This window comes from Hylobates moloch, unplaced genomic scaffold (assembly GCF_009828535.3).
Source record: "Hylobates moloch isolate HMO894 unplaced genomic scaffold, HMol_V3 SCAFFOLD_21, whole genome shotgun sequence".
Lineage (NCBI taxonomy): Eukaryota > Metazoa > Chordata > Mammalia > Primates > Hylobatidae > Hylobates > Hylobates moloch.
This window is the reverse complement of record NW_026652296.1, coordinates 29672712-29813253: the sequence shown is the minus strand read 5'-3', so window position 1 is coordinate 29813253 and position 140542 is coordinate 29672712. Positions and strand designations below refer to the sequence as shown.

Here is a 140542-nt window from a genome sequence, read left to right as displayed (position 1 = left end):
TCACAAAGTCAGGAGATCGAGACCATCTTGGCCAACATGGTGAAACCCCATCTCTACTAAACATACAAAAATTAGCTGGGCGTGGTAGTGCGTGCCTGTAGTCCCAGCTACTCGGGAGGCTAAGGCAGGAGAATCACTTGAGCCTGGGACGCAGAGGTTGTAGTGAGCTGAGATCTCGCCACTGCACTCCAGCCTGGTGACAGAGCAAGACTCTGTCTCAAAAAAAAAAAAGGGAAAGAAAGAAAGAAACATCTATTTCATTTTAGCTATTAAGTGGCTGTTTCTATATTACAGCTGAGCCTAATCCCAATTAACACACAATAGGATTTGGAATTATCCAAAGGCAGTGGGGAGCCACTGAAGGATTTCAGCAGGGGAACATCATGCCTTTAGGATGGATTTGAAAGTACAAGACAGGGGCAGTGAGACTAGCTAGGGGGCCCGCACAAGCAGGAGTCCAGGAAGGAGAAGGTGACCTGGACTAAGGGGGGTGCTAGATGCAGACACGAAGTTAAGGGCTCATAGGAGGAGGATCAAGAGGACTCAGTGGCAGACTGGATGGACCAGATGGATTGGATGTTGGGGGTGAGGGAGAGGGTGGAATCGAGGTGAGGTCCAGCCTTTGGCTCCTGCAATGAGGAGGGATGATGGCTTCATGTCCTGAGCTGGGGGAGAAGCCCGTATTTTGGGGACTGTGGAAGAAAACTGTTAATTTCAGACCTGTTATGTCCTGGCAGTATCATGAAAAGTGGGTTTATACTGTGGAATAGTGGCAGTGCAGCCACTAACAATGAAGACAGTGCTAGTGGGGGAATAAAAGGTGCAACCTTTGAGGAGTGCATTTTGACACTATCAAAATGAAAAACAGGCTGGGTGCAGTGCTTCATGCCTGTAATCCCAGCACTTTGGGAGGCTGAAGCAGGAAGATCACTTGAGCCCAAGAGTTCAAGACTAGCCTAGGCAACGTAGCAAGACCCTGTCCCTAAGAAAAAAAAAAATTATCTAGTCATGATGGCACACAGCTGTAGCCCCAGCCATGCAGGAGGTTGAAGTAGGGGAATCACCTGAGCCCAGAAGGTAAAGGCTTCAGTGAGCCATGGTCAGGCACTCTAGCCTGTGCAACAAAGTGAGACTGTCTCAAAACCAAGCAAAACAAAACAAAACTAAAACAACAATGAAAAGCGTGTGAGCTTTGATTCAGCAATTAATCCCATTGCTAAGAATTTATTCTGTAGAGGTGTGTATGTGTAAGCATGCAAATACACAGTTATTCCTGCAGTCCTTGTAACAGAAATAATTGGCTGTCTATAATTACAGGGCTGGTTACATAAATTATACTTCATCCACACAACGGAACAATTTGCAGCCATTTAAAAGGCTGAGGATGCTCTTTGTAGGGTAATTGGAAGGATCTCCAGAGTGAACTGTTAAGTGAAAAGAAAGCCACCATTCACGCAGCTGTGTGACTGTGTGTGTGGTGGCTGAAGGAGAGGGCAGTAGGGCATGGTCGGGGCAGGAAGGTTCTCTCTAGAACCCATCTGCAAACCCACTTAAACTCCATTCCAAGGAGGGGCATGCCCAGGTATGGGCACTGGTGCGAGAGACCTCAGCCTGGTTAAAGACCTTCCCAACAGTTCAAGGCAGGATTAACAGGGAAACATGAGTCAGTTACCAGACAGAGGCCCACCTCTCCAAGTATGCTGCTCCCAAATGGAAGAGCTGCCTTGGAAGGGAAGGCCTCCCCACATGAGTGAAAGGTTATGACTTTGGCTTGGTAAGAATGCAGTAAGGAGTGGCTGTAGTCAGATATTCCTGGGTTCTAATCCTGTCTCAAACCCTTTCTAGCTGGGGGATACCCCTGGTCAAGTTCCTCAAGCTTTCTGAGCCTCAGTTCCTGTAAAGTGGGAACAGGATGCAAAGCTTACAGGTTTCTCGTGATGATGAAATGAAAACACAAATGAAGCATGTAGAGCTTATGGACCTGTTGCTGGGTAGGTGTCAGGAAATGGTCACTGTTAGCACTCATCCTGTTATTCTTCACAGCAAGATGCGTAAGTACCATCCTTGGGAGTCTTAGAAAGCTCCCCAGGTTTGAGGCTGGGATGACACTCCTTACGTCTCAAGGCTGTTCTGAGTCACGCAGGATGATACCTGGCTGTGCATATGCTTTGTGCCCTGTGCAGCAGGAGACTGCCTGGAGTCCCTCTGGCCTGTGCCACATTAGTAGTCCAGGCTGCCTTGGCCCCAGCCATCCCTCAGAGCCTGTTGGGGCCTGGGATAAGCTCCACCTAGATGGGGACAGATGCGGTAACTGAGTCTATAAATCTAGGGCAAGGCATTTTGCAGACCACGCTGCAGAATAGAATCTGTGATGTGGAATGAAAGCAGCCCCTAATATCTACCTCTTGCTGTTCCCTGCCACGCTCGGGACCCAGGGAAATGAGGGCAGGTTACATCAAGCGCGCGCGTGCACACACACACACACACACACACACCCAGGGCTGACAGGTGTACACACACCCCTGAGACACTGTGTCTAAGCCAGCCAGCGACAAACACATCCAGGGCAGACATTAAGTGACACACCCTTGCCCTCCACGGGTAAGCGTGAGCGCGCGCGCGCACACAGACACGCGCACACACACACAGCCCTCCCAGCTATCACACCCATGGTCTACACAAGGAAGGCCACACCCCCACCCCGCCCCGCCCCCTGCAGCGAGGCCCCTCCCGTGGGAGCGAAAGCGAAAGGCGGCGGGTGTCCGAGTCAGAAGTTTTAGCGGAAATTGAAGCGCGGCCCTGGGACAGGAGGGGGTGAGGCAGAGGGAAGGAGGTGGCTGTCGTCCCCCGCCCTCCCCGGTCTGCAAGCACAGCGCACACCGCATACACGCGCGCACCGTCCACCTGCAAACCCGGAGCCACGCAGCGGGGAGAACCAGCGGCCCTGTCTGGCCAGAGATCCCGCGCTGCGCCCTAGCTCCCACTCGCTCGGCTCCCGCACCCCTCGCTCGGTCCGCGGCCCCCTCCCAGGGCACCCCAGCCCTGTCCTGGCGGTGTCCCCTGCACCGCCAATCCCTGCCACCAAGTGCCCAGCCCTCCAGACAGCTCTCACCATCTCCGGAGACACAGGTCCCCGGGACCCACCCTCACCCAGAACTCTCCCCTACGGGTTCACGAGGACCCCCGCAGATCCCCCGACACCCCCACAAAGAGTCCTCCAGTGCCCCCAACAAGCCCCTCACCTCACCACACGACTCTCCTATCCCACACTCACGCAAAACAGACCCCCGCACACCCTCCTCTAGGTGTGACAGCCGGACACCTCCGTCCCTGGCTTCCCCAGCCCAACTCGGGCGACCCCACGCTCTGCGGGGTCGCGTCACCTGAAGCCCAGGGGGAGCACTCAGCCCAGGCCCAGATCAAAAGGGATCTGATCTGGCCGTCCCCCGACGGCATTGTCTGTTAAAAGGTGTGTAAGGTGTGTGTGTGCGTGCAACACGCAGCAACACGCAGACGCCCAGAGGCTCCCGGCGCCCCCTTCCCTGGCCACCCCCTCACACCCCCCAGCCTCCGGGCGAGTCCGCAGTCCGCACCCCGCCGAGTACCTTGCCCTGTCGTCCCGCGTGGGTCCTGGCGCCGCCGGTGCTCAGAGACTCCAGGGCACCAGCAGGTGGGCCGGGCTGCTGCGCTGCTGCCGAGCTCGGGATCCCAGTCCAGCTCCAGCCCTGCCCGGGTCCTAGGAGCGGACGCGTGCGGAGCCGCCTCCACATCCGCTGCGAGTCTTGTGCGCGCCCGGCTCCTGGCCCGGGTGATGTAAACCTGAGCTAATCAGCCGCCGTCTGATGCCCTCAGGCCCGCGATTGCACCATCCCCCGCGCCCCGCCTCTCCGGGTCGCCGCCAGGGCGCGCTCCGCCCGAGCCTCTCTCCTCTCCATCCGCTGTACCTGGGGACCCCGCCCTCGCTGGCCCACTAGGGGTGTCTGGTCAGTGCAGACATCAGCCACGGACTCTCCCTATCACCTTGGGAAAAAAATTTGCTTTTCTGAGCCTCAGTTTCCCCACCTATGAAATGGGAAGAACTTTCCTCCTTCTCAAGATGGTGCTTAAAAGAGCAAACAGTGACTGTTGTCGGAGTGCTTCCCCGTTTATAAAGCACATTCCCAGCACTGCCTTACAAAACCTTTAGGAGAAGTGGACGTGCGGGAATCTCCATTCTCCACATTCTACTGAGAGCCAGCCCGAGGCCCAGCTATGGGCAAGTAGTTCAGAAGCTTCAGGAAGGCCTATGGACTTAAGAGCTGACTCTGGGCTCAAAAGAACCACTGTGGTGCCCTGGGGAGGCCTAAAGTCTGGTGAACTTCCCCGCATCCCTTTGCTAGAGGCAGTGTGGCCTAGTGGTGAAGAGCCCCTAGAGCCAGCTGGCCTAAGAGTGCACTCCACGTCCGCTCCAACCCACAGTGCTACCCCAGAAAAGCTACCTAAAACCCTGCCTCAATTTCCTTCTCCATAAAATGGGCTCATAATTGCGCTCACTTCGTAAAGTTGTTGTGAGGATTAAATAATTTAATTTAATATGTGTAAGACGTTGGCCGGGCGCGGTGGCTCACGCTTGTAATCCCAGCACTTTGGGAGGCCGAGGCGGGTGGATCACGAGGTCAGGAGATCGAGACCACGGTGAAACCCCGTCTCTACTAAAAATACAAAAAAAAAAAATTAGCCGGGCGCGGTGGCGGGCGCCTGTAGTCCCAGCTACTCGGAGAGGCTGAGGCAGGAGAATGGCGTGAACCCGGGAGGCGGAGCTTGCAGTGAGCCGAGATTGCGCCACTGTACTCCAGCCTGGGCGACAGAGCGAGACTCCATCTCAAAAAAAAAAAAAAAAAAAAATATGTGTAAGACGCTTAGAACAGTGTGTGGCACATTGCGGATGCTCAATGGAGTGTAAACAATGGAGACAGAGAGGGAAAGAGGCCTTTAATATGCTTGTACCCTAGGCCTGGGAGGGCTTGGTGCTACTTGCTTTGGGGTGAAACACGTCTCTGCGTCCTAGGGGTCCAGCACCTTTCTTTTTTTTTTTTTTTTTTTGAGGCGGAGTTTCACTCCTTGCCCAGGATTGAGTGCAATGGCATGATCTCGGCTCACCGCAACCTCCACCTCCCGGGTTCAAGCGATTCTCCTGCCTCAGCCTCCCGAGTAGCTGGGATTATAGGCATGCGCTACTATGCCTGGCTAATTTTGTATTTTTAGTAGAGACAGGGTTTCTCCATGTTGGTCAGGCTGGTCTCGAACTCCTGACCTCAGATAATCCACCTGCCTCGGCCTCCCAAAGTGCTGGGATTACAGGCATGAGCCACCGCGCCCGGCCTAGGTCCAGCACCTTTCTTAGAAATCCCTTTTGATCTGAATTCACCAGTGTCAAAAAATAACTTCTCAGCTGGGCAAGCTGGCTCATGTCTGTAATCCTAGCACTTTGGGAGGCCAAGACGGGAGGATTGCTTGAGGCCAGGAGTTTGAGAACAGCCTGGATGACATAGTAAGACCCTGTCTTTACAAAGAGAAAAAAATAGCAGGCATGGTGGTACGAGCTTGTGGTCCCAGCTACTTAGGAAGCTGAGGTAGGAGGATCACTTGAGCCCAGGAGTTCAGGTTACAGTGAAACGTGATTGTGCCGCTGCACTCCAGCTTGGCTGACAGAGTGAGATCCTGTGTCATAAATAAATAAATAAGTAAAATAACTCCTCTAGAGGCTGGGCATGGTGGTTTATGCCTGTAATCCCAGCCCTTTGGGAGGCTGAGGCAGGCGGATCACGAGGTCAGGAGATCAATACCATCCTGGCTGACACGGTGAAACCTGTCTCTACTAAAAGTACAAAAAATTACTAAAAATACAAAAAACACGCCTGTAGTCCCAGCTACTCGGGAGGCTGAGGCAGGAGAATCGCTTGAACCCAGGAGGCAGGCGTTGCAATGAGCTGAGATCGCGCCATTGCCCTCCAGCCTGGGCAACAGAGCGAGACTCCGTCTCAAAAAATAAAAATAAAAAAGTAAAATAAAATAAAATAACTCCTCTAGGCAGAGGCTGGATGGGAGGCAGAGTGGAGTCATATTTGGTTTCCTGTTTCCAAATCCCTGGGGACTGGCTCACCTGTGTCCCAGAGCCTTCAAGATATACCAGGGCATTCTGGGATCTCATTTAACCCAGGTGACTCCCCTGCTGGGGAGGGGTGCATAAACTCATCTTCTATCCTGGGACACCGAAACGGTTAGGAAGATCCCACAGCTGTAAGGGGTGAAGAAAGGTGGGAGGGTTGTTTCCCGAGCACCCCTCTGAAGGTGTGCTGGGTTTGCTTGTACATTCCCAACTAACGTTGTTTTGTGCTGTGTTAGCCCCTGTTTTAAATGCTGGGGACTTAGCAGTGATCAGACTGATCCACCCCTGCCCTTACAAATCTTATAAATCAATGGAGAGATAGACCATTATCAGGAAAATAAAATTAAAACCATGATCATTTAAAATAGATTGCATCATGCATTTTCTTGAATAAAATAGGAAAGACTTGTTCTCCGTCATGACTGAGGTGGCCATTTTCAGCAGGGCTTATCAGAAAGGTGATGTGTAAACTAAAAGCTGAAGGAAGAGAAGGGGTGAAGAGTGCAAAGATGTGAAAGGGAGACAGAGAAAAACAGTTAAGTAACCTCCATTCTGCAGTCAAGAAGAGTTAAGGTAAGAGAGTAGGTCCCTACCCAAGACCACTCAGCTGGTTGTATAAGACTGAATTCAGGCCAGGCGCGGTGGCTCACGCCTGTAATCCCAACACTTTGGGAGGCCGAGGCAGGCGGATCACCTGAAGTCAGGAGATGGAGACCAGCCTGGCTAACGTGCTGAAACCCTGTTTCTGCTAAGAATACAAAAATTTAGCCGGGCGTAATGGCATGTACCTGTAATCCCAGCTACTCGGGAGGCTGAGACAGGAGAATCGCTTGAACCCAGGAGGCGGAGGTTGCAGTGAGCCGATTGCGCCACTGCATTCCAGCTTGGGCAACAAGAGTGAAACTCCATCTCAAAACAAACAAACAAACAAACAAAAAAACACTGATGTCAAATTTGAACTTGGGGCAGCTGACTCCAGTGCCCATGCCATCCTGGGATATTTCACAAGCTTTGTATCCCTGCAGCCTCCACATGGACCTATGGGTATGGTGACAGGAACGGCACCCTGGGTATGGCCCCCAAATTTTGGTGCCTTGTCACAGCTGGGGTTGTCAAATCCCAATTCTCTAGACCATTCTGTGTTCCAATAGAAATATAATGTGAGCCACATATGTAATTTGAAATTAGTCATGCACTAAACAAACTGGTGAAATTAATTTTAATAACCCACTCTATTTAACCCAATATACTCAACATAGTATTATGCCAACTGATAATATAAAAATCAGTAATGACATCATTAAAACTATTTTTCATGCTAATGTCTTCAAAATCTGGTGTAGGCTGAATGTAGTGGGTCACAGTTGTAATCCCAGTGCTTTGGGAGGCTGTGGGAAGATTGCTTGAAGCCAGGAGTTCATGGCCAACCTGGGCAATGCAGTGAGATCTCATCTCTACAAAAAATTTAAAAAGTTAGCCAGGCATGATGATGCATGTCTGTAGTGCTAGCTACTCAGGAGGCTGAGGCAAGAGGATTGCTTTAGCCCAGGAGTTCAGAGGCTGCGGTGAGCTATGATCGCATCACTGAACTCCAGGCTGGATGACAGAGTGAGAGATCCTGTCTCTAAAACAAAAGAAAACAAAATCTGGTGTGTATTTTATGCTTAGTTTGGACACAAATGAGTGTGAAAGCTAAACTGCCAATGGTTAAAGTGAAATGTAGTCCTACCAAAGCAATTAAATTGTATTTAATAGATAAAAATATTTTACCTGCTTTGGTTTTAAATTTAAAATTCAGCCAGACACGGTGGCTCACACCTGTAATCCCAGCACTTTGGGAGGCCGAGGCAGGTGGACCACTTGAGGTCAGCAGTTCAAGACCATCCTTGGCCAACATGGTGAAACCCTGTCTCTACTAAAAATACAAAAATTTGCTGGGCATGGTGGCACACACGTGTAATCCCAGCTACTCGGGATGTTGAGGCAGGAGAATCACTTGACCCTGGGAGGTGGAGGTTGCAGTGAGCCAAGATCATGACACTGCACTCTGACCTGGGCGACAGAGCGAGACTCCATCTCAAAAAAAAAAAAAAAAAATTCAATAAAATAAAAAATTCTCGGTCACACTAGCCACATTAGCCATACCTGAAGTACTCAATAACCATATGTGGCAAATGGCTGCTGCTATGGTTTAAATGTGTCCCCCAAATGTCATGTGCTGGAAACTTAATCCCCCAATGTGGCAGTACTGAGCGGTTGGGACCTTTAAGAAGTGATTGGATCATGAAGCCTCTGCCCTTATGAATGGACTAACCCACTCATGGATTAATGGATTTGTGGGTTTTCACAGGAGGAGAACTGGTGGCTTTATAAGAAGAGGAAGAGAGATCAAAGCATAGCATGTCAGCATGCCCAGTCCCCTCACCACACTATGCCCTGTGCCACCTCCAGACACTTCAGAGACCAGGAATAAGGCCCTCACCAGAAGTGCCCCCTCAATCTTGGACTTCCCATCCTCCATAGCTGTAAGGAATAGATTCCTTTTCTTTCAAAATTGTTCAGTTTCAGACATTCTGTTATAAGCAACAGAAAACAGACTAAAACCACTACCATATTGAGCACTACCACCCTGTACCAAGAATTCCTAACACGTGGTCCAGGGGTACGGCAGAGGCAAAGAGTCTAGGTAGGCTGGAGTTTGGCTCCTAGATCTACACCATAAACACCAAATAGCCTCGAGCCTCAGTTTCTACATCTATAAAATGTAATTAATTATACCTCCCTTGCATTGCAGTCATAAGGATTAAATGCATTGAGACTGCCTCATGTCATAGTTATATCACATTTCTTGGGTTCAAAACCACATCTATTTTGGGCAAGTTACTTCAGCTCTTTGTACTTCAGTTTCCCCATCTGTAAAATGGGGATAACAACAGTTCCTACCTCATTGGCTTGCATGAGAATTAAATGACAATATTTGTAAAGTGACTGGAATATAAATGCTATATAAGCATTTGTTTAGAAGCGAGAAAAAAAAAATGGTGACCAACCTCCCAAAATTAAATGCAGAAATGTACTCTTTTCTGGAGAGAGTCAGGCTTTTATGAATTTCCTTCTCCAAGCTCAGAGCATCTTTCTGCTCAGATTTCTGAGCCCAGAAGGCTGCTTTTCTCTTTCCTATAGGTTTTTTTTTTTTTTGAGACAGTGTCTCTCTCTGCCGCCCAGGCTGGAGGGAAGTGGCATGTGATCTTGGCTCACTGCAGCTTCTGCCTCCTGGGTTCAAGCAATTCTCCTGCCTCAGCTCCCTGAGTAGCTGGCATTACAGGTGTGGACTACCACACCTGGCTAATGTTTTTGTATTTTTAGTAGAGATGGGGCTTCACCAAGTTGGCCACGCTGATCTCAAACTCCTGACCTTAAATGATCCACCCACCTCGGCCTCCTAAACTGCTGGGATTATAGGTGTGAGCCACCGTGCCCGGCCTCTTTGCTATAGTTCTGATGAGTTCCGTCTCTGACCCCCAGCACTGAGATGAGGAGTTCAGAGGGCTGTGCTCTGAGGAAGGAAAGGATGTGGGGCCCATAGCAACGACATGAGCCATGCTTGCCTCCTTTCCTTCCACGTGGGTGTCCCTAGTGACTGCCATATGCCTAAAATTCCACCATAGGTGTCCTTGAAACTTTTCATCTTCATACATTTCCCCCACAAAAGTGACATGATGCCTTAGAACTTCTGGTTGCGTTCCAGGTCTGGCTGAAGCCACTGAGCCTGTGAGATTGTGGATAAGTCACCTCCCTTTGTGGGGGGCCTCAAATTTCTTATCTGTAAAATAAGAAGAGAAAGTTGGAGCAGGTCAGTGAGGTCAGTGTTTTCTGAAATATACCATGTACAACAATGGCTGAGTGCCAGAGGGTTTTAGGGTCTCCAGATACTGTATGACATAACTTTGAATCATAATTGTGATACACTTAAACCCTTTCAATTTTCTTGCTGTTTCTCCAAAGACTCAGGGAGAAAGTCTCATTTAACAGCTTCTTTTTTTTTGAGATGGAGTCTCGCTCTGTCACCCAGGCTAGAGTGCACTGGCGTGATCTTGGCTCACTGCAAGCTCCGCCTCCTGGGTTCACGCCATTCTCCTGCCTCAGCCTCCCGAGTAGCTGGGACTACAGGCGCCTGCCACCACGCCTGGCTAATTTTTTTGTATCTTTAGTAGAGGTGGGGTTTCACCGTGTTAGCCAGGATGGTCTTTATCTCTTGACCTTGTGATCCACCCGACTTGGCCTCCAAAAGTGCTGGGATTACAGGCGTGAGCTACCACGCCCGACCAACAGCTTCTGTTTTTTGTTTTTTTTTTTTTTTTTGAGATGGAGTCTGGCTGTATTGCCAGGATGGAGTGCGGTGGCGTCTCGGCTCACTGCAATCTCCACCTCCCGGGGTTCAAGTGATTCTTTTGCCTCAGCCTCCCGAGTAGCTGGGAATACAGGCGTGAGCCACTGCGCCCGGCCAACAGCTTGTATGGTTTTTGTTGTTGTTGTTGTTGTTTTGTTTGTTTTTGAGACGGAGTCTTGCTCTTGCTCTGTCACCCAGGCTGAAATGCAGTGGTATGATCTCGACTCACTGCAATCTCTGCCTCGGGGGTTCAAGCGGTTCTCCTGCCTCAGCCCCCCGAGTAGCTAGGATTACAGGCATGTGCCACCATGCCTGGCTAATTTTTTTTTTTTTTTTTCTTTGTAGAGACAGGGTTTCACTGTGCTAGCCAGGATGGTCTCGATCTCCTGACCTCGTGATCCACTGGCTCAGCCTCCCAAAGTGCTGGGATTACAGGCATGAGCCACCGTGCCTGGCCTAACAGCTTCTATGTTTTTAACACCTCTCTTGTTAAGAATGAGACAGCAGAGTTCAGCTTGGAGCCTTCAGCAAGAAACAGGATTTAGCTGGAATGGAATAACCTTGTTCTGCTTTTTTTGTATTTAATTGTATGCTTACCTCTTCTTTATGGCAAATCATAGTAGTTTTCTATTTGAGGTCAGTGATTTAAAATTTCCATGTTAAATACATTTATATAAGTTTTTTAAAATGAGGTGGTTGTGGTCAAGCACAGTGGCCCATGCCTGTAATCCCAGCACTTTGGGAGGCAGAGGTGAGTGGATCACCTGAGGTCAGGAGTTTGAGACCAGCCAGGCCAACATGGCAAAAACCCATCTCCACTAAAAATACAAAAATTAGCTGGACGTGGTGGCGTGTACCTGTAGTCCCAGCTACTTGGGAGGCTGAGGCATGAGAATCGCTTGCACCCAGGAGGCAGAGATTGCAGTGAGCCGAGATCATACCGCTGCACTTCAGCCTGGGTGACAGAGCAAGACTCTGTATAAAAAAATAAAATAAATAAATAAATATATAAATAAAAGATGAGCTGGTTGGAAGGAAAACATTATGGAACTAATATAAAAAATAAGTACATGGATTCAGACCAATCAACTTGGGGAAGATGGTGGGTGATTCAAGAATGGCAACTCCAAGGCTGTGATCCTCTCTGGGAGCCCTTATCTGGGAGACCGCGCACCTCCCTTCTCTGGAGGCCCCGGGGGCTTTGCAGAAATCCCTCACCATCCAGATCATGCTATGCTGGGCCTAAAGAGAGGCAGAAAGGCCAGCCCGGCAGTTGCCCCAGGGGTGGCCTGGGATTCTTCCTGAGAAAGGCTCTTCTCATGCCCGTGGGTGGATCCCCATGTGGGGACCTCCCTTACGTCATCTTGTGTCATCCTCCAACTTCCCCATGAAGCTGCTGTTTTTATCTCTGGAGACAGATGAGGAAACCAGGGCTCAGAGCAGTGACATCACTAGTTTAAGGAGGGAGGGGACAGTGGGATTCAGAGCCAGTTGGCCTGGCTCAAAATCCATGTGGTCTCTTGTCCACAGTCCTGGACAAAGTCACTTAGCTACTCAGACCCACAGCCCTATCTATGAAGTGGGATTGATGACAGTGTTTTCCTGTAGGGTTATGGAACTGCTTGTTGTCATTGGGATTGCCCTCCCTCCCTGCCTCCCTCCCTTCCTTCCTTCCCTCTTTTCTTTTCTTTTGAGAGAAGGCCTCACTCTGTTGCCCAGGCTGGAGTGCAGTGGGGTGATCATGACTCACTGTAGCCTCAACCTCCCAGGCTCAAGCGATCCTCCCTCCTCAGCTTCCTGAGTAGCTGGGACTATGGGCATGCGCCACTATGCCTGGCCTGGGAACTGTTATTGGATTAAATGGAGGGTTAAATGGGCTAATACAGGTTAAGTTCACCGCTTAGGAGAGTTCCCAGCACATGGTGAGCACTGGAGGGTGAGCAGCTATTATTATTTCCAAGGCCCCAGGGCTACTGCACCTCCTGCCCCAGCAAACACAACCCGTGAGAGCTGAGGATAAAGGGGGAGGTGGGGACACACTTCCCCAGAGTGGCCCATCTAGAGCCTAGGCTGTGCCTTCCAGTGCTTCCTCATGTCAGCCTCACCACAACCCTGTGAGCTAAGGATGTATTTACGCCCACTTTGCAAGTGAGCAAATCCAATGTCAAAGAGTGAAAGTAACCTGCCCAGCGTTAGGCAGCTAGCCAGTGGGGTTTTTTGAGACGGAGTCTCACTCTCACCCAAGAGTGCGGTGGCATGATCTCAGCTCACTGCAACCTCCGCCTCCCGGGTTCAAGCGATTCTTAGGCTTCAGCCTCCTGAGTAGCTGGAATTACAGGCGTGTGCCACCATGCCTGGCTAATTTTTGTATTTTTAGTAGAGATGGGGTTTTACCATGTTGGCCAGGCTGATCTCAAACTCCTGACCGCAAGTGATCTGCCTGCCTCAGCCTCCCAAAGTGTTGGGATTACAGGCATGAGCCACCGCGCCCGGCCTGGGATTTAAACCCAGGTCTGTGTGGTTCCAAAGTCCACATCATTCCACCATTTCAGGAGCCTCAACAGGATTGACGGGAGGTTCCTGGGGAAGTTCCGTGCCCTCCTCAAGGGTGAAGGGTTCTCTCCTTCTGTGTGGTGGAAATAGCTAGATCGTAGCCATGGGATGAAGACAGCTGGTCTGGTTCTGACCTTGCCTCTGACCTTGGGCAGCTACAGGTCTCTCCCTGGGCTTAGGCACATAATTGCTGCTTTGTATGTATAAGGGGTTAGGATCTCCAAACTTCCAGGGATCCTGATTCTCTTTCTCGCCTCTCAGCTGGAGGAGGAGGGAGCCCCAGATCTGCCAGCTCCCAGTGCTGGACTCATTGCTGAGTCACCTGACCTTCCTTCCTTCCTGCCTGCCTTCCTGCCTTCCTTTTGCCTGCAGGTCCTGAAGCCATCAGAGGCCAGAGAAGGAAGGGGATTATATGTTCAGTCTGGATAACTGCCCAGGCCTTGCCTTTCTGAGAAAAGCTTGGCGGGGTGGGGATGCAGGGCTGAAGCACTCAGCCAGTTGCATCAGAAAACCTTGCGCAAGGCGCCCTCCTGGGTCCAGCACCGAGCCCTGTCCCATAGTCCCCACCCCTACCCTGTCCCCTGAGGTGCCGGAGTGAGGACTGTTCAGCCTTGTGAGGGACATTGAGCAAGGCCAGGCTGTCAGGGAGTGATGGAGGAAGTTGAGGGATGGAAGGAGGCTTTGGGGCCAGTGCTGAGAGGGCTTAGGCTGCCTGGGTGATGGAACTTGAGCTGGAAGTTGCTCCTCAGGGCATTTAGATCCAACTCATCCACCTGGCTCCTCTCCCAAAGAAGAGGAGACAAGGCCAGTGCCCTGGACACTGACTGACCCAGATCCTTGACTCTGGTCCTAGGGTGAACCCTATTGCCTGACTTTGCACTTCAACTGCGCTCTGGCCTGAAACCTTGAACATGGTCTGGGCCGTGATCACTAAGCCCTGAGCCCTAGCCACAGCTAACCCTGACCCAGGTCCCAAACTGAACAGTGTCTTGGTCACTTTTTCCCCACATGATCCATAAACTGAATTTGAATTCTAGCTCCTGATTGAGTTATAACCCTGGAGATAGATTTAGCTCTAATCTATCATGTGTGACCCCAGGCCCCAGATAAACCCCAGCTCTAGCCCCAGATACCCTAGCCATAGATTCTCTCTCTAGTCTCAACAGGGCAGTGCTCAGGCATAGGCATCAAGAGCTTGGCACCTCCTCCCCTCCCCTCTGACCTGCTCCCCATACTCCCCCAGGTCGAGGAAGGCCGAGGGGCTGGACTGAACATGGTTCTGACCAGCCTGACTGTGACTCAGCAGGGTGGGGGCTGGAGGTGGAGTCAGGCAGGACCACTGGGGATAGGCCAGGCAGGTGCTGAGTCAGGGCAGGGAGAGAGGGGACAGTCTGTGAGGGCAGAGCTGGTCTGGGATGTGGGATGGTACATGTGGTCCGACAGGCCCTTTAAGGTAAAGCCCAGTCCTAAAGCCAGGCCCTTTAAGGCAAATAACCCCGATCTTATCCATCTCCATCTACCCATTTATTGTCCATTTTTGCATCACTTATCCATATTATTCTCTCCCAGAGCATCCTGTTCTTTTCCACCAGAACGCTTCACTATAATTGGAATTATGTATGTATTTGTTATTTGTTTAGTGTCTGCCTCCCCCGCTGAACTACAGGCTCCCTTAGGGCAGGTACCTTTCCTGTGTGGCTCACCAGTGTCTCTAGCACCTCATACAGTGCCTGGCACACGGGAAGTGGTCAGTAAATAGTAGCTGAAGGGATTAAATCCCTCCACCTATCTATTCATTCCTTTTCCATCTATGAATTATTCTTTTATAACACATCCCCACCATCTAGCCATTCGAATTTCTCGCTGTTCTTTCATCTACCCTCCATCCGACAAGCATCCATCCATCTACCTACATAGCTTTCCCATATCAATCCATGCTATTTATACAATCATCCATTTCTTCAACGAATATTTACTGAGTACCTACTACTTGCCAGGCAACATTCCAAAGGCTGGGGATACTACAGTGAAAATAACAGACAAAAGTGGTGTTTATATCCCATTAGAAGGAAAAGTGCAGCCAGGCACAGTGGCTCATACCCGCAATCCCAGTACTTCGGGAGGCTGAGGCGGGAGGATCACTTGAGCCCAGGAGTTTTTTTTTTTTTTTTGAGACGGAGTCTCGCTCTGTCACCCAGGCTGCAGTGCAGTGGCGCAATCTCAGCTCACTGCAAGCTCCGCCTCCCAGGTTCATGCCATTCTTCTGCCTCAGCCTCTCCGAGTAGCTGAGACTACAGGCGCCCGCCACCACGCCCGGCTAATTTTTTGTATTTTCAGTAGAGACAGGGTTTCACCGTGGTCTCGATCTCCTGACCTCGTGATCTGCCCGCCTCGGCCTCCCAAAGTGCTGGGATTACAAGCATGAGCCACCGCGCCCGGCCTGAGCCCAGGAGTTTTAGACTAGCTTAGGCAGCATGGTGAAACTTCATCTCTACAAAAAAGTACAAAAATTAGCCAGGCATGGTTGTGAGTGCCTGTAGTCCCAGCTACTCAGGAGGCAGAGAAGGGAGGATGGCTTGAGCCAGGTAGGCCAAGATTTCAGTGAGCTGAGATCACGCCGCTGAGCTCCAGACTGGGCAACAGAGTGAGACACTGTCTCAAAAAAAAAAAGAAAGAAAGAAACATGCAAGAAATAATTACCATAATAAGTACATTATAACACATATTAGGGGTTGATGAATGCAAGGGAAAAAAAGAGTAAGTACAGAGATGAGGAGTGTTGGGTGGGCGGGCAGTGGCTGTACTGAGTGGAGTGCTCAGTGGATGCCCTGAGACTATCTGAAGGGCAAATTCTTCAGGAAGAGGAACAGCTCATGCAAAAGCTCCAAAGGGGAGCTGACTAGCTGACTGGTGTGCCATTGGAGAAGGTCAACGTGGCTGGAGTGCAGCAAGTGACGGGGAGGCGGTGGCAGATGAGGTCAGAGAGGTAAAGGGGGTTCAGATAATCTGGAGCTTTGGAGGCCTTTGAAAGGATGCTGAGGAGTCATGGGGAGGCAGGGGAGGGTTTAAGGAGAGGAGGGAAGTGATCTCACTTACCTTTTTTTTTTTTTTTGAGATGGAGTCTCGCTCCCGTCATGCAGGCTGGAGTGCAGTGGCGCGATCTTGGCTCACTGCAACCTCCACCTCCTGGGTCCAAGCAATTCTTCTTCCTTAGCCTCCTGAGTAGCTGGACTACAGGCGTGCGCCACCATGCCCGGCTAATTTTTGTGTTTTTAGTAGAGACGGGGTTTCATCATGTTGGCCAGGCTGGTCTCGAACTCCTGACCTCAGGTGATTCACCCGCCTCAGCCTCCCAAAGTGCTAAGATTACAGGTGTGAGCCATCATGCCCAGACATTTTTTTCTTTTTCTTTTTTTTTTTTTTTTTGAGACGGAGTTTTGCTCTTATTGCCCAGGCTGGAGTGCAATGGCACGATCTCAGCTCACCACAACCTCCGCCTCCCGGGTTCAAGCAATGCTCCTGCCTCAGCCTCCCAAGTAGCTGAGATTACAGGCGCACACCACCACGCCCGGCTAATTTTTGTATTTTTAGTAGAAACGGGGTTTCACCATGTTGGTTAGGCTGGTCTCGAACTCCTGACCTCATGATCCTCCTGCCTCGGCCTCCCAAAGTGCTGGGATTACAGGCATGAGCCACCATTCCCGGCCTTTTTTTTTCTTTTTTTTAAGTAGAGACAGGGTCTTGCCACATTGCCTAGGCAGGTCTTGAACTCCTGCACCCAAGTGATCCTCCTTCCTTGGCCTCCCAATGCACTAGGATTACAGGCATGAGCTACCATGCCCAGCCTTGACTTACTTTTAAAATAAAATCATTTAGGGATCTGTACTTGGAATAGACTGAATGAGGCAAGGACAGGAAGACAAGGGAGCAGATGTTGCAATAATTCTCTTAAACTCCAGTGGCTCAGAGCAGGGCAGTGGCTGTGCTAGGGGCGAGACGTGATTGGATTCTGGGTGTATTTTAAAGGTGGAGCCAACAGGATTGCTGATGATCTAGATATGGAGTTTGAGGGAAAAGGAGGTGTCAAAGTGCTTCCAAGTTTTCTTGGCCTGAACAGTGACAGGTATGGAACTGCCATCAAATGAGATGGAGCAAGGCGCTTGGGGGAAGCCCAGGTTCAGCTTTGGTTCTGTGGAGTCTGTGATGGCTTTTGACATCCTCGAGGAGACATCAGGTAGGTATTTGAATGTATGGGCTGGAGTTCATGGGAGAGGTCTGGGCTGAGGATACAGTGTTGGGAGTCATAGACGTGAGACTGGATGAGAGCTCCAGGGACCAAGTCCTCACTGCTTCAACAGGAATGGGAGAAGCAGGGAGCCTGAGAAGCAGGAAAGCCAGCAGAGAGTGGAGGCCTGGCCACCAAGTGAAAAGAAGTACATCAAGGAGTAGGGAGTGGTAAGCTGTGTCAAACTGTTGATCGGTTAAGAAGATGAAGAATGGGCCAGGTGCGGTGGCTCGCACCTGTAATCCCAGCACTTTTGGAGGCCAAGGCGGGGGATCACAATGTCAAGAGATTGAGACCATCATGGCCAACATGGTGAAATGCCGTCTCAACTAAAAACACAACAATTAGCTGGGCTTGGTGGCTTGGGCCTGTAGTCCCAACTACTCGGGAGGCTGAGGTGGATGGATCACTTGAGCCTGGGAGTTCAAAACCAGCCTGGGCAACATGGCAAAACCCAGTCTCTACAAAAAATACAAAAATTAGCCAGGCGTGGTAGTGCACACCTGTAGTCCCAGCTACTCAGGAGGCTGAGGTGGGAAGATCGTTTGAGCCCAAGAGGTTGAGGCTGCAGTGAGCCATGATCACGCCACTGCACTCCAGCTTGGGTGAGAGAGCAGATCCTGTCTCAGAGGGAGAGACAGAGAGAAGAGTAATTAAAAACAGCGAGGATAGACAATTTTCTCAAAGACCTTTTCTGCAAAGGGGAGAAAAAATAGGGTGGTAGCTGTGGGGAGGGCTTAGGATTGAGTGAAGGCTGTTGTCTTAAAGACTCACCCATGAATCTATTCAATCACCATGTGCCATGTACGTGACCATCCTTACTGTGCATCTGACCCACCATCCGTTCCTCATCTGTAAGCTGAGTCTGTCTAGAAATCCTATAGGGTACCAACTCCCATGCCAGACACAGGGGTGGGCATGGAGGGCAAGAAATGGACAAACCCAGACTCTGGCCCAGAGTAGGTAACTCAGTTTAAGTGAACTGAATGAATTACAGAGCAAGAAGACACTGTGCCTGCCCTCCTGCCCCTCCAGCAGGAGAGACAGAATGTCAGTGCTGGGGGGAATTGTCTAGTGCAAGTCAGGGGTGGGAGTGTCTTGCCTGAGGTCACACTTAGGGTCAGTGATGGAACCAGGACTCACACACAGGCCTGCTCTCTTGGGAGACAGATTCTCTCTTCCAGGGAGAGTTCCACAGGGACAGAACTTAGCTGAGGGCAAGGAGTGTGTAGGAGTATGGCACTTTTGAGCAGACTGTTGTGTTTTTTGTTTTTTTTTGTTGTTGTTGTTTGTTTGTTTGTTTTTGGAGATGGAGTTCCGCTTCTGTTGCCCAGGCTGGAGTGCAATGGTGCGATCTTGGCTCACTGCAACCTCCGCCTCCCGGGTTCAAGCGATTCTTCTGCCTCAGCCTCCTGAGTAGCTGAGATTACAGGCATGCGCCACCTCGCCCAGCTAATTATTTTGTATTTTTAGTAGAGACGGGGTTTCTCCATGTTGGTCAGGCTGGTCTTGAACTCCCGACCTCAGGTGATCCACCTGACTCGGCCTCCCAAAGTGCTGGGATTATAGGCGTGAGCCACCACACCCGGGGAGCAGATTTTTTAATATTTTATTTTATTCTAAATTAATTATTAATTGTATTATATTAATTATATTAATCTTTTATTTAAATATTTTAGCTCAAAATTCAAAGGCACGGAAGGGTAATACTTGAGAAGTCTCCCTCCCATTCCTATCCCCAGCTCGTAGTTCGTCTTCCTGGGGTCAAGCCATTTTCTCATGTTTCCTTCAACACATAAAATATGACGATTTATTGTCACTTTTTTACACAGATAGGAGCACACTCCATATCCTTCAGATTGCCTTTTTCCTTCCTATTTAACAGTTAACTCTTCCATATCACTCTGGAAAGACCTGCCTGGTCAGTTTTTACAGCTTGGTCCTATTCCATGGTTAGGAATGTACTGGTTTATTTAAACCATCCCTTGTCAATGAACATTTAATTATTTCCAGTCTTTTGCTATAACAAAAAATGCTGCAATGTTCATACATGGGAGTGTGGAGAGAAGTTCTGAGCTAATTTCCTAGAAGTAGAATTTCTTTCTTTCTTTCTTTCTTTTTGAGACAGAGTTTCGCTCTTGTTGCCCAGGCTGTAGTGCAACGGCGCGATCTCGGCTAACTGCAACCTCGGCCTGGGAGGCAGGGATTACAGGCGTGAGCCACCGTGCCCTGCCCAGAAGCAGAATTTCTAAGTCAAAAGTTTGTGCATTTGCACTTTTAATAGAGATCTCTGGCTCCTCCTCTATAGAGATTGTTATCAATCTACCTCCTGCCAACAAAGCGTGTGAGTATTTGTTTCCCAGAACTACAACAGCACCGGGTGTTATCAAAATTTTTGATTCTTACCAAACTGACTTAGAAAAATGTAATCCCAGCACTTTGGGATGCTGAGGTGGGTGGATCACCTGAGGTCAGGAGTTCGAGACCAGCTTGCCCAACATGGCGAAACCCCATCTCTACTAAAAATACAAAAAATTAGCTGGGCGTGATGGCGGGCGCCTGTAATCCCAGCTACGCAGGAGGCTGAGGCAGGAGAATCGCTTGAACCCGGGAGGCGGAGGTTGCAGTGAGCTGAGATTGCGCCACTGCACTCCAGTCTGGGCGACAAGAGCAAAACTCCATTTCAAAAAAAAAAAAGTATCTTCCTGCAGCTTTCATAGGTATTTCTCTTATTCTTTCCACATTTTACAGCCACAAAGGCAGATGTGGAAGAGGAGCTCTCTCACAGTTGGCACCACCCAGGCTGCCCTGGTGGGCAATGAGTGTCCCATCTCTGAGGTGAACCGGGGGAGGTGAGAGGAAGCAAGGCATGTCGGCTGAGTGGGGGCTGTGGTGAGTGTGGAGGCCCTTTGCTTCCGAGAACCGTCTCCACTCCCTCTGCTTCTCTGCCCTCGGTGCTCCCTCACTTCCCCAGAGGGGATGTTCCCGTGGGCTCTCACATCTCTATCATCTCCCCCCACCTCCACACCCCCACAGGCCATCCGAGTCCCCCGTCACCTCCTTACTAAGCCATTTTTCTCTTCCTGCCCAGCCCATCTTTCTTTGGCCCAGAGCTTCTGGAAGGCTGGGCGAAGGTGACATCTGACCCTTCTACTTGGCCCCACAAGACACTAGAGAAAAATGTTAGCATCTTAGACTATCATGGCTGGCCCAGCCCTTAGTTGTGTGTCAGCATGCAGAATGTGTGTGCGCATGCATGTGCATGTGTGCCAATGTGCACACATTGTTGTGTATGGCAGGGATGCATGTCTCTGAGGCAGCCTGGAGTGAAGGGCAAAATGCCTGGGTTCTGAAACCAGAACAGACCTACCAGGCTTGCTGAGTCATCCAGGACAGACCTGCCAGGTTTGCTGAATCATCCTCCAGCTAAGCTCCCCTTCTCCTAGTCCTCAAACCTACCAAGTTCTTCCTGCCCCAGGGCCTTTGCCCTTGCTGTGCCATCTGCCTGGAACTTTTCCTATATCTTTCCAGGCTCTTCCTTCTTCTTTAGGTCTCAGATCAAATATCTGCTCCTCAGAGAGTTCCTCCCTGACCACTCATCAAGCATCATGCCCCACCTAATCCCTGCAGTTTGTCTCTAATCCATAACTCTTCCTTATTTTATTCGTAGCACTTGTCAAGGTTTGAAATTATCCCATTTATGTATTAAATTATCTTTTTTTGTGGGGGGTGCTGAGTCTCACTCTGTCACCCAGGCTGGAGTGCAGTGGCTCGATCTCTGCTCACTACAACCTCCACCTTCTAGGTTCAAGTAATTCTTGTGCCTCAGCCTCCCGAGTAGCTGGGATTACAGGTGCCCGCCTCCACACCCGGCTAATTTTTGTATTTTTTCAGTAGAGACAGGGGTTTCACCATGTTGACCAGGCTGGTCTCAAACTCCTGACCTCAAGTGATCTGCCTGCCTCAGCTTCCCAAAGTGCTGGGATTACAGGCGTGAGCCACTGTGCCCAGCTAAATTGTCTTTTGTCTGTCTCTTCTTCCCCATTAGAATGTAAGAACCTTGAGGGCAGAGATGCTGCATCCCCAGGTCTAGCACAGAGCCCAGCACCTACCAGGTGTTCAGTGAATGTTTGTTAAATGAATGAAGGAATGTAGAGTGCTCAGCACAATGCCTGACATAATAAAGAATCAAAATTGCTGGCTCTTGTTGTTATATAAATGTTAGTGACTATTATTGCTATTTATGAGGACTACACGTCACTCAGCAATTCTTAGAGCAGGTAGTTATTTCAGTCCTGTGTAATGGAGTATCATTGGAGAAACGGGGATATAAGACTCAGTGGGTACTGTTGAGGAATAGATGATATAGCTGGGAAGGCAGGAACTCAGGAAAAATAATCACGATGTGCTGAGCTGATATGCATTGAGTTATTCTAACAAGACTGGAGGTGAGTATAATTACCCTATTTTTAGATTAGAAACTGAGGCTCAGAGAGGGTGACATGCCTGAGGTCACCCAGTGTGTCTCCAAAGCACTTAGCTCAGTGTCTGTGGAAACTCAGTGGCCAATGTGCCATCTGCACATCTGTCTGGACCGCCCTGGGGCATCTCCAGCACTTGCGTGTACCTGGGCACACTCCATGCACATGGACACAGGGCGGTGGGCTTTGGGTGCGTGTGTTTCTCACAACTCTGGGGCTCCTGGTGGAGAGGTCCATGCTGAGGAGCACTAGGGATCTGGGAGATCTTTACCCCTGGGGTCGAAGGTCTGGGCTGAGGATGCCTTTGTCCTGTGACTGGAAGCAGCAGCTTTTGCATGGGTGTCAGGCATAACATGGGGCAGGCCCAGCTGGCACACAACAGGGGCAGGTGAGGCCTGGGAGGGTGAAGAATGAGGATGCACTGTGCTTGTGAGGACACCACACCTGCATTGGCCAACACCTGGCTGTGCCAGCGCACACATGTGTACACACGGACCCACACAGGCACACAAGTATACACACACATCTCTCACAGTCTCTTGCTCCCCTAGGCATGCTGACAACCCCTGCTCACACTGGCTGAGTCACTCTGCATGTCAAGGGCCCTCCCAGTTCCCCAGCCTGACTGGTGTCATTCAAGCTCTTAGCGTTGCAATGACCAGGCTGTGTCCATCCTGCTCATCAGACATCCACAGAGACCTGTCCAGGGCCAGCGCAGAGTGAGCACTCAGATTTGTGTAAAACATAAATTCACAGCACAGCACGAGTGGCTCACGCCTGTAATCTCAGCACTGCAGAGGCTGAGGCAGGCAGATCGCTTGAGCCCAGGAGTTTGAGACCAGCCTGGCCAACATAGTGAAACCCCATCTCTACAGAAAATACAAAAATTAGCGGGACGTGGTGGCACGCACCTGTAGTCCCAGCTACGCTGGAGGCTGAGGTGGGAGAATCACTTGAGCCTGAGAGGTAGAGGTTGCAGTGAGCTGAGACTGCACTCCAGCCTGGGCGACAGAGCAAGACCCTGTCTCAAAATAAATAAATAAATAAATAAATAAATAAGTTCACTCCCTCCCCCATTCCATTCTTCACTTATTTACTTACCCCTTCCTTCCTTCACTCACCCGCTCATTCATTCATTCATTGAGTCAGTGGCTCACTTACTCCCTCATTCCTGGCCTCCAGGATGGGAGCAAAGCTGCAGCCCTGCCTCCCCACAAACTCCTCCCCTCACACAGCCTAGATCTGCTGAGTGCCCATCAGATGCCAAGTCCTGACAGCTCTTCCCCTGCCACACCTGGTCCATGGACCCTGCCCAGATGCACACCCTGGTGGACATCCTGTTTTTCTCCCTTCTCCTTGCCCTGACCATGTGTCCCAGGCTGGATGCTTATGAAATCCTGTGAGTTCTTCCATCACAAGGGCCCTGCTGGCCTGATGCCCAGAGCTTGGTTTTGAGCCATGTGCTCTGGGACACGGCAAGGCTGGGATTGGAAGCTCACAGCCCTGGTGACACCAAGCCAGGCTGAGACTCAGAGCAAGGCCAGGGTTGCCGGTCCCATCCATGCACATCCATGGAGCACACCTGTGAATGGACTCACATGAGAATGTGGCCCAGACAAGGCCATGCCATGTCCAGGGTCACAGGGAATGTCAATGAGGGAATCCAGCCATAGCACATCTGTTCACTCATGGATACATCTGCACAGCGGTGGAGGTAGACACCATTGCCTAATATTATAGGGCCAGGGTTTGAATCTCAGCCATTTGACTTTGGGCAAGCCACTTCACTTCTCTGAGCTTTATCTTTTTTATCTTTTTTTTTTTTTTTTTTTTTTTTGAGATAGAGTTTCATTCTGTTACCCAGGCTGGAGTACAATGGCATGATCTTGGCTCACTGCAACCTCCGCCTCCTGGGTTCAAGCGATTCTCCTGCCTCAGCCTCCTGAGTAGCTGGGATTACAGGTGCACGCCACCACACCCAGCTAATTTTTGTATTATTTTTAGTAGAGACAAGGTTTTACCCTGTTGGCCAGGCTGGTCTCCTGACCTCAGGTGATCCGCCTGCCTCGGCCTCCCAAAGTTCTGGGATTACAGGCGTGAGCCACAGTGCCCGGCCGCTTTATCTTTCCTTACATACAGTAGGTGCTCAGTAAATGTAGCTGCTAAAAAATTCAGTAGCAGAGTGAGTGCAAATGCAGTGTGTCAGTGTCTGCAGACCTCCTCATCATCATTTACATGCCCTTTGGTGTGTACGTGAATGCATGTTGGTGTCCATCCAGGCATGTAATGTGCTATTCAAGAACTTGGGTGGGTCCCTCAATTTACATTTCACTGCATGTGTCTGTGAGGTCTTAAGAGCTGATTTTTTTTTTTTTTTTTTTCTCAAAATGCACATCATTCCTGGTGTGGTGTTGTGGAGGATTTTCTGAGCGCTTGTCATAGACAGGAATTGGTGTGTATCTGAATAGACATGTGTGTGCTTGCCTGTGTCTGTGTGGACCTGTGTGAGGGGTTATGAGTATGACCTCCAATCTTATCAGGTTAGTTCATTGGTAGAATCTATGTGGTCATTTCTGCATCCAGGGCATTCTGGACCTGGATTGCTTGGGTTCAAATTTCAACTCTGCTAGCTATGCCATCTTGGACAGGACGCTTAAACACTCGGTACTGTTTGCTTTTCTGTGAATTGGAGATAATGGTAACCACCTTATAGTGGTATGAGGACTGCAAGACCTAATGAATGTGATGGACTGAGTACAGAGCCTGGCATGGACAAGTGCTTGTCTCTCACTGCCTCCGTGACTGCCTCTGTGGTAAGATATTACTTTGGCCGGGCGCGGTGGCTCACGCCTGTAATCCCAGCACTTTGGGAGGCCGAGGCGGGCGGATCACGAGGTCAGGAGATCGAGACCATCCTGGCTAACACAGTGAAACCCCGTCTCTACTAAAAATACAAAAAATTAGCCGGGCGAGATGGCGGGCGCCTGTAGTCCCAGCTACTCGGGAGGCTGAGGCAGGAGAATGGCGTGAACCCCGGGGGGCGGAGCCTGCAGTGAGCCGAGATTGCGCCACTGCACTCCAGCCTGGGCGACAGCGAGACTCTGCCTCAAAAAAAAAAAAAAAAAAAAAAAAGATATTACTTTGTTATTCTATTACAGTACTTAACCAGGTATATTGCCATTTGCTGTCCACACAGGACTGTCCTCTCCACTAGACTGTGAGTCCCTGTAGGACAGGACCCTGTCTGAGCCATCCATCATTATAGATTATGTGTTGCCTACTAGTTCTGAACCTCAGACTTCTCTCTTTCATAATAACAGCTGGCATTTAGGGTGCATGTCTACGTGCCAGGTGCTGTGTTAAGTGCATTAAGCTTCAAACAATCTCAAGGGATTGGTATCCTTGTTGCTCCTATTTTGGAGATGAAAAAAACCCCTGACACTCAGAACGGTTAAGAAACTCAGGTTCACACAGTGGCTTGAACACTGGCAGACAGATTCACTCTCAGCCTGCACTACATATAAGCTGTGGGAAGAGATTGTGGGGGCAGGAATGTTGCTGAACAGAAGGAATGCCTGCCTTCCAGACTGCCCCAGCAGGCTCTGTCTCACTCCACCCCCATTAGTCCCTCCCCCATCTATATGAATATCACTGGTTTTGGCCGAGTATGGTGGCACACGCCTGTAATCCCAGCACTTTGGGAGGCCAAGGCAGGAGGATCACCTGAGGTCAGAAGTTCGAGACCAGCCTGACCAACATGGAGAAGCCCTGTGTCTACCAAAAGTACAAAATTAGCCGGGGGACATGGTGGCACATGCCTGTAATCCCAGCTACTCGGGAGGCTGAGGCCAGAGAATCGCTTGAATCTGGGAGGCGGAGATTGCGGTGAGCCAAGATCGCGCATTGCACTCCAGCCTGGGCAACAAGAGTGAAACTCTGTCTTAGAAAAAAAAAAAAATATCACTGTTTCTCTCTCTTGCCCTGGGGCGTCTCAACCCCCTGCCCTGGCACAGTGCTCCCAGGGACCAGGCAGTGGCCCCAGATCAATCCTTCTTTGGTCCAGTTGTGGGTGAGTTAGAGGGGCTTCTCTGAGCTAACCTAGTCCCCTGGGTCAGTAGGGATGGGGAGGGCATGTCGGACTCAGCAGGAGGGAAGGAGCCTCCAGGGTGGTGTGGGGGTTGGGTGTCAGACTCTTGGATAGAAGAGGGGTGGAGCAGAAAGTAGACCCCACTGGTCAGCCTCCTCTCCTTCCCAGATCCTCCCACCTCAGAGAGGAGAGGGAATGGTCCTTTCTTAGGTTCTTTTTGGGGTGTGTTAAGCCAGATCCCTGTTATTGCATTTTGACTACAGTAATTTTTTTTTTTTTTTTTGAGACAGTGTCTCGCTCTGTCGCCCAGGCTGGAGTGCAATGGCATGATCTCAGCTCACTGCAAGCTCTGCCTCCTGGGTTCAAGAGATTCTCCTGCCTCAGCTACTCGCTACTCGAGTAACTGGAATTACAGACACCTGCCACCATGCCTGGCTAATTTTTGCATTTTTAATAGAGACAGGGTTTCACTATGTTGGCCAGGCTGATCTCAAACTCCTGACCTCAAGTAATCTGCCCTTCTTGGCCTCCCAAAGTGCTGGGATTACAGGTGTGAGCCACTGTGCCCAGCCAGCAATCGTATTTTTTGCTCTCTATTTTGAAATAATTGTAGATTTATTGAAGAGTTACATGGACAGTACAGGGAGATCCTGTATATCCTTCAGCCACGTCTCCTTAGTCTCCTCCAACCTGAGACCGTTTCTTTTCCTTTCCTTGTCTTTCGTGAGCTGGACACCTTTGAAGAGTGCTGGTCAGGTCTTTTTCTTTTTTTTTTTTTTTTTTGAGACGGAGTCTCGCTCTGTAGCCCAGGCTGGAGTGCAGTGGCACAATCTCCAGGTTCACACCATTCTCCTGCTTCAGCCTTTCCGAGTAGCTGGGACTACAGGCGCCCGCCACCAAGCCCGGCTAATTTTTTGTATTTTTAGTAGAGACGGGGTTTCACCATGGTCTTGATCTCTTGACCTCGTGATCCGCCGGCCTCGGCCTCCCAAAGTGCTGGGATTACAAGCATGAGCCACCGCGCCCGGCCGCTGGTCAGGTCTTTTGTAGAATGGGTCTTCTCATGATTAGGCTGACGTTACGGATTTGGGGGAAGAATACCACCAAGGCAAAGTGCCCTTCTCACCACATCATTTCAGAGGCTGTGATATCAACAAGACTTTTGACTGATGGTGCCAGCCTTCATTTGGTTAAGGTGGTGTCTGCCAGATTTTTCCACTGTGAAGTCACTGTTTTTGCCTTTCCACATTCTGCTTGTTAGAAGCAAGTTGCAGAGTCCAGCCCACACTCAAGAGGAGAAAAATTAACCTCCATTTCCTGGATGGCAGAGCATCAAAGAACTTGTATGCATATGTTAAAACCACCATACTAATTAATACATATTTGGGGGTAGATACTTTGAGGCTATGCAGATATCTTGTTTCAAGCCTGGTGGGGTGGTATATGCCTGTAGTATCAGCTACTGGGGAGCATGAGTTGGGAGGATCCCATTGATCCTAGGAGTTCCAGACTAGCCTGGACAATGTAGTAAGATCCCATTTCTAAAAAAATAACCTTGTTTCTCCTTAAAGTTTCACCCACTCATTTTATTGTTCGTTGGTAGATGTTGCCTGCAGCAATTATTATTCTGGTGTTCTAATGATGATTTTTCAATTTCTCTCAATCCTTCTACATTTACTAATTGGAATTCTTCTGTAAGAAGACTTGTCCTGGCTGGGCGCGGTGGCTCACGCCTGTATTTCCCCAGCACTTTGGGAGGCTGAGGCCAGGAGTCGGAAGTTCGAGACCAGCCTGACCAACATGCAGAAACTCTGTCTCTGCCTAAAATACAAAATTAGCCGGGCGTGGTGACGCATGACTATAAGCCCAGCTACTCGGGAGGCTGAGGCAGGAGAGTTGCTTGAGCCCAGGAGGCGGAGGTTGTGGTGAGCTGAGATCCCTCGATTGCACTCCAGCCTGGGCAGCAAGAGTGAAACCCCGTCTCAAAAAAAAAAAAAAAAAAAAAAAACACGTCCTTTCCCCCCAATTTTTTTTTTTTTAAGAGAGATAGAGTTTTGCTTTGTTACTCAGTATTCAGGCTAAAGTGCAGTGGTGTGATCCTCCTGCCTCAGCCTCTCAAATATTAATAGCTGAGACTACAGGCATGTGCTACCATGCCCAGCTAATTTTTAAGTTTTGTAGAGATGGCGCCTTGCTATGTTGCCCTATGTTGCCCCGGTTGGTCTTGAACTCCTGGCCTCAAGTGATCCTCCTGCCTTGGCCTCCCAAAGCACTGGGATGACAGGCGTGAGCCACTGCACTCAGCCTTACCATATTTTATTAACTAGTCCCCTACCATGAGCCTTTAGGTTGTTTCCAAATGCTTTAGTTACAAATAATACTATAGTGTTCCAACATGTAGAGTTGAATCTATAGATCCACCTGCATAAGAGGGAGAAATCGAAGGGCATGTGTATTTTCTATTTTGATATTGTCAAACTGCCTGCACCATTTATATTCCGTGTTAGCTTCCTTTTATTTTTTTGAGATGGAGTCTCGCTCTGTCGCCCAAGCTGGAGTGCAATGGCGCGATCTCAGCTCACTGCAACCTCCACCTCTCGAGTTCAAGTGATTGTCATGCCTCAGCCTCTCGAGTAGCTGGGATTACAGACATGTGCCACCATGCCTGGGTAATTTTTGTATTTTCAGTGGAGATAGGGTTTCACCATGTTGGCCAGGCTGGTCTCCAACTCCTGACTTCAGGTGATCTGCCCACGTTGGCCTCCCAAAGTGCTGGGATTACAGGTGTGAGCCACTCCACCTGGCCAGCATGGTTGCATTTTTTTGTTTTTTGTTTTTTCTTTTTTTGAGATGGGGTTTCACTCTTGTTGCCCAGGCTGGAGTGCAATGGTGCGATCTCAGCTCAAAACAATCTCTGCCTCCCGGGTTCAAGTGATTCTCCTGCCTCAGCCTCTCGAGTAGCTGGGATTACAGGCATGTGCCACCACGCCTGGGTGATTTTGTATTTTTAGCAGAGACAGGGTTTCTCCATGTTGGTCAGGCTGGTCTCGAACTCCCAACCTTAGGAGATCCACCTGCCTTGGCCTCCCAAAGTGCTGGCATTACTGGCGTGAGCCACTGCGCCTGGCCTGGTTGCAATTCTAAATACGCTGCTCAGGGAAGGCCTCGCTGAGAAGGTGGTGTTTGAGCAATGACTTGAAGGAATTGCCCATGTCGTCAACCGGGGAGGAGCACCCCAGCAGAGGGAACAGTGAGGCAAAGGCCCTGAGTCAGGATCCTGGCTGGAGAGGACACAGGAACCTGGAGAGTGGTGGGAGCTGGGGTTACAGAGGAAGGTGCAGGGGGAGTGGAAATCAGCAAATTGTGTAGGGCCTTGGAGGCCACAGGGAGGGTTTTGGCTACTCTGAGTTAGGAGGGAGCCATGGGAAGGTTTGGAGTGGAGGAGGAACATGACCTAATTTATGTCCTAACAAGATCTGTCTGGCTGCTATGTAGCAATTAGACTTGGGGAGTCAAGGTGTGGGGTAGGGTGAGGTTCAAAACTCAGAAGCCAGGAGACCAGGGGGAAGCTGGTGCAATGATCCAGATGGGAGGTGCTGGTGGCTCAGACCATGGAGTCAGCCACAGGGATGTCGAGGTGTAGTTGGGTACAGGATATATTTCCAAGGTTGAGTTGACAGGACTTGCTGGTGGATTGGATACAGGGTGTGTGGAAGGAGAGGAGGTTTTGGCTGGAGCAGCCAGAAGGATGGGGATGCTACTCTCTAAGATGTGGGCAGCATGGTAGAGGCAGGTTTGGTCGGGGAGGTGGTAACAAGGAGAACAGTTTGAGACAGTTGAGTTTAAATTCAACATCCAGGTGAATGCAGATGGAAACTCAAGCCTGGAGTTTAGGAAAAACTAGGTTTGAGAATAATAGCCGCCACCTCAGAGGTTGTCGTCCTGGTTAAATGAATTCCCGAATTCTGTAAGGCACTAAGAACAAGGCCCAGCCCCTGGTGAGTGCCAAAAGGGGTTAATTACTCTTCCAGGCCTGGAAAAGAGCTCACCTTTGGCTTCAGCCCCCTCTCCCACACCCTGGCCCTCACATTCCTTTCAGAACTAGGGGAAGTGGGTTCTCAAGGTGGCTGAGAAATCTCCTTCCCACCCAAAGACAGGAGCTCCACACTCAGGCAATGGGCCAATCAGGCTAAGCCTTTTTGTTTGTTTGTTTGTTTGTTTGTTTTTTGAGATGGAGGCTTGCTCTGTTGCCCAGGCTGAAGTGCAATGGTGTGATCTCGACTCACTGCAACCTCTGCCACCCGGGTTCAAGCAATTCTCCTGCCTCAGTCTCCCGAGTAGCTGGGATTACAGGCGTGCACCACCATGCTCAGCTAATTTTTGTATTTTTAGTAGTTACGGGGTTTTACCATGTTGGCCAGGCTGGTCTTGAACTCCTGATCTCAGGTGATCCACCCACCTCGGCCTCCCAAAGTCCTGGGATTACAGGCGTGAGCCACCTCGCCTGGCCCAGCCACCACTCCAGGCCCTAGGCTGAGCATTTAAATCCACTGCAGGACTTGGGTGGAGCTGGAGGCCATTATCCTAAGTGAAGTAACTCAGGAATGGAAATCCAGATATGGTAGGTTCTCACTTATATAAGCGGAAGCTAAGCTATGAGAATGCATAGGCATACAGAGTGATATAACGAACTTTGGGGACTGAGTCCAGGGAGGTTGGGAGGGGATGAGGGATAAAAAACTGCGTATTGGGTACAGTGTACACTGCTCAGGTGATGGGTGTATTAAAATCTCAGAATCACTATAGAATTAGTTCATGTAACCAAAACCCACTTGGACCCCAAAGGCTGCTGAAATAAAAATTATTAAAAATAGGCCGGGCAGGGCCGGGCGCGGTGGCTCACGCCTGTAATCCCAGCACTTCGGGAGGCCGAGGCAGGCGGATCACGAGGTCAGGAGATCGAGACCATGCTGGCTAACATGGTGAAACTCCGTCTCTACTAAAAATACAAAAAATTAGCCGGGTGCGTTGGCAGGTTTCTGTAGTCCCAGCTACTCGTAGTCCCAGCTATTTGGGAGGCTGAGGCAGGAGAATGGCATGAATCCAGGAGATGGAGCTTGCAGTGAGCCGAGATCGCGCCACTGCACTCCAGCCTGGGTGATAGAACCAGACTCCATCTCGAAAAAAAAAGAATTAAAAATAAAAATAAAAAATAAATCCACCGCGGGGAAGCCTTAGGCAAAGGACTCACCTCTCTGATCATCAGTTACTGCATCTGTAAAATGAAGACAGTAAGTCTGGGTATGGTGGCTCACCCTGTAATCCCAGCACTTTGGGAGGCCGAGGCAGGCGGATCATTTGAGGTCAGGAGTTCAAGACCAGCCTGGCCAACATGGTGAAACCCTGTCTCCACTATAAATACAAAAATTAGCCAGGCGTGGTGGCACGCACCTGTAATACCCACTACTTGGGAGGCTGAGGCAGGAGAATTGCTTGAACCTAGGAGGTGGAGGTTGCAGTGAGCCAAGATCACCCCACTGCATTCCAGCCTGGGCAACAGAGCGAGACATCTTTAAAAAAAAGAAGAAGAAGACAATAATTCCTTTCTCAACAGGTTATCCTGAGGAGCGAATGAGAAATAATGGGTCGTGTCCAGCACACAGTGGGTGCTCCTAAGAGTCTGTGTCTTTCTCCTCCTTATGCCCCAGTGGCCAGGGAGAAAGGAAACAAAGTCAGTATCCATCCCAGCTGTTTATTGAAAGGGAAGGTAGGATGGAAGGGGTGCAGGATGAGGAGGGGGCGTGAGGCACAAGGACAGTAGGGTGTGTCCTGGTGGGGGCCGCCTGAGGATCCCCGAGGAGGCCCTTCAGGATGGAGGGGAGGGGGCGAGAGCCTTGAGCGCTGCTCTCCAGCTGTATCAGAGCGCCCTCTAGTGGTACAGAAGAGAGATGACGCCTCCGGCTGGGGAGGGAGGGGCTGGTGCCTCTGAGAGGGCACATTTATTATCAGGGTCAGGGCCAAGACCTGTGGGCTTGGTTTCTAGGTAGGTGGACTTTGGGGGGCAAAGACAACCCACTTTTCCTGCCCCCTACCCCCGGCTCTTAGAGACCATTTAAATCCATATCCAAAGTATATCCAGAGCCACCTGGGACCATCAGGCCTCTGGCTAGTCTTTCTGGGCCAAACCTGTCCTCCACCCTGAGGACCCTCAGGGAACCAGGAAAGTGCGGGGCTGGCTCCGCCCCACCTGTAGCACAAGAGCTGGCCCAGGAGGAGGCTGAAGATGTGTTTCTAGTTCCTGCATGCTGCTTTGTTGTGTGACCTTGGATATGTCACCTCCAGCGTCCTTCACCCACTTCACCTATCAACTGGGGCTAGTCATTGCCTATGGTGGGTGGGCTGGGGGGCTCTGATGCCAAAATGCAGGTAGAACACACACTGTGAGAGGCAAACATCTTCACACATCCTGCAGGGAAAGTCCAAGTGAGCATCTGGGACCCATTTGAGCTGAATGACCCCCACCCCTTCATCTGTGTCTATGGAGGGCAGTGCATGTCCTCATCCTGGCAAGAAGAGGAATCTGATCCAAAGCCCTCATGGCAGAGAGACAGGAGCTGATGGCTTGAAAGGGCAAGGGGCTTGCCCAAGGTCATGCAGAGGAAGGAGTGGGGACGGGTTGAAGGAGATGTTTTCTGCCCCTGAGGGCCTTGGGAAGAGGGTGTGGGTAGGAAGTTTTGGGAGGACTTGAGGAATGCTGGCATCTTGGAAGAGTTGGGGCCCCACCCCTGGTGAGGGAGCACTGGGATTTGAGCTCCAGATTTGACCTGGAGTTGGGCTCTAAAGGGACCCTGCTGAAAGGGAGAAGTTGGGGAAACACTGAGAGGGGGTTATGGTGAGAAGGGGGAAGGATCCAGGACCCACATCTGGCTCCTCCTCAGGCCATGTGGGCAGCTCAGGAGTCCCTCTTGGGTTGGATAGTCTGCACAGAAGATTGCCCAAAGGGGCTGGCGGGTGGCGAGAACCATGACTGGCCACTGGCATTGTGGAAGATGGGTGACAACTGCTGCTCTGGCTCATCCCCGAAGACCTCCACATGGCTGTAGGCTTCGGGGTCCAAGGGCTCTGCCTTGGTGTCCTGGCTCAGCCAGCCTGTCATGGCCCAGAAGAGACAGATGGCGAGCAGAACTCCAGCTGCCACACAGAGCGCTGTGCCTGCCAGGCGACAGGTGCCCAGGGCCTGGTTGTAGTCGGCTGCCCGCTGATCCAACACCAGGAACTCACCCTCACCGATGCCCTCCAGCTTGGGGGGCACTGCATAGCCAGTGGTCAGAGCTGCCACACCCAGCAGCAGAAGCAGGGTCCCCGAGGACAGGCTGATCTGGGGAGAAGCAGACAGACCAGGAAGCAGTCAGGGTCAGCCAGGGGCCCTGGCCAAGGGATCACCTTGGATCCTCACCAGTCTTAAGGGTAACCCCTTGATCCATCCTTAGGAGATGGGAAGCACAGAACACACTTGCTGGGGTCTAACTGACAGGAGGCATAAACTGTCACATTCTATTTGAAATCCTGAGGCCTCTTAATTTCCTTCCCAGCTCCCACCCAGCAGTGGGTTTCGCCAGCCAACCCTGCATTTCCCTCCATCCCAGCTCATCTCCTTGTCCTTTCTACCTTCCCTGTCTCTGTTGGGTTAACTCCTATGCACCATCAGATCTCATTTCAAACCTCACCTCCTCAGGGAGAAGATCCCTGGACTGAGTTGGGTCCCTTGCTTTACTCTGGGCAAACTGTGCTCATTCATTCTTCAATTCACTTACCATTGTGCACACCTGGACATGTATTTTGGTTGCTATGTTAGTGATGTCTGCCTCTCCTGCAGTACTGAGAGCCCCATGAGAGCAGAGACCGTGCCTGTTTTGGCTCACTAGGAGTCTTCTGTGCCTAGCACATACCGGCACAGAGCAAAGGCTGAATAAATGTTTGCTGAATGACGAAGTAAACCACAGCTAAAAGAGTTCTTTGAGGACAGGGACCTCATGTCTTAAATTCTGTGTTCTCAAGAGCCTAGCACAGTGCCTCGCAATAAGAAGATGCTTAAAAATTTTAAACACACACTAACCTTTCCTTGGAAGTCTTCCTTGATCATTTCCTCTCCTGGTGTTCTCTACGGACCTGACCTGAAGTTGTGTAAGTTGGCCTCTCTGCAGAGGTTGGTACCTTACCTCCTCACTAGAGTGAAGTCCTTTGAAAGCAGAAGAAGGGACCCTCTGCCTCAGTCTCCCGAGAATATTTAGCAAAGAGCTATGCCCATAGCAGGGACTCAGCTCATTGCCACCTCTACACCTTGACCCATTGGTGCACCCTGGCCGACTAGTCTCCTTGGCTGTTACAGACATCAATTCTTCACATTTTTTCGCTGCCCTGGCAAGGTACTCCAGTTTACCATTGAGAAACCACAGTAAGATTTAGGTGAGATGAGCCTCACTTCCTGCCAGTCAGCATAGTCCATCTCTTAACCACAGTAATTAGTTCAACGCTGGCAAGTGACCCAATGAAAGCCAATGCAATGCTTGTCAGGACTTCCGGAAATGAAAAGTGTTGTTTCTTATAAATGATGTTTTAAATTTCTGGCTATCCTGAATCTTTTACCTCTCCATATAAACTACAAGTGTGCACAGTGGTAAGTGTATTGAAGAATGAATGGGCACACAGTTTGCCCAGAGTTAAGCAAGGGACCCGACTAAGTCCGGGGATCTCCTCCCTGAGGAGGTGACATTTTGTGACGTCCACAGAATAATGTGCTGGGGTTTTGATTGGCATTGCATTGAATCAAAGATCAGGTTGGGAAGTACTAACATCTTGACTATTCCAATCCATGAACATGAACTATTTCTCCATTTATTTAGTTATTTGATATCTTTTGAGTTTTGTAGTTCTTCTCATATTGCAGATATTTTGTTAGATTTACACCTAAGTATTTCTCTCTTCTTAGGTGTTAAGGTAAATGGTAACATGTTTTTAATATCTTACTATTTTGCTTTCTCCCTTCCTTTCTTCTCTCTTTTCTTTTCTTGGCAGAGTCTCACTCTGTTGCCCAGGCTGGAGTGCAGTGGCACAATCATGGCTCACTGCAGCTTCAACCTCCTGGGCTCAAATGGTCCTCCTGGCTCAGCCTCTTGAGTAGTAGGCATCACAGGCCCGCGCCACTACATCCAGCTAATTTTTTATTTTTAGTAGAGATGAAGTCTCACCATGTTGCCCAGGCTGATCTTGAATTCCTGGGCTCAAGCAATCCTCCTGCCTCAGCCTCTCAAAGTGCTGGGATTACAGGTGTGAGCCAGTACCACTGGCCACTTTTTTGTTTGTTTGAGATGGAATTTCACTCTTGTTGCACAGGCTGGAGTTCAATGGCACGATCTCTGCTCACTGCAACCACTGTCTCCTGGGTTCTAGTGATTATCCTGCCTCAGCCTCCAGAGTAGCTGGGATTATAGGCGCCCATCACCACACCCAGCTAATTTTTGTATTTTTAGTAGAGATGAGGTTTCACCACGTTGGCTAAGCTGGTCTCGAACTCCTGACCTCAGGTGATCCACGCACCTTGGCCTCCCAAAATTATGGGATTACAGGCTATTTTCTTTTCTGAAGGAAATACCACAGGAAAGGCTGACTTCCCTTAGATGGTGTGGAGTGAAGATCTGAGGGTCCACACAGTAGTGGCCATTTGGGGAACACGTGGGGAGAGTCTGAAGCTAACAGGCTACCAGGGTAGGGGCACCATGAGGAGGCTGAAGACTAAGAAACCTTGCAAAGTCCTTGGTATAAACGGTTGAACTGCTGGATCAAACTTTGCCTGAAAGTATGCAACCTTGGGTCTTTTCTAAAAAATGAGCAACATTTTCCCTTCTTTTTTTTTTTTTGAGACAGAGTCTTGTTCTGTCACCCAGCTGGAGTGCAATGGTGCGAACTTGACTCACTGCAACCTCTGCCTCCTGGGTTCAAGCGATTCTCCTGCCTCAGCCTCCTAAGTAACTGGGATTACAGGCGCCTGCCACCATGGCTGGCTCATTTGTTTGTTTTGTTTTGTTTTGTTTTTTTGAGACAGTCTTGTTCTGTCGCCCAGCTGGAGTGCAATGGTGCGATCTTGGCTCACTGCAACCTCTGCCTCCTGGGTTCAAGCGATTCTCCTGCCTCAGCCTCCTAAGTAATTGGGATTACAGGCGCCTGCCACCACGCCCGGCTCATTTTTTTTTTTTTTTTTTTTTTTTTATAAGGAGTTTTGCTCTTTCACCCAGGCTGGAGTGCAATGGATTGATCTCGGCTCACTGCGACTTCCACCTTTTGGTTTCAAGTGATTCTCCTGCCTCAGCCTCCCGAGTAGCCGGGATTACAGGCGCCCGCCACCACGCCCGGCTCATTTTTGTATTTTTAGTAAAGACAGGGTTTCACTATGTTGGCCAGGCTGATCTCCAACTCCTGACCTCGAGATCTGCCAGCCTCAGCCTCCCAAAGTGCTGGGATTACAGGCGTGAGCTACCACACCCGGCCCATTTTTGTATTTTTAGTAGAGACAGGGTTTCGCCATGCTGACAGGGCCAGTGTTGAACTCCAGACCTCAGGTGATCTGCCCACCTCAGCCTCCCAAAGTGCTGGGATTACAGGCATGAGCCATCATTATTTACATACAATAAATATGTAAAAAATTATGTAAATAATTTGTATGTAAATACAAATACAATGAAGGCTCCCTTCATTATTTAAACCCATTTGAATTGGGTTCTTTGTTGCTTGAAAGTGCAAGACTCCTAACTACTATGCTATCTCTTCTTTTTTCCTCTGAACCTCAAATTCAGACTCATTTCCTCCATCAAGGCAGAGGAATCACGGGAGTTGCTCATCTGGCCTTACCTTCCACCACAGTGAGGGCCAGGGCCGGCGGGGGCACAGGACCGGAGGTCCCTCAGGGTCGTCGCTGAGAGCAGTGCCTGCACAATCCTCATAGAAGAGGTGCAGGTAGGAGCGGACCCCATACCACTTGCCATCCTCCACGTTGGGGCCGCGGCTGCAGCTGCAGGAACGATTGCAGCTCGGCATCATGGACCCCTGGGGAGCAGGTAAGGTGCAGCTGACGGAGGGAGGGATTAGTGGGAGCTGCTCATGGTGACCTTCATAAGCCCCCCAAATCTTTGTGCCCCACCCGCTTCTCCTCCCACTCGAGACACCCTACACTCACAGCACGGTCTGGCCTTTTGGAATCCCAGCCAGTCCTTCCCAAAGCACACTGTGAATGAGCCAATGCACTGAAGGGCTTAGCCCAGTGCCTGGCAATTGGAGGTGTCAATAAATGTGCATGTTTACTCTGGAGGCCACCTAGTACCTGGGACTGTGGGCTCTGGAGCCTGACCATTTGGACTGGAGTTGTGGGCACACTGCTTCCTGGAGGTGTGACCTTAGACAAGTGCTTCCACCTTTCTGGGTCTCAGTTTCCTCATCTGTAAAACAGACCTAATAATCATACTTGTTTCATACAGTTATTGTGTCTGATGCTGAGAAATGGTAGCTGTTGTGATTAGTACTGTAATTTTTTTTGTTATTACTTTCATCTTGAACTTTTTAGGCTCCATGTCTGGAATGAGAGAACCTCACCCTCCACTCCCCTTCAGAACCCCTCCTGGGGGTAATTGTCATGGCTGACACTTGGGCTGGAGTTCCCAAGCTGCAAGGCTATAAAAGGTCCTCCCCAGGACTGCTCCTGAAAGCCTCCAGATTCCAATGAATTTTGACTCCATAGGAAGTGAAAGGGGCCCTCAGGATTAGAGGCTCTTAGGCTTAAGGGCTGTTAGATTTCCAGAGAAACCTATCGAATAACCTTTTTTTTCCCCACCAAAGTGGACACAGATCTTGGGAATGGAAGGTACTTGTATATCCATATACAGGTTTGGCCCAAACCAAAGCAAGAGGTGCTGAGGGAGGACTGGGCTTCTACCCCAGTCTCCATGATGGCCCTCAGCCTTAATTAGCAGCTTCCTACGAAGTGAAACAATGTGCTTGTTCCAAAGGGTAAGATAAAGGTCCTGACAGCTCCCTCTCACTTCCAATCAGAAGTGGTCCTCAAATTCCTACACAGAGAAACTCACCGAAACAGCACAGAGAAACACACAGACACATGCTCACAAAGCACACAGAGACATACCCAGATAGGTACGACACACACACACACACACACACACACACACACACACACACACACACGGTTGGAGGTTCTGCTTAGAGTCACACGCACACGGCACACAAGATTGCTGTCAAGAAAGCCTGTCCATAAATAGTGGCTGTACACCCTCCTCACTTACAATTCAGGGAAAAGAAGAGCGGGGAAGAAAAGGAGGAAAAATAACAACAACAACAACAAAAGCCATGACAGAGAACGGGAAAAGGCAGAGACTAAAAGCGAAGGACCCCCGGAGGAGGAGGGCGAGAGGTCTGGAGAGGAGGGCTCACCGGAGGAGGTGGGCGGGGCGGGCTGTGCGGAGGGTGCGGCCAGCGCGGTACCCGCCCCGGCGAGGCGCTGGGGAGGCCCGGGTAGGTAGAATAAATGGGGCCCGGGGGACGGTAAGAGCCTCAGTGCGGAGACCATTACTAAAGACCGCAGGCGAGGAGGTGTGGAGGGGGCTTCGGGACTGTTGGCCTGGGTCAGCTCCTCCCCTCCAATTCACCGCTTCCCTTACTCCAAATAGATGTAATCACTCAGTCCTGCTGGTACTGGAGAAGGAAGGTGACCTTGACGGTGCCTCCCCCTCGGCCTGGCCCCTCCCCCTGGCGTTTTAGGGTTGCAGGGAGTAGGTCTAGCTGGCGGGGGGCGGGGCGCAGGTACCCTGGACGAGGGTTGCCATGGGAATCGCTAGGGAGGTGTCCCTAGCCGGGAGCCAGGAGGAGCTTGGTGGGAAGGGAGCGGGAAGAGGAGGGGGCTGCGCTGTCCGAGGTGAGGAGACTGCGGCGGAGGAAGGAGGCGAGGGGCGGGAGGCATAGGCGAAAGTGACAGGAGCCAGGGCCCGAGGATGGATGGAATCTGTCGCCTCTGCACGGCCTCATTCAGTTCTCCTTCCCAGACCCTCAGACTCGCCCACTACAGCGTCCAGCGCTGCCCAGGCGGGGGAGAAGGGGCGCCCTCCCGAGGGGGATGAGTGGGGGGTGTTGGCAGGGGAAATCAGGCCATTTCCCCCTTCCCTTCCTCACCTGTACCCGCACCACTCTGACAGGACCACCGATCCCCTGGTCCACACTAACTGCGTCCTTTTCTCTAGAGAGAAACTGAGGCAGAGAGGAGTAGGAATCTGTTTTTGGCTTGAAGTGTTGGCGGGGGTGGGGGGTGTCCTTTGAAGCCTCTACCCAGCCTATCAACCCTGAGGTGTCGAGGGGCGATGGGGCTGTTTCTATCTCCTCCCCCTGCTACTTCCCTGAGACCCCCACCTCCCAAACCCGAGGCTCAGGCGCAGCGGTCCTGTCCCTGGCGGGACACAGCCCGAGCTGAGGATGCAGGCAGAGCGCGGGGATTCTCCAGGGGATGGGGCTGGGGTCTGGCCGCGCGTGGAGCAGGGCTAAGCTCACCTCTCTGCCTGCTGTCTCCGCCGAGCAAGCGGGAGCCGGAGCGGGAGCCGAGCACAAGCGGGTTCGGTTCGCGCCTGCGCCGCAGTTCGGGGCGGGGGTGACACGGGGGCGGGGGAGGGGGGCGCCGGCCGGCCTCAAGGACTGGCTCTGCAGATAGCCGCCCCCTGCAGCTCCCCGCCAGCTCCTGTCCCCTTCCAGAGTTCCCTTCTCGCTCTGACACCCCAGGTCCGTCACAGAGACCCCTCGGACTCCCTGGGCCCCAACCCCTCATGCAGTCCCTCAAACTCCTCACCGAAGCTCCTATCATTCCCGCAATTCCCCACCCCTCTCATGGAAGACCCATCCCCTCACTGAGCCTTCATCTCCTCGCTGTACCGTCAGTCCCTTCTCTAGGTCTCCATCCCCCTCAAGGAGCCCCACCCCAGTATAGAAACCGGCATCTCCTCGCTGAGCCCCCGTCCTCTTCACAGGCTCCCATCTCTCTCCCGGCTCCTACCGGGAAGTCCCCTCCCACTTGCCTTGAGAGCCCCTAATCTCTCTGAAGTCCTCACTTCTCACTCAGTCCCCATCCTCTTTTCATCCTCTTTTCCTCTTTGAGTCCCTACCCCTCCCTGGTACAGGATCAGCCCTTGTACCTTGCGAAGGGAGTTTGGGTGGAGGATTCAGAGTTGGGAGAGAAGTGACTTCCACTTTGGGAGGAGCTAATGACACAGGCTCCCTTGTTCTCTCCTCTCCCAGCCCCAGTTCTGCCCTGGGCAATGTGTGCCCACTGCCCATCTCCCTGGAGAGCCAGCCTGTGCCAGGCAGCCGCATCTGCTTCACACCCTGTCATGAGCTGTCAGCCTTGATTTTGTCCCACATTTGCTGTGTGATCTTGGGAAAGTCATTGTGCCCCTCCAACCTTCATCAAGCACCCTTGCACAAACATGCCTTTGTGTCTTGAGCATCCGTTCTGTTTCTCCTTGTGCTAGGGGCTGGGGACACACAGATGAATGAGCTCTGCAAGATAGGGCCACATCTTGCTTTTTAGTTTTTCTTTTTCTTTTTTTTCTTTTTATTTTTTTGAGACAGCGTCTCACTCTGTTGCCCAGGCTGGAGTGTGGTGGCATGATCACGGCTCACTGCAGCCTCGATCTCCCAAGGCTCAGGTAATCCTCCCACCTCAGTCACCTGAGGAGCTGGGACTACGGGCACGCACTACCATGCCTAGCTAATTTTTTGTATTTTTAATAGAGACAGGGTTTTGCCATGATGCCCAGGCTGGTCTTGAACTCCTGAGCTCAAGTGATCCACCTGCCTCGGCCTTCCAAAGTGCTGGGATTATAAGCGTGAGCCACTGCGTCTGGCCAAGGCCACATATTTTTTGTTCATGTTGTATCTGTGAGCCTCCCATAGTGCTTGGCACTGAGTAGGCAGCCCAGTAAATATTTACTGAAGACAGTCTAATAATAGTAGCAAACATATTATGCTCATTATGTGCAAAGTGTTTAAGCGTTTTGTATGTTCTATTTACTCACTCATTCAAGAGTGTGTGGCCGGGCGCGGTGGCTCACGCTTGTAATCCCAGCACTTTGGGAGGCCGAGGCGGGCGGATCACGAGGTCAGGAGATCGAGACCACGGTGAAACCCCGTCTCTACTAAAAATACAAAAAATTAGCCGGGCATGGTGGCGGGCGCCTGTAGTCCCAGCTACTCGGAGAGGCTGAGGCAGGAGAATGGCGTGAACCCGGGAAGCGGAGCTTGCAGTGAGCTGAGATTGCGCCACTGCACTCCAGCCTGGGCGACAGAGCGAGACTCCGTCTAAAAAAAAAAAAAGAGTGTGTGTGTGTGTGTGTGTGTGTGTGTGATGGGAGGAACTCTTGCAGCTCAAACCTAAAGGCCCCAAATGGTGACAGGAGATGGCATTGGAGAGGCAGGCAGAAGTGAGACCTTGTGGGGCCTCATAAGCCAAGGTAAGGAGTTTGAGCTTCAACCCAAGGGTAGTGGGGAGCCATGGAAGGGTTATAAAGAGGGGTGGGATGTGATCTGATTTTCATTCTGAAAAGACATCTGGCTGCTGTCAAGAGAACAGCATGTTGAGCACAAGAGCGACAGCAAATCAGTGAAGAGATCAGAGATGACAGCATCTTGGCCTGGTGCAGAGAAATGAAGAGATTCAAGAGATGTTAGACTATAAAATGAACCTCAGGAATAGCAACAGATTGGAAACAACCCGTGGTGGTTTTAAAATATGGCTACAAATTCTTTAGCACTCCTCTCCAGTGAGGTGGGATCCTTGTACCCTCTCTGAATCTTGGGTGAGCTGATGACTGCTCCAACCAATGGAGTACGGTGGAAGTAGTGCTCTGACTTCTAAGGCCCAGACATAAAAGTACATGTGACTTCTGCTAGAAGTCTAGCTCTTGGAGCCTGAGGCACCATGCCTACCTAGGGCTCCATGTCTGCCTAGAAGCTGCCATGCTGTGAGGATGCCAAGACCATCAGGAGAGGACACATGAAGGCACCACAGTCCCAGCTAAGCTTAGCTTTGAGTCATCCCAGTTCAAGCATAAGAGAAGTGATTGAAGAAGAACCAGATGAGGCGGGGCACGGTGTCTCATGCCTGTAATCCCAGCACTTTGGGAGGCCAAGGCAGGTGGATCCCCTGAGTTCAGGAGTTCGAGACCAGCCTGGCTACATGGCGAAACCTCGTCTCTACTAAAAATACAAAAATAGCTGGGCATGGTGGCGTGCACCTGTAATCCCAACTACTAGGGAGGATGAGGCAGGAGAATTGCTTGAACCCGGGAGGCAGAGGTTGCAGTGAGCCGACATCATGCCATTGCACTGTAGAAGGGGAAGAGGAAGGGGAAGAACCAGATGATTCCAGTGGCCAGCCATTTGAATCAGCTTCAGCCTTCAAATCTTCAAATCTTCCTAGCTGAAGACTCAAACATTGCAGAGTAGAAACAAGCTGGCCTCACTGTGTCCTGCCTGAATTCCTGACACACAGAACCCACAAGGATAATCAAGTGGTTGTTGTGTTATACCACTAGGTTTGGGGGGTTTTGTTCTGTGCTAACAGATAACTGGGACACAACTTAAATATCCATCAGTGGAAGACAAGTTATATACATTATATCTCTTTGTGGAATACTATGCAGCCATTAAAAAGAAGAAATTAGTCTATAGTTATTTATATTAATCACACTTCAAGTGAAGAAAGATGCTGTGTTCTGAAAAGTCTTGATAGTATGCCTCCATTTGAAATTCTCAAAAAGATGGCACATATAGAGAACTTCTGGGAAAATAGACAAGAAAGAGGTAACAGTAGATGCCTTGGGGGAGGGTAACTGATGGCAAGAGTGGGAATGAAATTCACTTTTTTTTCTTTTTTTGAGATGGAGTCTTGCTCTGTCGCCAGGCTGGAGCACAGTGGTGCGATCTCAGCTAACTGCAACCTCCGCCTTCCGGGTTCAAGTGATTCTCCTGCCTCATCCTCCCCAGTAGCTGGGACTACAAGCACATGCCACCACGCCCAGCTAATTTTTTTTTTTGTATTTTTAATACAGACGAGGTTTCACCATGTTGGCCAGGATGGTCTCTGTCTCCTGACCTCATGATCTGCCTGCCTCAGCCTCCCAAAGTGCTGGGATTACAGGCATGAGCCACCGTGCCCGGCTGAAATTCACTTTTTACTATACACCTCTATGTTAGTTATCTATTGATTTTGTAAAACTTTAGGTGAGAAATGATGAAGGATTGGAGTGGGCAGGAAAAATGGAAAGGAGGGTGCAGGTGTGAAAAATGTCCATGAAGTTAATTTGGCAGAACTTCTTGATTACCAAGAAGTAAGGGAAGTGACAGGGATTGAGAGAGAGAGAGAGAGACAGAGACAGGGAGAGAGAGAGGATAGAGGCTATTACGTTTATAGGTCAGGTGGGTGATGCTCCCATTAACAGAGATGTAAAATAGATGAGGGAAAGCCAGGTTGTGGAGAAGTTGATGCCCTTAGCTTTTGGCAGAGCTGAATGGCACTGTACAGGACATACTGGCCTAAAGTCAGGGGCAAAGTCTTGGCCGTAGATACAACATAGGGAATTGTTCTCACTGCAAATGGCAGTTTTAAACTTGAACTGGCTTTAAGCAAAGGTAATATAAAGGCTTACATAATTGAGAAGTCAAGGGACACTGGCTTCAGGCATGGCTGTATCCAGATGCTCAGGATCTTTCTCTTTATCTTTTGGCTCTTCTCTCATCTGTGTTGGCTTCACTGTCAGTCAGATTTTCCCTATATGGTAGCAAAATGGCCACAGACTTCAAATTTAACTGCTGGGAAAAGAATCTGTCTCTCCCTATAGTCTCAGGAAAAGCCCTGATGTTGATTCCCCTCACCCCAGTTGGATAATATGTCATTTACTGAACCCACCGGAATGTCTCTGATTGGCTGGTTACTTGCTCACCCTTTGGGTGGCTGGCAATGGTTAACCCAGAGAAACCTCTTGGACTGAGAGCCTGCTTGAAGAGGTTCCCTAAAGGGAAATTGAAATACTGTTACTGTAAGAAAGGGCAGTGGGGCCAGGCACAGTGGCTCACGCCTGTAATCCCAGCACTTTGGGAGGCTGAGGCGGGTGGATCACAAGGTCAGGAGTTTGAGACCAGCTTGACCAACATGGTGGAACCCTGTCTCTACTAGAAATACAAAAATCAGCCGGGCGTGGTGGCATGTGCCTGTGGTCCCAGCTACTCAGGAGGCTGAGGCAGGAGAATCACTTGAACCCAGGAGGCGGAGGTTGCAGTGAGCCAAGATCGTGCCACTGCACTCCAGCCTGGGTGATAGAGTGAGACTCCGTCTCAAAAAAAAAAAAAAAAAAAAAAAGGCAAAAAAAGAAAGGGCAGTGGATGCAGAGCTGGCAAAAACAATGACATTGAGATGATGTGTGCTCAGGTCCAGGTCAGAGCTCTGACGAAGCCCTCTGCTGCAGCCTGAATGTTTGTATCTCCCTCAAATTCATATGTTGAAGTTCTAAGGTGATGTTATTTGGAAGTGGGCCTTTGGGAGGGATTACAGCCCTGATAAGAGGAGAGTTGAGAGCTTGCTTCTTCTCTGTGCCATTTGGGGCTACAATAGGATGGCCGTCTGTACACCAGAAGTCAGGACCTTGGTTGCCAGCAGAATGGAATTTGCCAGCACCTTGATCTTAGACTCTTCATCCTGCAGACCTGAGGAATAAATGTGTGCTGCCAAACCACCTACTCCATGCTAAATTTTTATAGTAGCCCAAGCAGATTAAAATGCCTTTGTTTGGCTGTCTGTGGCTGCATAACAGATCATTCCAAAGACAATGATTTTATCATCTTTCACAATTTCTGTGGGTCAGGAATTTGGGAAGGGCTCATCTGGGTGGTTCTGCCTTGGTGTCTCTTTTGTGGTTACAGTGGAACCTGGAGCAGTGGGGAGCTGGAGCAGCTGGGAGCTGGCCAAGCATCTCTCTCTTCATACAGCCTCAGGGCCTCTCCATGTTGTCTCTCTGCATGAGCCAGTTGGGCTTCCTCACAGCATGGCAGCTGAGAGCGTTGACGCCTCTTACATTGTAGCTCAGGACTCCCATGAGTCAGGCCACATTGCACTTATGACTCAGCCTCACAAGTCACCATAGAATCATTTCTACTGTAGTGTGAGTCACTAAGTTTGGCTCAGATTCAAGGGGAAGAAACACAGACCCTGTCACTCAGTGAGAGGAGTCTTAAAGAATTTATAGACGTGGTTGCGTACGATGGCTCAAGTCTGTAATCCTAGCACTTTGGAAGGCCAAGACGGGAGGATCACTTGAGCCCAGGAGCTCGAGACCAGCTTGGTCAACATAGGGAGCCCCTATCTCTCGAAAAAACTTAAAAGTTAAAAAAAAGTAGCTGAGCGTGGTGGCATGCACCTGATCGCACCACTGCATCCAGCTCGAGCAACAAAGTGAGACTCTATCAAAAAAAAAAAAATTATGGGCATGTTTTAAAACCGCCATACTACATTTGAAGAGGTCAGAGGAGGAGAAAGAACCACAGAAACATCTAGAGAGATAGCAGGTGGTGGTGGGCGGGGGCAAGAACCTGGGATGTGTGTGTGTGTGTGTGTGTGTGTGTGTGTGTGTGTGTGAAGTGCAAAAAGCCCCACACCATGGACAGAAGGGGAGGGGGCCCCTGATATCAAAGCAGAGGTGGATGAAATTCTGGGGCAGTGTGAAGAGATGAAGTCAAATATACAGGGGGATGGGCTGGCCTTGACTGGCAAAGGAGGGATCCCGTATCCTCTGAGAGCCTGGGGAGGAGGGGAGGGGGGCCACCAAGAAGAGCCACAATGTAGTGTCTGTAAGTTGAACTCTGGAGTCCAACAGATCTACGTTTGAATCTTGGCTCCACCACTTACTGCTTACATGATTTAAACACTCTGTGCCTCAGTTTCTCTGACTGTAAAATGAAGATAATTTAAGTACTTGCCTCTCAGAGGGGGTGAAAGAGTGAAATGAGATGTGCATATAAGACACTTATCCAAAGTACCTGGATCAAAATTAGAACTCAGCAAATTATGGTTATTGTTACTGTTATTGTTATATTAGTTTATAGCTGAGTAGGGTGGGAAGGTGAGAGACACGACACCTGATAAACTGTCTACTTTTGAGAAAAACAAGATGGATTATTTATTAAGAAATAGGAAAATTTGTCCAGGCATGGTGGCTCACACCTGTGATCTCAGCACTTCGGGAGGCTGAGGTGGGTGGATCACTTGGGGTCAGGAGTTTGAGACCAGCCCGGCCAACATGGTGAAACTCTGTCTCTACTAAAAATACAAAAATTATCCGGACGTGGTGGTGCATGCCTGTAGTCCCAGCTACTCTTGAGGCTGAGGCAGGAGAATCACTTGAAGTAGAGGTTGCAATGAGCCAAGATCATGCCACTGCACTCCAGCCTGGGTGACAGAGAGAGACTCTGAGAAAAGAAAGAAAGAGAGAGAGAGGAAAATTTTAATTCAACAGAGCCTTAAAAACCATGGTAATGCAGACACAAAAGGCCACATGTGGTATGATTCCATTTATGTGAAATATTCAGAATTGGCAAATCCATAGAGTCAGAAAACAGATCAGTGGTTGCCAGGGTCTGGGGAAAGGGAGGAATGAGGAGTTCTTACTTAACGAGTTTCCTTTGTGGGTGATGAAATTATTTTGGACCTAGACAGTGGTGATGATTGAACAACACTGTGAATGTAATAAATGTCACTGACAGTAAATTTTATTATGTGTATTCTACTACAATTTTAAAAAAGGAATAGTGAAGATTTGCAACAACCAACAATAATATGATGTTAGCCAGGCATGGTGGCACATGCCTGTAGTCCCAGCTACTCGGGAGGCTGAGGCGGGAGGATCGCTGGAGCCCAGGAGGTCAAGACTGCAGTGAGCTGTGATTGCAGCACTGAACTCTAGCCTGGGCAACAGAGCAGGAGGCTGTCTCAAAAAATAAGTAAATAGGGCCGGGCGCGGTGGCTCATGCCTGTAATCCTAGCACTTTGAGAGGCTGAGGCAGGTGGACTGCCTGAGCTCAGGAGTTTGAGACCAGCCTGGGCAATATGGTGAAACCCCATCTCTAATGAAAAAAAAAAAAAAAAAAATTAGCCAGGAGTGGCAGCATGCGCCTGTAGTCCCAGCTACTCGCTCGGGAGGCTGAGGCAGGAGAATTGCTTGAACCTAGGAGGCGGCAGTTGCAGTAATCCAAGATTGTGCCACTCCAGCCTGGCGACAGAGCAAGACTCTATCTCAAAAAAAAAAAAAAAAAAGTGACGATGATGGATATCATTTATCGAGCATTTACTATATGACGGGATAATTAATCTTCCCAATAATCTTATGAGATAGGAACTATGATAATTCCCATTTTACAGATGATAAACACTGGGTCTTGGGAGGGTAAGTCATTTGCAGAGGCCACTCAGTCATGATATAGGAGAATCTGAATTTGCTCTGATGGCTCTGAGGTCATGACCTATGGAGACAACCATCTACATGGATGCGATCTCCTTTCTTTTTTTGAGACTGAGTTTTGCTCTTGTTGCCCAGGCTGGAGTGCAATGGCACTATCTCGGCTCACCATAACCTCCACATCCTGGGTTCAAGCAATTCTTCTGCCTCAGCCTCCTAAGTAGCTAGGATTACAGGCATGCACCACCACGCCCAGCTAATTTTGTATTTTTAGTAGAGATGGGGTTTCTCCATGTTGATCAGGCTGCTCTCAAACTCCCAACCTCAGGTGATCTGCCTGCCTCGGCCTCCCAAAGTGCTGGGATTACAGGTGTGAGCGACTGGGCACGGCCCTTGGATGTGATTTTCTTTGTCAGTGTCAGAAGTGGGAGTGAAGAAGAAGGCTGTTGGTATCCCAGCTCCTGTGTTGGAATTTCCCTGGACAGGTGGGGCAGAAAGAAGAGGTGAAGGGGGATGCAGATAGAAGGGGGGAGAGCAGATCCCATGGTGAACCTCAGGATGGATCCCAGCTCAGTGGGGAAGGATGCCAGGGCTGCTAGGAAGGGAGCAGATGGATCTGGGAAAGATGCAGGAACTCCAGCATCAGGATCTCAATGAAGTCCAAGAATGGAAAGGAAAAAAGAAAGTCTGAGGTCAGAGTGTGGGACCTTGTAGTTAAAGATTTCAGATAATCCCAGAACTTTGGGAGGCAAAGGTGGGAGGATTACTTGCACCCAAGAGTTTGAGACAAGCCTGGGCAACACGGTGAGATCCCGTCTCTACAAAAAATTAAAAAATTAGCTGGGAGTGGTGGTGATGGTATGTGCGTGTAGTCCCAGCTACTCAGGAGGCTGAGGTGAGGCAGAAGGATCACTTGAGCCCAGGAGTTCAAGGCTGCAGCGAGCTATAATCACTGCACTCCAGCCTGGACAACAGAGCAGAGCCCTGTCTCAAAAAAACAAAAACAACAACAAAAACTCTAATGACATCTCATCTTATTCAGGGTAAAAGGAAAAGGTTGTCGTGGATTAAAGGTGGCCACAAATTCTTTGTCATTCTGACCTTCAAGAAGGAGTTTATCCCCTTCCTTTGAATCTGAGTTGGTCCAATTGTTACTGGAAAGGGGTCCCAGTCCAGACCCCAAGAGAGGGTTCTTGGATCTTGCACAAGAAAGAATTCAGGGCAAGTCCATAAAGTGAAATGAAGTTTATTACGAAAGTAAGTAAACAAAAGAATGGCTACTCCATAGGCAGAGCAGCAGCATGAGCTGCTCCACTGAGAATACTTACAGTTATTTCTTGATTATATGCTAAACAAGGGGTGGATTGTTCCTGAGTTTTCAGGGAAAGGGATGGAGATTTCTCAGAACTGAGGGTTCCTCCCCTTTCTAGACCATACAGGGTAACTTCCCCATGTTGCCATGGCATTTGTAAACGGTCATGGTACTGGTGGGAGTGTCTTTTAGCATGCTAATACATTATAATTAGCATATAATGAACAGTGAGGATGACCCTGAGGTCACTTTTATTGCCATCTTGGTTTTGGTGGGTTTTGACCGGCTCTTTTACTGTATCTTGTTTCATGAGCAGAGTCTTTGCTACTTGTATATTGTGCCGAAGTCCTATCTCATCCTGTGGCTAAGAATGCCTAACCTCCTGGGAATGCAACCCAGTGGGTCTTAGCCTTGTTTTACCAGCCCCTATTCAAGATGGAGTTGCTCTGGTTCAAACGCCTCTGACACAAGGGCAGCTTTAAGCAACAGAATACGGTAGAAGTCATGCTGTGCCAGTTCTTCCTCTTCCCACCTCTTGGAACACTCACTTGTGAGATGCTCCCTCTAGGACCCCAGTCCCCATGCCAAAGAAGCCCAAGCCACGTGGAAAGCCCATATGGAGGAGCTCCAGAAGACAGCCCCAGGCAACCTCCAGCCCACAGCTGGCACCAGCTACTGTATTGGATAGCATCATGTGAGTGAGTCTTGGATATTCCAGCCCATATGAGCCCTCAGATAGCATCATGTGACCACAAGAACTGTTCCATTGAATCTTGAAAACCCACAGAATATTGGCAGACACTAAAGTGGTTTGTTTTGCAGCAACAGACATCTAAAACCAATCCTTACTGTGGTCTATGCATCCTTAGAGGATCTACTGCCTTCTCCTCCCAATCTTACTCTTTGCTGTCATCTTCTTCCACTCCCTCACTCCAGCCACACTGGTCTCCTGGCTATTCCCGGAATGAACCAAAGATATTGGGCAAAGTCCTACCTCCAGGCTCCAGGACCTCTGCACTTGTTTGTTTCTCTGCCTTTATTGCTTTTTCTCTTGATATCTGCATGGCTAGCTTCCTGCTTTATTCTCTGCTCATGTGTCACCTTATCAAGGAGGGTTTATTTAAACCCTGTGGTAGAGACATAGACTGCTCACCAAATTTCCATGTGCTTCACCTGTCCCCTTGGAGTTAGGCAAAGCCATGTGGTTACTTCTGGCGAATGAGCTATGAGCAGAATGATGCGTGTCACTTCTGGGCCAAAGAATTCGTTCCAGTTGCTACTGCTGCCTAACAAACCACCCTAAAACTTAGGGATTTGAAACTACAACAATCATTATTTTACTAACAAATCTGTAATTTGGGCAATTCTCAGCAAGAAGGCTCAAATCTGTCCCACTTGGCAATAGCTGGGTTGCTAAGCAAGGGACTGGACAGATTTACTTCCAAGGTGGCTTGCCCACCTGGCTGGCAAGTTGGTGATGGCTGTTGTTGGGGCTCAGGTGGGGCTCAGGGCCAGGGGCCTTAGTTTTCCACGTGGTACTCTCCACGGTTTCTTAAGCTTCCGCATAGCCTGGTGGCTGGATCCCAAGAATGAGTATCCCAAGAAAGATGAGGTAAACACTGCAAGATTCCTAAGTCCAGAGCTTAGAAACTGCTCCAATATCACTCCCACTCTATGCGACTTGTCATAAGCCTACATCCAAGGGGAGGAGACTCCTCCCTCTCAGTAGCAGAAATGTCAAATAATTAGGGGGCTATGTTTCAAAACTGCTACAGCATTGAAGAGCTGATCCATGACCCTCCATTATCTTTTCTTCTGCCATAACAACTGTGGAGACTGCATGCTGACACGGTGGACCCGAAGATGGAAGCAGACTGGACTGCTGAGCCATTGCGTGAGGACAGCTGCTCTGGAAAGTCACAGTATCAGAATCTGTTTAAGCAGGAAATAAGCGTTCGTTGTGTTAATCCACTGGTATTTCAGAGTTCATTTGTTACTATGTCATAATGCAGCCTATCCTCATTGATAAAGAAATTGGTACCAGAAGTAGGGTGCTTATGTCACCAAAACCAAAATGTGCAGCATTGACTTAGTGGTTGTGGCAGCCAGCAGGGAAGCTGGTACTCCTTGTCATACAAAAGCAAAACATCTGGTAAAACTTTTACTGCCGTAACTTGGAGAGCAGACTCTATGGGCACCTTGGGCTGCATTTGTCAAAATATTCAAGAGAAAGATAAGCTCAGAAATGAACTGGCTGAACTGCAAGCAGAAATAAAAGGGAAATAAGTTCAGAAATGTAGGTCCTTGCAGAAGTGGAAAAGTCTGATGTTTCTGGATCCCAAGTAGAAAGAGATGAGTTTTAAAAAGGTGCTAAGCGTACTAAAACTAGCAATTCATTAAAATGCTTCAGGGCAAAGACTGAGTGAAGAGTATGGCCTTCACAGCAATTTTTAAAAATTTCTTTTCTTTTTTTTTTGAGATGGAGTTTTGCTCTTGTTGCCCAGGCTGGAGTGCAATGGCGCAATCTTGGCTCACCGTAACCTCCGCCTCCCAGGTTCAAGCAATTCTCCTGCCTCAGCCTCCTGAGTAGCTGGGATTACAGGCATACACCACCACGTCTGGCTAATTTTGTATTTTTAGTAGAGATGGAGTTTCTCCATGTCGGTCATGCTGGTCTCAAACTCCTGACCTCAGGTGATCTGCCCGCCTCAGCCTCCCAAAGTGCTGGGATTACAGGCATGAGCCACCACGCCCGGCCAAAACTTTCTTTTTTATCAATTAAAGTACTTCAAGGCTAGAATCAACTAAAGTACGAGGTTGGATTTTTAAAAGGCTTTGAGTGAAAAATGTCCTGTAAAAACTCTCAGAGCCAAGATCACTTTAGAGGTGTAACTCTACCACCTGTTATTCTTGCTAATTGCCAGCCATTACATTGAGAGTGACAGCTTTAGGATAGAAAGCAAAGGGAAAAAGCAGACTTAAGGACAATGTATTGAAAAGTATTGTAGGCATGGTTTTAGTACCATTAACTACAGTCAAATGGATAAGAAACCTAAGGTTTTTTTTTGAGATGGAGTTTCACTCTTGTTGCCCAGGCTAGAGTGCAACGGCACAATCTTGGCTCACTGCCACCTCCACCTCCTGGGTTTAGGTGATTCTCCTCCCTCCGCCTCCCAAGTAGCTGGGATTACAGGCATATACTACCATGCCCGGCTAATTTTTTGTATTTAGTAGAGATGGGGTTTCACCCTGTTGGTCAGGCTGGTGTCGAACTTCTAACCTTAGGTGATCCGCCTGCCTCGGCCTCCCAAAGTGCTGGGATTACAGGCGTGAGCCACCACTCCCGGCCAGAAACCTAAGTTTTTCAGATAATTGTACTGCCAAAGAAATCACAAGCCTGGGCTAAAAAGCCTATGAGGCTGGGTGCCTATAATCCTAGCACTTTGGGAGGCTGGAGGAATTCAAGACTAGCCTGGCCAACATGGCAAAACCCTATCTCTAGAAAATACACAAAAATTAGCTGGATGTGGTGGTGTGTGCCTGTAGTCCCAGCTCCTTGGGAGGCTGAGGTGGGAGGTTCACCTGAGCCCAAGGAGGTTGAGGCTGCGGTGAACTGCACTCCAGCCTGGGCAACAACAACAACAAAAAAGCCTGCGACCGGTTGGGTCTCAAAATGATCCTAGTCACTTCATACCCGTTAGGATGGCTACCATAAAACAAAACAGAATGACAAATTTTGGCAAGGATGTGGGGAAACTGGAACCCTGTGAATTGTTGATAACAATGAAAAATGGTGCAGATGCCATGGAAAACACATAGTGATTCCTTGAAAAAGTAAAAATAGAATTACCACATGATCCGGCAATTTTACTTCTAGGTATATACCCCAAAGAACTGAGGCCAGGGGTGGTGGCTCACTCCTGTAATCCTGGCACTTTGGGAGGCAAAGGCAGGCGGATCACCTGAGGTCAGGAGTTTGAGACCAGCCTGACAAACATGGCAAAGCCTTGTCTCTACTAAATACACACACACACACACACACACACACACACACACACACACACAAATCAGGTGTGGTGGTGTGTGCCTGTAATCCCAGCTACTCGGGAGGCTGAGGCAGGAGAATCTCTTGGACCCAGGAAGTGGAGGTTGCAGTGAGCCGAGATTGCGCCACTGCACTCCAGCCTGGGCAACAGAGTGGGACTGTCTCAGAGAAAAAAAAAGAACTGAAAGCAGTGTATCTTGAAGAGACATTTCCAAACCCATTTTCATAGCAACATTATTCTCAATAGCTAAAAGGTGGAAGCAAGTGTCTATCAACAGATTAATGGATAAGCAAGATGTGATATACACATGCAATCAAATATTACTCAGCTTTAAAAAGAAGGAAATTCTGATACATGCTACAGTGGATAAACCTTGAGGACATGATGCGAAGTGAAATAGACCAGTCACGAAAAGTAAACACTGTATGATTCTGCTTATATGAGACATATACCATAGTCAAATTTATACATACAGAAAGCAGAATGGTGGTTGCTAGGAGCTAGGGGGAGGGGGAAATGGAGAGTTAGTGCATAGTGGATCCAGAACTTTAGTTTTGCAGGATGAAGAGTTCTCAAGATGGATGATGGTGATGGTTGCACAACAATGTGACTATACTTAATATCAAATGAGTTGTACACCTAAAGATGGTTAAGATGGTAAATGTTATGCTATCTGTATTTTACTACAATATTTAAAAATTTTATATATATATATATATATATAGAGAGAGAGAGAGAGAGAGAGAGCGAGAGAGAGAGAGCGAGAGAGAGAGAGAGAGTGAGAGAGAGAGAGAGAGTTTCGCTCCTGTTGCCCAGGGTGGAGTGCAATGGCTTGATCTCAGCACACCACAACCTCTGCCTCCCAGGTTCAAGTGATTCTCCTGCCTCAGCCTCCCGAGTAGCTGGGATTACAGGCACACGCCACCATGCCTGGCTAATTTTGTATTTTCAGTAGAGATGGGGTTTCTCCATGTTGGTCAGGCTGGTCTCGATCTCCCGACCTCAGATGATCCACCCACCTCGGCCTCCCAAAGTGCTGGGATTACAGGCGTGACCCACCGTGCCCGGCCCTCAAAATATTTTTTAACGATCCTAGGGTCCCTGACAGTTTACAGGCAGTGAGTGAGCTGAAAAAGCTACGTACCTCCCAAGGTACTTTTGGGCCTTCTTGCTTCCAGTGGATTCCTTGCTCTTTCCTGCTTTGCAGAGCTGACCTCTGGAAGCTACTCAGCCTCCTTTGTCAGCTGGCCTCTAGCTGAGGTCACCCAAGGTGAGGCACCCACAGGAAGCTGGAGGGAGAAAGGGGGAAGCCAGGCTTTTTCTTCCCAACCTTCTCTGACTTCCCTAGCCCATCTTGACTGATACAACCCCCTCATCTAAAATAGTTGCCCCTCCTTATACTTTGTCCCCTTCACTGCATGATATCATTATGTGCATTTATCTGCTTATTCATTATATGTTTCCATCTACTAGAGTATAAGCTCTGTGAGGGAAGGCACCATGTCTGCTTTATTCACTGACGAATCCCCAGTCCTTAAGACAGTGCCTGGAACATAGTAGGTGCTCAGTAAAGGTTTATTGCAAAAGTGAATAAATTTAGTAGTCGAACCAAATGCATACAAGAGAAGAGGGAAGTGCTCATTTCAGCAGCACATATACTAAAATCAGAACAATACAGAGGGCTGGGCACAGTGGCTCATGCCTGTAATCCCAGCACTTTGGGAGGCCGACACTGGCGGATCACTTGAGGTCAGGAGTCTGAGACCAGCCTGGCTAACATGGGGAAAACCCGTCGCTACCAAAAAATACAAAAAATTAGCCCGGCGTGGTGGTATTCACCTATAATCCCAGCTACTTTGGTGGCTGAGGCAGAAAAATCGTTTGAACTTGGGAGGTGGAGGTTGCAGTGAGCTGAGATTATGCCACTGTACTCCAGCCTAAGTGACAGAGTGAGACTCCATCTCAAAAAATAGAAAAGAACAGGCTGGGCACAGTGGCTCATGCCTGTAATCTCGGAGGTTGGGAGTTCAAGATCAGCCTGGCTAACATAGTAAAACCCCATGTCTACTAAAAATACAAAATTAGCTGGGCATGGTGGCATGCACCTGTAATCCCAGCTACCTGGGAGGCTGAGGCAGGAGAACTGCTTGTACCAGGGAGGCAGAGGTTGCAGTGAGCCGGGATCGCACCACTGCACTCCAGCCTGGGCGACAGAGTGAAAGTTGGTCTCAAAAAAAAAAAAAAACGAAAAGAAGAAGAAGAAAAACCATGAGGAGCATATGACAGGTAATCACAGTCTGAAATGAAAGCCAGAGAGGTCAAAGATCTCCAAGTCACACAGCAAATCCTCCACTGACCTCAAACCCAGGTCTCTGTGTATTCTGGGTTGTATCCAGCTCTACATAGAGACCCTTGGCCTCGGGTTTTCTGGAGGAGAAAGAGCAAAACTTGACATTTAGTTAAAAGGAAACCCTGAAAACAGCTGAGGGTGAGAAACTGGGTTGCTAAGAAACCCCCAAGGATGGGGGAGAGGGTTGGCATCCATTGCTAGGCAACCTAGAGGAAGCTAGACAGGCAGGTTTGGCTACAGACACCTTTCTCCCTCCTTTTCATAGACTCCTAGAATGCCAGGCTAGATATACTCTTAAGAGACATCTAAGGCTGGGTGTCGTGGCTCACACCTGTAATCCCAGCACTTTGAGAGGCCGAGGCAGGTGGATCACTTGAGGTCAGGAGTTCAAGACCAGCCTGGCCAACATGGTGAAACCCTGTCTCTACTAAAAATACAAAAAAATTACCTGGGCCTGGTGCATGCCTGTAATCCCAGCTACTCGGGAGGCTGAGGCAGAAAAGTTACTTGAACCCGGGAGGCAGAGGTTGCAGTGAGCCGAGATCACAGCACTGCACTCCAGCCTGGGCGACAGAGTGAAACTCGGTCTCAAAAAAACAAAAACAAAAACAAAACAAAACAAAAAGAGACTTCTAGTCCAACCACCTAATCATACAGATGGGGAAACTGAGGCCTCAAAAGGCAAGGTGATGAGCCCAAAGTCCCTCTAATTCCTCCACATGAGCAAAGATAAATAGCATGGGTGAGGCGGGAAGCATTGTCACTGGAGAGTGGCCTGGCGTAGCTGAGGATAAAGTGACCGAAGATAAATCTATAAAAGAGTGAGGGAGTCAACTGCAAAATGCCTTGAATTTCAAGTCAAGAACTTGAGAGTTTATCCTGAGGGTAGTAAGGGGCCATCGAAAGGTTTACAGCAATGGTCAGGTTTGTATTTTCAAAGGACCCCGGCTGGGCATGGTGGCTCACGCCTGTAATCCCAGCACTTTGGGAGGATGAGGTGGGCAGATCATATGAGGTAAGGGGTTCAAGACCAGCCTGACCAATATGGTAAAACCCCGTCTCTACTAAAAATACAAAAATTATCCAGGTGTGGTGGCATATGCCTGTAGTCCCAGCTACTCAGGAGGCTGAGGCAGGAGAATCGCTTGAACCCAGGACGCAGAGATTGCAGTGAGCCGAGATTGTGCCATTGCACTCCAGCCTGGGCAATAGAGCGAGACGCGGTCTCAAAAAAAAAAAGAAGACCCCTTGGAGGCCGGGCATAGTGGCTCACACCTGTAATCTCAGCACTTTAGGAGGCCAAGGCAGGAGGATCTCTGGAGGCCAGGAGTTTGTGACCAGCCTGGGCAACATAGAAAGACCCCGTGTTTACCATAAAAAAAAAAAAGGACTCCTTGACCCCTTGGGCTGCAGTGTGAAGACTCGGGATAAAGTCCAAATACCTTCAAGGTCCTTCTCACTCTTGCCCGTCACCCTCCTCTCTCCACACCGTCCCTGCAAGCTGGTTAGCTTCTGTGTCAGCCACTCTTACCAGGTCTTCCCATGTACTGTTGCTGGCATCTGTAAAGTCCTTTCCTTCACCTTACTCTTCCTTATCCTATTGTTCCAGTTATTGCTTCATAACAAACTGCCCCAAAACCTAATAGTGTGGACAACTGCCATCTCATTATGCTCGTGGACTCTGTGGGTCAGGAATTCAGACAGGACATAGAAGGGATGGCTTGTCTCTGCTCTGTGATGGCTGGACCTCTGCTGGGAAGGCCCTCCAACAGCTGGGAGTGACTTGAATTACGAGGGGCTGGAATCACCTGGAGGCTTCTCCACTCATAAGTCTGGTGCCTGGGCTCAGCTGTCAATTGGAGCACCTACCTACACACGGTCTTCCCACGTGGCCTGGGCTGCTTCACCACATGGCAGTCTTGGCTGTTGGCCTTTCAACATGGCGGTTCAGTGCGACTTAGCCTTGGAAATCCTGCAGCATCATGTCTGCTGTGTCCTGTTGGTTACGAGTGGATCATGAAGGCCCAGCCCAGATTCAAAGGGAAGGTAATTTAAAGGAGGAATGTCGAATAACGTGTAGCCATGTTCTAAGGTCATCACATCCTACTGAGGTTTCAGGCCACAGCTTAAACATCACTTCCTCCAGGGAATGACCTGACCACACCCCACTCCATGTCTGGGTTAAACGTCTCCTCAGTGTTCTCCCAGACTCACTGTCCATCGCCGGCAAAGCATTTCCATTCCTGGGTTTGTGTGTCTCCTCAGACCTGTGAGCTCACTGAAGACAAATCACGTTTTTCACTTTTGTATGCCCAGCACCTAGCACGCGGCCTGGTCAAGGCAAAGCTTCCCCACCCTGCCCCTTTTTTTTTACGGGCAGGGTCTAACTCTGTCACCCAGGCTGGAGTGTAGTGGCGTGACCATGGCTCACTGCAGCCTTGAACTCCTGGGCACAAGAGATCTTCCCGGCTCAACCTCCTGAGTAGCTGGGACTATAGGCTCATGCCACTGTGCCTGGATAATTTTTTAAATTGTATTTTTTAGAGGAAGGGTCTTGTTTTCTTGCCCAGGCTGGTCTCAAACTCCTGGCTTCAAGTGATCCTCCCACCTCGGCCTCCCATAGTGCTGGGATTATAGGCATGAGCCACCATGCCCAGCCCAGACCCTTAATAATGTTTGTTGAATGGGTGGGTGAATGTGCTAAGGCATGGAGTCCAATCCAGAGTCATTCCTTCCTTATGAAGCTTACATACAAATTGGAGAGAGAGAGACAAAAAATAAAAACTACATGTGATAAATGCCAGATAGTGATAAATGCTATTAAGAAAAATAAAGCAAAGTAACAGGATAGTTTATGGAGGATGTTACTTTATACGGATGGTCAGGGAGGACACTGTGAGGTACTCCCTGTGCCTACTCCAGGGCACTTTGAGGTAGTGCCCTGGGAGCTGAGACCTGAAGGAAGTAAGACGTGGCTACCTGGAGGAAGAGTATTTTGTTTGTTTGTTTGTTTGTTTTTTGAGATGAAGTCTCGCTTTGTCTTGCCCAGGCTGGAGTGCAGTGATGCGATCTCAGCTCACTGCAGCCTCTGCCTCCTGGATTCAAGCGATTCTCCTGTCTCAGCCTCCTGAGTAACTGGGACTGCAGGCATGAGCCGCCACGCCCAGCTAATTTTGTATTTTTAGTAGAGACGGGGTTTCGCCATGTTGGCCAGGCTGGTCTCGAACTCCTGACTTCAGGTGATCCACCCACCTGGACCTCCCAAAGTGCTAGGATTACAAGCATGAGCCACCGCGCCCGGCCGGAGGAAGGGTATTTTAAGCAGAGGGAAACACATGTGCAAAAGCCTTCAGGCGGAAGTATGATGGCACTTTTGAGGAACAGCAAGGAGACCAGTGTGACTGGGCATGTGAGAAACAAAAAAAGTAGAAGATGAAGCCCAGGCTGAGCCACAGGCCACTTCTCATGGGGCTTTGCAGGCCATGCTGAGGACTCTGGCTTCTACTGAATGAGAGTCTTTGGAGAGTTTTGAACAGTGGCAGGGTGTGCTGGGATTTACAGTTTAACCAGATCACTCTGGCTTCTGTGTGGACAATAAGACTATGAGTGGGGCAAAGGAAAATGCAAGGAGCCCTTCGTATGCCCTTATATCCTGGACCCAGAGGCCATGGAGTATGTGAGAAGTGACAAGACACAGGGCATATTTTGAAGGTAGAGCCAACAGGGTATAAGGGAGATGGTGCTGGGAGGAAAAGAGGCATCAAGGATAACTGAGAGGCTTTAGCCTTTCATTTCACATCAGCTGTGAAGATGTGCTGTGCGGAAGCAGGCTTGGGAGCACTGTGGAAACAAGAGTTCATTTTTTGGCATGTCAAGTTTGAAGTGCCAATTAGATATACCAGTGGAGATGACAAGAAGGCAGCTAGTCTAGCCATGTCTGGGATGGAGATGTAGACCTGAGAATTCTCAGCTATGATACTTCAGCTTCCCAAGTAGCTGAGACTACAGGTATGTACCACCATGCCTGGCTAATTAAAAAAAAAAATTTTTTAGTAGAGATGAGGTCTTGCTATGTTGGGCAGGTTGGTCTCGAACTGCTGGACTCAAGAAATCCTCCCACCTTGGCCTCCCGAAGTGCTGAATTACAGGTGTGTGATAAGCAGAATTCTAAGATGGCCCCCAAGATTCCCAGTCTCTGGTGTAGCTGCCCTAGACAGCCTCTTCCCTTTGAGTGTGGGCAAATCTAGTATGATAGCTGTCACTCTTATAAGGCTACAATATACTGCAAAGGTGAAGAGATTTTTTGCAGATATAAAAATCCCATATTAGTTGATGTCTAATCAAAAAGGAGATTTTCCTGGGTGAGTCTGACCTAATTAGGGAAGGCTTTTTTTTTCCTTTCTTTTTCCTCAACCTCCGGTAGTGGGATACCCCAGGCCACCACCGGTAATTTTTGTTTTTTATAGGGAGGGTTTCCCGTTTGCCAGGACGTGATCCGCCCGCCTCGGCCTCCCAAAGTGCTGGGATTACAGGCTTGAGCCACCGCGCCCGGCTTCCTCTCTTTTTTTTTGAGACAGAGTCCCGCTCCGTCGCCCAGGCTGAAGTGCAATGGCTTGATCTTGGCTCACTGCAACCTCCGCCTCCCAGGTTCAAGTGATTCTCCTGCCTCAGCCTCCCAAGTAGCTGGGATTACAGGCGACTGCCACCACGCCAGGCTAATTTTTGTATTTTTAGTAGAGACGGGGTTTCACCATTTGGCCAGGCTGGTATCGAACTGCTGACCTCAGGTGATCCACCCACCTCGGCCTCCCAAAGTGCTGAGATTACAGGCGTGAACACACCATGCCCGGCCAGGAGAGGCTTTTAAAAGAGAGCTTAAGCCTTCCCTGAGCCAAGTGACTCCAAGCAGCAGAAAAATTCTCCTCTGGCCTTAACAAAATAAGTTGCAATATTTTGAGAAGGATGGGGAGGCCCTGTGGGGGCCATGTGGCAAGAAACTGAGCAGCTTGTAGTAATCAAGAGTGGTACTAACTGACAGCCAGCAATAGAACAGGGATCTCTGTCCTAGAAACACAAGGAACTGAATTCTGCCCACTACCGTGAGAGCTTGGAAAAGGCTGCTGAGCTCCAGGAAGGAATGCGGGCCACCTGCACCCCAGTTGCTGCCTTGTGAGATCCTGAGCAGAGACCCAGCTAAGGCATGCTGGACTCCTGACCCATGGAGACTGAAATAACAAATGCATGTTGTTTTACACTGCTAAGCTTGTGGCAATTTGTTACGCAGCAATAGATGAGAAACAATACAACAGCGTATGTTGTTTTGAAAGCCTTGGAAGCAGGGTGGCTAACACCACCCAGGCAAGGGGCATGACCCAGCAATGAGTCAATGCATGAATGGAGTGAGACTGGAGTGGGAGTCAGTTCCTTGGCCTGGGACACACCCCGACTCCCACCTTCCAACTGCACAGAACCTTGGTTCTACTCCTCTTAGCCACTAGGTGGCCCCAGAGACCCCATAAGGAGTTGTCTCCCCCACCTTTCAGGTCAGCATCTGAAATGGAAGGAACCAAAATGAGATGGGCCCTCTCCTAGTCCTATTACCGACTCCCAATACGGCCCACAAAGGGGAAGAGGCTTGCCCAAGGTCCCACAGCTCTAGCATTATCTCCGGTCAGGCATTTTACCGTGCACCCCATTCCAGGCTATTCTGTAAAACAAACTCAGATGACGACATCCCTCCCACCTGCTTTTACCAGGGGACGGACTGGCAGTGAGAATGGCATCAGCAGGGGGCCCTGGAGGGCCTGCAGGCTGAGGCTGGAGTCTCTAACTGACGTGACTGGTGTGCAGACTAGGAAAGTGTGCAGCCCTAGGTTGGTGCTGATGGCATTAGTGAACAGACTCTTGACATTGGGATATATCCAACAGGCCTAGCTGCAGTTGCTGGGCCACTGACCCAATTCCCTTTGTCCAGTCTCTTGAACCCTCTGTTGTAGACTGGATTTCTCTAGAAACAGACAATGAGACTGAGTTTGGGTTGCAAGATGTTTATTAGGAATAAGCACCTGTGAAAAGAAGAGGAAGCAGGCCTGGGCATAGGAAGTCAAACTGTGCTGCAGGGCTGACGAAGCCCTGGCTGGCCTGGGCCTGCTGGGAGTACTGTCTGTCAGTGTCCGTCCCATGTTGGATTTAAATGACCAGGTGTTTATACCATGCCTCACTCAGACATCAGACACAGGCTGCCCCAGGAAGGGCGTGGTCTCAGGTGAAGTGGCTCTCTGCAGCTGCGGCCACCCTAATGGCACTTCCCATAGCTGGGGAAGTCCTCCCTTGAAGGGAGTTCTGGGGGCAGGTGTCCCTATCTTCCACACCTTCTCAACTCTACCTCCTCTTACAGGGTTGTTTTTTGTTTTTTTGTTTTTGGTCAGCTTGCTTTCAACCAGAGAGGCTGAGAAGAAGCAGTCACTGTCATTTCCACACTCAGCCCTGGCTCCTACTGGGAAAACAGGGGCTTTGTCCCAGCTTAGGAATACACTGGATCTGACAGATGAAGAATTAGGGGGAGGGGTGTCAGAGGGACAAAGGAGGGAAAAGCCTTGGATCAGTTGTAAAACACCAGTCAGAACCTCAAAGACAAGAATCACTATACTTCTGTTGCTCTTTGGTCATTCAGTTAATCTACTCTGCAGGCCAATGTGTGCCAGGCACTGGGACCAATCCCACCACTCCAGGCCCTCAGCTGGGGGCCTAACACAATCTGCAGATTCAAACGGGGAGGGAGAGGCAGCACCCTGAAGCCATGCTTCACCAGGAGGCAGAACCAAGCCCTGTCTCTGACCTTGGCTGCTCGCAGGCCCTCCTGTAAGTTGCTTTCCCGTCTGACCCTGTTTTCTCCTCTGACAATGGAGTAACACGACGGGCACCATGTTGAATGCTTCTCACCTCAAACTTCATTTCACCCTGTGAAGCAGCTACTATTATTATCCCCATGTTACACATATGGAAAGAGTTGGGACTTAGTTAATTTGCTCAATCAAGGTCACATGGGTGCTCAGTGGTGGAGCTGGGCTTTGAGTCCATTGTGGCCCAATCTTGCTTCTTAATCCTCATTAAAGGCACAGAAAGGCATGGTCAAGCCAGCCCCCTCGGACCAGACCTGCCTGCATACTTGTTTCATTTGGCCCACAGAGATTTAAAAATATGAGTCAGCTTTCATTTTGAAATTAAGATGATTCAGAAACATCCATCCAGCTTCTCTTGAAAAATCTCGCCACCTGGCCACTATGGACTGCATTCCCACAGGGTCACAACTGGCAGGAGGTAGTCCCCTTGAAGTGGGTCATGACACCAGTGTCCACCCAGAGTCACTCGTCTATGTTACCTGCCTGGTCCCTACAGGGATGAGTTTGCTATTCTTCATGAAGGCCAGGGAGTCCTGACATAGAGGCCTAGACAGGCCAGGTGGCTTGCCCTGGGACACCCAGCTCGGGCCCAAATCACACGGACTTGAATCTGGCAAACTGTTTAGGGAGGGTTGAGGAAGAGCACAGACATGCAGAACCACAGGGCAAGGTCGGGGCAAATACACTTTATTCAGTCCTGGCATCAGACTGGCGGAGTCCTGCTGTGGGTGCCAGTGCCCCAGACGGAGGGACCCCACCCCTCAGCTACGAGACTAGTTCTCCAAGACCACAGACAGTGACATCTCTTCACTCACATGACATTTTTTTCATTGTCTTTTTTTGTTGTTGTTGTTTTTCTTAAAAAAAAAAAAAAAAAATAGAAAGAGCGCAAGAAAGGCCCAGAGCCGGAGCACCAAGCTTAAAGGAGGCAGCTGGTGGCTTTGTCAGCGACGGGAACGCGTGGGGCAGAGACCTGCAGAGACCCTGGGCAGGGGTCCGGAGGACTCTGGGACCGTTTGTTCCTGAGATTTGTGTGTGTGAATGAGAGTGTGTGAGCCACCCGGGAGGGTGAACACACGCCGGTGAGATACAGGTAGTGAGGGCAAGGGGGGTGTGGGGAGGCCGGAGGGGCGGGGCTGGGCAGAGAGATGGCGGCGTGAGAGGGGTCACAGCATCAGGGACAGGGCTCCCGAGGGCACCCTGAACTGGACACAACTTCCTCCTAACAGCAGCGTTCTCCCCATTTCTCACGTGGAAAAACCGAGGTGCAAACGGCCCATCTCTACTCGGAATCCATTCTCAGTCTCACTGGCCAAGTCGATGGTCTCTCCCAAGCCAGATGTTTAAAAGCGAGAGTCTTCCTGCCATCACATCTGCTATCCACGCCTCAGTCCCAAACCCCTAGCACCAAAGTGCCTCAGTTTTTCCCGCTGAATACTGCAGCTTGAGTACTGAGGGTGGACCTGGGTGACAGGAAGGGCCGGTGGGCTTAGGGAGGAGCCCAGGTTGCGGGTGCCCTGAGGTGAGGGGGCACTTCCCAGGAGGGGATGGGGAAGGAGAAGCAGGGATCCTGTCCCCAAACAGACTGGTAAGGTGTCTTGGTTTTTAGTTTTTTTGGGTGGTCCCTTCCTCTACTGCTGGATTTCCAAAGAAAGACCCTACCTCCCAATTCCCAGTTGGGGGAAAAAAGGGACGTACAGATAGGCTGTAGAGGCAGCCACGCGACCGGAGAGGTGGTGCGCGTGGGTGTAGGAGACCCCATACCGGAAAAGGGGCTATGCCACTTGGGAGAGTTTCAGGCCCAAACCAACCCTTCCGAGTGCTCCTCCCATTAAGGCAGCGACGCCCCGTTGGGTGGAGAGGAAACCTAGGGCTCCCGGATCAAAGGATTTCCCAGGATCGCTCTATATTCGCCCCCGCTTTTGCTCGGAGAGGGCGAAGAGTGCGGCTCCACTGGGACCAGCCCCCTCCTCCCCAGAAGCATTAAGCATGCGCATGAAGGGGGTGGACCCCAGCGGAGGGGCGGGCCCTAGCGCTCCGGGGATAAAAGGAGTGCGCCCCTCCCCCCAGGGAAGGGAGGGGCACAGGAGGAGCTTGCGTTGCCACCCAGCCGCAACGCCCCCCTAACCCAGAGAAGGCAGGCTGGGCGAGGGAGGAGGGATTCCGGAGCAAAAGAGGGGGCGGGTCCTCCGGCCACGAGGAGGGGCGTGTGCAAAAGGGGGGAAGGGTGCAGGTCTGTAGGAGAGGACGGGAGGTGTATCGGAGGGGGCTGGCTGCTGGTGGCTGTGCAGGAGGGGGCAACGTGGGGAGGGGCTTGGGTGTCAGGGAAGGGGTGGGGGTTGGGCTGCCTTGGGGTGTGTCTGCGGGGGAGGGGCATGTCTGGATCTGAGGGGGGATGGGCACGTCCAGGAGGGGGGAGGCTGCGCGGGAGATGGGGTGCCAGCCTCGGCCTCCGAGGGGCCCCAATACCTGATTCCTGTATGTAAACAGCTGGTTTGGGGGCGTGCGCGCCCCGCTGACGGTGGGCTCAGTAGGTGAAAACCAGGTCGGCGATGCTAGACGGGCGCCAGTCCCCCGCGATCATCTCGGTAACCTCGGGGGTGCAGTAGTCCGGGAACTCGAAGTGCGACGTGCCCGAGGGAGGCTGCAGGTCCGGGTCGCGATCCAGGGCGCTGCAGTCCAGGCCGGCCGGGCCAGGGGGCAGCCTGGACAGAAAGCCCAACGACTCCTCCCCCGACGCCACTGTCTCCTCTTCGCCTTCCTCAGCCGTTGCCGCCTCCTCCTCCTCTTCCTCCGGCTCCTCGTCCTCCGACGGTGTCGGGGAGGCGGCGGCGGCGGCCGCCCCCTCGCCCGACGGCCCTTGGGCGCGCTCCGCTTGTCCCCGGGCGGCCCGTCCCGCCGGGACCATCCTCCACAGCTCCCGCCCCGGGGTCTCGACCAGGCGCACTTCCAGCAGCTCCTCGTCGTCTTCTTCATCGTCGTCCTCGGGCGCCGCCGCCCCGCCCCCCAAAGGCCCTCCCGCTGCTCGGCGGCCCCCGCGGCCAGGCAGCTGCGGCCCGGGCTTGAGCCGGCTGCCGCCACCGCCACCACCGGGGGGGCGGGGCCGCGCCTTGGCGGGCGCCCCCTTGCTCTTTTTGCGCGGCCGGTACTTGTAGTCCGGGTAATCCGCCATGTGCTTGAGGCGCAGCCGCTCCGCCTCCCGCACGAACGGGATCTTCTCCGAGTCCTGCAGCAGCTGCCAGCGGCGGCCCAGGCGCTTGGAGATCTCGGCGTTGTGCATGTCGGGCCACTGGTCCATGATCTTCCGCCGTTCGTGCTGCGACCACACCATGAATGCGTTCATCGGCCTCTTGATGTGGCCGCTCGGGGTCTTGCACCAGCCGGGTTCGCGCGCCCCCTCCTCGGCCGGCCCGGGTCCCGGGGGCGGCGGCCCGCCGTCCCGCTTGGCCCTCGCGCCCCGCTGCTGCACCATCGCGCCTGGGCCCGGGGCCGCTAGACGCCGCCGGGGGCCGTCCGCATCCTCCGCGGCAGGGGGTGGGGGAGGAGGCAGCGGCGACGGAGGGGCGGCCCCGCCCCGCGACTCGGCCCGGCCCCCGCGAGCTGGGGGAGCGAGGAGCTGGGCGCTCGGGCCCAACGGACGGCGGGGGGAGAAGGTCAGCGCGATCTCAGGCGGGCTCGGCGCGCCCCCGCCGCCTCCGGCAAGTTGCGTCCTGGCACACAACACACATTGTTTTGCGGGGGCCGAAGAATCGCACCCTCCGGGCCCCCGCGGGCTCTTCCTGCAGCCTCCGGCTCCGCCGCGGCCCGCGCGCGCCGCTCTCCGCCCGGCCGCCGACGCCTTTCAGTGTCTTTCTCCCCGCGCGGCCCCGCCGGCGCGCGCGCCACCCCTCCCCCTCGCCGTCTGCGGGCTGCTGCGGCGCGCGCGGGGCCGCCCCGTGTAAACACCGAGGTGCCCGCTTGGGCTGCGGCCGGGCCACGCCTCGCGCTCGGGCGTCGCGTCACCCGTTGCTGGGCAGAGAAGCCGGTATTTGCATCTCCCAATCGCTGGCCGCCGGAGTGGGGCGGGGCTCGGGCTGCGGGGCTGGGCGGTCTTGCGGCTGGGATTGGGGGAGACCGGCGAGATCGGTTTCTTTTCTTAGGTTAGGGGTTGGAGGAAGGGTAGGGGACGCGAGCCTGCTTCCATCTGACGCTGGACGCTTGTCCCTGCTCCGCGTTGCCTTTTAAATTTTAGCTCATTCCGAGACACCTGCCGTCAGGTAGGATTTCCGCCCTTTCCTCTTTCAGGGACGTCTTTTCGGACCATCCCAGAAGAGAATTTGGGGGGACCAAGACTCAGGAAAGCTCCTTCTTAAGGGCACAGACTCAGCTTGTCGTAGATGTTGCCCCCGCCTACTACACACAGGGTCCAACCACATATGGGACCAGCAAATGCTTTTGGACCCAGTGAACAAATACCTTTCTCATATATATGTATATTTAATCTCGTTCGAAGCTCCACAAGAATCCGAGGGAGAAGGGAATATGATAATATGATGCCCACTTTCCAAATAGGAAGCACCGAGGACACGCAGACTAGGATTCGATTCCTAGGCTCGCGGTCCCAGCTGTCTCTCCCCTGCTCAGCACAAGGGCCGCGGGGCACCTCGCCTGCCAGCCAAAGGTCCTGAGCTGGGCGGACTTCCCGCTTTTCACAAACCACAGGCGACATTCGGGGATGCGTGGGTGCGCCATTCCCAGGTCCTACCCCACCCCGTAGCCTGCGCGGTGCCCGACTTGGGCGCGTCGCCCCACCCAAGCCTGGAGAAGCGTGCAGGGGCACGGGGCGGAGCCAGTCCTGGGGGCGTGGCCGGGTGGCCGGCACGAGGCGCGTGGCGGGGAGGGGCCGCGCGCTCCCGGCTCACCACGTGTGAGCCAGTTCGGGCACCACCGGGCGTGTGCCGCCCCTGGGGGAGGTCACCTTCACGGCGTCGTGAGCATGGGCGATGGGAGGGGGCGCTGAGGCCTCGCCCTTGGGAAGCAGGAGCTGGGAGGTGCCCGGATTAGGGTCTTTAAGGTGGCATTCCGCTGGGGCGTAGCGGGCATGGTTTCAGGCTAGGAGAATGCGCCTCTGGCGGTACAGCTCACCCACTTCTGGATGAGCGAAGGCCAAGAGCCGAGCTTGAGGGTGTGGGGTGGGGAGGAAGGACTGAGGTGCGGCGCGGGGGGCGGGGTGATGCTCTGGATGGCGGGGCGCGGGGTGGGGGTGGTGGGGAGAAAGTAATTGGAGCATCCCTGGAGGGAGGGGGCGACTCTTAAAGGCACAGGGCGCTTGGAAAGAGGAGGCCCTGCTCCCGCCCAAACGGTCCCTCCGCCTTTCAGAAGCTGAGATCTGGAAAACCCTACGTGTAAAACCTTTACGTCTGCAGCCTGAGCAGTCTACCCGATGGAGTCACACTTCCTGAGTTTACATTCCCAGTCCCTCCTTTTCCTTATCCTGAAAAAAGCGATAATTCAGTTTCTCCCTCACATGGTTGTTCTACAGATTAAATGAGATAATGCATGTAAACACATCCTGATACCTAGTGAATGTTCAATAAAACTTATGATAGACGGGACGCGGTGGCTCACACCTGTAATCCCAGCACTTTGGGAAGCCAAGGCGGACGGATCATTTGCGGTCCGCCTGGCCAATATGGTGAAACTTTGTCTCTACTAAAAGTACAAAATAATGAGCCAGGCTTGGTGATGCGTACCTGTAATTCCAGCTACTCAGGAGACTGAGGTATGAGAATCGCCTGAACCCAGGAGGGGGATGTTGCAGTGAGCCGCTGCACTCCAGCCTGCGTGACAGTGAGACCCTGTCTAAAAGAAACCCAAAAGTTTTGAGAAACTAGATTTCCCAATAGTTAGGCAGGTCACCAGCAACCCAGAGACATCACCATAATGAGAAAAAAAATGGGCAGGGTGGGGACAGCTCTAATATTTCAGAAAAGGTATCAAAGTAATGATCGTAGGACAAATAAAAGCTGTCTTGGAATTATCAACACCTTAACACTTTTCCCATAAATAAAATATTTATTTTATTTTCGATGGTGTATGATAGGCACCACCATCTTTTCAATGCTTATGGCCTCTCAAAGATCTGTCTCTGACCCTGTAGCTGCTGCTGCTATTATTATTCCAATGTATTTGAATAGTTCCTAACCTTACTCACTGCCAAACTGATTTGGACAAGGATTTCACTCTTTATTCTCAGCAGTGAAAATGCTACATTCATTATTCACCCCTGCCTCCTTTCCTTCTTCCATCCATGCATGCATCCATTAATAAACATTTGACCCTGCGCAGTGGTTCACGCCTGTAATCTCAGCACTTTGGGAAGCTGAGGCAGGCAGATCACTTAAGGCCGGAGTTCAAGACCAGCCTGGGCAACATGGTGAAACCCCGTCTCTACAAAAAAAATACAAAAATTAGCTGGGCAGGGTGGTGCCTGCCTGTAGTCCTAGCTACTTGGGAGGCTGAGGCAGGAGGATTGCTTGAGCTAGAAAGGTGGAAGTTGTAATGATTGTATCTCTGCACTCCAGCCTGGGAGACAGAGACTTTATCTAAAAAAAAAAAGAATGAATAAATAAATTCATAAACATTATTAATACTTACCATTCCTTAGGCCCTCTGACGGACTGTGGGGAACTAGAGATGGTTAAAGTCTGGCTGAATCTAGGCCCTGGAAGAACCTTGGACTGCCTTCCCCAGTGTAGACACCAGGACTTATTAATGACAGAGAAGATGGTGTGGGAAGTTGAGCCGAGAAGATAATGTCTTCACTTTTGTTTTTTTCATTTTCTTCCTCAACAGACATTTATGCAGTGTGTGATTCTTTCTAAAACAACTCCCTGGAAGAGAGGACATTTAATTCAACAATTTATTGGCCACCTACTGTGCGCCAGGCAGTGAACTTGGAACTGGGGCTACTGGGTTACAGCAGTGACCAAGACAGAGGTCCCTGTTCTTAAGGAGCAAATGACGGCAACAGAAAAGAGCAGGTAAACAAATAAGATAATTTCAGATAGTTGTGACTGCTATAAAGAAAATAAAACTGGGTTGGGTGTGGTGGTTCACGCCTGTAATCCCTGCACTTTGGGACACCAAGGCGGGAGAATCGCTTGAGCCCAGGAGTTTGAGACCAGCCTGGGTAGCATAGAGAAATCCCACCTCCCCAAAAATTCAAAAATTAGCCGGGCATGGTGGCAAGCATCTGTCTCAGCTTCTGGGGAGGCTGAGGTGGGAAAATGCTTAAGCCAGAGATTTTGAGGCTGTAGTGAACTATGATGGTGCCACTGCACCTCAGACTGGGTGATGGAAAGAAGGGAGGGAGAGGCTGGGCAAGGTGGCTCACGTCTGAAATCCCAGCGCTTTGAGAGGCTGAGGTGGGCAGATGCTTGAGCCTAGAAGTTCAAGACCAGCCTGGGCAACATGGCAAAAGCCTGTCTCTACGAAAAATACAAAACTTAGCCAGGTATGATGACCCATGCCTTTAGTTCTAGCTACTTGGGAGGCTGAGGCAGGAAGATCGTTTGAGCCTGGGAAGTTGAGGCTGCAGTGAGCTGTGATCGTACCACTGCACCCCAACCTGTGGGACAGAGTGAGACCCTGTCTCAAGCAATGAAAAGAAAACAAGATAATGAGAGAGTGAGTGACTGGGACAGGAGATGATAGAGATGGGGGAGAGTTTAGATCTCATGATGATGAAGAACCATCCATGTAAAACATTCCAGGCAGAGGAAACAGCAAGTGCAAGGGACTGGAGATGGGAAAGAGACTGGGACGAGGTATTGAGAGGGCATGGACAGGCGCCAAGACCAGAGACGGGGGAGTGTACATGAGGAATACGATGCGTTTATGTTGAGCTGGAGCTGAAGGGCAATACAGTAGTTGGTCCTCAGAAGCCAAGTTATGGAGTTCCCTGGGTTGTGGGGAGCCAGGGACAGTTTTTTTGTTGCAGGATGACATGATCAGAGGTGCACTTCAGGAAGATTAAGGAGTTTCATGTGTTGTAGTTGGATTGGAGGAGGGAAATTTGGGGGGGTAGAGATCAGCCGGAAATTTTCTTGTGTTTCAAAAACATGTTCACAAATTCTTTTTTTTTTCTTCTTTTTGAGATGGAGTCTCGCTCTGTCACCCAGGCTGGAGTGCAGTGGCGCGATCTCGGCTCACTGCAAGCTCCGCCTCCTGGGTTCACGCCATTCTCCTGCCTCAGCCTCCCAAGTAGCTGGGACTACAGGCGCCTGCCACCACGCCCTGCTAATTTTTGTTGTACTTTTTTAGTAGAGACAGAGTTTCACTGTGTTAGGCAGGATGGTCTTGATCTCCTGACCTCATGATCCGCCCCCCTCAGCCTCCCAAAGTGCTGGGATTACAGGCGTGAGCCACCGTGCCCGACCCTTCACAAATTCTTTAATGTTCCTTCCTTCAAAAGGAAGAGCCTAATTCCTCCTCCCCTCCCCAGTTAAGTGTGAACTTGCCTCTAACTAATAGAATATGGCAGAAGTGATGGTTTGTGATATCTAACATTGGACATAAAAGGCTCTATGTTTTCCTCCTGGCTGTCTTATTTTATATCATTTATTCTGGGAGAAGTCAGCTGTCATGCCAGGGCACTCAAGCAGCCCTATGGAAAGCTCTATGTGGTGAGAAACTGAAGCCTCCTGCCAACACCAACAAGGAACTGAGACCTACTTCCAACAGCCATCTGAGTGATCCATCCTGGAATGAGATCCTCCAGCCCCAGTCAAGTCTTCAGATGACTGCAGCCCTGGCCAGCATCTCAACTGCAACCTCGTGAATGACCCTGAGCCAGAACCATGCAACTAAACTCTGCCTGGATTCATGACCCACAGAAACTGTGAGATGGTAGCTGTTTGCTTTGTTAAGCCTCTAAGTCTGGAAATAATGTATTAAGCAGTAGTAGACAATGAACACAAGATTATTATTCAGCTGTTGAATTGGAAGAGGAGGGGAAGAAAAAGTTTTCAGATCACAAAATATTCATTGTGTAAAACTTCAAAAATTCTGAAATTTAAGGAAAAAATACCATTTGTTGGGAATTTGTTGGTATTCATTGTCCCAGTGCCAAGAGACACCCACTCTTTTTTTTCTTTTTCTTTTCTTTTTTTTTTTTTTTGAGACAGAGTCCTGCTGTGTTGCCCAGGCTAAAGAGCAGTGGCACGATCTCAGCTCACCACAACCTCTGCCTCCCGGGTTCAAGTGATTCTCCTCCCTCAGCCTCCCAAGTAGCTGGGACTACAGGCATGCATCATCATGCCCGGCTAATTTTTGTATTTTTAGTAGAGACGGGGTTTCACTATGTTGGCCAGGCTGATCTCAAACTCTTGACCCTGTGATCTGCCTGCCTCAGCCTCCCAAAATGCCAGGATTGCAGGCATGAGCCACTGTACCCGGCCGAGACACTCACTCTTAACATCTTGGTATATTTTTTCTCTCTGTGCATTTTTTATCCAGCTGACTTTATTTTGTCTCCTGAAATCTTCATTTTTAAATTATAGCTTCAGCATTTAAGAAAATGTGTCTACAAAGTCTTCGCAAGCATAGATTTTTCCCACAGCTAGTATACTTAAAATTTGTTTGTCAAGCAATTTTGAAGGGCTTTCACTGTGAAAAACTTAATATTAAGGCTTATTGATATTCTCTTTAAGTAGAAGTATGTTTTTTATTATTGCAAAAGTAATATATATATATTTTGTGTGTGTTTGTGTGTTTGTCTGTGTGTGTGTGTTTGTGTGTGTGTGTGTGGAGTCTTGCTCTGTCACCAGGCTGGAGTGCAGTGGCGTGATCTCAGCTCACTGCAACTTCCTCCTCCCAGGTTCAAGCGATTCTCCTGCCTCAGCCTCCTGAGTAGCTGAAACTACAGGTGCGCGCCACCACGCCTGGCTAATTTTTGTATTTTTAGTAGAGACAGAGTTTCTCCATGGTGGTCAGGCTGGGCTCGAATTCCTGACCTCAAGTGATCCACCTGCCTCGGCATCCCAAAGTTTTGGGATTACAGGCATGAGCCACTGCGCCCGGCCTTATACTGAATTATATAAGGTGAAAAGTGAACGTCTCCTGTAATCTAGAAAAATGGCATTATAATGAGTAAATTTTAAATTTTAATGTAATTTTCCAGTATTTTTTTTCTGAGACGGGACGGAGTCACTCTGTCGCCCAGGCTGGAGTGCAGTGGCGCGATCCTGGCTCACTGCAACCTCTGCCTCCCACGTTCAAGTGATTCTCCTGCCTCAGTAGCTGGGACTACAGCTGCCCACCACCGCGCCCGGCTAATTTTTGTATTTTTAATAGAGACAGGGTTTCGCCATATTGACCAGGCTGGTCCAGAACTCCAGACTTTGTGATCTGCCCGCCTTGGCCTCCTAAAGTGCTGGGATTACAAGTGTGAGCCACCATGCCCGGCCTTTTTTTTTTTTTTTCGACAGGGTCTCTCCCTGTCACCCAGGGGTGCAGTGGCGCGATCACAGCTTACTGCAGCCTCAACCTCTTGGGCTCAAGTGATCTTCCCACCTCAGTGTCCCAGGTAGCTGGGACTACAGAGGCGTGCTACCACACTGGGCTAATTTTTTGTATTTTTTATAGAGACTGAGTTTTGCTATGTTGCCCGAGCTGGTCTCAAATTCCTGGGCTTAAGCGATCTGCCCACCTTGGCCTCCCAAAGTGCTGGGATTACAGGCATGAGCCACTTCACCTGGCCATCCAGAAATTTAAATGCTTATAAACACATGCACACATAGTTTTTTTACACAAGTGGAATGTTACTATATGTAATTTCTAGTAACCTGCTTTTTTCTTTTTTTCACATCTCTTTTCTCTTTCCATGTAGTGCGTAAGTTCTTGTCCAGGTCTGCCGAGCATATTGTAACTCATTTAATCAGTTCTTTTTTTTTGAGACGGAGTTTCGCTCTTTTTGCCCGGGCTGGAGTGTAATGGCGTAATCTCGGATCACTGCAACCTCTGCCTCCTGGGTTCAAATGACTCTGCTGCCTCAGCCTCCCAAGTAGCTGGAATTACAGGCGTGCATCACCACGCCTGGCTAATTTTGTATTCTTATTAGAAACAGGGTTTTACCATGTTGGTCAGGCTGGTCTCGAACTCCTGACCTCAGGTGATGTGCCCACCTCGGCCCCCCAAAGTGAATCAGTTCCTTCTTGAAAGACATTTTGATTGTTTTACCCCTTTTGCTATTATAAACAATATGGCAGTGAACACCTTTGTATGTATGTTTCTGGCCACTTTGTTTGTTTGTTTGTTTATTTATTTATTTATTTATTTACAGATGGAGTCTCACTCTGTCCCCAGGCTGGAGTGCAGTGGCGCGATCTTGACTCACTGCAATCTCCACCTCCTGGGTTCAAGTGGTTCTCTTTCCTCAGCCTCCTGAGTAGCTGGGATTACAAGTGCGCACCACAACACCCAGCTAATTTTTGTTTTTTGGTTTTTTTTGTTCTTTTTTTTTGAGAAGGAGTCTCGCTTTGTCACCCAGGCTGGAGTGCAGTGGCTTGATGTTGGCTCACTGCAAGCTCTGCCTCCTGGGTTCACACCATTCTCCTGTCTCAGCCTCCCGAGTAGCTGGGACTACAGGCACCCGCCACCACGCTTGGCTAATTTTTTTTTTTTTTTTTTTGTATTTTTAGTACAGACGGGGTTTCACCGTGTTAGCCAGGATGGTCTCGATCTCCTGACCTTGTGATCTGCCTGCCTCGGCCTCCCAAAGTGCTGGGATTACAGGCGTAAGCCACCGTGCCCGGCCTGTATTTTTAATACAGATGGGGTTTCACCATGTTGGACAGGATGGTCTCGATCTCCTGACCACATGATCTGCCTGCCTCAGCCTCCTGAAGTGCTGGGATGACAGGCGTGAGCCACCGCACCTGGCCTGTTATTTCTTTAGGAAAAATTCATAAACAGAGACTCCACAATATAACAGAACAGACATTTAAACTGGCTGTCCCCCAAACACAACAGGTTTGGGCCTACCTTGGCCCTCATTCATGCTGTCTCCTCTGTCTGGAACTCTTTTCACCCCCATCCCCACATGGGCTGGAGCATCTCCTCATCCTAGCTTCAGCTCAAACGGGCTCCCCAGAGAGGACTGTCCTGCCCACTCTCTGCCATTGCCTGTTCATCTCCCTCTATCTCAGGTATACAGAATCGCTTCATCTGCCACACATTCTCATTGTTGCCTGTGATTCCCTCACTTTATGCTTGTATGGGTTTTTTTTTAGAGACCTGGTCTTGCTCTGTTGCCTGGGCTGGAGTGCAGTGGTACGATCATAGCTCACTGCATCCTGGAACTTCTGGGCCCAAGTGATCCTCCTGCCTCAGCCTCCCAAGTAGTTAGGACTACAGATGCATGCCACCATGGCTGGCTAATTTCGAAAAATTTTTTTTGTAGAGACGGGGTCTTACTATATTTCCTAGGCTGGTCTTGAACTCCTGGGCTCAAGCAATCTGCCCACCACAGCCTCCCAAAGTGCTGGGATACAGGTGTGAGCCACCATACCTGGCCCTATGTGTATTTATTTTTACATAACATAATAAAAATCTGTGGAGTCAGCAATCTGACACAAGAGCTGGAATTGATAATAACCTGTTTTCCCCAATGAATTCCTTTACCATCCCATCTCCTGCCTTCCTTCACCTGAGGTAATGTCTATCCTGATTCTTCCAGAACATCAAAAAAAAAAAAAAAAAAAAGCTTTGTTGAGATATAATTCACATACCACACTATTCAGTCATTTATAGTGTACAATTCAGTGGCTTTCAGTGCATTCACAGAGTTGTGTAACTGTTGCCACAATGGATTTTAGAATATTTTAATCATCCCCAAAAGAAACCATTAGCATCAGTACTCATTAGCAGTCACTCTCCCATCTGCTCTGCCTTCCCTCTAATCCCCAGCCCTAGGCCACCATTAATCTGCTTCTGTATCGATGGATTTGTCTGTTCTGGACAGTTCATGTAAATTGAATCATACAACATGTGGCCTTTTGTGACTGGCTTCTTTCACTTAGCATCATGATTTCTAGGTTCATCTATGTTGTAGCATGTATCAGAACTTCCTTTTTATTGCCAAATAATACTCCATATAGGCCAGATGTGGTGTCTCACGCCTACAATCCCAACACTTTGGGAAATAGAAGTTGGAAGGATTGCTTGAGCCCAGGAGTTCGAGACCAGTCTGGGCAACATAGTGAGACCCCCATCTCTAAAAACAGAAAAATTAACTGGGTCTGGTGGTGTGTGCCTATAGTCCTAGCTACTTGGGAGACTGAGGCAGGAGGATCTCTTGAGCCTGGGACTTCCAGGCTGCAGTGAGCCATGATCACACCACTGCACTCCAGCCTGGGTGACAGAGTGGAACTGTGTAAAAAAAAAAAAAAAAATGGCCAGGCGTGGTGGCTCACACCTGTAATCCTAGCACTTTGGGAGTCCGAGGCAGGCAGATCATGAGGTCAGGAGATGGAGACCATCCTGGCTAACACAGTGAAAACCATCTCTACTAAAAATATACAAAATTAGCCGGGTGTGGTGGCACGGGCCTGTAGTCTCAGGAGGCTGAGGCAGGAGAATCGCTTGAACCTGGGAGGCAGAGGTTGCAATGAGCCGAGATTGTGCCACTGCACTCCAGCCTGGGCAACAGCAAGACTCGGTCTCAATAATAATAATAATAATAATAATAATAATAATAATAATACCTATTCTTAATAATACCTGAAGGCAGGATGAAGCCAACTCAGGTGTGGGCCTGGCTGTTCTAGGCCCTGTCATGTTACTCCACTCACCCTAACTGTGTCTAGCTCCAAAATACCTATTTGCCAGCTGGCATGGTCCTCAAAGACATTCATAATGAAAAGAGAACAATAGGGACAAGGTAATTTGTTTTTTGATTCATCTAAATTTCCTGATTTTAAAAAAGTCATGCCGGGGACAGTGGCTCACACCTGTAATCCCAGCACTTTTGGAGGCTGAGGCAGGTGGATCACCTGAGGTCAGGAGTTTGAGACCAGTCTGACCCAACATGGAGAAACCCCATCTCTACTAAAAATACAAAATTAACCGGAGGTGGTGGCGCATGCCTGTAATCCCAGCTACTCAGAAGGCCGAGGGAGGAGAATTACTTAAACCTGGGAGGCGGAGGTTGCAGTGAGTCGAGATCACACCATTGCACTCCAGCCTGGGCAACAAGAGGAAAACTCCGTATCAAAAACAAAAACAAACAAACAGGCCAGTGGCTCATACCTATAATCCCAGCACTTTGGGAGGCTAGCTTGACCCTAGGAGTTTGAGACCAGCCTGGGCAAAATATTGAGACCCACATCTCTACAATAAATAAAACATTTACCAGTTGTGGTGGTGCACACTTGTGGTCCCAACCACTGGGGAGGCTGAGGTGGGAGGATCACTTGAGCCCAGGAGGTTGCGGCTGCAGTGAGCTGTGATCACCCCACTGCACTCCAGCCTGGGCAACAGAGCAAGACAGTGTCTCAAAAAAAAAAAAATCAGAGATTATGATAGTGTGTGCATTACAAAGTCGCTTTTCTTTTGTATGTGTGTGAGATGGCATCTCCCTCTGTCACCCAGGCTGGAGTGCAGTGGCACAATCATAGCTCACTGCTACCTCAAACTCTGGGGCTCGAACGATCCTCCCACCTCAGCCTCCTGAGTAACTGAGACTACAGGTCCTTTCTTTTCACTAAATAATAAGAGATCATTTTAAAAAATAATATAGCTGGGCGTGGTGGCTCACGCCTGTAATCCCAACACTTTGGGGGGCCGAGGTGGGCAGATCACGAGGTCAAGAGATCAAGACCATCCTGGCCAACATGGTGAAACCTCGTCTCTACTAAAAATACAAAAGTTAGCTGGTCTTGGTGGTGTGCACCTGTAGTCTCAGCTACTTGGGAGGCTGAGGCAGGAGAATCACTTGAACCCAGGAGGTGGAGGTTGCAGCGAGCCGAGATTGTGCCATTGCACTCCAGCCTGGCGACCCAGCGAGACTCAGTCTCAAAAACAAAACTCAAAAACCAATATAATAGTATAAACTGCACATGCGGCTATTGAGTACTTGAAATGTGGCTAGTATAGCCGGGCACAGTGGCACACATTTTAGTCCCAGCCACTTTTGAGGCTGAGGCAGGAGGATTGCTTGAGCCCAGGGGTTCAAGGCTGTAGTGCCCTATGATTGCACCTGTGAGTAGCCACTGTACTCCAGCCTAGGCAACAGCAAGACCCGTGTATCAAAACAAACAAAAGAAGTGTGGCTATTAGACGTATTACAAATATTCCCAGAGGTCACTCTGAAGTTAATCATAGAAGTCAAACTTTGCTTATTGTTATGAGTCTCTAGGGAGTGCTTCAACTCATTTGCATCTGTTTCCTCATCTTCAAAATGGGACAGCGTAATTCTGGACCTGGGACATAGTAAGGATTCAATGGGTGACAGCCGTGACAAGAGCAACAACAAAAATATTGTGTGTCTTTTTTTTTAATAATGGCACAAAAAGGCAAAACCATAGATACAGTAAACAGATGTGAGGTTGCCAGTGTTTGGCGGGGAGAGGGTTCAATAAGTGAGCACAGGGGGTTTTTCAGGGTGAAGAAATGTGGGTATGTGACTATGCATTTGTTGATATCCATTAAACTTAATGGCACAAAAAGTGAACCTTAATGCATGCAAAGTTAAAAAAATCATTTAGGACATTTAGATAATTCCAAAATGTCATACAGAATATGACAAACAATCTTCACTGCATTACAAATGTGTGAAACGACCTCATGAAGAGGATAGAGGAAAACGTGCTGACCTAAGTAACTTTAGAAATGAGTGGGCCAGGCGTGGTGGCTCATGCCTTTAATCCCAGGACTTTGGGAGGCTGAGGCGGGAGGATCACTGGAGTTCAGGAGTTGGAGACAAGCCTAGGCAACATAGTGAGATCCCATCTCTACAAAAATTTTTAAAAATTAGCTGGGTGTACTGGCGCATGCCTGTAGTCCCAGCTACTTGGGAGGCTGAGGCAGGAGGATCACTTAAGACTGGGAAGTCAAGGCTGCTGTGAGCTGTGATGGCCCCACTGCACGCCAACACTCCAACCTGGGCAACAGAGTGAGGCTCTGTCTCAAAAAAAAAAAAAAAAAAAATGAAAAAAGTAACAAGTGGAGTCTGCTGGAACACTAAAGGCAAAAGAAAGTGTTCAGAAGAGTGTACTCTACTTGATAAAGTTTCCCACAGGGGTATGGGTTAACAGTTTTGATAATCCTACACATGTATACTGGAATTAAACAATTAAGTAAATGGATGGTGGATGTGGATGATGGGAACCAGATTTCCCACTATTGGAGTGGGAATTTAGAGATAAGCAAGCAGGAAGCAAGCCAAATAATCCATGGATTCAAGTGGTAAATATAAACAGGAACTCATGTTTAGCTTAATATATATACAGATGGTTACAAATGGAAATAGTTATAGATATGTGTGTATATATATACACATTGGTATATACAGATATATTTCTTTGTTCTGTCAGTTGAGAAGGCTTAAAAGAAATGATACCCCAAAGCCAGGTGTGGCTCATGCCTGTAATCCCAACACTTTGGGAGGCCAAGACAGGAGGATGGCTTGAGGCCAGGAGTTATATCAGTCTGGGCAACATGGCAAGACCTTGTCTCTACAAAAAAAAAAAAAAAAAATTGAAAATTAAAATTAGCCGACTGTGGTGGCACACACCTGTGGTCCTAGCTACTCAGGAGGCTAAAGAGGGAGGATCACTTGAGCCCAGGAGGTCTAGGCTGCAGTTTTTATTGTTTTTAAATTCTCTGCAGATAATTTACCCCCTCATTGCCTACACAGCCCACTGCAGAGCGCTGGGCAACTTTGTAATTAACCCACCAATTGTGTAAACTGGAAGCTTCGTGAGGTCATGGCTTCATTACCATGGCTACGTGGCTGTAGCCATGAGTGTGCACTCCAGTGTGGGTGATGGAGTGAGACTGTGTCTCAAAAAGGAAGGGAGGGAGGGAGGGAGGAAGGAAGGAAGGAAATAAATGACACACTAGTAGCAATGAGCACACCTAGCGCCCAGTTCTTGGTTTCTAATAAATACCCTTCTCCGAAACAATCAAAGCTCTTGTGAAATGGCTGATTTGAGGACTGGGGCAGGAAATACAAAAGATGAGCCTGAGGCATCTTGTAGTGCCAGAAAGGAAGGAAGTGCTTGACGGCAACAAGAAAACCCCACAAAAATAGGGGTGTGTCAAAGGGACACGGGAGCCAACCGAAAGAGCTCCCAAAAGCCAAAGCTGGAACAACTTGAGCAACAAAATTAAATAGTATTGGATTATAACCTAAAGTATGAAATAATTATCTGTGAATCCATACTGATATAAATAAATTACTGAATAAGTGAGACAAATCTACAAATTTTTGTAGAAAAATCCCAAATAATCTATGTAGCTATTCCACCCTTAAGGAGATAGAGCATAACTCCTCACTTAAGTGTGGCCTGAGCATAGTGACTTCCTTCCAAAGAGTACAGTATGAGAAGGGGCAAAAGAAGACTGACTTTCCATAGAGAAAGAGAAAACTGACTCAGCATCAACAGTGAGGTCATGTTGATATGTGAGAAACTGCCACAGCCAAGAGGACCCCAGAGAGACATGACAGCTAGTGCAATGAGGCATGCAGGATGGATCCTGGAGCAGAAAAAGAACATTAGGTAAAAACGAAGGAAATCTGAATAAACTGTGAACTTTAATTAATAAATAATGTATCATTATTCGTTTATTAATTGGAACATATGTACCATGCGTCTGCAATACCATATGTGATGTTAATAGTGGAAACACCAGCCTGAGCAACATGGCAAGACTTCATCTCCATGAAAAATGCAAAAATTAGCTGGGCATGGTGGCATGCCCCTGTAGTCTCTGCTACTTGGGAGGCTGAGGTGGGAGGATCGCCTGAGTCCGGGAGGATTGCCTGAGCCCGGGAGGCAGAGGTTGCAGTGAGCTGAGATTACGCCACTGCACTCCAGCCTGGGTGAAGGGGCGGGACCCTGTCTCAATAATAATAATAATAATAAAAGGAACAGGGTGTATGGGTGGGGTACACGGGAACTTTATATTCACAATTTTTCTGTAAATCTAAAAGTGTTCTAAAAAAAATGAAGTTTTTTTTTGTAATGGCAAACAGGTTTTAAAAACACATTTAGTTTATTTAGACTCCAGAGTGTCAGAGCCATTTACGCAGCCCGCCTCAAAAACAGAATTTCTAACATGGATTAAGAGAAATACTCATTTATCCTCCAGCTGTAATGTTCTGAACCAGGAATTAGATGGTTCAGTAAAAGTTGTCTACCAACTAATTAAGTCAATGTCTCATGAACTCTGCATCAAAAAACTCGGTATCTTTAATTTTGTATGCATTTGAAATACAAAGGAAAGATGACTAGTTCCTTGATCATTTTAAGTTAAAATACCTATAATGCAAGACATTCATATAGAGCAGACTATATCATCCCATTGCCTACATTTTCATTTCCTAAAATTGTTTTAGTAGAGAATGGTATATATTGTTGCATAATTGAAACAGTTTTGCTCTCCTTAAGTAAAATAGCAGCCAAAGATTATTCAGGGTGCAGCTGACAGAGGCCTTACTGCCAATTCCTTCTAATCTGCAGAATTCCTAAAAAAAAAAAAAAAAGTCTAGTCTTCTTATTACACCAAAGAGAAGGAGGGCAGGGTCGAAGCGCATTGGTGGTGTCCCTGGGCCGAGGGCAGGGCTCTAAGCCACGGGACCTGCTGATTGGTGGGCTCCCCAGAGCTTGGGGGCGGGGCCTCTGGCGATGGAGCTCGGAGTCCATTGGCTGCGTGGCTAGAGGATGGTGTAATGGACAGCCGAGGCCTGTGCGGCCGGTTTCTATGGCAACGGAGGCTTGAACGAGCCACTCAGATTTCGGCGCTCGCCCCCAACTCCCCTTTCCGGCGGGGGCAGGGCGGCCTGGATTTGAGGGCCGGCAGAGGAGGCGTGGGGGCTGGGAGTTAAGGAGACAGGGCTTTCCTTGGACCAAACCAACCCAGCAATACCACATTTGAAGTGGGTTTGAGGAACCGGGCCTGCGTGCTCATTTGAAAAAAGTCAGCCAAACAGAAAGGTATGAAGAAGAAAAACCTATAATTCCATCCTTCTCTGACTTCTCCACTTGTAACATTTTGAACACCAAAGCCTGGCACAGAACTGGCACTCGATGGGAGGAAGAGAGGGAGGGAAGGAAGGAAGGAGAGAGAGGGAGGGAGGATCGATGATGTGGACAACGTGGCGTGACACGAAGTGTCCGCCCCCTTGGGCTGAAAGTCACAGGCAGACCCGTAGAGCTGACGGGATATAACAGACTTGGATTTGGGGGCTTGGAGGAGGAGGGGTCGCCGGGGCACTGAAAGACGGTGGGACAGCCAAGGGCTCCTTGATTCCATCCCGGGATTTGGGAGGGCTGACTGCAGAAAGACTCCTCTCTGGCTTCACACCCCGCCAGCCCTGTCACTTGCAGCCGCCAGTGCTTCCAGTCTCCAGATCCCAGTGTCTTTGTGTTTGGGTAATAATAAACAGTGCCTACTTCATTGAGTTGGTGTCAGAACTGAGTTGAGATAATGCATGGAAAGTTCTTAATACAATGTCTGAAACGTAGTAAACGTGCAATCAACAGTGGCTATTATCACAATTGAAGACAGGGTGGGATTTGACTAGGCGGAGAGAATGGGGAGGTTATTGGCTGTGGGTAAGGAGGCAGGAGGGAGCAGCAGTGTTGAAACCCTACAAAAGAGACCAGTTTGGAGATCATATAGGAAGTCATAGGAGTGACAGCCAGAGGGCATAAAATAAAGGATAAAATAACAATGCTAGCAACTATATACTGAGGGCTTGGCACTCTTGTCAAGCCCTTGACATGGATTATTTTATTTCATTTTCTCACCAGCCCTGATAATGTAGTTATTACCATAGACCCATTTTCCTGCTCAGGAAACGGAAGTTCAGAGAGGTTATTTAGCTCGTCTATGCAAAGAAATGACAGAACCAAATGGGCATTTGTGGGGCTCAGAACAAGAGTAGAGTTGGAGGCCCATATGCCATATGTCTCTATTGTTAGAAATTATACAAGAATCCAGCAAGTGTTAAATGAAATATGTTCTGTTTTCTTCCTTGATGGATATATCCTCTAACAACCTGGAAGGCCATGTTCAAATTAGAATTCTAAGACCCTCGGAGTTATGTGCCAGAATATGTAGGCCCAAGAAGACCTGTCCTCTGGATCCTGTATCCATCCCTTATCCAGCCACCTCTCATCCCATCAGTGATGGAGCTAGCATGCATGGGTCAACACCTAGCTGTCACCTGCAAACAGCTATCTTGAGGCCCAAGGCTCAGGTCTATAGGATGTGCATCAGGCAGTATAGTTTGCCCTCAGGTGAGATGAAGCCAGGGATGAGGCCCACGAAGGGCCCTTTGAATTAAATTAGTGACATTTTGGAAGGGAATTATGGGGTATCAGAGCGTGTTCTAGAAGGCATAGGCACAGACTCTGCGTGGGCACTTCTCATGCCTGCAGAATCCTCGCCCCATGGGGAGGGGTGGTGGCGGACTCAGGGATGGGGCCACTCTTGCCAGGCTTCAAACCCAGGCATTCAGAATCCAGGAGCCTGGTGCGTCTCCCCTGTGCCTCACAGTGCCATGGGGCATGCTGGCTGACTTCCAGTGATTTTATGCTCTCAGAGAAATAGAAGAGGATGAGCTAGTAAACCGAGGGCCTGACCTGCCAGGTCCTATCCTCCCTTATCAAAGGTGGGAAAACTAAAAGAGTGAGTTAGCTTTTAAAAGACGAATGAATAAGCCCTTGTCCAGTATGCAGTCAATGACAGAGTGCTAAGGTATGTTAAGTATGTTAAAGAAGGACAAGTAGACATGTGTCTTAATCTGTAACCTCAGCCAAGTGATTCTAGATCATGCATGCAATAAATATTTATTAGGCTTTCCTCTGTGCCAGGCACAGTGCTAATTGCTGAAGCTATACCGTGAGTCAAAAGAGACTGGTTCCTGCCCTCAGGGAGCTCAAAGTGGAGAGGCAGAGGCAGATATCAATCAAACCATGGTACAAATAAGCGTATCATTGCACCTGAGTAACTGCTGAAGGAGAGGCCAGGGAGGTAGGGGATGGTGTAAGAGGGTCTGATACAGGATGTTAGGGTAGGCTCTAGTTAGGAAGCAGCATTAGAGCTGAGTGCCCCAGGCAGGTAAGGATTAACCATGGGTAGGGGAGGAAGAGGTCTGCTTCCAGGAATGACCAGCTGGAGCAGAAGGGGAAGCCAAGCCAGGGTAAGGGGGTGAGGCCCGACAAGAGAGGAGGCCCAGAGGAGGCAGGGCTGGTCAGGCAGACCCTGGTGAACACCAGGGAGGATGCAAAATCTTTGAAGGTCTTTAAGCAGGGGGGAAATGTGATCAAATTTTGTTTTGGGGTGGATTCCATGGTTGGAAGGAGAGGGAGCCTGGAAGCAGGGTGACCAATGTGTTGTCTGCTATAGAATTTCTTAAACTCTTCCATCAAGGTTCTTATTTTTTATTTATTTTTTATTTTTAGAGACAGGGTCTCACTCTGTGGCCCAGGCTGGAGTGCAGTGGTGCCATCACGGCTCACTGCAGCCTCAACCTCAAGTGATCCTGCTGTTTTAGCCTCCCAAGTAGCTGGGACCACAGGCATGTACCACCACACCCAACAAATTTTTTTTGGTAGAGACAGGGTCTCCCTGTGTTGCCTCAGCTGGCCTCAAACTCCTGGGCTCAAGCAGTCCTCCTGCCTTGGCTTCCCAAAGTGTTGGAATTACAGGCATGAGCCACTAAGCCCGGCCTTTATTTTTAAAGATAGAGGAGATGGACTCCTGTCTGTAAAATCTATAGGAATTTCGTTGAAGTCTTGTGTTTTGCATTTATTTTTGTTGTTAAAAGTTGTTTTTGTTGTTGTTAGAGATAATAGATGAAATATTTTTTTAAAAGCAGGGATACACAGTGGAAAATAAACTTTCCTTTTATCCCAAACCCCAAATATCCAGTTCTCCAAAGTTACAAATTACGAATTTCATTAATATCCTTCCAGTGTTACATATTTGTACATAAATAAGCATATGTATATATATTTTTTCTTTTTTAAAATCTTTCCTATGGTGCTGAGCATATGTATGTATTTCTTCCAACATTAAAAAATGTAAACTGTAGGATACCATATCTTGCTTTTTTTCATTTTATAATGTGTCTTAGAGATTGTTCCATATTAATACATATAATTTGTTCTGTGCACACCCGTAGTCCTGGCTATTAGGAAGGCTGAGGCAGGAAGATTGCTATGTTGTCCAGGAGTTTGAGTCCAGCCTGGGCAACATAGCAAGACCCTGTCTGTATAAAAAAAAAAAAATAAAACCATTCTTGGGCTGGATGTGGTGGCTTACACCTGTAATCCTAGCACTCTGAGAAGCCAAGGTGGGAGGATCACTTGAGGGCAAGAGTTCAAGACCAGCCTGGGCAACATATTGAGACCCTGAAGAAAGAAAAGAAAGAGAAAGAAAGAAAAAAAGAAAGAAAAAGGAAGGAAGGAAAGAAAGAAGGAGAGAGAGAAAGAAAGGGAAGGAAAGAAGGAAGGAGAGAGAGAAAGAAAGGGAAGGAAAGGAGGAATGAAGGAAGAAAGAAAAGAAGAAGAAAGAGAAGAAAGAAAGAGAGAGGCTGGGAGTGGTGGCTCACGTCTGTAATCCCAGCACTTTGGGGGCCGAGGCAGGCGGATCACGAGGTCAGGAGATTGAGACCATCCTGGCTAATGTGGTGAAATCTCGTGTCTACTAAAAATACAAAAAATTACCTGTATCCCAGTACTCGAACTGCTGTGCCGGCCCGTGATGGATATATCCCGGGAGGATATATCCACAGTGAACCGGAGGCAGAGGAAAAATTAGCTGGGTGTGGTGGTGTGTGCCTGTAGTCTCAGTTACACAGGAGGCTGGGGCAGAAGGATTGCTTGAGCCCAGGAGTTGGAGGCTGTAGTGAGCCACGCAGTGAGCCACTGCACTCTAGCCTGGTTAACAAAGTGAGACCCTGCCTCAAAAAAAAAAAAAAAAAAAAAAAAGAGAGAGTCATATTTTATTGAAAACTCTGCAAAGTTTACATTCTGTTCCATAATATATCTGTGTTTATTTTCTTGTACTATGTCCTACCCCAAATCTTAGTCACATTGACAAGCCAGCAAATAGGGCTGTATGTATCAGTGCCTTTGCACACGTTTGGTACACTCCTGTGGAGCCCCCACCCTCAACTCAGCATGACCTGATGTCTCCTCACCCTTAGCTTGGTCCTTTTATTTATTTATTTATTTAGAGATGGAGTCTCGCTCTGTTGCCCAGGCTAGAGTGCAGTGTGGCACAGTCTTGGCTCACTGCAACCTCTGCCTCCCACTGAAACGGGAAAAGTTCCCTTGTCCCCGTCCCAGGGCGTGTGACAGGGGGAGTGGCTCGCTTCTTCAGTGTCCTGCTGCTCAAACCTCTAGGGGAGCATACAGGCAGGTTGTGGGACTCCCTCCCCACAAGTGTCTAGTGGTGGATGTTTACAGCTCCTGAAGCCCCAATGGACTTATGCTACCATATGCTCTTAGTTTTGCTGTCTATAGGTGGCTGGTGTTAACCAGCTCAATTGGACCCTCTACCTTGTTGCAAGGACAGAGGGCTTTCTGTATCCCAGGTTCTTGCCTTGGTGTACCAGAAGAATTGGATCACACCTGGGCTTGGAGAATAAGTGCAAGGTTTTATTGAGTGGAGGTATCTCTCAGCCGATGGGGGAAGCCAGAAGGTGATGGAGTGAGAAGGTTTTCCCCTGGAGTTGGACTGTTCAGTGGCCTGGGCTCCGACTGCCCCAGCCAAACTCCACATAGTTCTGTTGGTCGGTGGCCTGTGGTGTGCTGGTGTGCCGGTGCCTGTCGGTGCGTTCCTCTCGACGTCCAGCCGTTTGTGTGTTCCTCCACTGATGTGCTCCTCTAGCCGTCCAGCTACCTGTGTGTCTGCCTGCTAGGGTTTTCATAGGCACAGGATGGGGGTGTGGCAGGCCAGAGTGGTCTTGGGAAATGCAGCATTTGGGCAGGAAAACAAAAATGCCTGTCCTCACCTAGGTCCGTGGGCACAGGCTGGGGTGGAGCCCTAGCCAGGGACCACGCCCTTCCTCCCTTCTGTGTCATTTAAAGGGACTGTGCCCTTCCCTTCCCAGCACTTCCTGTATCACCAGGTTCAAGCAGTTCTCCTGCCTCAACCTCCTGAGTAGCTGGGACTACAGGCGCATGCCATCACACCTGGCTTTTTTTTTTTTTTTTTGTATTTTTAGTAGAGACAGGATTTCACCATGTTGGCCAGGTTGGTATCGAACTCCTGACCTCAAGCGATGCACTAGCCTCGGCCTCCTAAAGTGCTAGGATTACAGGCGTGAACCATTGCACCCGGCCCCTTAGCTTGGTCTTGTACCACTCCATACTCCAAAATTCTTTCTGGTTGCTGTTTGTCAGCCGTAACTGGAGTTGACATAAAGGGATGTAATGGGCAATCTGGCTGAGAGTAAGGTTGGAAAGGAGTTCAGGAGCCTCTTGTGAAAGGGATTGGGTACCAGGCTGGGTTCCAAGGGCACAAGGGAGTCCCAGAGGATGTGACATGGGAATAAAATGGTCAGTGTGCCAGACTGACATCTTAGATCATTTGCTCCTTAATCTGCTCCCATCACTTTCCTCTAAAAGGCCCTTATTGATAACCTCCACACTACTCAATCCTAGTGCACTCTTCAGTTCTGATCTCAATTGACTTTTTTTTTTTTTTTTTTTGAGATGGAGTCTTGCTCTGTCGCCCAGGCTGGAGTGCAGTGGCTCAATCTCAGCTCACTGCAAGCTCCGCCTTCTGGGTTCACGCCATTCTCATGCCTCAGCCTCCCGAGTAGCTGGGACTACAGGCACCCGCCACCACGCCCGGCTAATTTTTTGTATTTTCAGTAGAGACGGGGTTTCACTGTGTTAGCCAGGATGGTCTCAATCTCCTGACCTCATGATCCGCCCGCCTTGGCCTCCCAAAGTGCTGGGATTACAGGCATGAGCCACCGCGCCCGGCCTCCACTGACATTGCTTAGAGCTGATTTTACCTGATCTCTTGCAGCCCTTGACACAGTTGTTAACCCCTGCCACCTGAAATGTCCTCCCTTGGTTTATGTGTCTCTGCACATTCTTGTTTTCCTTCTCCCTTTCTGGCTGTCCTTTATTAGTTTCTCACCATCTCCTTTTCCATCAGGGAAAACTGTGTCAAAGTTGCTTGAGGCACAATCTTAGTTGGTATAATCTTTCCTTCTGCTTTCTCTCTTGACCATTAGAAGAGTGTGAAATCAGTTTAATGCGTCATATAAGCATTGACAAAAGGATGAAGCAATAGAATAGAAAGTGTCAAGGTGCATCATGCATAGGGCAAATATTGTTTGAGGAAGCTTATTTCAGATTTAGATATAAATACACACATGCATATGTATGATGGCTGCAATGTAAAATATATATCTTACTGTGGGATGTGGTGAAACAGTTTGAAAGCCACAGCTATACAACTCCTGTGTTTATTTCTCAGGGCCAGAATTCTCCCAGGAATGAAAGATCTGTGTGTATCCAACCGCCTACTCCACATCTCCTCTTAGATATCCTCTACGGAGACCTTAAACTCAATATATCCAAAATCAAATTCAAGCCCTTCACCCTAAACTTGGATTTTCTCCTCTGTTTCACATCTCAGGGAGAAGCCCCACCATCCATCCAATTGCAGAAGCTAGAAACCTGGGCATCATCCTTGGTACTTAACTTTCTCCCAGCCCATGTCAAATATAGCTCCAAATCTTGTTGACTTAAACTCTGAAAGATATCTTTACCCTGCTATTTCTCTCTGTTCATCTCCGTCGTCCATGCCTAAGATGTCCTCATCTCTTGAGAGACCTGGGTGAACTGTACTGTATTTCCACCTGGGCTCTCCTCTGACCCAGTCTCCACCAACTATCCTGAATGATACTTGTAAAACATAACGAATCTAATCATGTTACTCTCTTGCTTGCAAGTCCTTCAATGGCACATCGTTCTTAGACCCACATTCTTAACATGGCCTACCAGATGCCCCCACGAGCTCCTCTTCTCTGCATTGCAGTCACATTTATTGTGCTGGATATTGTCTTTTGACAGGCAGCACTCATCCCCATTCTATGTGCCTTCCTATGCTGCAGATGCTGGAAAGCTAAAACATCTCCCAACTCCCTTGAAGCTAGGGCTCTAGCACTTAGATGTATTTGCATAAAAGATGGAAGGGAGGCATAAGTAAGCCAGACAGTTTGGGCTGTTTTTACTTGTAAACATGGTTGCGGAGACAGTAGTGCACAGTCCCTGGCTTTGTAGAGGCAGGGAAAGGACTTGGCATTTCACTGTCCTGCCAGTGGCATTGGCAGTAACTTTCTGATCCCAGGATCCTGTCTTTGGGTGGAAGCTTCACCATTGTGTCCTCATGCTCAGCCTTTCCAGTGGTGGCCTCCTGGCTTCTGTCTTTCTGACTGTGAGAGGTAGTAACTCCCCTGGCAGTTCTATGGTGTTCTAGGAGTCATTCCTCATACCCAGCCTAGGGACCAGCATTTTCTTCAATAGCTGGAGTGGTTTCTGTTTCTAAACTCAGACTGATTGATTTAGTCTCTAGAAGTGGTCATGCCTCTTCCCGCTATAGGGTTGTTTTACTTGCTATCCCTCTTGCCTAGGTGAATACCCTTGCCATCCCTTAACCCCCAGCCCCATCTCTCGATTAACTCCTTATATGTCCTTTCCATCTCAGTTCAAACATTTTCTCTGGGAAGTTATCCCTGACCCTTAAGACTGGATCAGCTTTCCTTGTTAAACAGGGATCTCACCCCGTATGTTTCTTTTAGTGCATCATCATCGTCTGTAATTATGTACTTGTGTGACTCTAGAATCTGGGCCTCAGGGACTTGATTATCCTGCTCCATACTGTGTTCCATTGCTTAGAAAAGGCCCCTATAGCGTTGGTGCTTAACAGGCATGTGTTGAAAGAACGAATGGAATGGAGGAGGCCTGATTGGAGGCTCTGAGGACAAAATCCACGTTTTTAAATATGGCTGGTAAGCCCTGTGACACCTCTTCTCGGCGTTTTCTCCCAACCACATCTTCCCGACTCTTGGCCAGTCTGAACACGCTGTGTGCTCTCTGGCCTACAGGCCTCTACATCTGCTATTTCTGCTGCTTGGCTGTCTCTTCGCTCTTAGCCTGGTTCTTACTCATCTTGCAGGTTTCAGTCAGGACGTTTCCTCTTCTAGGGAATCTTTACTTCAGACAATTCTATACAGGACAAATGTTGTTGGCCGGGTGCGGTGTCTCACGCCTGTAATCCCAGCACTTTCAGAGGCTGAGGCAGGTGGATCACCTGAGGTCAGGAGTTCGAGACCAGCCTGGCCAACATGCTGAAACCCCATCTCTACTAAAAATACAAAAATTAGCTGGGCGTGGTGGCACATGCCTGTAATCCCAGCTACTTGGAAGGCTGAGGCACAAGAATCGCTTGAATCCAGGAGGTGGAGGTTGCAGTGAGCCAAGATCATGCCACTGCACTCCAGCCTGGGCAACAGAGTGAGACTCTGTCTCAAAAAAAAAAAAATTGTTAAATATATGATTGTAAACATTGCCTGCTGTTACTTATCTGTACCTTCCACTGTAAGTGCACTGTCTTGTTCAAGGCAACCTATGCAGAGGGCCTTGCATGGGGCCCAGCTCTAATGCCCTCCGTATTTGTTGAAGTTGAATGAATCAATGTCCTCTAGTCAACCAGCCTCAGTCCGGGCATCTCTGCACACTTTCCAGGAGCCCCAAAACAGTGAAGAATTGTAATTTGAGGGCTGCTTGATCAGGAAAGGAAGCTGGGGGAGGTTTGTTCAGCTCCAGCCCCTGGCTGTCCCTGGGCCACCAGGCAGGAGGCCTTGAAGCAGATCCTGTGGGGGATGGGCAGGGAAACAGTTTCTTCCTCTCCTCCCTCCTGGAGAGTGGGGGGATGGGGCCAGGAGAGGGAAAGTTCCTTCAAGGAGGCTCCCTGGCACAGTGCCTGCTTTGAGGAACGGCGTGGAGAGTATGGTGAATGCAGGCTTTCTCCTGGCCCCTGGCCTCCAGCTCTGTGAGAGAGAAACTGCTGGCAAAGCGGGAAAGAGGGATGGGAGGGAGGGGAGAGTCTGCTTGCTTTGGGAGACAAGGAGAGGGGTTGAACTGGCTCTGAAAGACAGGATTCCCAAGAGCCTACCAGGTCCCAACTCCAGATCAGCTCTGGAAATATCCTCAAATCACTGAGTCAGAGAGTCAATATACTGGGAACGTTTAACTCTTAGGATCAGATCATCCTAACATCACCAGCTGGAAAATCCTTCAGAGGGTTGTATCTGGGGTCTGCAGGGTACTGGACCTAAAGTCCAGAGACCTTGACCCTATTCTGCCTGCAGGCCCAGTCTCCAGTGGGGGCTAACTTGGAGAAGTCAGCGCCCTGGAACCCGCTTTTTCACCAGCTGGAAGAAATGGCATTTTCCCAGAACCCAAGAATATTTTGCATCCCATCCACGGCGCTTACAATAACAGAAAGACAAGGAAGCTGGCAAACCACCTCTCTCTTTCCCACAGGTCTGTAATCTCCCTGAGGGCAGGGTTCAGCTCACACATCTTACACTCTGGTCTCAAACCTAGCTGCCCATCAGAATTGCTTGAGGATGATTAACTAAAATGTTTCACTTCCTCTAACAGTGATTCTGATTTCTTGGAGCTGTGTTAGGACTTAAAACCCGTTTTAACAGTGTGCTAACTGATTGTGATGCAAAGGGACCGGCACAACGTAGTAGGTGCTAAGTGTTGCCTCCAGGGGTGGGAAATGTATTTAGCAAGGTAAACAAATGGAGTGTAGGGGAAGTGGAATTGAAATATGGTCTGGAGCTGGGTAACTGTGCATCTAACACTTTGAAAGGAAATAGTGCACCAGTTTTAGCAATACAAAAGATAAATATTTATTCAGAACAAAACTTTTAACAATCAATTTTACATTCTAAGCCACAAGGAAATAGCAAAACATATAGCAAAGGAAAAGCAAACACTAAAAGAAAAGCAGTGTACTGTCTTTTCTACTTGATAACACTTAGTTGGCCCCATGACCTCTCGCTTGGCCTATCTCCCAAGTACATTTTAGAGTTAACAGCTCACTCATAATTTTGAGTTAAAATCCATCTTTCTCCTGAGAGTCAGGAGTCGCAGATGAGCTCCAGCTAGCTGCTTCTCTAGGGTTCCTAGCTATTGAGGCTAAGGTGCAAATGTAAACCTTTGGTAGGTTTCTTTACACAGGGGCACCCCCATTTCTCACTGGTGACAATGAATGGGGAAGGGGTAGGGCCTCCAAAGGACCTGGCACACTTTAATCCAGAAGTGGTGCCCCAGGGAGCAACGAATGCACCCTGGAGTGTGTTCCTTGGTCCGTTCCGTATCTCCCAAGTATTCAGAAGCCCCTCCTTAAAAACCTTCTCTTTCTGCTCCCTCCTCCAGATGATTTCTCAGCATTCCTCTGGGCTCATCATTCTGGAGAGATCAGACTTTCTGGGCCCTCAAGTGTTGAGGAAATTGTTGTGAAGTGTGAGAGGTAGTGGAATGAGCACCGGGCTTGGGGTCAGGGGACTCTACTATAGGCTGGCTCTGGCACCAGACAGCTATGTGATTTTCACCCAGTCATTTAACCTCTTTGGGCCTGTTTCATCTGCTGGAAAACCAGGGAATTGGTCCAAACCAACTCTCAGGTTCTTTCCAGCAGGAATATTCTAGATTCCATGATTCTATGAAAAATGGCTTCTGAGCCACCAAAAGAGCTGTCATGAAGTCCATGCATTTTTGTGCCATAAGAGAGGCCCTTGGCCACCATTCAGAGCTTATTGATTCAGATTATATACACTTCTAACAACACTGGTTTCACAAATTCTCAGACCACGTAGATTAAAAGCAGCAAATTAAATGAGGGAGGGGAAGAGCTGCAAAAGGTAGACACTCTGATAGAAGCCACAGTCAACAATGTTTTCAATTCAGCAAACACTGATGGAGTGCCTACCACGTGTTGGGCCCCGTACCTAGTGCTGGGGCATAAAGATGAGCAAGGCAGCCCAAAGGGTGAAAATCCAGGGGAAGACAAGGTATGGGGCGGGGGGGCGGGAGGGGGGCAGGGAGAGAGAGAAAAAGTACAAGAAACAAAACAAATACCCAATAGAAAAACGAAAATAAAATTTTAAAAGGGAGGGGCAACACATCTGCACGCTACAGTTCTCCGCAGTCGTTATTGGTGACAGAGTCACCAATTCAGAACAGGCTGAAATGGAGTAAACTCGGTTTAAGAAGGCATAGAGAGATGTCTCTTGTAGGTTTTAAAAAGATCTCCTTCAAAAACGATAAAAAATGGTTTAAAAAAAAGTTTTGGCACTTAAGAGGGGTAAGCTGGCTGTGTGTTCACCCTGGCAGGCAGCGGGTGTTTAGTGCCCGGCCACGCCGGTTAGCTGAGCTGCCACGGAATTGTGAACTGCTTTGGGACACTGGGCAAAGGCGTGTCCTCGCTTCCCACAGAGGTTGCACACGATGCCCTTCCGGCAGTAAGGGCTCAGGTGCCCCTCCTCCCCGCACCTGAAGCACCTGTCCTGCGTGCAGCTGCCGCTCATGTGGGTCCGGGAACCACATTTAAAGCATGTCTTGGGTTGCCCCTTGTACCAGCTGTAGCCCCTCTCGGCCCCCAGGAAGAAGGCCCCTGGCAAGTGCCTGACCCCGCCCTCCCCCTGGCGCAGCTCGATCTCGCATTTGTACTCCCCGGTCCAGATCCCAAACCTGTCGGTCACTTTCACCGGCACGGCCAGCACGTCGCAGTGGCGCTTGAGCCAAGTCACAATGTCCTCCACGTCCACCGTCTCGTTCCGGAAGAGGATGAAGAGCGTCTTCAAGCTGGACTTGCTCCGCCCCAGCACCACAAAGTTCTCCCAGCAGTCCTCCTGCTCCCGCTTCTCCTCGTAGACGCGCAGGAACAGGGCCAGCTTCTCCGCCGAGCGGAAGCTCACGTCGAATTCGCGGCTGCCAGGGATCTGGATGACCGCGTAGATGTCGCTCGGGTCCATGCCGATGGAGCGCAGGATAAGCGCTCCTACCACGAAGTCCCGGGTCGGGCAGGCGCCCTCGTCTCCCTGGAAACAGATGCGGACAAGGAAGCGACCCTTGCCCGGGCCTGCCGCCGCCGCCGCAGCCACCGGCTCGTCCTGGAGGGGCCGCTCGGCCGCGTCCTCGGCTTCGCCGGGCCTGGCCGGGGTCGCCATGGCGGCCGCCGCCGTCTCGGTCTTCTTCCTCCTGCCCGCCTCGGCAGCGCCCTTCTTTTTGCGGGGGTCCGCCGCCTCGCCGGCCGGATCTCTCCGGCGGCCCTTCGGGTCCCCGCGGCCAGCCGGTGGGAAGTCGCCGAGGTCCGGCGCCGCCAGGCCCGCGGGGCCGCCGAGTCCGGCGCTCCCTCCACTGCCCCCGCTTTCCTCCTCCCGCCGCGGCGGCCGCGGCTCGCGGAACTCGCCCTTCTTCTCGGCTAGATTCTTTACCACCTGGGCCCAGCCCATCTTCTCGCGGCCGCCGTCGGCCTCCTCGCCCCGGGCCGCGGGCCGCGCGGGGGGCAGAAGCTGCGGCCGCCCCCGTTTCCTCTCTTCCTCCGCGCCGCCGCCGGTGGCCATTTTACCTCCTTCCCAGCATCCTCCACTCGCTCCCGCAGCCAAAGGGCGCCCATCGCGCGCGCCCGCCCGCCGAGGTTGTGTGGGTTTGTTTTTTTTGTTTTTTTTTTTTTGAAATTTGACGCTACCCTCCCCCGCCGCTCCCTCAAAGGTATCACATGCGGCGCATATTGGCCAGCGCCGGCTCTGCGCCCCCTGCGCTGAGCCTCTCTTCCGCCAGCGCTCGCTCCAACCTCACCTCCGTCCGCAGCGGGATGGGGCGCCCGGAGGCGTCCCTTTCCTCAGCGCGGGTTTGGCAGCCTCCGGCCTCGCTCTCGAGGATTTGGCATTTCGCAAGCGGTGCTCGATGATTTCATGCTAGCAGCTTTGCTAACGGCCCACAGCCCACAGGCGGGACGGAGTTCAGGAACATCTCTCCCATTTTGTTTTCTTTTTTGTACCTTTTCTGTTAAAAAAGCCAAAGCAATAGCAAACTTAAAACTTAGCTTTCCCTTTCCCCAGAACTGACTTCAATGCATTATTTTTTTCCCACGTCGGATTATGCACATTTTCAAGAAGAAAAGTTGAAAGTTTTACAGTGAACATTTAACCATTAACTTTTTATCATTAAAATTTTACTCTATTTTATCACACTACGCCTCGGTCCATTCATCGGTCTTTATTTTTTGATACATTTCCAAGTAAGTCATATTGCATTATTTTTATTTTTTTGAAGACTTCCGTCGTATTTAGGATGGAGTGTGAGTGCTTCTTAAGTTCCCAGTACTGTGTTAAGCACACTTCAGACTTTATTACTTGGAATCTTCCAAAAACGATGCTGTAATTATGCCCATTTTACAGATAAAGAGGCAGGAGTTAAGTCAGTTGGCGGAGTTAATAGGCAGCCCCACGTATAGGTAGCTTTCCTTCCTTCCTTTCTTTCTCTTTCTTTCTTTCTTCTTTTTTTTTTTTTTGAGACAGACTCTTGGTCTGTCGCCTAGGCTGGAGTGCAGTGGCTCAATCTCGGCTCACTGCAAGCTCCGCCTCCCAGGTTCACGCCATTCTCCTGCCTCAGCCTCCCGAGCAGCTGGGACTACAGGCGCCTGCCACCACGCTTGGCTAAGTTTTTGTATTTTTAGTAGAGACGGAATTTCACCGTGTTAGCCAGGATTGTCTCGATCTCCTGACCTCGTGATCGCCTGCCTCCGCCTCCCAAATTGCTGGGATTACAGGCATGAGCCACCGCGCCCGGCCGGTAGCTTATATTTATTTAACCACTTTATTTCTGGCGCTGTGGATCAAGAACTGTGCATCAGACTCTAGGAAACCTTGTTAACAGGGAGATTCCCTTCACCCCAACTCCTGGTATTGGTCTCAGGGGAGCCACTGACTCTTGGGCCGTTTGCACTTTCCAGTCCTTTCACTTTATATCCTCAGACACCCTTTCCTTCATCCCTTCTCAGCCACGCATTCCCATGATCATACTCAGAACTTCACCATTACCAGAAACATCAATGTCTTAGATTCACATATTTCTCTGTTATTCTTTCCACTTGCCTGATCAAGTTTCACCATGAGGAGAATACTTACACGACCAAACAATATATGTATTTTAAACAATCTGTTCCATTCCTCTTACCTTAAGCCCTCACTCCAGGTAACTATCACATAATCAAATATCTGCAAGGGTCAGGCAGGTGCCTTAAGTAGAAGATATACTGGGTGAACTGGAGATCGAGTATTCTATCTGAAGGGGCAACTGCTAGTCAACTATAGCTGATTATTCCTCTCCAGAAGTGAGGGTCCACTGTGGGCGGATCTTTCAGTTTCCAAAGAGAAATCTGAACTCCAGTTTCTTCTTTTATGGGAAACATTCTTTTCTCTCTTTCGTCTTCTTTAAGATGGTCTCAGCTATGTTTGGAACCTCCATATAAATGTCACAACCTGCCTACTAAGTTCCAGGAAACTATGAGATCTTAATTGGAGTTGCACTGCATTTGTACAGAATTGCCGCTTTATAACACCGAGTCTTTCCATTAATGACCCCACTTGATTTCTCACTTATTTAGGCCATATTTTATGAATTTCAATAAAATATTATAGTTTTCTTCATAAAGGTCTTACATACTTTTGGGGATTTATTCCAAGGTACCACATGGTTTGACTGCTATTGTAAATGAAATTATTGTAAATCAGAAGTTACATATTGTTTATTGGTGTCCTTTAGAGGAAACACGATTGAATTTTGTGTACTGACCCCATATTTGGCAACAAAGTTGAAACCTTAAAAAATTTCCAGTGGTTTTGGGAATCTCTTTACTTTTCTGTATTGCCAATCATATTGTCTGTGAATAATGAAGGTTTTGTCTCTTTTTTCAGATCTTATACTTTTTCTTGTCTTACTGCACTAGTCAAGAACTTTCATATAATCAACGTATTTTGAGCATTTTTGTTTTGTGTAGGACTTTAAAGGCATCTGTTTGTATTTTGAAAATATTTGACTTGCGGATTAGGTTCTGGCTCCATGTCCAATTTTACTAACCATATCTTATTCTATTGTAAGATTTCATTGGTATGTGTAGGGCCATCCTTTTGGTCAGTTTCATTTTTTCCAGGTCAAATTTTGCAGAGATTATTACATCAGGAGCTACAGGAGCCAGGCAGGTATCCTGCAAGGAAAGCAGTCCGGATGGGCACTGAGGCCATATGAAGAGAGCAGCCTTTATTCATTTCTGGCAGATTATTGTCACAGAGGGACACAGGCCCAGTGTTGCCAGATGTCTGCTTTTCTAAGAGAGATCGGAAATCCAGTGTTTGGCTGCCTGGAACAAGGCCTGAGCTCAGCGGCTTGAACACGTGAGGGTCTAGAGTCTCTCTTGTGAGGCCTCTTCTCTATGTTCTTCTGTTTTTAGTGCGCTGGCTTCCACCCGTGTTCCTTTTTAGCATTTCTATCTCCTTTTCTTCCCTCAAACCTGACATCCATTCTTTTGGCAAATCCTGATGGCAATTCTTCCAAAATATATCCCCAATCTGACCACTGTCACCTGTTCTCCAAGTCACTATCATGTAAACTGCTTAGAATATGCCTGGCTCAGTCATTCTAGTTAAAAAATAACAGAACAGACAAATGTGTGCAGAATGGGCCTGACCAACTAGTTTGCCATCTTTGGCTTAAGCACAATTATCCTCACTTTACAAAGGAGGTAACTGAGGCTCAAAGAGGTGAAGGGATTTGTCTCAGAAGCATCTGTGAGGTCTTTGATAACTGGGGCATGTCTTGCTCTCTGTCTTCACAGACAATTGCTGTGAAGACAACACAACTGACCTGGTGAGGTGGCTCGTGCCAGTAAGCCCAGCACTTTGGGATGCCAAGGTGGGAGGATCGTTTAAGCCCAGGAGTTCTCGACCACCCTGGGCAACATAGTGAGACCTCATCTCTACAAAAAATTTTAAAAATTAGCCAGATATGGTGGCATGTACCTATAGTTCCTGCTGCTCTGTAGGCTGAGGTAGGAGGATAACTTGAGCCTGGGAGGTTGAGGCTGCAGTGAGCTGTGATCCTGCCATTGTATTCCAGCCTGGGTAACAGAGTGAGACCCTGTTTAAAAAAAAAAGAAAAGAAAAGAAAAGAAAAAAGAAAAGAAAACACAATTGCCCAGTGTTCTGTAAGCACTTAGTAAATGGCAGCTGATTTTTTATTTTTGAATTGTTAAGAAACTTGGCTCAGCGCAGTGGCTCACGCCTGTTATCTTAGCATTTTGGGTGGCTGAGGCGGGCAGATCAATTGAGTCCAGGAGTTTGTAGATCAGCCTGGGCAACATGGCGAAACCCCATCTATACCAAAAATAATAAAAAAACATTAGCCAGCCGTGATGGGGCACCACCTATAGTCCCAACTACTAGGAAGGCTGAGGTGGGAGGATCGCTTGAGCCCAGGAGGTTGAGGCCGCAGTGAGTGCAGTGAGCTGTGATCACTCCACGCTATCCTGGGCAACAGATCGAGAGAAACCCTGTCTTAAAAAAGAAGAGAAACTCACTAATGCTAGTTGGGAATAGCTAAATAACAGAAAATTCTAGAATAATGGTAACATATGCAAATGAAGTTTATTTTTTCTCTCATAGAATAAGTCTGGAGGTAGACAGCTCAGAGCTAATATCATGGCTGCATAGTGTCAGGGATCCACGCTCCTTCTATCTTTATGTTCTGCCATATATGACCTACATTTCCGACAATATTTAATGGCCCAAATGGCTGCTGAGTTCCAACTATGAGATTCCATTCCAGCAGCTGAAAGGAACAAGTGGAAGAGAAGGGCATGTCTCCTCCACTTCCTCTATAAGGACATTTGCAGATGTTGCACTTCCGCCTATGTTCCATTGACTAGAACTTGGTCAAGCCTATCTGCATCTCAGTCCAAGTTCTTAATAATGCACTTTTGGATTTGCATTATTTTTGAAGTGACCATTAGAAAGTCAGGAGATGGAGGCATGATTTGAGATGGACCTTGAAAGAAGAAGTAGGTTTTGGAACGCAATACAGAAACAAACCTATGAGGCTAGAATTATTGCTCATATTCACAGATGAGGGAACTAGGCTGAGAGAGGTGGATTGAGTTGCCCAATGTCACAGTGTCACAAAGCTAGTAGTGGCTTAGTGATCCACGTCAAGCGGACTCCAAGGCTTATATGCTTAGCCACTTATACAGTTCTGCCTTGTGTCTATAAAATGGAGATAATGCCTACATTAAGGTTACTATTTATTGACAACTTGCATTTGTGGTTGTATTAGCACACAAGCTAGGCTCCTTTGCTTTTAAGGGCATGACCAAGAACTTGCACACATTTCTTCTACTCACATCATATTTGCTAAAACCTAATCATGCAGCCACCTTAGTTGCAAGGGAGGCCGGAAAATTAGGTTTTTATTTTATTTTATTTTATTTATTTTATTTTATATTTTATTTTATTTTATTTTAGTTTGTTATGTTATGTTGTTATGTTATGTTATGTTATGTTATGTTATGTTATGTTATGTTATGTTATGTTATGTTATGTTATGTTATGTTATGTTATGTTATGTTATGTTATGTTATTTGTTTGAGAAGGAGTCTTTCTCTGTAGCCCAGGTTGGAATGCAGTGGCATGATCTCGGCTCACTGCAACCTCTGCCTCCCAGGTTCAAGTGATTCTCCTGCCTCAGCCTCCCGAGTAGCTGGGATTACAGATGCCCACCACGCCCAGCTAAGTTTTGTGTTTTTAGTAGAGATGGGCTTTTGTCATGTTGGCTGGGCTGGTCTTGAACTCCTGACCTCAGGCGATCTGCCTGCCTTGACCTCCCAAAGTGCTGGGATTACAGGCATGAACCACTGCGTCTGGCCAAGAAATGAGGTCTTTAGATGGGCAGCCCATGTGCCCAATAAAAATTCTAATACTACAGAAGTGTAGAGTGGATGTGGGAGGGTATTAGCAATCTCTGCTAAGATAGTGTTAGTTAAGATTTATTTATTTATTTATTTATTTATTTATTTATTTATTTATTTATTTATTTATTTATTTATTTATTTATTTATTTATTTATTTATTTATTTATTTCAGGGTCTTGCTCTGTCACCAAGGCTGGAGTGCAGTGGTGTGATCATGGCTCACTGAAGCCTCAACCTCCTGGGTTCAAGTGATCCTCCTGCCTCAGCCTCATGAGTAGCTTGGACTACAGGCTTGTGCCGCAATGGCCAGCTAATTTTTTTATTTTTTATAGAGAAGGGGTCTCTCTATGTTGCCCAGGCTGGTCTAAAACTCCTGGCCTCAAGCAAATCCTCCTGCCTTGGCCTCCCAAAGTTCTCAGATTACAGATATGAGCCACCATAACTGGCCTAGTTAAGCTTTAAAACAAACCAGTAAAGTAAGCATTATTGTTCCTATTTTACTGATGAATAAATTGAGGTCCAGAGAGGTGGAGCAATTTAAGGGTAAGCTAGGATTAGAATCCTGACTCATGTTTGAGCCACAGTATTCTGTTCCTTTTCACTGGAATTGTCTTTTGTGAGTGTTGCCACTTCTCACTGATTTCTTTCTCACTCAGTAGTATGCCATTAGCAAGGGTGTCTCCACTCCTTGGGCTGCAAATCTACCTCTGGATGCCTACTATCTGGCATTGTGATCATGTCCAGAGGGAGGAGATACTGGCCTTTCCAAGGCCAGGATGCAGTGGGGCCACATGTGTGTGTTGTTCCTTGGCTACTTGCAATAGCTGTTAGAAAGCAAATCCACAAATTGCAATCTCCACCAAAGGGAAGTAGAGCCAGTTGACCCAGGAGACAGAAGGAGGCTGAGGCCAAGGGAAGAAGGAGGCACTTGACTGTCAGCGTCTGGCCTGGATCAACATCATCCCAACCCACTGGGAATGAGAAGCTGGTGGAGTCCGTGAAGGAGACATCATCAGAAGTCCAGTATTATATCCATGTGGATAAACTCTTTGACATTTTTTCTGAGACCCTTCTTGGCACTAGACATGGCAGGTGCATGTGCATGGGGAAGGAGCTGGAGCACAGTTGCAAGAACATCTCCTGTGATAGCAGCGGCTTCTACCTGACACTGCAGACTCTGCCAGCAAAGGAGCACCTTGTTAACTGTGGCTCGATGTCCTGTTAACTGTGGCTTGATGTCCGAGATGATTGGTTTCCAAGGTGCTCAGCAGCGGATACCAAGTCTAGTTCATCAGCATGCAAGCAAATCCTGCCAGGCTATGCACATTTATTCTGGCTCTTCAGGACCACTTGACCAAGTTTGTCTTATATACTCTGACCTCTAGGTGCATCCAGGAGGACATCCTGTAGGACATCTTCACTGTTCAGGGCCCCCAGTGCCTTGCAGATACCATTGAGGGTATTTCTTCATCCAGATTGTCGGGGAGCTAACACAGCTGAAGATGGTTCATGAACAGGGTCAGAGCCCTGTGGTGGGAGTCAATGGCATCATGCAGACTCTATTAGTTTCCTAGGGCTGCTATAAGAACATACTATAAACCAGGGGTCCCCAGCTCCTGGGTCTGCCCATTAGGAACCGGGCCACACAGCAGAAGTTGAGCGGCAGGCAAGTGAGCATTATCATCTGAGCTCTACCTCCTGTCAGATCAGCAGTGGCATTAAATTCTCATAGGAGTGGGAGCCCCATTGTGAACTGCACGTGTGAGGGATCTAGGTTGCATGCTCCTAATGAGATATTAATATTTGATGATCTGAGCTGGAACAGTTTCATCCCGAAACCACCACCCCCCAGCCCTGTCCATGGAAAAATTGTCTTCCATGAAACCGGTCCCTGGTGCCAAAAAGGTTGGGGACCCCTGCTATAAACTGAGTGGTTTAAAGCAACAGGGATTTTTTCTCTCACAGTTCTAGAGGCTGGAAGTCTGAAATCTAGGTGTCAGTAGGGCCGTGTTCCCTCTGAAGGCTCTAGGGGAAAATCTGTTCCATGCCTTTCCCTTAGCTTCTGGTGTTGCCAGCATTCCTTGGCTTGTAGACGCATCATTCTAATCTCTGCCTGTGTCGTCACAAGGCATTCTCACTGTGTCTGCCTCTGTGTGTCTTCTCCTCTTCTCATAATGGCACCAGTCTTTTAAGGGCCCACCCTACTCCAGTACGACCTCGTCTTAACTAATTACATCTGCAACAACTCTATTTCCAAATAAGGTTCTGGGAATGGCATGTGTTTTTTGGAAATACTATTCAACCCAGTACACACACTACATGCTGACTACCTGGATGCAGGCCGACGACACACATCATTGGCTTCAGGGTCTGTGGTTCACTCAGATGATGAAAAACTCGACTTACCACGAGGTTTTCTGCCACAGTCCCCATGAAGCCATGTTTAACAGCAAAGTCAAGGTTGGCCTGGCCATCTCCAAGTTACAGGATGAAGTTGTGCTCACAATCAGAACTGAATAGGATTGGAAGAGGGCACAAGGACAACTGAAGAGCAGCATTCATGCACAACAGGAAGACAACAGGGTTCTGGGGCCTAGCAGTGAATTCAGTGGGGGGTCTTGGGATGGAAGAGCAGGCAGCTCTGGAGTGCTGTGCAGATGATAAGAAGGAATGTCTAGGATCTTGTTATGTCAAGTATAGCAGGTGTCTCCACAAGAACCACAGCATCTTACCTGGTGACAACAGTAGAGATTGTGGGTTTAGGATGCTGTGCACATTCGCCACAAAGCCAGCACATCAAATGACATGGATGGAAGCCCGAGACTGCCTGCTCAGCCTAGTCCACCTCTCAGCAAGATGTTGATGGAATCAGAGAGCCCAGGTTGCTACTGCTGAGCCTGGAGCCAAGCAGGCCTGAGAGGCCCTCTGTCACATTTATCACCTCACATGTGCAGGAAGGAAAGGCCAGCTCATCTTGCCTACCTATCCTGGGGGGCAGGAAGTTCCATCAGGTGTTCATGAACACAGAAATTCCACCTGAACAGGCGTAAGTGCAAATGGACCCCATCTTATTCAATCCCAGTTCCAACAGCTTTGTTACAGGTGATTGTCAGTGGCCCCTCAAGTGTGTTTTGGCTTTGATTAAAATGGCAGCATTTTTGCAAATGTTTTTGTGTATTTATTTTAAAATTTGAAGTGGGGCTAGGTGCGGTGGCTCACGCCTGTAATCTCAGCACTTTGGGAGGCCGAGGCAGGTGGGTCACCTGAAGTTAGGAGTTTGAGACCAGCCTGACCAACATGGAGAAATCCCGTCTCTACTAAAAATACAAAATTAGCCGGTTGTGGTGGCGCATGCCTGTAGTCCCAGCTACTCAGGAGGCTGAGGCAGGAGAATCACTTGAACCCGGGAGGCAGAGGTTGTGGTGAGCCAAGATCACGCCATTGCACTCCAGTCTGGGCAACAAGAGCGAAATTCTGTCTCAAAAAAAAAAAAATTGAAGTGGGAGGCAGTAATATTACTGGTTAAGCACCTGAGATGTGGGGCACAGGCAGCTCTCAGTGGGTGTCCATGCTGGGTCAGCATGTCTGATGAGGAAGGCTGTGTGACAGTGGCCAAGCTCTTCTTTGTATTAATCAAGGTACAGGTTAAGCTACTGTAACAAAGGGACTCTCAAATACAGGGTCTCAGACAAGGTGGAGGTTTATTTCTCTTTGATGAAGCAGCTCGGAATTTGGCAGGCAGTAAGGACAGGTAGGTGACTCTCTCCTGCAAGGTTGTCAGGGACCCAGGTTACTTCTATCTTGTTGTTCCTCCAGATGTAGATTTCAGTAAAATGCTTTTGGTCTGCAAGTACCAGAAAACTCAACTCAAATTTGCTCACCCAGTAATGTGATTTCTTATTTAATCTCAAGTAATTTCTAGATAGGTGACATGTTAATTTAATTAATTAATTTCTTTTAGAGATAGACTCTTACTCTGTTGCCCAGACTGGCGTGCAGTGGCACGATCATAGCTCACTGCAGTCTCAAACTCATGGGCTCAAGCAATCCTCCCATCACAGCCTCCCAAGTAGCTGAGACTACAGGTGCACATCATCACATCTGGCTAATTAAAACAATTTTTTTTTTTTGAGGTGTGGTCTCACTATGTTGCCCAGACTGATCTCAAATGCCTGGCCTCAAGAGATCCTCCTGCGTCAGCTTCCCAAGTAGCTGGTATTATAGGCACATACTATTGTGCCAGGCTAGGGTTGGTTAATTTAATGGCTCAACAGTGCTATCAAGGAAGAAGGTTTTTACATTTTCCTCTCTACCATTCACAGTATATCCTCTTTGGCCAACTCCCCTCACAGTTCCACGATTCCAGGAATCCCACACAGATATGACAATGTTTACCAGCAGATGAAGGAATGTTTTTCTGCAATGCCTTTTTTTAAAAGTGTAATGAAAACCTTTCCCAAAAGCCTTTGAGTAGATTTCTCATCCTGTCTCCTTGGCCAGACTTTCATCATGTGTCTATGACTAGACCTCTAACTGGAAAGGGAAATTGGCCCACCAAGCCCAGCCTCAGACAGTCATGACTATTGGAGCTGGGACTAGGACTAGGGCTGGACCAGGAACCTGCCTCCCTTAAGGCAAGTGCATACATGGACAAGATCAGGATCCAATAGCTGCGATGACGGGGAGGAATGGCTGTTGAGTAAGTCACTACCTGGATCTGTCATGTATTCCTATCTTTTACTTTTTTTTTTTGAGATGGAGTTTCGTTATTGTTGTCCAGGTTGGAGTGCAGTGGCGTGATCTTGGCTCACTGCAACATCAGCCTCTCTGCTTCAAGTAATTCTCCTGCCTCAGCCTCCCAACTAGCTGGGATTACAGGTGCGTGCCATCATGCCTGGCTAATCCTATTTTGTATTTTTAGTAGAGATGGGGTTTCATCATGTTGGCCAGGCTTGTCTCGAACTTCTGACCTCAGGTGATCTATCTGCCTCGGCCTCCCAAAGTGCTGAGATTAGAGGCGTGAGCCACTGTGCCGGGCCTTTATCCTTTACTTTTTAATGGTTCCCTGGTACAGAGTTTCCCAGCAAGAGTGCTGTCATATGGTGTGCTTTGCAAATGAGGGTACCCAACATAGTGATTCCTTCAGCTCTAGGGTCAGCCAGGAGGGGCCTGAATAGCCAGAGTACCTGGGCTAATTGCTTTTTATCCTAGCAGCTGCTTCTATTTACCACAGTGCATTTAAACACATTCTCCTGTGATTTTTAAGAGGCAGAAAAGGTTGGGAGCTCTGACGTGGTGTTCTATAGCAATGTTCCCCTATTGAAGTTTAAGTGATTTAAAATTATTGCTCCCTCCCAATTATCTTTTAAACTAGAATTCACTTTTAAATCCATGCTCTATCTAGCAAATCTGGTGTGTAGAGAGAGAATTGGTGTAGGGCAAGGGTGGGAGCTAGTACTTTAGTTGGGGTACAAAAGGAAAGAGGGGTGTGTGTGTGTGTGTGTGTGTGTGTGTGTGTGTGTGTGTGTGTGGTCCTATTCCAGATATACGTTGAAGTTATTGCAACAGGATCTGCTGATGGATGTGGGATAAGAGATGAGTTAAGGATGATTCCAAGAACAGAGTTGCCCCATTTTGAGTTCGGGAAAAATGTTTCTGGAAAAATATTGCACATTAGAGTTGCTTATCAGGGGCCCAAGCAGGCAGTTGGATGTATATGGCTGGAATTCAGGGGGAGGCTGGAGACGTGAGTCTGAGAGGCATCTGAGTACAGATGGTATTCAAAACCATGAGACTGGAAGGGATGGGGCTGGGACTGAGTCCTGGGATACTACAATAATAAAGGGAGAAGAGGAGGAACCAACAAAGGAGACTGAAAAGGAGGCAGGAAGCAACTCAAGAGTGGTTTCCTGGATACTAAGTTAAGAAAGTGTTTCAGGGGAGGGAGTGATCTGTTGTGTCAAATGCTGCAGACAGGCCAAATAAGGGGAGGACCTAGAAGTGACCATGGGGTTTAGCAAAGTGGAGGTCACCAATGATGTTGACGAGGGCAGTTTCAGTGGAGAGTGAAAGCCTGATTGAGAGGAGGGAAAAAAGTGGGAAACAGAGTAGGCAAAACTCTCTAGGAGTTTTGCTTTAAAATGAAGCAGAAATGGGAGCTGGCTGGAGGGGAAGTGGTTTGTTTGTGTATTTAGAGACAGGGTCTTGCTCTGTCAACCAGGCTGGAATGCAGTGGCTGGATCATGGCTCACTGCAGCCTGGACCTTTCTAGCTCAAGCGATCTTCCCACCTCTGGCCTCCCAAAGTGCTCTCATGCTTATATGCATGAGCCACCGTGTCCAGCTGTGGTCAATATTTTTAAATAGAAGAAATTTAAAAATATGTTGGTATACTGATGATACAAAGGAGAGAGAAAAGAGGAGGAAAAAACGGGGAGAACTGCTCTGCCAATATCTTTGAGAAAACGTGAGAGGATAGGATTCGGTGCATAAATGTAGGAATTGGTATTAGTAGGCAGTTGATACGTAGTTACAGGAGGGAGGCAAGTAGGCGAGTAAACGATGCCGTGAACTTGTGGGTTTACTGATTCCCACAATTTTCTTAGTAAAATTGGAAGCAAACTCATTAGCCAAGAGTGAAGATGGCGAAGGAAATGGTGGAAGTTTGATGATAATGGAGAAATATGATATAATATTTTAGGATTATGGGCAGAACAAACTGAGGGGAATTTGAAAATTGAAAAGCGGGCCGAACTAGATTTTGCCTTGAGAGGTTAGTCCCTTTAGGCGCTCGGTAGGCGGCGTCACGTTTCCTTGGAGACCGAGACGCTGGCGAAAGCATCTGGTCTCCGGACGTTTGAGTGGCCCGGGTTACCGCACGATCTACACTGAGACAAGGAAGTTGGAAAAGCCGAGTAGTTATTCTAGAAGACCAGGGTCTCACAGACTCGCAGCCTCTTTTCCATTTTCCCCAATGGCGCATGTCTTACAAAAGTAGGTTAAAAAAAAAAAAAATTGGAAGAAAGGCGGAATGTGCATGCTTACTTCACACCCCGCCGCTGTCCCGCCCTCGCCTTGAGGTCGGCCCTCTGTCTTCTGACCCCGCCCTCTCCCCGCCCACATATCCTCGGCCCCGCCCCACTCCCGCGGCGCTATGGTCCCCGGTAAACTGCAGCTTCTGGTTCGAGACTCCAATCCTGTTTCGAATTGCTGCTTGCTGCCCCTTGGGCTGGGGATAATGGAAGTTCTTTCCCTTCCCAACTCTTTCCAGACCCAAGCACTCTGGGACTCACTCCACGGTCCAGGAGTTCCAGGTTCCGGTGAGTCTTGGGGGACTAGGGCTGGGGTGGGAGGCTGGCTGGCCCTGCAGTCCACCTGCCCTCCACTCTCATGGTCGTGACTGCTCCGCGGATATAGGCTGGAGATCCGAATTCCAGTCCCAGCCGGGTCACACTTTGCTGTGGGACCCAGAGCAAGCCTCAGAACCTCATTTTTCTCCTCTCACTGTCTTATCAGAATGTAAGGGTATATTATGCTGCTCTGTTATTCATCTGATGGCTACTCTGATTTCCTGAGGGTGGATGTTTGCATCTTTTCCATGCCTTCTGTTTCTCACAGTTCTTAGCACCTCACAGCCTGGATGTGCCTAGTAAATTCTGGCTGGCTGATTAAAAAAAGTGATAGCTAACATTTATGGAGCACTTACCACATGCTTCATAAATATCTCTCAGAATTCTTGCTCCAATCCACAGAAGTAGGTTTTATTATTAGATCCACTTTACAGATGAGAAAATTGAGGCTCAGAGAGGTCAAGTCACTTGCTTGAGGTCACAGATATCTGAAAAGGGTGGAGCTGGGATATAAACTCATGGTGCTATGTGACTGATTGTATATTTTGTAGGATTATGTTCCATGGCAGCAGTCCAAGCAGGAAACCAAGCCATCTACTCTGCCTCCGGTCCAACAAACCAACAGCCTTCATACAAGCAAAATGAAGACTTTGACTAGGGTCCAACCAGGTGGGTGGAGGCACCTGGGAGCTGGTGTGGGGGTTGGAGACAGGATAGAGTGGCTGCTCTTGGCTCTTAGTGACACCACTTATATTAGGGTAGGCTAACTGATGTAATAAACAATGCCCAAATTGCAAGTATTGATATAGAAGTTTATATCTCATTTATGTCTCAGTACATTTGTGGATCTGAGGAAGGAGGGATTCTGTTCCACATGGTCATTCAGGGATCCAGGTTCCTTTGACCTTGTCGGTCTGATATTTTGTAAGGTCTTGAAGTCTTCTGCTGGATACTTTTGCATCCACCTGGCATAGAGGGAAGAGAGAGAACAAGAACATGGACAATTATGTGGGCATTTTTTTTTTTGCGGGGGGGGTGTCCAGATTTGAAGTGACAAATGTTACTCCTACTCATGTTTCAGAGGCCATAATTTAGCCACATGGCCTCTGCTAACCACAAGGGAAGGTGGGAAATGTAGTCCATCTGTTTTTCCAGGAGGAAAAGAAAACAAGGTTTGTTGAAATCATAGAATAATCTCTGCCACATCATTATCATGCTTTACAGGGGAGTTCCGAGGCCTTAGGTCAGGCTCAGGCAGACATGGGGTCAGATTTTGGCTCTGCCATTTACTCACTTGGAAAAATCATTCATCTCTCTGAGCCTTGGTTTTCTCATTTGTGAAATGGGGACACTGATATCGCATAGGATTGTTGTGAGAATTAATAACAAATATTTTGTAATATTTCTTTGGTATCCTGAAATGAACTTCATAGACAATATAGCATACTTATGTATACACCTATGTATAAAATCACTCATACCATCTCATTGCCTCCGAGTAAGTAATGTTAGATCAGCTCCCCTGTGGGCAACACTGAAACACAGAAAGGAGATGGGAGAGTAGAATGCCAATTTGCCCTGCATCTCACTACCTTATTTTATCTCACTGATGCTGGGTGGGGATAGAGGCTCAGGCTCCCACCAGGCTCTACTGACATACGTAGGCTGGGGGAGGGGAGTGAAGCCCAGAGGTGATGAGTCCCACCTCATGACACTTCATGAAGTCTTGTCACTGCTGGACTCTGTTGACACTACCCTAGAGAGAGAGTCAGAACACCGTCTTCTGCCAGGTGGGGGTTAGAAGATGACCTCCCCACTCATCCCTGCCAGCACTATCCCAGTTGGGGAATCAGCACCACCAAGCAGGGAATGAAGGATCAGCTCCTTGCTGGACACTGCCAACACTTCCCAGTGAGGAAAAGGGAATAAATCCATACAAATATTCCCAATGGGTTTTTCAGAAAGTGGAAAAACAATTCACTGGAGGAAGAAAGCCTTTTCCATGGGTGGTGCTGGAGCAATTGGACATCCGTAGGCAAAAAAAAAAAAAGAAAAAGAAAGAAACGATTTAACAACGAATATAAAAATTAGCTCCAAGATAAAATAAAATAGAAATTAAATGTAAAATGTGAAACTGAAAAACTTTTAGAAGAAAACAGGAGAGAAAAATCTTTGGGGCCTAGGGCCAAGTGAAGAATTCTTAGGTATCACACCAAAAGCTTGACCCATAAAAGAAAAATAGATGAATTGGACTGCATCAAAATTAAAAATTTTGTTCTGTGAAAGATTTTTTTTGAGAAGGAGTCTTGCTTTGTTGCCCAGGCTGGAGTGCAGTGGTGCGATCTCAGCTCACTGCAAACTCTGCCTCCCGGGTTCAAGCAATTCTCCTGCCTCAGCCTCTCGAGTAGGTGGGACTGCAGGCGTGCGCCACCATGCCCGGCTAATTTTTGTATTTTTAGTAGAGACAGGCTGGTCTCGAACTCGTGACCTCAAGTAATCTGCCCGCCTCAGCCTCCCAAAGTGCTGGGATTATAGGTGAGAGCCACTGCACCTGGCCTTATGAAAGACCTTTTTAAGAGGATGAAAAGACAAGCTATAGACTTGGAGAAAATATTTGCAAACGATGTATCTGACAAAGGACTACTATGTAAAATATATCAGTAGCTCTAAAAACTCAACAGGGAAACAGACAATTCAGTTAGGCAATGGGAAAAAGACATGAAGAGACGTTTCACCAAAGCAGATATACAGATGTCAAATAAGCACATTAAAAAGACGTTCAACATCATTAGCCATTGGGGTGATGCAAATTAAGCCACAGTGAGATATCACTGCACACCTACTGAAATGGCTAAAATAAAAAAAATAGTGATAACACCAAATGCTAGCAAAGAGGAGAAATCAGATTGTGCGCAATTGCTGGTGGGAAGGTAAAATGATGCAGCCTCTCTGAAAACGAGTGTGGCAGTTTCTAACAACATGAAACATTCACTTTCTAGTAATCCGACCAGCAGTTTTACTCTGGGCATTTATTCCAGAGAAATGAAAACTTATATTCACACAAAAGCCAATATGTGAATGTTCATAGCAGCCTCATTCATAATACCTCAAAACTGGAAACAACCTTGAAATCCCTCAATGGGTGAATGTTTAAACAACCTATGGTGCATCCATACCACGGAAAACTATACAGCAATAAACATGAAAGAACTATTGATATATTCAACAATTTGGATGAATCTTCAGATAATTATGCCAGGTAAAAAAAAGCCAATCCCAACAGTTACATACTGGATGATTCCATTTATATAACCTTCTGGGAATCACAAAATTATAGAAATGGAGAACAGATTAGTGATTGCAGGGGTTAGGGACAGAGTTGTGAGGGGGGTGGTAAGGGGAGGGAAGTGGGTGTGGTTGTAGAAGGCGACAGGCAGGGTCCCTGTGGTTATGGAAAAGTTCTATATCTTGCTCATCTTAATGTCAATATCCTGGTTGTGATATTGTACTGTACTTTTGCAGGATGTTGCCATTGGGAGAAACTGGGTAAAGGGTACATAGACTCATTCTGTTTCCTTTCCTTTCCTTTCTTTTCCTTTTCCTTCTCCTTTTCCTTCCCCTCCTCTCTCCTCCCCTCCCCTCCCCTCTCCTTTCCTTTCCTTTTTTTCAGAGTCTCTCTTTCTTACCCAGGCTGGAGTGCAGTGGTGTGATCTCAGCTCACTGCAACCTCCAACTCCCAGGTTCAAGTGATTCCCCTGCCTCAGCCTCCCAAGTAGCTGGGATTATAGGCGTGCACCACCACACCTGGCTAATTTTTGTATTTTTTTTTTTTTTTTGAGACGGAGTCTCGCTCTTTCACCCAGGCTGGAGTGCAGTGGCACGATCTCGGCTCACTGCAGGCTCCGCCCCCCGGGGTTCACGCCATTCTCCTGTCTCAGCCTCCCGTGTAGCTGGGACTACAGGCAACTGCCACCTCGCCCGGCTAATTTTTTGTATTTTTAGTAGAGACGGGGTTTCACCGTGTTAGCCAGGATGGTCTCAATCTCCTGACCTCGTGATCCGCCCGCCTCGGCCTCCCAAAGTGCTGGGATTGCAGGCGTGAGCCACCGTGCCCGGCCAATTTTTGTATTTTTAGTAGAGATGGGGTTTCACCATGTTGGCCAGGCTGGTCTTGAACTCCTAACCTCAGGTGATCCACCTGCCTCAGCCTCCCAAAGTGCTCGGATTACAGGCATGAGCCACCACGGCCAGCCCCTCTGTATTATTTCTTGAAACTGCTTGTGAATCTGAACTATCTTGAAATAAAAGGTTTAATTTTAAAAAAGATAAATCAGGGCTACTACCAATAATGAAAATAAATACTCATTATTAAAACTGCAAATCTTCCTTAAGCATTTAAATTCAGCTTAAGAATCTTACAATTTTTATAAACACTTCTAAGGGGGTTTTGGAACTTGGTTAATTAAATTCTCCTAAACCTTTTAAGCCACATCTTAAAATTTAACGTATTCATTTTCATTTTCAAATAGTTCACTTGTCTGATTAACAAAAACCACTGGGTATTTACATAATTCTTGCATATCTAATACTTAAACTTCTAAATATGGGTAATCTGGCTGGGTGCGGTGGCTCATACCTGTAATCCCAGCACTTTGGGAGGCTGAGGCAGGTGGATCACCTGAGGTCAGGAGTTCAAGACTAGCCTGGCCAACATGGCAAAACCCTGTCTCTACTAAAAATTAAAAAATTAGCTGGGTGTGGTGGCGGGCGCCTGTTATCCCAGCTATTCGGGAGGCTGAGGCAGGAGAATTGCTTGAACCTGGGAAGCAGAAGTTGCAGTGAGCCAAGATCTCGCCATTGAACTCCAGCCTGGGCAACGGAGCCAGACTCCTTCTCAAAAAAAAAAAAAAAATTAATATAGGTAATCTTATGCTCTCTTACGTAATAAAAGTGTTTTATACATATTTAATAAGGGTGTCTTAAACCTTTCAACTTAAATCTAAATCAAAATCCCACTTACACTTTTAAAATTAGAATCACAAGATTAACCTGTTAATCATTCCATCTCTTACACAATACAACTAAAAACTGGATATATACAGGTAATTTATAAATTAAACACAAAATTAATTTACTTAATCATCTCCATAGTTAATGCCAGCATTTCTCAGGATGAAGGACATTGATCTATTAAAGAGATTAATATGTTTCCCAGATGAGCTGGGTTGTACCTGAAGCAGGGATTTTGGTGGGGACTGAGAATAGAGCTGGATCCACCTGGGTGATTAGTCTCATGTCATTGCACGACAGGCGGAGAGGAAACAGGGATTCTAAGAATATGCCCCCCAAATGCCTGTACTCCATATCTGGCAGAACCACAGCTCTTAGAGTGTTTCAGAGACAGCCAGTTGGAGTTTTGCATACCTGCTGTGCCTTTGTCTGGTGTTGTGGTCCCACTTCTCAGGTCACTAGAAGTAAGAGTAACAACTGGTAATGTGTATCCAGCACTGAATATGCATCAGGCACTATTCCAAACACCTTTAAGGTATAGTAACTTCTTTCTTCTTCACGAAGACTCTGCCTGCCTGCCTGCCTGCCTGCCTGCCTGCCTGCCTGCCTGCCTTCCTTCCTTCCTTCCTTCCTTCCTTCCTTCCTTCCTTCCTTCCTCCTTCCTTCCTTCCTTCCTTCCTTCCTTCCTTCCTTCCTTCCTTCCTTCCCTCCTTCCTTCCGACTCTATGAGGTGGGCATGATGATTATTCCCATTTTATAGGTGGACGAATGGAGGGACACAGAGGTCATTTGACTTGCTCAAGGTCACACAGCTAGTAGAAGGCAGAGCCTGGATTTTTTAAAAATTTATTTTTATGATTATATATATTTTTTGAGATGGAGTCTCTGTCACCCAGGCTGGAGTGCAGTGGCGTGATCTCGCACCACTGCAACCTCCACCTCCCAAGTTCAAACGATTCTCTTGCCTCAGCCTCCCAAGTAGCTGGGATTACAGGTGCCCACCACCATGTCCATCTAATTTTTTTGTATTTTTAGTAGAAACTGGGTTTCACCATGTAGGCCAGGCTGATCTTGAACTCTTGACCACAGGTGATCTGCCTGCCTTGGCCTCCCAAAGTGTTGAGATTACAGGCGTTAGCTGCCATGCCTGGCCAAGAGCCTTTTAAACTTGGACTGTCCGACTCATTAGTTCTTGTTCTTAACCCCTATCCCATCAGGCCTTCTGTCAGCCAGGTTGGTGGGACAGCAGGGATTTGGATTCAGGCCTGCCAGACTCTGGTCTTTCTGCTCTCCCGTGCTGCAGTAGCTACTGGAAAGACACAAGGAGTGGGAGTTCCCGACTCTCTGACTGGAGAGTTGAGAGTGGGGTTCCTGGCTGCCCCGCCCTCCCCTCTGTCCATGCCTATAGTTACTGCTTTCACCTGGGCTTGTTCCTCCCTTATATCGAGGCCCGGAGTAGGTCCTGGGAGCTTAGTGAAGGGTGTGAATTTCACCCTGTCTAGTGTCACATTATAAGGCAGCCAGAGGGTGGAGCTGGGGTCTGGCCCCCCTCTCATTAATGGTGCGCTCCCGGGAACCTGGCCTCAGGCTTGCCTGGACCCTCACTCTCTCCCTGTCCTTTCCTGTCTACCCCTAGTGTTTCACTCCAAGCCCACTATGGTGGTGACAAGCTGCCAGCCGAAGAATCCACGAGAACTACATAGAAGGCAGAAGTTGGACCCTGGGAAGATGCAGGCCAAAATCCGGTTAATGAAGGTATGAGGCACATCTTCCCTGGACACTGGGCCCAGGACAGGGACGGGGATGATGGCTCTAGCAAACATGTGCTGAGAACTTTGTGGGTGCCAGACTTGACTCATTTCTTCCTCACAGGAACTGAGTGAGCATGCTTATCCTCGTTCCTATTTCACAAACCGGGAAACTGAGGTGCAGGGAGATAAATGACATGCACCAGGTCAGCCAGGAAATGGCAGGATCAGGGGTCAAAGCCAGTTAAACAAAGCATTTGCTGTTCTGTTTAAGACTCAAGAAATAATCAGAATTGCTTGTTATTTTGTTGCATTAGGAATACGATCTAGTGGCTTATTTATCTTAAAATTTCCAGCAACTTGGCCGGGTGTGGTGGCTCATGCCTGTAATCCCAGCACTTTGGGAGGTCTAGGTGGGTGGATCATTTGAGGTCAGGAGTTCGAGACCAGCCTGGCCAACATGGTGAAACCCCATTTCTACTCAAACTACAAAAATTAGCGGGGTGGGTGGCACACATCTGTAGTCCCAGCTACTCAGGAGGCTGAGGCAGGAGACTCGCTTGAACCTGGGAGGCAGAAGTTGCAGTGAGCTGAGATGGTGCCACTGCACTCCAGCCTGGGAGACAGAGTGAGACTCCATCTCAAAAAAAAAAAAATTCCAGTAAATTAAACTTTCATACAGTGTACTTTGAAGCAAGCCTTAGAAACTGACAATTAAAATTTTCACATCAATCGATACAATTGTAGGTAATTAATTTCCTCGCTATACATTGTTTTATGGCTTCTGTAATTATCTGAACAATGTTTCAAAGTATTTGAAATGCCTAAAGGAAGACGAGTCCTTAGCATACATAGCAGAAAGTAAAATACTAAGTATTATAAAGACTACAAAATACTATAGAATAATTCTTCAAGATAGTTTTTAATAGCTCAATGAACAATGACTACTATATAAAGAACAAGGGAAAATATAATTTGCTTTGAAACCTTTTTTTCCCCTTTAACCTTTTATCTTGCAAAATGGTTTAGAGGTGGCCCAGTATTCTTAAAGGAGGAACTCATGTTTCTGTTAGTTTTATTTATTTATTTATTTATTTTTTGAGACAGAAGTGTCACTCTGTTACCCAGGCTGGAGTGTAGTAGCAAGATCTCAGGTCATTGCAACCTCTACCTCCCAGGTTTGAGTGAGTCTCCTGCCTCAGCCTGCTGAGTAGCTGGGATTACAGGTGCCCACCACTACGCCCAGCTAATTTTTTGTATTGTGAGTAGAGACGGGGTTTCACCACATTGGCCAGGCTGGTCTCCAACTCCTGACCTCAGGTGATCCACCCGCCTTGGCCTCCCAAAGTGCTGGGATTATAGGTGTGAGCCACCGTGTCCAGCCATTTCTGTTATTTTTATCCTAACTTTAGAGGGGTTTAGGTGTTTTTGATTGATGTAGAAGCTGAACGTGGACAATTTGGATCTAAAACTTGTGCTCCTAACCAGTCCAGTTCTTAATACTGTCTCTTACAATCTTTCATTCATTTAATGAATCAACAAGTATTGATTGAGCACCTACCATGTTCCAGGTTCTGTTCTGAGTATGAGAATTCACCAGTAATGTGGCCTGTGATCTTAGGGAACTTACATTCTATTGGATGGGGGAGACTGACAATCAACAAGAAAAAGATATTTGAAATGATAATAAGAGCTAAAGAGAAGCCTAAGAATAAGGTTAGGGGACTAGAGGCATGGAGGAGAGTGTGGCAGTAATTGTTTTAGGTAGGGTGCTAATGAGAGGCTGCTAAGGTGGGTGACATTTGAACTGAAACCCTAGTGCTGCTGTTTCAGTGGGCCTAGGACTTGGAGAATAACATTTTTCACAAGATACTTCTGGGTATTTTGGTCTGGAGATGTGGAGACAAGATAGTGGGGTGGCTAGGAGCCAGGACTTCAAGGATGACAGCTCTGCTATGTGTGACCTTGAATAAGTTACTGAATTTAATCCTTGGTGTCCACATTGATTGACTGAGACAGGGTCTCGCTGTGTCATCCAGGCTGGAGCACGGTGGCATGATCATGGCTCACTGCAGCCTGGACCTTCCGAGCCCAAGTGATCCTCCCACCTCAGCCTCTCAGAGTAGCTGGGACTATAGACATGCACTATCATGCCCAGCTAATTTTTGTAGAGATGGGATCTCCCTTTGTTGCCCAGGGCTCTAACTCCTGGGCTCAAGTAGTCCTTCCACCTTGCTCTTCGAAAGTGCTAGGATTACAGGTGTGAACCACTGTGCCTGACTGCTGTCCACTTTTATGAAGTTGGCCTAATAATAGTGCCCATCTCTTAGTCTTGCTGTGAGGGTGATGTGCTGATGTGCTGCAGTGTGTATGAAGTGCTTAGCACAGTATCAGCCACATAGTAAGCACTCAATACATCAGCATGATTACTGTTATATGAGAAATAAAGGAGCTGAGGGCTAGGAAGGGGTAGTTTTTAGTAAAGGATGGAGAAATGAGGAAGTACAGGAACAAATGAAAGAGCAAATATTTATGGCAGGGGTAGAGGGTTAGAGCCAGAGACAGTAGTATCAGCTATTGTTCACTGAGTGCACATGAGTGCACTCTCACTAAGTGACTTGATTGTGAATTTCATCTCATTTATTTATTTATTCTTTGTTTTTTTAAAGACAGGGTCTTGCTCTGTCACCCAGGCTGAAGTGAAATGGCACAATCATAGCTCACTGCAGCCGTAAACTCCTGGGCTCAAGAGATCCTCCTGCCTCAGCCTCCCAAGTAGCTAGGACTATAGGTGCACACCACCATGCCCAGCTAACATTTTAATTTTTTAAAATTGTGTTTATTTATTTATTTACTTTTTGAGACAAGTTCTTGCTCTGTTACCCAGGCTGGAGTGTGGTGGCACAATCTCGACCTTAACTGCAGCCTTGATCTTCTGGGCTCAAACATTCCTCCCACCTCAGACTGAGTAGCTAGGACTGTAGGCGTACACCACCATGCCCAGCTAATTTTGTTTATTTTTTGTAGAGATGAGGTCTCACTATGTTGCCCAGGCTGGTCTTGAACCCCTGGCCTTGAGTGATCCTCCCACCTGGGCCTCCCAAAGTGTTGGGATTACAGGCATGAGTCACTGCACCTGTCCAATCTCATTTTTATTTTACGGCAGTTCTCTAAAACAGGTATTACTTTCCTTACCTTTAGAATGAATATAAGGAGGCTCTGAGACATTAACTAACTTACCCAGATTCTCTTAGGTGGTAAGTGGCTGAGCTGGGATTTGAACCAAGGTGTGTCTAGGTTCAACATCCAAGTCTTAGTCACTACGTGGTTCAGCCGTACCTTGCAGTTTTAAGGCTACTCAGTTCTTGTTTTAGCGTAGTGGAAAGACAGATATTGGGACTCAGAAGTCTGGCTTTCCAGTTCCAGCCCTGCCACTTCTTGACTGTGTGACACTGGGCAAATCATTAAACTCTCTGAGCCTCCACTCATCAGCAAAATAGAGTTAGTAAACATAGAGCTGTTGGAGGGTGAACGGATACCATGTGCCACCTGCAGAGCAAGGCACAGCACCTGGCCTGGCATGTAGAGGGCGCTCAACAATTGTTATTGTTATTGTTACTGTAGGTTTTATGCACCTGCTGGGTGTAACCTTAGGGGAGTCACTTAACCCTCAGACCCTCCTTGTTCCACAGGGGGCCGTTGTGTGAAATGAGAGTACTTATTGGCTCCGCGGCCTGCCAGGAAATGCTGACGTTTATCATCCATTTTGCCTCCCCTGCTTCTCCTCCAGACATGGGGGTTGCTCTGCCACCTTCTTACCTACCTGGGGCGTTTATTATTATTATTATTATTATTATTATTATTATTATTATTGGGACGGAATCTTCCTCTGTCACCCAGGCTGGAGTGCAGTGGCGCGATCTCGGCTCACTGCAACCTCCGCCTCCCAGGTTCAAGCGATTCTCCTGCCTCAGCACCCCCAGTAGCTGGGATTACAGGCATGCGCCACCACGCTCGGCTAATTTTTGTATTTTTAGTAGAGACGGGGTTTCACCATGTTGGTCAGGCTGGTCTCGAACTCTTGACCTCGTGATCGGCCCACCTTGGCCTCCCAAAGTGCTGGGATTACAGACGTGAGCCACCCCGCCCGGCCCTTATTATTATTTATATATTTCGTTGATTCTGAGAAGCCATTGATATTAAGGCACATCTTTATTTACCCACTAATAATATATTTGTTGATTAGATGGTGACACGCCACCAATTGTAAGATGCACCCGCACCTCAGGGATGTGGAATGATGGGTACACTTGCGTTTCCGAACTGATGAGAATCCCGGAGCTCCCGGGCGGTGCAGACAATGGGGAACTGCCGCCCAGCTTGGGCCGCAGTTACCAGCAGAAGGCCGCAAGGGGGCGGGAGTCTGGCGGAGTTGGGGCAGCGGTCCACCGGCTTTCGGGAGCTCCGGCCGGGCAGGGCGCAGCGCCGTCTCTCTACTCTTCTCTCCGCCCGCAGACAATGCTCAGGAACGGGAGGACCGCTCTGCGAGAGCTCCAAAGCCATGAGAACTTCCTCACCAAGCTCAACGAGGAGCTGATCAAGACCATCCAGGACATGGAGAACAGCACGACCCTGAACGTGCGGGCCCTGCTGCAGCAGCAGGACATACTGGCGGTGAGACCCGCGCCTCTGCCCTCGGCGCCGGCCGTGCCCGGGCATCCGCCCGCCCTCCTTCCCTCCCTCCGCGCACTCGCGCGCCCTCTCCTGCCTTTCCCTGCCCACTGCACATGCTGCTTCCTCCAACCGGAAGACGCATTTCTTCACCCTTCACTCCCCTCACCTGGGCTTTGCAAGAGGACCGAGATGGGAGTTTCATCCCAACGCGCCAGCACTCACTGGCCAGGAGACCTTGAGTTAACTTTGCCTCCCTGAGCTCTGAAATGCGGCACAATAGCACCCGTCCCAGAGGGGGTTTACCTGGCACATATTGTACCCGTGCAACAGAGGTCGCTGCTACCACCAACAGCATTTGCAAACACCTCTACGTGCAATAGCAAGCGATCTGTATGTATTTATATAGTCCTTACAACAACCCTATGGGTGGACACTGTTATTGTCCCGATTAGCCTCTGGTCAGGTTTCTGGGAATGAGGTTGGGATTGGGGACTCCTCTGAGGAAGTGCTGGGTGGCTGCCTCTGAGAGCCAGCAGAGCCTGTGGGTGAGTTGACCCCACCCCTCCCTCAGACCATCATCGACATCTTGGAGTATTCAAACAAGAAGAGGCTGCAGGAATTGAAGTCTGAGCTTCAGGAGTGGGAAGAAAAGAAGAAATGCAAGATGAGCTGTAAGAATCCCTGGGCGAACTCCTTGACCCTCCCCCTGGCACCTTGGGGAGGTCAGCAGCAGAGCATTCACCTTGTACTTGCCATTCAGAAACCCTCAGCCCCATCGTCTCTCTTCTAGGCAGATGGGAAGGCTAAGATACAGAGCGAATAGCCTACTTACCCAACACTTAGCTCTTTCCAGGCCCCGTGTCTGGGTCTCTACCAATGTCTGTGTTGTTACAGGCACACACTCAGTCATTGCAACTACTTGGAGGCAGGGAAGCTGTCCTCCCATTTTACAGATGAGGAAACCGAGGCTAACAGAGGTGAAGTAGCTTGTGGAAGGTTATATAGCTAGGAGCCAGAATCCAATCCTAGCCTGGCTCTGTTTCCTGCCAAGGTCCTTCTGGGAGTCAGTGGCTGGGCTAGAACCTAGGTCTCCTGGCTTCCATCCTGCCTGGCCTGTGGTTCCTTTTCCCTGGGCAGACTACACACCTGCTGAGCAGAGGGGCGGTAGATCAGGCAACTCCAGACATTGGGGATCTCTCTCTGGAGGAAGACAGGATAGACTTTGTCTTAATCCTGCCATGGGTTGTGTCTTGGGAGCCACTGTCACCCCATCTGCCTGGTCTCACTTCCTTGAGTGTGTCTCTGAGGAGACTGAAGTCTGGAGAGGAACAGTCTTGGCGAGGGCCACACCACAAGTCAGTGGCAGAGTGGGGATTAGTCTAGGGATCGTGCACCAATTCCCTTCCTTTTTCCTACCCAGCATTGCCTCTTCTCCTGCAGGGGTGGAAAACCCTCTATAGCCTTAACTTTTAACCACCTCCCAGCCCTGTGTATGCTCGCCTCAGCCCAGACCCCAATTACTGGCCAAGGAGACCTTGCCTCCTGGGCCTCCTGGGGCCCAGGTGCTTGAGGGAAGGTCTTGCCTCCTGTCCCTGCTGACCTCCCTAACCCCTCCCCAGATCTAGAGCAGCAGGCAGAGCAGCTGAATGCCAAGATTGAGAAGACCCAGGAGGAAGTGAACTTCCTGAGCACTTACATGGACCATGAGTATTCTGTCAAGTCTGTCCAGATCGCCACCCTTATGCGCCAGCTGCAGCAGGTTAAGGACAGCCAGCAGGTAGGGGAGCCCCTGCCCCTCCCCCACCAGAGTGTGTGGGAGGCAGGACTGGTGGCCAACACCCTTCTGCTGGCTCCCAGGATGAGCTGGATGACCTCAGTGAGATGCGCAGAAAGGTCCTGGAGTCCTTGTCCAACAAGATTCAGAAGAAGAAGAAAAAAATTCTGAGTTCTGTGGTGGCAGTGAGTAGCCAGTTGCTGTGTGGGAGTGGGGATCCAGGCCTCACCCCCACCCTGCCCTCTTCCCCATCCTCTGCCTCCAGGCCCACTGCAGCCCCATTGGTCTCTACTATGTTCTGCTGTCCAGGAAGAGGCACCTGGGGGCCAGACCTCTTCTTCCTCCACAGGAAACCCAGCGTCCCTATGAAGAGGCTCTCCTACAGAAGATGTGGGAAAGCCGAGACTTCCTGAAATGCATGCAAAGGTTCAGAGAAGTATGTGGGCAAGGAAGGTGGTGGTCCCTGTAGGGGAGCAGTGGGTGGGCAGTCCCCACGGCCTGTGGGAATGAGTCAGGCTTCTCCTGATCTGGCGCTCAGAAGGTCTCTGAGTCTGGTGTTGGCCTTCCTCCTTGCCGGTGCCATTACTGTCACTTGTCTTTCATCTGGGAAGGCGACTGGCATTGACCTAGGCCTTGCCTCATTAGCCAGTATTGCCGGCTAATGACCCGTTTGCAATACCACCAAGCATCACCTATTCAGCCATTAACCACCGTGCATCTTTACCCCTTGATTCTTGTCACTGCCCACCACCCATTATCAGTGTTAATGAACTTCACCATCACTGCCTTCTTGAACTAATTTTCATTATCTTGCCTCTTCATTGGTTTCTAATGTGCATGCCCTTCATATCTCTGCCAGCCTCCATTCATTCCCATGATTGAGCATTCCCCGCCACTTTGTAACCTGTCTCCATTCTCCATGATCCTTCACCTGTTTCAGCACCACTGAATATTGTGACTGTCTTGGGAGCCAGCCTCACCCTGCGTGGGGAGGTCCCCTCTCTGGAGTCCAGCAAGTCCCAATGATAGAGCCCATACCATTTCCCCAGATAGCTTTGCTCCTCGTTCATGTTGGCCTTTCTCCCTTTGGTTGGGGGCCATTTGACTTCTCCCTTCTCCCCTGCTGTGCCTTTCCTCTCAGTTTATTGACCAGTCTGAGGAGAACATGCCCGTATTAAGGGCCGAGGTGGAAGAGCTCCAAGCCCAGACCCGGGAACCCCGAGAGGTCATATTTGAGGATGTTCTGCTTCGGAGACCCAAGTATGTGATCTTTTTGCCACTGCCTCTTAAACCAGCCACACTCAAAGCTCACAGAGGCTCTCTGTTCTTGGGGAAGGCAGCCTGGTGTGGATGGCAGAACCCTGTACAGGGAGGGAGGGGCCTGGGTTTCCACCTTGGATCTGCCGCTGACCGGGGCAGATGTGACCTTTCCATCTCTGCAAAGGCCTCCAATTCCCGTCTGTACACAGCAGGCTGGGTTGTGTAATCTCTAAGGGCCCTGCTAGTTCCCAGATCCCATGTATCAACCGAGTGGGTACAGCCTTCCACTTCTGGGTTTTTGAGGAAGGCAGAGTTGAGTGGGGTGGTTGGCTTCAGGGAAGAATAGCCTGGAAGACACTCCACAAGGAGAGAAGGATGTCCTGTTCACTTGGCAGGTTTTTGGGCCCCAGAAACCAATTCTTTGCCTGCCCTTCCTTGGGGCAAGCCCTATGCGGTTGGGTTGGGGGTCCCCCAGGCTTACCTCTCCTTGATGACACCACAGGACCATGTGTGGCAGAGCCTAGCATTTGCAAATTCTTTAATTTTTCTTCTTCATCTGTCTCTCCCTCCTGTCCTTTTCCTTCCTTCTCCTCTCCTATTGCCATGTCTTCCTTTTCTTCTATTTCTAAGCCACCCCCGCCCCCAGAACAAAATACTATTGGATTTGTGAAGTGCCTCTGAATGCCAGGCACCATGTGAATGAAAACAGTCCTCGGTCCCACCCTCATGGAACCAAAGAGGGAACTGGACATGAGTCGATAATGAGCCACAAATAAATGTGGAGTTGCAGTGGAGCCTGGAGCTACTGAGTAGAGTACATGCCACTGCAAAAGTGACTCTTAGGGAGCTGGGCGCGGTGGCTCACGCCTGTAATCCCAGCACTTTGGGAGGCCAAGGCGGGTGGATCACGAGGTCAGGAGTTCAAGACCAGCCTGGCCAAGATGTTGAAACCCTGTCTCTACTAAAACTACAAGAATTAGCTGGGCGTGGTGGCGGGTGCCTGTAATCCCAGCTACTCAGGAGGCTGAGGCAGAGAATTGCTTGAACCTGGAAGGCGGAGGTTGCAGTGAGCCAAGATCGTGCCACAGCATTCCAGTCTGGGTGACAGAGTGAGACTCCATCTAAAAAAAATTTTTTTTAATTAAAAAAAAAGAAAAAAGAAAGCAACTGTTAGGACAGCGAGTCTGGGCAGTCAAGGAAGGTTTTCCTGAGGATGTGACATTTGAACTGAGGCTTGAAGGATGCATAGAAATTCACTAGGTGAAGGAGACTGATGGGGGAGCTGAAGGAAGAGCAATTCTAGGGGGTGGTGCTAGGGTCTCCGGGGGATGTAATAAATAGTCACTTGTTGTCTTTACCTGAGCTCTGAACACAGTGAATGAGACTGAAAGGGGTAAGGTGCATGTGGGCCCAGTTATCACCTTTATTCTGGTAAAGCTGATTTTAGAGACTGTGTTGGCCTCTGAATAGCGAACCCAGAATTAGGCAAATTGCACCACCTGATCGTGGTGGAGTTGGACCCACGTGGAGCCAGGCCTTGGGGCAGAGAAGAGTGGAGTCCTTTCAGGTTTCTTGCTGCTGAGAGAGAAAGGGACTGGGCTCCCTGTGTCCCCTTCCTCTCCTCACACTCACCATTCTGGTGGTTATACCACCTTTCCAAAAGCAGAATATAAAGGGGCAGAGAGAGGCCAGTAGCAGTGCACTCATGGATGCCCTTCCACGTGGAAGGGAACACCAGGAGCAAGGAAGCAGATTTTCCCTCTTAAAAAGTAGAAATGGCACACTGTTAAGCGGAGCCTCACCAGCTGGAACATGCCTAGGAAACACCTGGAGATCGTGTTAAAAAGCAGATTCCAAGTCAGTAGGTCTCAGTGGGGCTCATGAATCTGCATTTCTTTCTTTTTTCTTTTTTCTTTTCTTTTCTTTCTTTCCTTCCTTCCTTGTTTCATTCCTTCCTTTCTCTCTTTTCTCTTTCTTTCTCTTTCTTTCTTTTTTTCTTTCTTTCCTTCCTTCCTTCCCTCTTTCTTTCCTTCCTTCCTTCCTTCCTTCCTTCCTTCCTTCCTTCCTTCCTTCTTTCTCTCTTTCTCTCTCTCTCTCTTTTTTCTTTCTTTTTCTTTCTTCTTTTTTTGAGACAGAGTCTAGCTCTGTCTCTCAGGCTGGAGTGCAGTGGTGCCATCTCAGCTCACTGCAACCTCTGCCTCCCGGGTTCAAGTGATTCTCTTGTCTCAGCCTCCTGAGTAGCTGGGGTTACAGGTGTGCACCACTATGCCTGGCTAATTTCTATATTTTTAGTAGAGACAGGGTTTTGCCATGTTGACCAGGCTGGTCTCAAACTCCTGACCTCAAGTGATCTGCCTGCCTTGGTCTCCCAAAGTGCTGGGATTACAGGTGTGAACCACCATGCCCAGCCTGATTCTGCATTTCTAAGAAGCTCCCTGGTGATGCTTATGTTACTGCTCTATGAACCAACCACATGTTGAGCCTTGAGCTGTGAAGGAGCTGTGGTTGGAAGGAATTTGGCATTGACATGGAGCTGAGTGAGGCCAGAGTGGTTGGAATGCAGAGTGACAGGGAGAGTGGCAGGAAGGGAGCAGGGCACCTCAGCCCCTAGGGACCTCCATGCAGTGCCCTATAGGCCCGGATTTTCTGCCTGATCCCAGAAGCAAAGGATCTTAAGCCACATGATCAGATTTGTATTCCAAAAAAGTCAGTTTGAAAAGAGCATGGTGGGCTAGGTGTGGTGGCTCACGCCTGTAATCTCAGCGTTTTGGGAGGCTAAGGTGGGAAGATTGCTTAAGCCCAGGAGTTCGAGACCAGCTTGGGCAACATGGTGAAATCCCATCTCTACAAAAAATACAAAAGTTAGCCAGGCATGGTGGCGTGCGCCTGTAGTCCCAGCTACAGTGAAGGCTAAGACAGGAGGATTGCTTGAGCCCTAGAGGCAGAGGTTGTAGTGAGCCAAGATGCTGCTACTGCCTTCCAGCCTGCATAATAGAGCAAGACTCTTTCTTAAAAGAAAAGAGCATGGGGATGAGATTGGCAAGGAGCCAGAGTGGCAGCTGGAATTCTAGTGGGTGTGAGGGCAGTTGTCCAGGGGAACATGGGAAGTGGCCTGGCCAAGAGTGTGGCAGAAGAAATGGGAGAAATAGATAGATTGGAGAAATATTTAGGAAAGTAAGAAGGACTTGTATGACTTAGGAAGTACAGGAAAGGGAGGTATCAAAAATAACCCCTGGGTTCCTGACTTTTGTAATGGGGTGGTGGTGGTGTCAAATGCAGAGATTGGGAAGGCTGGGACGGGGTGAGGGATGTGTATGTAGGCACAGTCAAAAGTTTACTTGGAGGCAGGCATGGTGGCTCACACCTGTAATCCCAGTGCTTTAGGAGGCTGAGGAAGAAGGATCGCTTGAGGCTGGGAGTTCGAGACCAGGGAGACAACATAGTGAGACCTCCATCTCTATAAAAAATAAAAAAATTAGCCAGATGTGTTGACACGTGCCTGTGGTCCCAGCTATTTGGGAGGCAGGAGGATGGATTGAGGAGTTCCAGGCTGCAGTGAGCTGTGATTGCACCACTGCATTCCAGCCTGGGTGACCGAGTGAGACCATGTCTCAAACAAAACAAAACAAAACAAAACAAAAACCACACAGCTGACTTGGACAGTAAGTTTGGTTTATATGAGGTACCTAGGTGGAGTCATTGGGTGGGCAATTGACAAGATGAGTGTAGACCTCAGAGGACAGATATTGGCTGGAAGTAGAAATTTAGGTGTTGCCAGCATAGAGATGAACTTTTTTTTTTACTATTATTATGAAAAATTTCAAATATAAAGAAGAGAGAATGACATAATGAATAGCCAGTTTTGCCCAACTAGATTTAGAAATTTTTTTTTTCCATATTGGTTTCATGTTCATTCTTTTTTTTTGAATAGTATTGTAAATTGCAAGTATCCTGACATTTCCTGCCTAAATACTTCATGTGTATCAGTAGATTATTGAAACCATGAGAGAGGATGGTCTCCTTGGAAGAGAGAAAAGAGAGTGAAAGAGAATGTAATCCTTCAGCCTCTTAAATGTTTGTGCTGGTCCCTGCGATGGGGAATATATTGCTGATGGGAATCCATCTCTCTTGCTACTTTCATGGAAATAATAATGCCTGTCATTTACTGAGCACTGATACCTGCTGGCATGGTCTCATTTAATCTTTCCACCAATGACTGAGGTTAGAATATTAAGCCCATTTGACAGATGAGGAAACTGAGGTGCACCTGGGGTCTGGCATTTAATGAGTGCTTTTCACTTAAGTGCCAACTGAAGGAGTGAGGCTGGGAGAGTAGAAATAGCTTGCTCAAGGTGACACGGAGTCAAAGTTATCAAACCTGTCATCCTCACTCCAAAGCCCATGATCATCTTGAGGGCCCTCAGCATTTCAGAGCTGAGTTCCTGCTCCCACTTGACCTCAGACTTGTCAGGGGAACATTCGTCCTGCCAAACTCATTTCTTTTCCATTTTTGGTGTGTGTGTGTGTGTATGCTTGTGTATGCACAGTTGGGCTTTGAGTCACAGACAGGTCACAGATTGTACTTTGGGATTGCCCCCCAACGCGAGTACGTACCAGAGTTCTAAAAAGCAGGGCTCCTCTGAGCGGGTGCTCCCACACCGCCACCTCTGGTCTCTCATGGCCCTCTGTGCTGCCTCCCACCAGGTGCACCCCAGACATGGATGTCATCCTCAACATTCCTGTGGAAGAGCCACTACCCTTCTAGATGGCAGTGCCATGGGCCGCCCTCCCCTCCTGCTCTCTTCCCAGCACCTGCAGCCTTGGATCATTTACTTCCAGGACCAGATCTCCATTCAGACCCTGATCTACAGTCTCCCTGCTCCCTCTGCCCTTCCGCCCTCTTTCTTTCCCTCCCTCCCTCCCTTCTTCCCCCTTCCCTTCCCTCCTCCTTCCTTCCTCCTCTCCCTCCCTCCTTTCTTTCCTTCCTGCAGTTTTTTCCTCTCTTCTTCCCTTCTTTCTGGTTGGTGCTGCTGGGCCAGGTGGGAATTTCCAATTAAATCTGCTATTCCTTTTTTACCAATAAAGGTGGATTTACATTTGCTTTTTTGCCAGTATCTCGGGGTCCCCAGCTAGGCCTTGCAGAAGATGTGGTGGGAACGGACTTCGTCTTTTGATAAGGGGCGGGCAACTGTGCTAACTGCATCTAGGGCTCAAAACTTCTCCAGAAGAAGTGCTGGAGCAACCCCCTGCCTGACCCCGCCCTCTCCATGGCTCTGTGGCTCTGGGCCACGCCCTCCTGGTGCAGTGGGAGCCTAGCTTCTCTCCAATCTGTGCTCAGACCTGTTGAGGGCATTGTCGGGGCTGACAGGTTTATTGATTTTAATACCCCTGGGAACTTGCTAGGCCTCCAGTGCTTGGAACAACTCAGAAGGGCTATTCTGGCTCCAGAACTTCCTGAAGGCTCAGCTGCAACTACCCTTGGGCCTGCATTGCAGCTGGACTTCTCCCTGTTCCCAATCCTGCATACTTCTGTCTTCCTCAGTTGTTGATTCCAAGAGCACTCATTAATCAACGTTTTACACCCTACACTCCATCTCAGAGTTGGCTTCTCTGGGGACCTAGATTGCTACAACCCCCAAGAGGCTCTGGTCACTCACAGATACACTTTGTTTTAAGATACTGGGTTACAGGTAACAAAACAACCAAATCACATTGGCCTAAACTATGAAGGGCTCAGGTCAATAAATAGCTTAGGTGAGGCTTTATCCAGAAATCAAGTGATGGCACCAAGGACTTGGTTTCTATTTACTTTGTGTTCTGAGGTGTTGCCCTTTTCTTCAGGTCAGCACTGCTTGTGGCCCCGATAGGCCAGCATCTCCCAGGGTTGTGCAGGTCCTTGTACATGTCCTGTTGGAAAGAGAGAGACTGGCTGTGTCCCAGAATTTTCAGCCAGTGTATTAAGATTCACTGTAATTGGGCTGGGCACAGTGGCTCACGCCTGTAATCCTAGCACTTTGGGAGGCCGAGGTGGGTGGATCACTTGAGGTCAGGAGTTCGAGACCATCCTGGCCAACATGGCAACACCCTATCTCTACTAAAAATACAAAAATTAGCTGGGCATGGCAGCAGGCGCCTGTAATCCCAGCTACTCAGGAGGCTGAAGCAGGATAATCGCTTGAACCTGGGAGGCAGAGGTTGCAGTGAGCTGAGATTGTGCCACTGCACTCCAGGCTGGGTGACAGGGGATGAGACTCCGTCTTAAAAAAAAAAATAAGATTCAGTCTAATTGAACCAGCTTATATTACATGCCCACTTTGAGCCGGTCTTGGAGGTGGAGCGTGCCTGCTGGCTTAGTTCAGGTCACCGGCTCTACCTTGGAGCAGGGAAGGGATGGTTAAGGTGGAATACGTGACCTAGGCTGAGCCAACAGATGCTCCCCAGAGCCATATGGATCTCCAAGCAGAAATGGACCATGTTGAACACAATAGCAAACACTTCAATGGAACCTACTTTATGCTTTACATATATCAACTCACTACATCCTCACAACAACAACCCTGTGAAGGAGGTATTGTTTATTGTTATTTTCATTTTACAGATGAAGAAACCAGAGGATGAAAAGGCGAAGTGATTTTTCAAGTCGCCAGGTTACTAAGTGGCAGGGGCAGTTTGCTCTTAACCGCTATACAATCAGGAGCTCAGCTGAGCAGGAGAGAGCTGAACTGCCAAGTGCTGGAGTAGCTGATTAATGATGGCCTGGCATGGTGGCTCATGCCTGTAATCCTCACACTTTCGGAGGCTGAGGCCAGTGGATTGCTTGATCTCGGGAATTTGAGACCAGCCTGGGCAACACGGTGAAACCCCATCTCTATAAAAAATAAAAAAATTAGCTGGGCATGATGGTGTGCACCTGTAGTCCTAGCTACTAGGGAGACTGAGGTGGGAGGATTGCTTGAGCCCACGAGGCGGAGGTTGCAGTGAGCCGAGATTGCACCACTGCACTCCAGCCTGGGTGACAGAGCGAAACCCTGTCTCAAAACAAAAAAAGTCAAAGCAAGTAATAGCCACGCCCCAAATCTCTTCTTATTACAGTACAAGAAAGAGGCTAAACCAGAGAACCTGGCTTGTTTTATTTTGTAGAACACAGATCCACCTGTTCTAATTTCCTCATAGAATGATGCCATCTGGGGTTGGGTGGATGAGCATAGGTGTGGGGTTGGTCTCACTGCAGAAAAACTTCCAACAAAAAGGCTCCTGCAGTTGTACGGACCTGGGGGCCAGGGATGGGGTGGGGAAGGGAGAGTGGGAAAACTTCTGAGTCAGCATGGAGGAAAGTGTCTTCAAGGATTCTCCACTCCCCCATGATAAGGAGGTCCTGGCCGAAGGCCTACCCCACTGCAATGAAGACATGTCTGAATGAAGACCTGGGTTGGGAGCGGAGATGTTTGTGAGAGGTCGACTGTCCAGGAGGCCTGAGTCTGTGCCTGCAACTGTCTTTAAAGACTGCAACGCATCAGCTGTGCACAACTCAGCTGTGAGGCCTGCCAGGTAAAACCTGTCATTGCCTGTGGTTGGGCTGAAAAATCACACATAGGTTTTTAGCCAAGAGCTGGACTTTTTGTGAAGGGATGCATGAGTTCAGAGGAGGAAAACCAAGAAAGGAAGCCTGGACATAGATTCCCTCACATTGCACGTAGCCCTCATGCCTCTGAATGCACCAGAGAGTGACCCTGCACATGTACAGCATCTGTACATGGGTGTCTTCCCAGGTACTCAGAGCCGCATGCGCAGCTCTCACAGGCAGATACACCTGCATGCACATGCACATGGATGCATACTGGGACTGTTTGTTTTCTTTTTTTCTTTTTTGAGACAAAGTCTTGCTCTGTCGCCCAGGTTGGAGTGCAGTGGCACAATCTCTGCTCACTGCAACTTCCGCCCCCGGGTTCAAGCGATTCTCCTGCCTCAGCCTCCTGAGTAGCTGGGATTACTGAGGCCCGCCACCACGCCCAGCTAATTTTTGTATTTTAGTAGAGACGGGGTTTCACCATGTTGACCAGGCTGGTCTCCAACTCCTGACCTCAGGTGATCCATCCGCCTTGGCCTCCCAAAGTGCTGGGATTACAGGTGTGAGCCACTGCGCCCAGCCCATCTATCATTCTTTATTGGAGTACCGGAGGGCAGCAGGAGTGAGAAAGAAGAGGTTTATGGGAACCCGAGGTTGAAGGGGAAATCAGCACTGGATATCACCTTTAATGGGAAGGACAGGCAACTGAGACGTCTCCAGAGCACTTAATAAGCTGTAGAGGTACTATTTAGATGACCAGACATTATTATTATTTTTAATGTATTTTTTATTTTTATGGATTTACGGGGTACAAATGCATATATTGCATAGTGGTGGAGTGGGCTTCTAGTGCCCCATTACCCGGATAGTGAATGTTGCACCCAATAGGTAATTTTTCAACCCCCACCCCTCTCCCCTCCCCATCGTTTGTAGCCTCCAATGTCTATTATTCCAATCTATACCACACATTATTTTTTAATTTTAGTAGGAGTTGGTTGAAAACCCTATTCTGGGGCTCGGTGAGTCCGGCTAATCGGGTAAATGGAAGCTCCATGGAATTTCCTGTGCCCTAAGGCCCGTGTCTGTGTATCTTGTGAAGTGTGAGTCTTGACCTGGATCTCTTGTGTCTGGGACGCCAATAGACGTTGGGAGGTCTTTGGCAAGGCCCTGAAAAGTGTCTGGTGTACCCGCGTTTAGCCAACGTGTGCGACCGCCAGGGCGCGGGTATACCGAGTACTGCCGGCAGATGGCGGTAAAGCCTGGCACAAATCAATCAGCCAACCGCTTCAAGGGCGGGCTGTGGGGCGTGGGGGAGCGGTGTGGAATGCATCCTGGTTGTAAGTCGCCAAGGACGCATTTTATTGCAGAATTCGCAATTGGAGATGACCATTTTGGCCTTTAGTGTGGCGAAAGAGAGAGAGGCCTTTGTTCTGCGCGCATTGCTAGTGCCCAGTCCCCGCCTACACGAGCTGGCTTTGAGCCCCCTCTCCCACGTTCAGCTCCTGTCCCCATTTCTACTCCCTCCAGCCTTCCTTCTTCGCGCCAACCAAGCTTATTTCCTGCCCGGTCTTTGCAGGGCCGCTGGGTCATCAGCTTTGCATGTTGTCCTCAAGGTCTTCACGTGGCTGGCTTATCATGCAGTCAGCTGTTTTCCTTTCTTAGAGAGGTCTTGCCTGACCACCATTTCTAACCAGGTTCTTCCTCCTCATCACTTTCCATCTATCACTCTGTTTTCTTTGTAGCTGTGATCACTACCTGATTTTATACATTCATTTTTTTAATGTTTATTACACATTCTGCTAGGTGAAATAAGTCAAACACAGAAAAACAAATACTTCATGTTCTCACTTATACATGGAATCTAAAACAATTGAGCTGTAGTCAAAAACCACCAGGGATCATGGCAGATGGGAGGCAGGACTAGACTGCAGCTCCCACTCAGACGGACAGAGCAGCGTGTGGAGGCTCGCATCATTAAGTTTTGCTTCAGAAGGACTGCAGGAACCCATTAGGAAAGGCAAGAGAACCTACAGACCCTCTGAAGGAAACAGATTGCTCCTTGGGGAGGGCTGCTAGAGGCCCAGAGCGGCCACAGGGAGAAGGAAACCTCCAGCTGAACTTTGTAACAATTTGAACTGATCAAGAAGCCTCCTGGCCAGAACTCAGAAAAGAACGTATTTGTCCTAATGCTCTCCCTCCCCTTTCCCCCACACCCGAACTTTATGCATTTTAACATGTTTATTAGATTCACCGAATCGCTTAGCCTTTTGAAACTCCCTCGAGTTACACTTTTAAAGTCACTTTCCCCTTTCTCAAGCCCCTAGCAGGCTGAGCTCTTATCTGCGGCCTCTGGGGAAGAATCAGCTTCCAAGCTCATTCGTGTTGTTGATAGAATTCAATTCCTTGCACATGTAGAATTAAAGACCCCACTTCCTTGCTGGCTGCCACCTGGGGGCTGCTTTCAGCTTCTAGGGGCCATCCACGTTCTTCATCATGTGCCCCTGCATCTTCAAGCCACTATACCATATTTATTTATTTGTTTGTTTGTTTGTTTGTTTGTGATGGAGTCTTGCTCTGTTGCCCAGGCTGAAGTGCAGTGGCACGATCTCAGCTCATTGCAACCTCTGCCTCTCAGGTTCCAGCAATTTCTGGCTTTTTTTTTTTTTTTTTTGTATTTTTAGTACAGATGGAGTTTCACCATGTTGGCCAGGCTAGTCTCCAACTCCTGACCTCAAGTGATCCACCCACCTTGGCCTCCCAAAGTGCTAGCATTACAGGCGTGAGCCACTGCACCTGGCACAATTATACCATTTTCAATATTCAATTGAAATATTCAATTTCATAATAGCATTTTAGCTTTAGTGGTTAAAATCTGCCTGGAAGTAGATTAACAGTACAACCTCTTAGGATATTTTCCCTTTTACTACTCCTTTTCCTCCTTCTCTCCTTTCCAAGGCCAATAACACAATCAGTGTACAATCATCCTTCAAATAAGATTTAAAATTATTTTTCTTCTTCTTTGCAGGGAAAAAAAACTAGCAAAGAAACATGAATAAACTAAGCACATACCTATTAAAAACTTATTGAGGCCGGGCGCGGTGGCTTACGCCTGTAATCCCAGCACTTTGGGAGGCCAAGGCAGGCAGATAAGGAGGTCAGGAGTTCGAGACCAGCCTGGCCAACATGGTGAAACCCCATCTCTACTAAAAATACAAACAATAGCTGGGCGTGGTGGCCGGTGCCTGTAATCCCAGCTACTCAAGAGGCCGAGGCAGGAGAATCATTTGAATCTGGGAGTCGGAAGTTGCAGTGAACCGAGATCGTGCCATTGCACTCCAGCCCGGGTGACAAGGCAAGACTCCATCTCAAAAAAAAAAAAAAAAAAAAAAAAGAGTTATTGAGATTGAGATTGAGCATATTTAAAGCTGGATTTTCATCTTTTCAAGCATTAAATGCTGGTCACAATAACTGTTTCAGTCAGCTTTAAGGCTGCTCATTGCAGCAAAATGAAAAGACAAGAGGAAAAGAAAAGGAAAGAATCCTTAAGTCTTTTCACAGGCGAATTGCTTACCTAAATTAACATAGAAGTTTAAGTTACAGCTCTTGAGAATTTATATTTTAATATTTTATAAAGAGCCACTTTTGTATAAAAGTTCTCTATTATCTTCATATACTGAATAAGTTTGTCCCACCAAATGATATTTTTGTGATTGTATCTTTTACTTTTTGATTCTAAAATTAACATACAGTAAAAAAGATGACATTTGGGTGTACGGTTGCACGAGTTTTCACCACCAGCATGATCAGGGTGCAGTTCTATCACCTCCCTAAATTCCCTTGGTCTCCTGGACCACCACAGAGAGGAATTCTTTTATATTCTGCTTAGGAAATCAAAGCTTGGCTGACAGGCCAGTTGAAGCTGAGGGTAGAGGGAGCAGCCATCTTGCAGTCCAACAGGTGTTCTTTCAATCCTTGCATGTGAACATTAACAGGCTTTCATTATATATTAAAAGCCTATTTATTTTATGCAATAAATAATTAAAACTATAGGGAAAAACAGTTTCATTGATACATGAAATTTAGGTAAATTGCTTCCTTGAGACACAATCCCCAAATCGTTGGTAGTGCTGTCAGTGGTAAACCATTAAAGGATGCAACAAGACCCCTGGGAAAGACAGGATGCTGTACCTCATTTCTACCCCTTCATCCACAACACTGAAGGGAGGGAGACAGAACTGAGAAGACTCCTACTGCCATTCATGCCTACAGGCCAGTGCTGAGCTGCCCTCAGCCCCACCTCGGCTTTCCTCCTATGCTCGTCAGCACCCAAGGTCTGTAGGGGTCCGAGGTGGCAGGGGGCTGGTATGTCAGCACTGCCCCAAGCGTGTGCACACCCAGCAGGCTATGACAGCACCTGGGCTTGGCCTCAACTTTGCTCCAAGATTAGAGTGGGCACCGACAGCAGGGTGCCAGGCTGTGGGAGCAGGCACTTCTAAGCCTGTGAGGGCAGTGGGGACTTCCCTGACCCTCAAGAGTGTAGAGATGTCTGGTTCCGCAGCCATGGTTTGGGCGCCTGCAGCTGCACCCAAAAGGGCAAGGCCCCTGCCTGCTCCCAGCACCCATGAGAGCACAGGGAGGCCGGGGTTCGCAGCCACGACTTGAGTGGCTGCAGTTGCACCTGGGGGAGCTCCTGCCGCACCAACTTGGAAGGTGTGGGGCTCTCATTGTCCCCAGCTCTGCAGCTCTGTGGAATGTGCAGCCCCAGCTGTCCCTCCCTGCTGCAGCTGGCTTGATGGCAGCGTCCACTCCAGATGGGCTGCCACGGCCATCACCAGCTACTTGGGAGGCTGAGGCATGAGAAACACACACACACACACACCCCAGCTGGTGTCTCACTAGGTTGAGTGCTCCCTAAATCTACTGCCTCTGAGCCCAGCACAGCACTAGGAGTTGCCTAGGAATTGCAGTTCTTGTGGCCTATACAGCCTTTCAAGTTTATTTGGGACCCCAGAGCTCTTTAGCCCATGGTGGTGAGGCTTGCTGAAACTGAAGTTCCGACCTCTGGGATGGTTGATTTCCTCCTGGCTAGGGATGGTCTAAATGATCCCTTTCTAGGCACCTGCTGAGTTCTGCCTGGTGTTAGCAGCACTGAGTTCCAATGTCAAATCCCACAATCACTGTGCTCTCCCTCCTGCAAGTACACATATTCTCTCTCCACACCACACAGCTGCTGCCTGAGGATTGGGGAGAGGTGGTGTCAGCAATTCAGGACTGTCTTTCCTAGCTTCTCGGTGCCTCTTTAAGTGATACGAAGTTAAAACTAGGTACTGTGATCACTCACCTCATTTTTTATTCTTATGAAGGTACTTTTTTGTGTAGATAGTTGTCAAATTTGGTGTTCTAGTGGGAAGGATGATCAGTGGAGGCTTCTATTCAGCCATCTTACACCACCGCCTCTTCACTACTTTAAACTATGCTGCTATGATTGTGCTGTATATACATTAATCTTTTTGATATGAACTCTAATTATTTCCCCAGAATACATCCCTAAAAGTAGAATCTCTGAGCCACAGAACATGAACATTTTTAAGGGTTTTGAAAGGTTTATGGATAAATGTCTTCCAGAATTGACGTATTTGGTTATAAACAGGAGCATCTGATGATAAGACTTATTTCTATTTATGCCTTGTCAAACTTCGGTTTGTTAATTCTCTGACAATCTGATAGGTAAAAAACAAGATCTCATTGTAGTCTTAATCTGCATTTATTTGATCACAAATCAGACAGATTTTTTCCCATTTTTCAGGCCATTTTTGGAGTTAAAAAGCTAGTTCATGTCACTTTTTCATTTTCTACTAGGGGTTTCATGTTTTCCCTGTTGCTTCATATGAACTTGTTATATTTTATCAGTATCAATACTTCATCACATGTCTCAGTTTGTCATATGTCTTTAAACTATTTATGATACTTTAATTTTTCTGTTTCACTGTGAGATTTATTTATTTTATTAAAATAATAGCTTTTTTGGACGTTTAAATTGACATACAATAAACTGAACACATTTAAAGTTTACCATTTGGTAATTTTTTGACTTATGTACACCCCCCATTAAGCCATTACCACAATCAAGATTATGAATGTATCTTTTTTTTTTTTTTTTTTTTTTTTTTTTGAGACAGAGTCTCGCCCTGTTGCCCAGTCTGGAGTGCAGTGGCGCGATCTCGGCTCACTGCAAGCTCCACCTGCTGGGTTCACGCCATTCTCCTGCCTCAGCCTCCCGAGTAGCTGGGAATACAGGTGCCCGCCACTATGCCTGGCTAATTTTTTGTATATTTAGTAGAGATGGGGTTTCACTGTGTTAGCCAGGATGGTCTCGATCTCCTGACCTCGTGATCCACCAGCCTGGGCCTCCCAAAGTGCTGGGATTACAGGTGTGAGCCACTGCGCCCTCAAAGTGTCCTCAGGTCCCTTTACATTCTTTCAGCCCTCTCCATGCACCTTTCACATCCCCTGACAACCAGTGATCTGCTTTCTGTCATTAGATTCTTACTTTCTATTTTAAAGAATTTTATGTAATTTTAAAAGAATTTAAAGAACTTTATGTAAATAGAATCATACGGAATATACTTTTTTGGTAACTAGTTATTAAAAAAATGCAAATTGAAAGCATAATGAAATACCACTACACATCTATTAGAATGATGAAAATGCAAAAGACTGACCATATCACATCCTGATGAGGATGAGGAACAGCTGGAACTTTCACATACTGCTGATGGGCACATCCACTGGAACAACCATTTTGGAAAACAATTTTGTATTTCCTTAAAAAGCTAAACATTCTCAAGCCTGTAATCTCAGCACTTTGAGAGGCCAAGGTCGGCGGATCACCTGAGGTCGGGAGTTCGAAGCCAGCCTGACCAACATGGAGAAACCCTGTCTCTACTAAAAATACAAAAATTAGCCGGGGATCAGGGGGTGCATGCCTGTAATCCCAGCTACTCAGGAGGCTGCGGCAGGACAATTGCTTGAACCCGGGAGGCGGAGGTTGCAGTGAGCCGAGATTGCGCCATTGCACTCCAGCCCGGGCAACAAGAGTGAAACTCCGTCTCAAAAAAATAAAAAATAAAAAAAATGCTAAACATTCACCTACCATATGATTCAGACATTCCACTCCTAGGTATTTACCTTAGGGAAATGAAAGCATACATCCATACAAAGATTTGTACATAAATGTTCATAGAAGCTTTATTTGTAATAGCCATAAACTGGGAACAACCCAAATGTCCATCAACAAATCAGTGTACAAATGAATACTATTCATATGATGGAAGAGTATTTATAAACAAAAAGGAATGAACTCCTGCAATATCCAATAAGATGGATGAATTTCAAAATGATATCTTTTGACATACATAAGAACTTAATATTTAATGCCACCTAATCAATTTATTCTTACATGAGTTCTGCCTCTATTGTTATATTTATAAGAATTTCCTTGCTCTTAAATTGAATATTTGACCACACAATCTTTTAATACTTTACTTTTACACGGTCATTTTAAAACCATCTAGAATTAATTTTGGTCTAAGATATAAGTTAGGGAATGAGCATTAACATCTTTTCTTATCTGGTTTGCTAGTTTTTAGGACCGTTTTTAATTATTTAGGCCTGAGTGTTTTGGTTTGTTCTTCTCAGATAGATGTTAGTACCTGTCAAATAAATATTATATAAAACTAATGGGCATCAAACTGTAAGAGGAAATTTATGCATAATTCTGCTTTCCAACCAAACAAAAAAGTCATAATTTTCATGAGTTTTGTATCATATAAGGAGACAATTTTGACAACTACAGCATAAATGCAATTTTGAGTAACGTTATTATGTTCCATTATTCTATAAGCATTCTATTTGTTTGTATTTATAGATGGCATTAGTATATAATATTTTACCATTTAGATTTTTTCATTTTCTCAGCATTTTAAATAATATTATATGGAAAACCTTTGTGCCCATAACTTTGTGCTTATCTTGGTTAATTTATGATGAGCCAGTTCCCAGAAGTAATGTTTAGTGGATTAAATAAGTAGAGTTCTGCTTCTCTGTGCTTATTTCCGCACAGCTTCCCAAGAGGATTATGCCAATTTGACACCATGGGTAGGCAAGTTTGAGTCACCAGCATTATGCCATCCTTGCTTTTGGGGTGTACTACCAATGGTGACTATGTATTCTGTCTGCTTTGTTACTCAAATGAATAAATAAATACCTCACAAGTCAGTCTACCTAGCTGGCCAAACCTAGACTTTCAGCTCCTTTCTCTCCCTCCTTATACTCTGTGGCAGCCATGGGGGTGCACTGTTGAGATTTCCTTTCAAGAGAACTTGCTTCAAGGAGATAGTTGGTGGACAGCCTCAAGCTGTCATACTTCCAGACCTATGGTAGCAGTCACCTCATGTTCTCCAAGGGCTGTTCTCAACCAAAGACTGAACCCCTGGGATATGAGAACCTGGCTATTCCTGCATTGTATGAGCTCCTCTGAAGGGCAAGCCTTGCTTTGGGCCTCCCCATCTGTTTGGCTGAGACTTTCTTAGAGCTGCAGTCTCAGTCTCCTTCTATTCAATCCTCCTCTATCCCTCTGTCTTTTGATAGGTATCAGGCCAGCATTGCAGTCTGAAGGCTCTCCCTGCCTTTTGCTGCTCTCTCTCACCTTTGTCCATCAGAGTTCTGTTCTCCCAGTCAATCTTTTGCATGTCCAGTTCTGTCTTGACATTTTTCATTTGGAGGACCCAAACTGACAGATCCCCTGTGGATGAGTCTGCATGATGATTGTTCTCATAAGATAGACACAAACTCTAAATTAGTTATTAGATGAATGACAGAATGATAGAAGACAGAAGTTTTGGGGTTGGCTGTAGATATCTGCCCCAAAAAGAGGAGTCTTGGCTAGTTCTCAACAATGTAGGAGGAATTGGAACTGCGGAAATAAGATTTCTTTCAGTTGGTGGAGGCGATAGCAGTGGTTATTATGATGTTACGGTCGTTTGTTGCTTCTTGTCTTTCCTTTGTGTGTTTCTTCTCCTTGATTGCCAATGGTTACCGATGAGCTGTGGTAGGTGAGGCTTCGGCAGGAAGGAGTAGCTGGCGCAGCATTTTCTGGAAGCGTTGCACATGAACAATGCTGTCTCCCCCTGGTGGCAATATGTCCTGCAGTATCCTTGGGTGTCACTCACACATTTTGACCCACCTCCACTGGCTGTATGGGAGAGGACAAGACAGAGAAGTCGTGGTTAGAAGCAGCACAGGACTGCTAACGCGTCAGCGCCAGATGGGAGTGTTTGGCTTTTTATTCTGAGATGTGTCCTTAGGATGTTGTGCAAATGAGACTTGGGAAAGCCAGTGATGAGGAGACAAAATCTCCCTGGATTGATGGCCTTGGGGAACTCTGAGGAGCTCTTCTTCTTTGCCAGTATCTGCATCTTTGAAGCTTTTTGCTAAATTTGATACTGCAGAATAGGATGTATGGGTAAAAACAGGGGTGGGGAGCCAGGTCTTCATGGGTAAAAACAGGGGTGGGGAGCCAGGTCTTCATGGGTAAAAACAGGGGTGGGGAGCCAGGTCTTTATGGTCAGGGAGGAGTTTGGATGCTCAGAAGGGAGAAATGGGGCTATTCTCACTCACCCCACAGGCTCACTTTTAAGGTGTTTCTGCCTTACTTGTTTTCATAGACTCTAAAACTGTAAATATCAGTCAACCTGGGGCAAAGTGGGAGGAGTCAAATCATTCTCCAAAATCACTAAAAAGAAAATAATGGTTGCTAGTGACAGGGCATTTTTGCATTCACACGGTGCCGCGTACCATTTCACCATCTGGTGAAATCTGTTTGCCTCAGTACTCTGTGTCTGCCATTGGCTCATAGCAGGGGCCTCTTCGGAGCACCCTCAGGCCTCTTTGGCTTTGTTCACATCCGTTGCCTGGCCCTCCTCTGATCTCTCTCTCTCCCTGCTCTCTGTGTGTCTGCCTCTCTTTCTGACCCTGCATTATCTCCTAGCTCCAGGGTTTGAGCTGAACCCGTTACTTACCATCCTGTGGGAACTAGCCCTCTAAGAGGCCTACTTCCATCCCCCACCTGCCAGCTGTCTGTTGAGCATAGGGACGGGAACCTCAGTCTCTTCCTTCTAGGCTCAAAATCTCCTTTGAGCTCCAACCCAGGGCTGATCTCAATGGATGCACATGGTGATGACGGAAGCCTTCAGTGTCTTAGGAGGTTAGATATAAGGAGCTCACATAAAGTGAAAGAAGATATTTTGGTTCAGGTTGAGGGTGCCTATCATTTTAGAATAGAAAACAAATTTTCGTAAAGGTTATATAGGGTGGTGTTTGGGTGTGGGATATCAAGGCTAGTGGTGGTTGTTAGGAGATCCCTACCTTAGACTGGAACTCAGTAGGGTGAGCCCTGCCTCCACCCAGCCTGGCTCATCTATCACCAGAGCAACCAGATCTGCTAGTGTTCCTCGTTCCCAGTTTTCCTTTCCTCCTATTTATCCAGTTTACCTGGGATCACCTGGGTCAGGAATCTGAGGGCTGCCAAGACCAGGAGCAGGAACTTCATGGCTGAAGGGGTGGCTTGGGGAGCTGGTGGTGGTTTAATGGAGTTGGGTCCCTCTGTAATGTGCCTGGAGCTACTGCCTTTATAGGATCCACATGATGCGAGGATACTGGGCAGTGAACCAAGGGAGACTTTTCTGTTACCCAGAGCAGTCAGATTAGATCAGAATGTCTACTGGACTGGAGCCTGGATTGATTTATTGAGCGCCTATGTTCTAGACCGTAGGAGGGGGAGAGGTAGAGCAAAGAGTGCCCAGCGTTCATCTCTAAAACTATGCGTTCCAGCCAGTGTTGGTGAGATGTGGGGAAACTAGCACTCTCTTGGCGTTGTTGCTGGGAGTGTTAATTGGTACAGTTCTTCTTTTGTAGCACAATTTGGCAATATATATCAGAAGCCTTAAAATGTGCCTATTTTTTTACTCAGAAACTTTGTACCTTGGGCTTTTGTTTAATGGGAATAATTGAACAAGTACATAAAGACGTTTATCTTAACATTACAGTAACAGAAAACCAAAAGCCACCTAAATGGTGATAAAACATGGATCTAATCTAATATAGAAAATATAGAATATAATAGAGCAGTATGCAGTTATTAAAAATGATGAAAAAGTATAAAAATGTAGGCTACAATATATGAATCTAGAATAACTTAATCTGTGGTAAAGGAACATCTATGTGCCAACACATGTATGTATATATGTATGTAGTATGTATGTATGTGTATCTATCTATCTATTTATCTATCTATCTATCTATCTATCATCTATCTATCTATCATCTCTATATCTATTTGTCTAAAATGTCTGAGTTTGGAGAGAATGATTATGTGTACTTTCACGATTAGAAAAAAAAGATAGTTTATAGAAAAACAACTTATTGTTTGAATTTTAATATGCATACTCTTACCTCTAAATTTTTGCTTTCTTCCCCTAGAGTTTAAGGTTTCTGGAGGTTAAAGACTTTGCCATCTCCACATTCTTCTCAAGAAATATTTTGTGTTTTCCTCCCCACGATAGCATCCTTTGGAGTCTGTTTCCCATTGAGACAGTTCTTTTGTGTTCCAGCTCACTTTTCCAGAATCCTTTCTCTAATGCGGTGCCTGCTGTATAAGGGAATAATCTCAGGAGTCCTGGTTTGGGCCAACTGAGTAGAGCAGCTCTAGCGTCTCACGTT

The 140542-nt window shown here is 48.5% G+C and overlaps 6 protein-coding genes and 1 long non-coding RNA gene across 15 annotated transcripts in view; 2 read left to right on the top strand and 5 right to left on the bottom strand.

Annotated features, from left to right (window-relative positions):
* Window positions 1–3870, bottom strand: part of TRIB3 (tribbles pseudokinase 3) — an 18778-nt gene extending 14908 nt beyond the window's left edge. Inside the window, exon 1 of one of the 2 annotated variants that reach the window (XM_032142661.2) lies at window positions 3606–3870. In XM_032142661.2, coding sequence (XP_031998552.1) covers window positions 3606–3770 — 165 coding nt within the window. In that variant the 5' untranslated portion in view covers window positions 3771–3870. Of the gene's footprint in view, window positions 1–1981; window positions 2102–3605 lie in introns of those variants that run through there. The other variant, XM_032142662.2, reaches the window with a different exon arrangement.
* Window positions 3871–31581: 27711 nt separating this feature from the next.
* On the bottom strand, window positions 31582–39619 carry NRSN2 (neurensin 2). Of its 5 annotated transcripts, XM_032141859.2 has the most exons (6): window positions 39547–39614; window positions 39175–39249; window positions 37319–37433; window positions 36850–37044; window positions 33226–33322; window positions 31583–33093 (listed from the first exon to the last, which is right to left on the bottom strand). In XM_032141859.2, the coding sequence occupies exons 3-6, from the start codon at window positions 37346–37348 to the stop codon at window positions 32897–32899; spliced, it is 519 nt and encodes a 172-aa protein (XP_031997750.1). In that variant the 5' UTR covers window positions 37349–37433; window positions 39175–39249; window positions 39547–39614; the 3' UTR covers window positions 31583–32896. The 5 variants fall into 5 exon arrangements, with proteins under 5 accessions (XP_031997747.1, XP_031997746.1, XP_031997748.1 ...); XM_032141856.2 differs by having other exon boundaries at window positions 31582–33322; XM_032141855.2 differs by lacking the exon at window positions 39175–39249 and having other exon boundaries at window positions 31582–33322; window positions 39547–39619.
* A 23313-nt stretch (window positions 39620–62932) lies between these two features.
* Window positions 62933–65998, bottom strand: SOX12 (SRY-box transcription factor 12). The gene has a single exon (XM_032141854.2). It carries the CDS (start codon window positions 65572–65574, stop codon window positions 64630–64632), a length of 945 nt encoding a protein of 314 aa, XP_031997745.1. The 5' UTR covers window positions 65575–65998; the 3' UTR covers window positions 62933–64629.
* Window positions 65999–66247: 249 nt separating this feature from the next.
* On the top strand, window positions 66248–79924 carry LOC116460762 (uncharacterized). Of its 2 annotated transcripts, none has more exons than XR_004245892.2 (3): window positions 66248–66358; window positions 68937–69124; window positions 70719–79924. It is a non-coding gene; the product is annotated as an uncharacterized LOC116460762 (long non-coding RNA). The 2 variants fall into 2 exon arrangements; XR_009211509.1 differs by having other exon boundaries at window positions 66257–66358; window positions 70241–79924.
* Window positions 79925–81129: 1205 nt separating this feature from the next.
* On the top strand, window positions 81130–128080 carry CUNH20orf96 (chromosome unknown C20orf96 homolog). 3 transcript variants are annotated; one of them, XM_032141850.3, is made up of 11 exons: window positions 81130–81301; window positions 106653–106701; window positions 107283–107400; window positions 113378–113496; window positions 118005–118163; window positions 118735–118834; window positions 119783–119940; window positions 120021–120122; window positions 120287–120373; window positions 121079–121197; window positions 125902–126296. In XM_032141850.3, the coding sequence occupies exons 3-11, from the start codon at window positions 107373–107375 to the stop codon at window positions 125960–125962; spliced, it is 933 nt and encodes a 310-aa protein (XP_031997741.1). In that variant the 5' UTR covers window positions 81130–81301; window positions 106653–106701; window positions 107283–107372; the 3' UTR covers window positions 125963–126296. The 3 variants fall into 3 exon arrangements, with proteins under 3 accessions (XP_031997741.1, XP_058289088.1, XP_058289087.1); XM_058433105.1 differs by lacking the exons at window positions 81130–81301; window positions 125902–126296 and adding exons at window positions 106210–106375; window positions 127796–128080; XM_058433104.1 differs by lacking the exon at window positions 81130–81301 and adding an exon at window positions 106210–106375.
* ZCCHC3 (zinc finger CCHC-type containing 3) lies at window positions 91242–94227 on the bottom strand. The gene has a single exon (XM_032141847.2). It carries the CDS (start codon window positions 93982–93984, stop codon window positions 92764–92766), a length of 1221 nt encoding a protein of 406 aa, XP_031997738.1. The 5' UTR covers window positions 93985–94227; the 3' UTR covers window positions 91242–92763.
* A 7906-nt stretch (window positions 128081–135986) lies between the features above and the next one.
* DEFB132 (defensin beta 132) lies at window positions 135987–139428 on the bottom strand. Its single transcript, XM_032142770.2, has 2 exons — window positions 139316–139428; window positions 135987–138017 (listed from the first exon to the last, which is right to left on the bottom strand). Exons 1-2 carry the CDS (start codon window positions 139371–139373, stop codon window positions 137788–137790), a joined length of 288 nt encoding a protein of 95 aa, XP_031998661.1. The 5' UTR covers window positions 139374–139428; the 3' UTR covers window positions 135987–137787.
* Window positions 139429–140542: the final 1114 nt, after the last annotated feature.

Excerpts from the sequence above, each read along its gene's own strand:
- NRSN2 (XM_032141855.2), bottom strand. The coding sequence starts at position 37,348 with ATGGTCAGGCTCCAGAGCCCACAGTCCCAG. Across the intron at positions 37,045-37,318 it reads TCCAGAGCCCACAGTCCCAG|GGGTCCATGATGCCGAGCTG; the intron begins GTACTAGGTGGC and ends CCTGCTCCCCAG. Across the intron at positions 33,323-36,849 it reads GGCCCTCACTGTGGTGGAAG|ATCAGCCTGTCCTCGGGGAC; the intron begins GTAAGGCCAGAT and ends GCTTCTCCCCAG.
- SOX12 (XM_032141854.2), bottom strand. The coding sequence starts at position 65,574 with ATGGTGCAGCAGCGGGGCGCGAGGGCCAAGCGGGACGGCGGGCCGCCG.
- ZCCHC3 (XM_032141847.2), bottom strand. The coding sequence starts at position 93,984 with ATGGCCACCGGCGGCGGCGCGGAGGAAGAGAGGAAACGGGGGCGGCCG.
- CUNH20orf96 (XM_058433104.1), top strand. The coding sequence starts at position 106,356 with ATGGCGCATGTCTTACAAAA. Across the intron at positions 118,164-118,734 it reads AGCAGCAGGACATACTGGCG|ACCATCATCGACATCTTGGA; the intron begins GTGAGACCCGCG and ends CCCCTCCCTCAG. Across the intron at positions 120,374-121,078 it reads GCATGCAAAGGTTCAGAGAA|TTTATTGACCAGTCTGAGGA; the intron begins GTATGTGGGCAA and ends CTTTCCTCTCAG.
- DEFB132 (XM_032142770.2), bottom strand. The coding sequence starts at position 139,373 with ATGAAGTTCCTGCTCCTGGTCTTGGCAGCCCTCAGATTCCTGACCCAG. Across the intron at positions 138,018-139,315 it reads CCTGACCCAGGTGATCCCAG|CCAGTGGAGGTGGGTCAAAA; the intron begins GTAAACTGGATA and ends TCTCCCATACAG.